Source organism: Oncorhynchus mykiss, chromosome 26 (assembly GCF_057628025.1).
Source record: "Oncorhynchus mykiss isolate SJ-2025 chromosome 26, ASM5762802v1, whole genome shotgun sequence".
In the NCBI taxonomy this organism is placed as follows: Eukaryota; Metazoa; Chordata; class Actinopteri; order Salmoniformes; family Salmonidae; genus Oncorhynchus; species Oncorhynchus mykiss.
The window spans coordinates 52,739,130-52,861,025 of record NC_143047.1 but is presented as its reverse complement, the minus strand read 5'-3'; the positions used below and the strand labels follow the sequence as shown (position 1 = coordinate 52,861,025).

The window sequence follows — 121,896 nt, the reverse complement described above, 5'->3', positions numbered from 1 at the left end:
TCCAGGATCCAGTTGCAGGGGGAGGTGTTTAGTCCCAGGGTCCTTAGCTTAGTGATGAGCTTTGACGGCACTATGGTGTTGAACGCTGAGCTGTAGTCAATGAATAGCATTCTCACGCAGATGTTCCTTTTGTCCATGTGGGAAAGGGCGGCGTGGAGTGCAATAGAGATTGCATCATCTGTGGATCTGTTATGGTGGTATGCAAATTGGAGTGGATCTAGGGTTTCTGGGATGATGGTGTTGATGTGAGCCATGACCAGCCTTTAAATGCACTTCATCGCTACAGACGTGAGTGCTACAGGTCGGTAGTCATTTAGGCAGGTTACCTTAGTCCCTGTGCCCAAGAACACTAGGGTGGTCTGCTTAAAACATGTTGGTATTACAGACTCGGACAGGGACAGGTTGAAAATGTCAGTGAAGACACTTGCCAGTTGGTCATGCTTCTCAGTGCTAGAGGCGTCACTACAGACCAACACTCTGCGTTGTGTCATTTTAATTAGGACGCTGCCACAACTGAAGGTCTGCTAGTTTACAGTGCCTTGCGAAAGTATTCGGCCCCCTTGAACTTTGCAACCTTTTGCCACATTTCAGGCTTCAAACATAAAGATTTAAAACTGTATTTTTTTGTGAAGAATCAACAACAAGTGGGACACAATCATGAAGTGGTACAACATTTTTTGTATATTTCAAACTTTTTTAACAAATCAAAAACTGAAAAATTGGGCGTGCAAAATTATTCAGCCCCCTTAAGTTAATACTTTGTAGTGCCACCTTTTGCTGCGATTACAGCTGTAAGTCACTTGGGGTATGCCTCTATCAGTTTTGCACATCGAGAGACTGAAATGTTTTCCCATTCCTCCTTGCAAAACAGCTCGAGCTCAGTGAGGTTGGATGGAGAGCATTTGTGAACAGCAGTTTTCAGTTCGTTCCACAGATTCTCGATTGGATTCAGGTCTGGACTTTGACTTGGCCATTCTAACACCTGGACATGTTTATTTTTGAACCATTCCATTGTAGATTTGTCTTTATGTTTTGGATCATTGTCTTGTTGGAAGACAAATCTCCGTCCCAGTCTCAGGTCTTTTGCAGACTCCATCAGGTTTTCTTCCAGAATGGTCCTGTATTTGGCTCCATCCATCTTCCCATCAATTTTAACCATCTTCCCTGTCCCTGCTGAAGAAAAGCAGGCCCAAACCATGATGCTGCCACCACCATGTTTGACAGTGGGGATGGTGTGTTCAGCTGTGTTGCTTTTACACCAAACATAACGTTTTGCATTGTTGCCAAAAAGTTCAATTTTGGTTTCATCTGACCAGAGCACCTTCTTCCACATGTTTGGTGTGTCTCCCAGGTGGCTTGTGGCAAACTTTAAACTACACTTTTTATGGATATCTTTAAGAAATGGCTTTCTTCTTGCCACTCTTCCATAAAGGCCAGATTTGTGCAATATACGACTGATTGTTGTCCTATGGACAGAGTCTCCCACCTCAGCTGTAGATCTCTGCAGTTCATCCAGAGTGATCATGGGCCTCTTGGCTGCATCTCTGATCAGTCTTCTCCTTGTATGAGCTGAAAGTTTAGAGGGACGGCCAGGTCTTGGTAGATTTGCAGTGGTCTGATACTCCTTCCATTTCAATGTTATCACTTGCACAGTGCTCCTTGGGATGTTTAAAGCTTGGGAAATCTTTTTGTATCCAAATCCGGCTTTAAACTTCTTCACAACAGTATCTCGGACCTGCCTGGTGTGTTCCTTGTTCTTCATGATGCTCTCTGCGCTTTTGACGGACCTCTGAGACTATCACAGTGCAGGTGCATTTATACAGAGACTTGATTACACACAGGTGGATTGTATTTATCATCATTAGTCATTTAGGTCAACATTGGATCATTCAGAGATCCTCACTGAACTTCTGGAGAGAGTTTGCTGCACTGAAAGTAAAGGGGCTGAATAATTTTGCACGCCCAATTTTTCAGTTTTTGATTTGTTAAAAAAGTTTGAAATATCCAATAAATGTCGTTCCACTTCATGATTGTGTCCCACTTGTTGTTGATTCTTCACAAAAAATTACAGTTTTATAACTTTATGTTTGAAGCCTGAAATGTGGCAAAAGGTCGCAAAGCTCAAGGGGGCCGAATACTTTCGCAAGGCACTGTAATTATTTTTATTTGCCCTGCACACAAAGAGACAACACACATTATGTTAACCCTTGGTGCGGTCCTAGCTCTCAGGCACCTTGCTAGCTGGAGGTCAGGCAAAAGACAACCAAAAGGAAATAACAGGTGCTGGGTGCACAACAGCACACCATACAATACCAGTAAAATTATACAGAACATAATTCAGACAACATAAAGACATACCTGCACACGAAGAGACAACACACATTCAATGCACAACAGCACACCATACAATACCAGTAAAATGATACAGAACATCATTCAGACAACATAAAGACATACCTGCACACGAAGAGACAGAACACATTATGTTAACCCTTGGCGCAGTCATAGCTCTCAGGCACCTGAGCAAGCACATGGACACTCACTCAAACACTGTCCCAAGTACTCACAAGTTACAATAGATACCCTAGTTAGGGAGCTTTGTGAAACTTGTTAACATAAATCTTTATATTGTCCACATTGTAACAAACTTATGGTAGCATAACAGTACATTGTGTAACATTATGACGGTTTTATATTGAACAATTTCGGAGCCAAGAACAACATACCTTGCTAGCTGAAGGTCAGGCAAAAGAGAACAATAAGGGGGTATGGAAATACAGATACCCGCAATGGGCCAAACCAAAATATACAAAACTTTTACAATCACATGTATGTACAATATTGATATGAAAAGTGTTTGTACACCAAAGAAAAACATTAGCTATGCAGCTGTAATTAAATAAAAAAATACACTGAATTATTATTATTATTATCAAATTATTAACATTCCCTCTTGACCTGGCCTATTTGAACTGGTCATTGTGTGCAACTTGGTGCATAATCTAGGGGAACAACATCACACTGCTACATATGTATACAGGGCAGCAGCCTCTAAGGTGCAGGGTTGAGTAACCGGGTGGTAGCCGGCTAGTGATGGCTATTTAACAGTGTGATGGCCTTGACATAGAAGATGTTTTTCAGTCTCTTGGTGCCAGCTTTGATGCACCTGTACTGACCTAGCCTTCTGGATAGTAGCGGGGTGAACAGGCCATGGCTTGGGTGGTTGGTGTCCTTGATTATGTTTTTAGCCTTCCTGTGGGGCGGCCCGTCAGGAAGTCCAGGACCCAGTAGCACAGGGTGGGGCTCAGACCAAGGGCCCCGAGCTTAATGATGAGTTTGGAGGTTACTATGGTGTTGAAGGCTAAGTTTTAGTCAATGAACAGCATTCTTACAGAGGTATTCTCTTTTCCAGGTGGAATTGGGCAGTTTGCAGTGCGATGTCGATTGCATTGTCTGTGGATCTATTTAGGAGGTAACAGATGCAAGCAGTAGAATCCGATTTAAAAAAACATAAAAATACACCATATGGAACAGCGGGGACTGTGAAGAGACACACACACACACAGGTACAGAGTAGCTGTTGCCTTGGCAATGGGGATCCCTAATAAATACAAATACAAATGTAGAAAATCAATACTTGGACACAATCAAATTGTATTTGTCACATGGGCCGAATACAACAGGTGTTGTACCGTGAAATGCTTACTCTACAAACTCTTAACCAACAATTCAGTTCAATAAATATATTTACTAAATAATATTTACAAAATAAAATAAATTAAAATATAAAATAAAAGGTAACACAATAAAATAACAATACCAAGGATATATACAGGGGGTACCGATACCCAGTTGGGGGTACAGGTTAGTCGAGGTAATTTGTACATGTAGGTAGGGGTAAAGTGACTGCATAGATAAGAAACAGTGAGTAGCAGCAGTGTAAAAACAGGGGGGCAGGCAATGTAAATAGTCTGGGTAATCTCGTAAAGTTTAATATAGTCAGGAATGGATGGACTACTTAAATTTAAGATGTGATAGAGATGGAAGGGAGAGCAGTGAGCTAGAGAAATGGGCAGAGAAAGGGAGAGAAATAGGCAGAGAGCGAAATAGGCAGAGAGAAAGAGGGGCAGAGAGAGAGAGCTTGGGGCTGGTATTTTGATGCAGGTTATCCAGCTGCACTGAGAGAGGAGGCTACGTAGTAACGCAACACGCACGGTACGGTGTGTGATCATTGCATTTCTCTGTGAAAAACAACCTGCACGATATGGAGACCTGGATTCTGACGTTCCGCTGTTATGGAATTTGATAATTGCCGCGGTTAGAGATATCAATATACCGTCGGCGGAAAAACAATGTCCTTCAACGTTACGTCTGATGGGGGGCGCATTCATTCCTGCTGGAGCTGAGTCGACGCACCAGGGATGTTTAGAAGCCGCCCGGACCCACCAGACCAATAAGGTCTTCAGAATAATGCATTGCCGTTTTCCGACCATGTTTATGGTGTGTGGACATACTGTAGCAGGGTTAATAATTCGAACCGGCTAGTGACAGCTGGTTCTCCTGCAATAGACTAAGTTATATCGCTGGAAATGGTCATCATTAGACTGGATCTGTGTAGCTTCCAGCCGTACCTTTTCTGAAAGGATGCAGGTGAAAAATCAGATCTGTACAGAGAGGAGTACCGAAGACCCCGAACACGATGATAACCAGAAACATACTTCATGTTTTTCTAATATCAAAATATTTCTAGTATCGGAATGTGCGCTGATGCTGGCGCAGGGGACGGTTGGCGCGTATCTGGTAAGTTATCCTCTCAGAACGCTGTCGAACGTCCCAACCTTCCAGTGATGGGAAATCATGTTTGTTCCCCTTCACATGCGATGTAGGCGATTTTCTTTTGGTGAGAAACCGTGACGTTAGGTCGTGGCCCTTACACACGGAGCTCGCCAGAATCAACATTCATGCACAACAATGTCGCCGGCGGTGTTGTTTTGTGTTCACATGAAATCAGGCTCATATCACGGAGCCTTCCAATTTCCACTGTCCATTGATTTATAACGCAGACGCATCAGGCTAAGAGACTGCACCAGTAGAATGGTTGCCACGACACGTAACAACGCACAAACACGTTTTTGACCGGTTCACCAGGTGACATCTGGTCTCAGTATAAAATGTGTATTTTGATGGCAGTTAGGCTACATCTTCTTAACAGATGATGGGCCTCTGTCGTGAGGCAGGCAGGTGGTATTCACCAGTGGAGCACCAGCATCACATGGCCGATACTGTATTTATGACAGGCCTCATCAGTATGAACCTGCAGATAAACCAACACTGCTTTTGATTATAACTGTTGGAACTAGCTGGGGCCATGATACGCATGGTGCATAATAGACTTGTTGAATAACTGTTGGAACTAGCTGGGGCTATGATACGCATGGTGCATAATAGACTTGTTGAATAACTGTTGGAACTAGCTGGGGCTATGATACGCATGGTGCATAATAGACTTGTTGAATAACTGTTGGAACTAGCTGGGGCCATGATACGCATGGTGCATAATAGACTTGTTGAATAACTGTTGGAACTAGCTGGGGCTATGATACGCATGGTGCATAATAGACTTGTTGAATAACTGTTGGAACTAGCTGGGGCCATGATACGCATGGTGCATAATAGACTTGTTGAATAACTGTTGGAACTAGCTGGGGCTATGATACGCATGGTGCATAATAGACTTGTTGAATAACTGTTGGAACTAGCTGGGGCTATGATACGCATGGTGCATAATAGACTTGTTGAATAACTGTTGGAACTAGCTGGGGCCATGATACGCATGGTGCATAATAGACTTGTTGAATAACTGTTGTTGTACCACCAGACCCCCCCCCTCCTAATTTCAGTTGACATATTTTCAATAATGCAGATGTGGGCAATTTGATTTGAGGTGTTGGGCTGGTCTGTAGTGCAGTGCTTAGTGTACAATTAATAGTGTCCCCTTATGTCCAAGCCCCCTAACCACAAGTGGTGGAAAAAGTACCCAATTGTCATACTTGAGTAAAAGTAAAGATACCTTAATAGAAAAAGTCACCAAGTAAAATCCAACTTGAGTTAAAGTCTAAAAGTATTCAGTTTAGTCTCCTCTACTTACTAAATCGCCACATTATTCAATAATAGATGTAGATCATGATATTAGAACCCAAATGTTGACCAGTAGGCCCTAGATCAAATCAAATTGTATTGTCACATGCACCGAATACAACAGGTGTAGTAGACCTTACAGTGAAATGCTGAATACAACAGGTGTAGGTAGACCTTACAGTGAAATGCTGAATACAACAGGTGTAGTAGACCTTACAGTGAAATGCTGAATACAACAGGTGTAGTAGACCTTACAGTGAAATGCTGAATACAACAGGTGTAGGTAGACCTTACAGTGAAATGCTGAATACAACAGGTGTAGTAGACCTTACAGTGAAATGCTGAATACAACAGGTGTAGTAGACCTCACAGTGAAATGCTGAATTCAACAGGTGTAGTAGACCTTACAGTGAAATGCTGAATACAACAGGTGTAGGTAGACCTTACAGTGAAATGCTGAATACAACAGGTGTAGTAGACCTTACAGTGAAATGCTGAATACAACAGGTGTAGGTAGACCTTACAGTGAAATGCTGAATACAACAGGTGTAGGTAGACCTTACAGTGAAATGCTGAATACAACAGGTGTAGTAGACCTTACAGTGAAATGCTTACTTAACAAGCCCTTATAAGAGGTTGTGTTTAGCGCATGTGACAAATAAAGTGTGATTTGATTTGAGATGTCAACCTTATAGGCTCCTCGTCTCCCCCACACTACATAGTACAGATATCCCTCTCCCCCACACTACAAATTACAGATATCCCTCTCCCCCACACTACATAGTACAGATATCTCTCTCCCCCACACTACATAGTACAGATATCCCTCTCCCCCACACTACATACTACAGATATCCCTCTCCCCCGCACTACATAGTACAGATATCCCTCTCCCCCACACTACATAGTACAGATATCCCTCTCCCCCACACTACATAGTACAGATATCCCTCTCCCCCGCACTACATAGTACAGATATCCCTCTCCCCCACACTACATAGTACAGATATCTCTCTCCCCCGCACTACATACTACAGATATCCCTCTCCCCCACACTACATAGTACAGATAACCCTCTCCCCCACACTACATACTACAGATATCCCTCTCCCCCACACTACATAGTACAGATAACCCTCTCCCCCACACTACATAGTACATATATCCCTCTCCCCCACACTACAAATGACAGATATCCCTCTCCCCCACACTACATACTACAGATATCTCTCTCCCCCACACTACATAGTACAGATATCTCTCTCCCCCACACTACATACTACAGATATCCCTCTCCCCCGCACTACATAGTACAGATATCCCTCTCCCCCACACTACATAGTACAGATATCCCTCTCCCCCACACTACATAGTACAGATATCCCTCTCCCCCACACTACATAGTACAGATATCCCTCTCCCCCACACTACATAGTACAGATATCCCTCTCCCCCACACTACATAGTACAGATATCCCTCTCCCCCACACTACATAGTACAGATAACCCTCTCCCCCACACTACATACTACAGATATCCCTCTCCTCCACACTACAGATAGCCCTCTCCCCCACACTACATAGACAGATAGCCCTCTCCCCAACATTACATAGACAGATATCCCTCTCCCCCACACTACATAGTACAGATAGCCCTCTCCCCCACACCACATAGACAGATAGCCCTCTCCCCCACACTACATAGACAGATAGCCCTCTCCTCCACACTACATAGACAGATAGCCCTCTCCCCCACACCACATAGACAGATAGCCCTCTCCTCCACACTACATAGACAGATAGCCCTCTCCTCCACACTACGTAGACAGATAGCCCTCTCCTCCACACTACGTAGACAGATAGCCCTCTCCTCCACACTACATAGACAGATAGCCCTCTCCTCCACACTACATAGACAGATAGCCCTCTCCCCCACACTACATAGACAGATAGCCCTCTCCCCCACACTACATAGACAGATAGCCCTCTCCTCCACACTACATAGACAGATAGCCCTCTCCTCCACACTACATAGACAGATAGCCCTCTCCCCCACACTACATAGACAGATAGCCCTCTCCCCCACACTACATAGACAGATAGCCCTCTCCTCCACACTACATAGACAGATAGCCCTCTCCTCCACACTACATAGACAGATAGCCCTCTCCCCCACACTACATAGACAGATAGCCCTCTCCTCCACACTACATAGACAGATAGCCCTCTCCCCACACTACATAGACAGATAGCCCTCTCCTCCACACTACATAGACAGATAGCCCTCTCCCCCACACTACATAGACAGATAGCCCTCTCCTCCACACTACGTAGACAGATAACCCTCTCCCCCACACTACGTAGACAGATAGCCCTCTCGTCCACACTACATAGACAGATAGCCCTCTCCCCCACACTACATAGTACAGATAGCCCTCTCCCCCACACTACATAGTACTAATAGCCCTCTCCTCCACACTACGTAGACAGATAGCCCTCTCGTCCACACTACGTAGACAGATAGCCCTCTCGTCCACACTACATAGACAGATAGCCCTCTCGTCCACACTACATAGACAGATAGCCCTCTCCTCCACACTACGTGGACAGATAGCCCTCTCGTCCACACTACGTAGACAGATAGCCCTCTCCTCCACACTACGTAGACAGATAGCCCTCTCGTCCACACTACATAGACAGATAGCCCTCTCCCCCACACTACATAGACAGATAGCCCTCTCCCCCACACTACATAGTACAGAGAGCCCTCTCCCCCACACTACATAGTACAGATAGCCCTCTCCTCCACACTACGTAGACAGATAGCCCTCTCCTCCACACTACATAGACAGATAGCCCTCTCCTCCACACTACATAGACAGATTGCCCTCTCCTCCACACTACGTAGACAGATATAACATTGTGTTTCTAGGTGAGTGTTCTGACCACCCTGGAGCGCCGCTTCAACCTCCAGTCCGCCGACGTGGGCGTGATCGCCAGCAGCTTCGAGATCGGCAACCTGGCCCTCATCCTATTTGTCAGCTACTTCGGCGCAAAGGCCCATCGGCCGCGTCTGATTGGCTGTGGAGGCCTCGTCATGGCGCTGGGCGCGCTGCTCTCCGCCCTGCCAGAGTTCCTGACCCACCAGTATGAGTATGAGGCCGGGGATGGGTGGCACGCGGAGGACGGGAGGGATGTGTGTTCCAACATGACCAGGACTGAGGGCAGAGACTCCGCCTTCCTGTGTGGGAACAAGTCCAACACCAACATGATGTACCTGCTGCTGATAGGGGCCCAGGTACTGCTGGGGATCGGGGCAACACCAGTACAGCCTCTAGGGGTGTCCTACATAGACGACCACGTTAAGAGGAAAGACTCCTCTCTGTATATAGGTGAGTATATCAACCTTATATAATATACATATTAATAATGGAACAACTGTTACTCGTCTCTGTATATGGAGTAGGACCACACGCATTAGGAAGAAAGTAGTGACTCGTGATACTGTATATAGAGGTCAGTTAACTACCACTCCCTAACCACAATAACCCTAACCACAATTCCAGCAGGTTCTCTCTGTATATACTGTAGGTGAGTAGGACCACACACTTTAGAACAAAATAACTTGGAGCACCTCGCTGAAACGTTCAACCAGCCCGTCAGTTTGAGGGTGGTAACGGGTTGTGCCATGCTGTCTGTGATGCTGCTTTATGAGCTTGGAGTTGAATTTGGTTCCCTGATCAGTGACAATATAACCTATTGGAACATGACTAACTACTTGTTAGTATTCCTGTGATGTGTTTGGAAACGCACACCATAGGGCAGAGGTAGGTAACTACATTCAGCCTAGGGCTGATTCATGTCAGAGCAGATGGTTGGGAGAATGGAACATAATTATAATAATTTGTACACTCTAAATTGACCACAATTAAATTGACCCAAAAAGAGATTGTATTTGTAAAAGTTGTTCCATAGTAATTTCATAGCTTGATTACATTGAGACACGATCACATTTCTTTTTTTCGCTGGATTCCTGGCGGTTTTTAGTCTTTTTGGACCAATTATTATTGTAATGTTTTTTTGCAAAAAGCTTTGGGGGAGCCCAAAACAAATGACTGGCAGGCCGATTTTGGCACGCGGGCTGCCAGTTGCCGACCCCTGCCATAGAGGTTAAGTGCTGAGAGAGAATGATGAGGACAGTAACAGATGGTAATGAGGTAATTTAGCATCAGCACAACAGGCAGAATACAGTGGCTAGTAAATGAGAAGAAAAACTCAATTCAACACTATATCATAATGACTCCATTCTTTACAACATTATCTGGCTCTAACTAACAAGTACTAGCCCTGGATTAACTCTGTGGCTCTAACTAATAAGTACTAACCCTGGATTAACTCTGTGGCTCTAACTAACAAGTACTAGCCCTGGATTAACTCTCTGTCTCTAACTAATAAACACTAGCCCTGGATTAACTCTGTCTCTAACTAACAAGTACTATCCCTGGATTAACTCTCGGGCTCTAACTAACAAGTACTATCCCTGGGTTAACTCTGTCTCTTAACTAACAAGTACTAGCCCTGGATTACCTCTGTGGCTCTAACTAACAAGTACTAGCCCTGGATTACCTCTGTGGCTCTAACTAACAAGTACTAGCCCTGGATTACCTCTGTGGCTCTAACTAACAAGTACTAGCCCTGGATTACCTCTGTGGCTCTAACTAACAAGTACTAGCCCTGGATTACCTCTGTGGCTCTAACTAACAAGTACTATCCCTGGATTACCTCTGTGGCTCTAACTAACAAGTACTAGCCCTGGATTACCTCTGTGGCTCTAACTAACAAGTACTAGCCCTGGATTACCTCTGTGGCTCTAACTAACAAGTACTAGCCCTGGATTACCTCTGTGGCTCTAACTAACAAGTACTAGCCCTGGATTACCTCTGTGGCTCTAACTAACAAGTACTAGTCCTGGATTAACTCTGTGGCTCTAACTAACAAGTACTAGCCCTGGATTAACTCTGTCTCTAACTAACAAGTACTATCCCTGAATTAACTCTCTGGATCTAACTAATAAATACTAGCCCTGGATTAACTCTCTGGCTCTAACTAACAAGTACTAGCCCTGGATTAACTCTCTGGCTCTAACTAATAAATACTAGCCCTGGATTAACTCTCTGGCTCTAACTAACATGTACTATCCCTGGATTTACTCTGTGGTTCTAACTAACAAGTACTAGCCCTGGATTAACTCTGGCTCTAACTAACAAGTACTAGCCCAGGATTAACTCTGTGGTTCTAACTAACAAGTACTAGCCCTGGATTAACTCTCTGGCTCTAACTAACAAGTACTAGCCCTGGATTAACTCTGTGGGTCTAACTAATAAATACTAGCCCTGGATTAACTCTGTCTCTAACTAACAAGTACTAGCCCTGGATTAACTCTGGCTCTAACTAACAAGTACTAGCCCTGGATTAACTCTCTGGCTCTAACTAATAAATACTAGCCCTGGATTAACTCTGTGGCTCTAACTAATAAATACTAGCCCTGGATTAACTCTCAAATTAATCTCTCCCCTACATTTAAATCACCATCAAGACTAATGGCGTGACTAAGGGGCTGACTGAGGGACTGATTCTGACCAGTCACTAGGTTACGTAAACCTAATGACAGTGACTACAGAGGTTTAATGACACAGTGACTACATGACACAGTGACTACAGAGGTCTAATGACACAGTGACTACAGAGGTCTAATGACACAGTGACTACAGAGGTCTAATGACACAGTGACTACAGAGGCCTAATGACACAGTGACTACAGAGGCCTAATAACACTGTCATTAGACCTCTGTAGTCACTGTGTCATTAGACCTCTGTAGTTAATGTGTCATTAGACAGAACAAGGCTACCAGCAGACTAGAACCAAGCTACTGCCAGGCTAGAACCAGGCTACTACCAGGCTAGAACCAAGCTACCAGCAGGCTAGAACCATGCTACCAGCAGGCTAAAACCATGCTACCAGCAGGCTAGAACCAGTCTACCGCCAGGCTGGAACCAGGCTACCAGCAGGCTAGAACCAGGCTACCAGCAGGTTAGAACCAGGCTACAGCAGGTTAGAACCAGCCTACCGCCAGGCTAGAACCAGGTTACCACCAGACTAGAACCAGGCTACCTGCAGGCTAGAACCAGGCTACCAGCAGACTAGAACCAAGCTACCAGCAGGCTAGAACCAGGCTACCACCAGGCTAGAACCAAGCTACCAGCAGGCTAGAACCATGCTACCAGCAGGCTAGAACCAAGCTACCCCTAGGCTAGAACCAGGTTACCAGCAGGCTAGAACCAGGTTACCAGCAGGCTAGAACCAGGCTACTGGCAGGCTAGAACCAGGCTACCAGCAGGCTAGAACCAGGCTACCAGCAGGCTAGAACCAGGCTATCGCCAGACTAGAACCAGGCTACCAGCAGGCTAGAACCAGGCTACCGGCAGGCTAGAACCAGGCTACCAGCAGGCTAGAACCAGTCTATCGCCAGGCTGGAACCAGGCTACCAGCAGGCTAGAACCAGGTTACCACCAGACTAGAACCAGACTATCTGCAGACTAGAACCAGGCTACCAGCAGACTAGAACCAAGCTACCAGCAGACTAGAACCAAGCTACCACCAGGCTAGAACCAAGCTACCAGCAGGCTAGAACCATGCTACCAGCAGGCTAGAACCAAGCTACCTGCATGTTAGAACTAGGCTACCTGCAGACTGGAACCAGGCTACCAGCAGACTAGAACCAAGCTACTGCCAGGCTAGAACCAGGCTACTACCAGGCTAGAACCAGGTTACCACCAGACTAGAACCAGACTATCTGCAGACTAGAACCAGGCTACCAGCAGACTAGAACCAAGCTACCAGCAGACTAGAACCAAGCTACCACCAGGCTAGAACCAAGCTACCAGCAGGCTAGAACCATGCTACCAGCAGGCTAGAACCAAGCTACCTGCATGCTAGAACTAGGCTACCTGCAGACTGGAACCAGGCTACCAGCAGACTAGAACCAAGCTACTGCCAGGCTAGAGCCAGGCTACTACCAGGCTAAAACCAAGCTACCAGCAGGCTAGAACCATGCTACCAGCAGGCTAGAACCATGCTACCAGCAGGCTAGAACCAGGCTACCAGCAGGTTAGAACCAGGCTACAGCAGGTTAGAACCAGCCTACCGCCAGGCTAGAACCAGGTTACCACCAGACTAGAACCAGGCTACCTGCAGGCTAGAACCAGGCTACCAGCAGACTAGAACCAAGCTACCAGCAGGCTAGAACCAGGCTACCACCAGGCTAGAACCAAGCTACCAGCAGGCTAGAACCATTCTACCAGCAGGCTAGAACCAAGCTACCCCTAGGCTAGAACCAGGTTACCAGCAGGCTAGAACCAGGCTACCGGCAGGCTAGAACCAGGCTACCAGCAGGCTAGAAACAGGCTACCAGCAGGCTAGAACCATGCTATCGCCAGACTAGAACCAGGCTACCAGCAGGCTAGAACCAGGCTACCGGCAGGCTAGAACCAGGCTACCAGCAGGCTAGAACCAGTCTATCGCCAGGCTGGAACCAGGCTACCAGCAGGCTATAACCAGGTTACCACCAGACTAGAACCAGACTATCTGCAGACTAGAACCAGGCTACCAGCAGACTAGAACCAAGCTACCAGCAGACTAGAACCAAGCTACCACCAGGCTAGAACCAAGCTACCAGCAGGCTGGAACCAGGCTACCAGCAGGCTATAACCAGGTTACCACCAGACTAGAACCAGACTATCTGCAGACTAGAACCAGGCTACCAGCAGACTAGAACCAAGCTACCAGCAGACTAGAACCAAGCTACCACCAGGCTAGAACCAAGCTACCAGCAGGCTAGAACCATGCTACCAGCAGGCTAGAACCAAGCTACCTGCATGCTAGAACTAGGCTACCTGCAGACTGGAACCAGGCTACCAGCAGACTAGAACCAAGCTACTGCCAGGCTAGAACCAGGCTACTACCAGGCTAGAACCAAGCTACCAGCAGGCTAGAACCATGCTACCAGCAGGCTAGAACCATGCTACCAGCAGGCTAGAACCAGTCTACCGCCAGGCTGGAACCAGGCTACCAGCAGGCTAGAACCAGGCTACCAGCAGGTTAGAACCAGGCTACAGCAGGTTAGAACCAGCCTACCGCCAGGCTAGAACCAGGTTACCACCAGATTAGAACCAGGCTACCTGCAGGCTAGAACCAGGCTACCAGCAGACTAGAACCAAGCTACCAGCAGGCTAGAACCAGGCTACCAGCAGGCTAGAACCATGCTACCAGCAGGCTAGAACCAAGCTACCCCTAGGCTAGAACCAGGTTACCAGCAGGCTAGAACCAGGTTACCAGCAGGCTAGAACCAGGCTACCGGCAGACTAGAACCAGGCTACCGGCAGACTAGAACCAGGTTACCGGCAGGCTAGAACTAGCCTACCGCCCGGCTAGAACCAGGCTACCGGCAGACTAGAACCAGCCAGGCTAGAACCAGGCTACCAGCAGGCTAGAACCAGGCTACCAGCAGGCTAGAACCAGGCTACAGCAGGTTAGAACCAGCCTACCGCCAGGCTAGAACCAGGCTACCAGCAGGCTAGAACCAGGCTACCAGCAGGCTAGAACCAGGCTACCAGCAGGCTAGAACCAGGCTACCAGCAGGCTAGAACCAGGCTACAGCAACTTCCGGAAACATTGGAGGATACATTGTCAACATATATACAGCACCATAGTGTCATCAGAGAAACACATGAAGATTCAATAATGTTGTTTCAAATGCTTTTATTTCTATGTTTCAATCCAAAGTGATACAGAAAACCACATTGTTCTGTACTACAAAATATTTATTTGATCTAAATCCGATAAGGCAATAAGACATGAGAAGCCGTGAATTATTGTGAATAACACACGGCTGATGATTTGAATGAACAGGACACTGGATAATGTGTCAGATGTATTGTAGACATCTTCACCTTTACTCTCCTCCTCCTGTGACTTGATGTCTTCCTCTCAGCAGCCGTAGAGTCGGTTGATCCTCAGGATGTCAGTGGTGGACAACCCCTGTCTCTGGCCGATGGACACGTCGGGGTTGGGGATGGGGGTGATGGTGTCCATCCCGTTGATAGAGAAGGCTGTTTTTCCATAGTGCATGACAGAGCTGTAGTCATAGGGAGTGTTCAGGTTGTTGGTGTTTTGTTTATCGAAGTTATAGGCCATGTTAGAGTCGATGTTACTCCAGTTGATCCTGATGTACTGGTCACGGTCGCTCCTGGTTTGCTCGTGCTGGAATCCCAGAGCATGGAGGGTCTCGTGCTGAATGATGCCGAGAAAGATGCAGCCAACGCTGTTAACAGAGACCGTCTGTTTCCCTCCAATTCTCCCGAGAGAAGAGTAGCAGCCGTTCAAACTCTCAAAGCTGATGTAGTCTTTCTGGTTGCCACGTGGCACAAAGTGAATGCAGGTCTTGCTGTGGAACGACTGGACGGCATGCTCAATCTCCTTCCTGTCGGAGGGAGTGAATCTGCTGTCTTCTATTGTGTAGGGCACTTCAACGTATCCGCCAGAGGCTTTGTTCCACAGGCAGCTGTTTCCTCCTTGCATGCACTGCATGGCGTTTCTGGTTCTTGGTACCACCAGGTCTCCCTCCATCAGCATCTCATCAGAGCCGTTATTAGCGGTCAGAATTCTCTCAGTGATGTCTACAGCCTCAAGGTGGTCTATCCACATGGCTGGTCCACTGTGGTCCATTTGGGCCTGAGAGAGGCCCAGTACCAGCAGCAGGATGGTTAGAGAGGGGCTTTGCTCCATCTTCAGTGTGTGGATGGCTCCTTGGATCTGGCAGTGGAGATACTCTAGATGTCTTGGTCTTTGAGATGCTTTGGAGAGGCTCCTTGGCACTGAGTCTTGATGTGTGATTCTGTCTGGTCAGTCCTGGGCTTTTATACAGACCTCTACAGGTGTGTCTGCAGGAGGATTAAGGGTTGGGGTCCATGTTGTTAGTTCTAAATAAACTTCTGAAGGGAGGACTCCATCTACAGTTTACACAAGGATTCATTTACTAGGCTGGAGTTCTTGTTTAAAACCACCATTAGGACTACTGGGCCGGCTCCAGGCATAAGCGACATGAGCGGTCGCCGACCCCAAAAATGTAATCATATCATTTTTTGGGGGAAACTCAGTCAGGGTCTCAACTTACTGTTGAGAGTAAAATTAGTAGAATACACAAGGTGCAAGTTTGAAATGTGGTTGTGCATCAGCTGTTTTTCACTTGTTATGTCAGTCACTGACCCTCAATCAGCCAGATAACAATGTTTAGAATTATTAGTCAGTATCACTCAGATATCATTAACATGGCAAAATGTGTACAACTGCAGAAAACTGGCTTTAAAAATGCAACATTTTCTCAACTCTCCATGGCAAAATGTGTAGAACTGCAGGGCATGTACTTTAACGTTCAAGAGAGGGGCCACAATATTTCTTTGATCTCTTGGCGGGGGCCCCAAAAATGTTAGAACCGGGCCTGCAACACACACACACACACACACACACACACACACACACACGTCGGTTTCCAGCTGGTCCAGTCTCCAGCTCATCCTTTAGGGCTATTCTGGGTGGGACTAGCTCACTGACGGACCTCTCTTAGCCATGTTGTCTTAAACAGTCCTCACTAAGGGTTTAAGCTGCTTTGTTTGCAGGAAACACCCCAACCCTGTTCTCATAGTTTATAAAATAGCTAACCTATTACCCAAATATACTGTTGTATCTTTATTAAAGTTACATGTGATGAATGAAAAGCACATCAATTTGTCCATCCAGTTGATAATAAAGTTGATGAGATCAGCCATATGTCCCCTAGTCAGTAGTATGATGAGATCAGCCATATGTCCCTCAGTCAATAGTATGATATGGAAATCAGCCATATGTCCCTCAGTCAGTTGTATGATATGGAGATCAGCCATATATCCCCCAGTCAGTTGTATGATATGGAGATCAGCCATATGTCCCTCAGTCAGTAGTATGATGAGATCACCCATATGTCCCTCAGTCAGTAGTATGATGAGATCAGCCATATGTCCCTCAGTCAGTAGTATGATGAGATCAGCTGTAAGTCCCTCAGCCAGTAGTATGATATGGAGATCAGCCATATGTCCCTCAGTCAGTAGTATGATATGGAGATCAGCCATATGTCCCTCAGTCAGTAGTATGATATGGAGATCAGCCATATGTCCCTCAGTCAGTAGTATGATGAGATCAGCTGTATGTCCCTCAGTCAGTAGTATGATATGGAGATCAGCCATATGTCCCTCAGTCAGTAGTATGATATGGAGATCAGCCATATGTCCCTCAGTCAGTAGTATGATGAGATCAGCCATATATTCCTCAGTCAGTAGTATGATATGGAGATCAGCCATATGTCCCCCAGTCAGTAGTATGATATGGAGATCAGCCATATGTCCCTCAGTCAGTAGTATGATATGGAGATCAGCCATATGTCCCTCAGTCAGTAGTATGATGAGATCAGCCATATATCCCTCAGTCAGTAGTATGATATGGAGATCAGCCATATGTCCCCCAGTCAGTAGTATGATATGGAGATCAGCTGTATGTCCCTCAGTCAGTAGTATGATATGGAGATCAGCCATATGTCCCTCAGTCAGTAGTATGATGAGATCAGCCATATGTCCCTCAGTCAGTAGTATGATATGGAGATCAGCCATATGTCCCCCAGTCAGTAGTATGATATGGAGATCAGCCATATGTCCCCCAGTCAGTAGTATGATATGGAGATCAGCCATATGTCCTTCAGTCAGTAGTATAATGAGATCAGCCATATGTCCCTCAGTCAGTAGTATGATATGGAGATCAGCCGTATGTCCCTCAGTCAGTAGTATGATGAGATCAGCTGTATGTCCCTCAGTCAGTAGTATGATGAGATCAGCCATATGTCCCTCAGTCAGTAGTATGATATGGAGATCAGCCATATATCCCCCAGTCAGTATGATATGGAGATCAGCCATATGTCCCTCAGTCAGTAGTATGATATGGAGATCAGCCATATGTCCCCCAGTCAGTAGTATGATATGGTGATCAGCCATATGTCCCTTAGTCAGTAGTATGATGAGATCAGCCATATGTCCCTTAGTCAGTAGTATGATGAGATCAGCCATATGTCCCTCAGTCAGTAGTATGATATGGAGATCAGCCATATGTCCCCCAGTCAGTAGTATGATATGGAGATCAGCCATATGTCCCTCAGTCAGTAGTATGATATGGAGATCAGCCATATGTCCCTTAGTCAGTAGTATGATGAGATCAGCCATATGTCCCTCAGTCAGTAGTATGATGAGATCAGCTGTATGTCCCTCAGTCAGTAGTATGATATGGAGTTCAGCCATATGTCCCTCAGTCAGTAGTATGATGAGATCAGCCATATGTCCCTCAGTCAGTAGTATGATGAGAAGATCAGCCATATGTCCCCCAGTCAGTAGTATGATATGGAGATCAGCCATATGTCCCCCAGTCAGTAGTATGATATGGAGATCAGCCATATGTCCCTCAGTCAGTAGTATGATGAGATCAGCTGTATGTCCCTCAGTCAGTAGTATGATATGGAGATCAGCCATATGTCCCTCAGTCAGTAGTATGATATGGAGATCAGCCATATGTCCCTCAGTCAGTAGTATGATGAGATCAGCTGTATGTCCCTCAGTAAGTAGTATGATATGGAGATCAGCCATATGTCCCTCAGTCAGTAGTATGATATGGAGATCAGCCATATGTCCCTCAGTCAGTAGTATGATGAGATCAGCCATATGTCACCCTCTCTCTGTCCTGTACCCAGCCTGTACCCACTGCTACCCAGCCTCTGTCTGTCCTGTACCCAGCCTGTACCCAGTCTCTCTCTGTCCTGTACCCAGCCTGTAACCACTGCTAACAGCCTCTCTCTGTCCTGTACCCAGCCTGTACCCACTGCTACCCAGCCTCTCTCTGTCCTGTACCCAGCCTGTACCCACTGCTACCCAGCCTCTCTCTGTCCTGTACCCAGCCTGTACCCACTGCTACCCAGCCTCTCTCTGTCCTGTACCCAGCCTGTACCCATGGCTACCCAGCCTCTCTCTGTCCTGTACCCAGCCTGTACCCACTGCTACCCAGCCTCTCTCTGTCCTGTACTCAGCCTGTACCCACTGCTACCCAGCCTCTCTCTGTCCTGTACCCGTACCCAGCCTGTACCCACTGCTACCCAGCCTCTCTCTGTCCTGTACCCAGCCTGTACCCTCTGCTACCCAGCCTCTCTCTGTCCTGTACCCGTACCCAGCCTGTACCCCTGTACCCACTGCTACCCAGTCTCTCTCTGTCCTGTACCCAGCCTGTACCCACTGCTACCCAGCCTCTCTCTGTCCTGTACCCAGCCTGTACCCACTGCTACCCAGTCTCTCTCTGTCCTGTACCCCGCCTGTACCCACTGCTACCCAGCCTCTCTCTGTCCTGTACCCAGCCTGTACCCACTGCTACCCAGCCTCTCTCTGTCCTGTACCCATACCCAGCCTGTACCCACTGCTACCCAGTCTCTCTCTGTCCTGTACCCAGCCTGTACCCACTGCTACCCAGCCTCTCTCTGTCCTGTACCCAGCCTGTACCCACTGCTACCCAGCCTCTCTTTGTCCTGTACCCAGCCTGTACCCACTGCTACCCAGCCTCTCTTTGTCCTGTACCCAGCCTGTACCCACTGCTACCCAGCCTCTCTCTGTCCTGTACCCAGCCTGTACCCACTGCTACCCAGTCTCTCTCTGTCCTGTACCCAGCCTGTTCCCACTCCTACCCTGTCTCTCTCTGTCCTGTACCCAGCCTGTACACACTGCTACCCAGTCTCTCTCTGTCCTTTACCCAGCCTGTACCCACTGCTACCCAGCCTCTCTCTCTCCTGTACCCAGCCTGTACCAACTGCTACCCAGCCTCTCTCTTTCCTGTACCCAGCCTGTACTCACTGCTACCCAGCCTCTCTCTGTCCTGTACACAGCCTGTACCCACTGCTACCCAGCCTCTCTCTGTCCTGTACACAGCCTGTACCCACTGCTACCCAGCCTCTCTCTGTCCTGTACCCAGCCTGTACCCACTGCTACCCAGCCTCTCTCTGTCCTGTACCCAGCCTGTACCCACTGCTACCCAGCCTCTCTTTGTCCTGTACCCAGCCTGTACCCACTGCTACCCAGCCTCTCTCTGTCCTGTACCCAGCCTGTACCCACTGCTACCCAGTCTCTCTCTGTCCTGTACCTAGCCTGTTCCCACTCCTACCCTGTCTCTCTCTGTCCTGTACCCAGCCTGTACACACTGCTACCCAGTCTCTCTCTGTCCTTTACCCAGCCTGTACCCACTGCTACCCAGCCTCTCTCTCTCCTGTACCCAGCCTGTATCAACTGCTACCCAGCCTCTTTCTGTCCTGTACCCAGCCTGTACTCACTGCTACCCAGCCTCTCTCTGTCCTGTACACAGCCTGTACCCACTGCTACCCAGTCTCTCTCTGTCCTGTACCCAGCCTGTACCCACTGCTACCCAGCCTCTCTCTGTCCTGTACCCGTACCCAGCCTGTACCCACTGCTACCCAGCCTCTCTCTGTCCTGTACCCAGCCTGTACCCACTGCTACCCAGCCTCTCTTTGTCCTGTACCCAGCCTGTACCCACTGCTACCCAGCCTCTCTCTGTCCTGTACACACTGCTACCCAGCCGTATCCCTGACTGTATCCCTGACATAAACCGAGCCTTCCTCAATGACCCTGTTCAAAGGCTCATGTGTTTGTGAGGAGAGAATGAAGAAGTGAGGGTCAGGGGACAGCTGTAAATGGAAGGTTCTGTCAGCTGGAACTGGAAGGTATAAAATACAGTATATACATCTGGGATGAGTAGTGCAAGATGTCTAAACATCATTATTAAAGTGGGGTTAATAAAGTGACTAGTGATCCATCGGTTAGAGTGGCCAATGATTTCATCAGGAGATGTTCTCGAAGGTTCTCCCTGGCCCTCTCATCTTGATGCTGAGCTGTCAGGGATCTGATGACAACAGGACCTGAAGGGTAACTAACTGTAAGTTGTGATGCTTAGCTGTCAGGGATCTGATGACAACAGGGTCCTGGTCAGAGAGATATGCAGGGTAGTGGCAACGTGTTAAGGGTCCTGGTCAGAGAGATATGCAGGGTAGTGGCAACGTGTTAAGGGTCCTGGTCAGAGAGGTATGCAGGGTAGTGGCAACGTGTTAAGGGTCCTGGTCAGAGAGATATGCAGGGTAGTGGCAACGTGTTAAGGGTCCTGGTCAGAGAGATATGCAGGGTAGTGGCAACGTGTTAAGGGTCCTGGTCAGAGAGATATGTGCAGAGTAGTGGCAACGTGTTAAGGGTCCTGGTCAGAGAGATATGCAGGGTAGTGGCAACGTGTTAAGGGTCCTGGTCAGAGAGATATATGCAGGGTAGTGGCAACGTGTTAAGGGTCCTGGTCAGAGAGATATGTGCAGAGTAGTGGCAACGTGTTAAGGGTCCTGGTCAGAGAGATATGCAGAGTAGTGGCAACGTGTTAAGGGTCCTGGTCAGAGAGATATGCAGGGTAGTGGCAACGTGTTAAGGGTCCTGGTCAGAGAGATATATGCAGGGTAGTGGCAACGTGTTAAGGGTCCTGGTCAGAGAGATATGTGCAGAGTAGTGGCAACGTGTTAAGGGTCCTGGTCAGAGAGATATGTGCAGAGTAGTGGCAACGTGTTAAGGGTCCTGGTCAGAGAGATATGTGCAGAGTAGTGGCAACGTGTTAAGGGTCCTGGTCAGAGAGATATGTGCAGAGTAGTGGCAACGTGTTAAGGGTCCTGGTCAGAGAGATATGTGCAGAGTAGTGGCAACGTGTTAAGGGTCCTGGTCAGAGAGATATGTGCAGAGTAGTGGCAACGTGTTAAGGGTCCTGGTCAGAGAGATATGTGCAGAGTAGTGCCAACGTGTTAAGGGTCCTGGTCAGAGAGATATGTGCAGAGTAGTGCCAACGTGTTAAGGGTCCTGGTCAGAGAGATATGCAGGGTAGTGGCAACGTGTTAAGGGTCCTGGTCAGAGAGATATGCAGGGTAGTGGCAACGTGTTAAGGGTCCTGGTCAGAGAGATATGCAGGGTAGTGGCAACGTGTTAAGGGTCCTGGTCAGAGAGATATTTAGGGTAGTGGCAACGTGTTAAGGGTCCTGGTCAGAGAGATATGCAGGGTAGTGGCAACGTGTTAAGGGTCCTGGTCAGAGAGATATGTGCAGAGTAGTGCCAACGTGTTAAGGGTCCTGGTCAGAGAGATATGTGCAGAGTAGTGCCAACGTGTTAAGGGTCCTGGTCAGAGAGATATGCAGGGTAGTGGCAACGTGTTAAGGGTCCTGGTCAGAGAGATATGTGCAGAGTAGTGCCAACATGTTAAGGGTCCTGGTCAGAGAGATATGTGCAGAGTAGTGGCAACGTGTTAAGGGTCCTGGTCAGAGAGATATGTGCAGAGTAGTGGCAACGTGTTAAGGGTCCTGGTCAGAGAGATATGCAGGGTAGTGGCAACGTGTTAAGGGTCCTGGTCAGAGAGATATGCAGGGTAGTGGCAACGTGTTAAGGGTCCTGGTCAGAGAGATATGTGCAGAGTAGTGCCAACGTGTTAAGGGTCCTGGTCAGAGAGATATATGCAGGGTAGTGGCAACGTGTTAAGGGTCCTGGTCAGAGAGATATGTGCAGAGTAGTGGCAACGTGTTAAGGGTCCTGGTCAGAGAGATATGTGCAGAGTAGTGGCAACGTGTTAAGGGTCCTGGTCAGAGAGATATGTGCAGGGTAGTGGCAATGTGTTAAGGGTCCTGGTTAGAGAGATATGCAGGGTAGTGGCAACGTGTTAAGGGTCCTGGTCAGAGAGATATGCAGGGTAGTGGCAACGTGTTAAGGGTCCTGGTCAGAGAGATATGTGCAGAGTAGTGGCAACGTGTTAAGGGTCCTGGTCAGAGAGATATGTGCAGAGTAGTGGCAACGTGTTAAGGGTCCTGGTCAGAGAGATATGTGCAGAGTAGTGGCAACGTGTTAAGGGTCCTGGTCAGAGAGATATGTGCAGAGTAGTGGCAACGTGTTAAGGGTCCTGGTCAGAGAGATATGTGCAGAGTAGTGGCAACGTGTTAAGGGTCCTGGTCAGAGAGATATGTGCAGAGTAGTGGCAACGTGTTAAGGGTCCTGGTCAGAGAGATATGTGCAGAGTAGTGCCAACGTGTTAAGGGTCCTGGTCAGAGAGATATGTGCAGAGTAGTGCCAACGTGTTAAGGGTCCTGGTCAGAGAGATATGCAGGGTAGTGGCAACGTGTTAAGGGTCCTGGTCAGAGAGATATGCAGGGTAGTGGCAACGTGTTAAGGGTCCTGGTCAGAGAGATATGCAGGGTAGTGGCAACGTGTTAAGGGTCCTGGTCAGAGAGATATTTAGGGTAGTGGCAACGTGTTAAGGGTCCTGGTCAGAGAGATATGCAGGGTAGTGGCAACGTGTTAAGGGTCCTGGTCAGAGAGATATGTGCAGAGTAGTGCCAACGTGTTAAGGGTCCTGGTCAGAGAGATATGTGCAGAGTAGTGGCAACGTGTTAAGGGTCCTGGTCAGAGAGATATGTGCAGAGTAGTGGCGCCCTCTTGTGGCTTAGAACTGAAAATATTTATATTTCTTAAAATAACTAACTTTTAAAGGTGCTATGTAGAAATCACTCTGCCATTTCCTGGTTGCTAAAATTCTAATAGTTCATCTATTTTCAGTTCATGTGACAAAACAAGCAGGCCTAGTGTATAGAACCACTGTACCATCTAAACCGCTGTGATATTCTCCAGAACCAACAATGTTGTATTTTCATCTGTTTGAAGCTGGTGTCCAAAACCACAAGTAAAAGATACAATAACTACACTTCAGAACAGGAAGCATAGAAATAGCGCACATAGAACAGATCTACCGCTTCTTAGACTTGCTTTCAATGCGAATGACGGATCTATAACTCCCAGTTCTGTGCATTTGGCCGTGTCGCTCCTAAAAGTGACATTGCAGCATACAGTCGTCCAGTTGTATAAAAGAAGGTATATTTTTCTGCCTTCACTGGAAAGTTATGAAAGGTTACATTTGCCTTCGTATAAATCTGTCTAAACGTGTCCTTACCAATGAGAAGTGTCTTTTTGATGTTGTGGATGTTACTATTAAAGTGTCTTGTCTGTGTTTCTCTTTAGGTATAGTATTTTCCACGCTGGTGTTTGGCCCAGCCTGTGGCTTCATATTAGGATCCCTCTGCACCAAAGTCTATGTGGACGCTGTCTTCATCGACACAAGTCAGTACCTGTTACCTAGTAATATGTCCAGAGTTGGTGTCAATTCTACATAAATTCCAGTCAATTCCAAAAGGAGACCAAATTCCAAATGTTCCCAATTGAAAAAGTGTTGAATAGAATAGGAATAGGAATTTCAGTATACTTCCTAATATTGACTGGAATTGAAATGGAATTGATCCCAACCCTGACCATGTCTTTAATACAGTAATGTGGCATTGTACTGCAATGTCTTGATCATTTGAAGTATATGGAAGTGATCCCTGTGTCAAAACATGTTTAACACACATGCAAGCATAGCCTACTGGGTATCTCTCCCATTCAGACAACAATATGGTACAATATACACTACAACTTCTGGCTGAATTCTCCACCATACGTAGCACCGTGTCTCTCTTTTCCTTGGTTTCTCTACTGTGTATATATATAATCTTTGTTCCCTCTGGAGTCTCTGCTGTATATATATATATAATCTTTGTTCCCCCTGGAATCTCTACTGTGTATATATATAATCTTTGTTCCCCCTGGAGTCTCCTGTGTATATATATAAAATCTTTGTTCCCCCTGGAGTCTCTCTGTGTATATATATAATCTTTGTTCCCCCTGGAGTCTCCTGTGTATATATATAATCTTTGTTCCCCCTGGAGTCTCCTGTTTATATATATAATCTTTGTTCCCTCTGGAGTCTCTGCTGTATATATATATATAATATTTGTTCCCCCTGGAGTCTCCTGTGTATATATATAATCTTTGTTCCCCCTGGAGTCTCCTGTTTATATATATAATCTTTGTTCCCTCTGGAGTCTCTGCTGTATATATATATATAATATTTGTTCCCCCTGGAGTCTGCTGTGTAATATATAATCATATGTGTATATATATATATATAATAATAATCATATTGTCATTTAGCAGACGCTCTTATCTAGAGTGACTTACAGTTAGTGCATTCATTTTAAGATAGCTGGGTGGGACAACCACATATCAGAGGCATAGTAAGTACACTTTTCCTTAATAAAGTAGGGGTGGGAGGGCCAAGAGAACTGAGGTGGCAGAACGGAGTGCTCGGGTTGGGGTGTAGGGTTTGACCATAGCCTGAAGGTAGGGAGGGACAGTTCCTCTTGCTGTTCTGTAGGTAAGCACCATGGTCTTGTAGTGGATGGGTTGGTGTAGGGTTTGACCATAGCCTGAAGGTAGGGAGGGGCAGTTCCTCTTGCTGTTCTGTAGGTAAGCACCATGGTCTTGTAGTGGATGGGTTGGTGTAGGGTTTGACCATAGCCTGAAGGTAGGGAGGGACAGTTCCTCTTGCTGTTCTGTAGGTAAGCACCATGGTCTTGTAGTGGATGGGTTGGTGTAGGGTTTGACCATAGCCTGAAGGTAGGGAGGGACAGTTCCTCTTGCTGTTCTGTAGGTAAGCACCATGGTCTTGTAGTGGATGGGTTGGTGTAGGGTTTGACCATAGCCTGAAGGTAGGGAGGGACAGTTCCTCTTGCTGTTCTGTAGGTAAGCACCATGGTCTTGTAGTGGATGGGTTGGGGTGTAGGGTTTGACCATAGCCTGAAGGTAGGGAGGGACAGTTCCTCTTGCTGTTCTGTAGGTAAGCACCATGGTCTTGTAGTGGATGCGAGCGTCAACTGGAATTCTGGATAAGTTGCAGGGGTTTGATGGCAAAAGCGAGCAGCCCAGCCAACAGCGAGTTGCAGTAGTCCAGAAGGGAGATGACAAGTTCCTGGATTAGGACCTGCGCCACTTCCTGTGTGAGGGGGGGTCGTACTCTATGGATGTTGTAGAGCATGAATCTGCAGGAGTCACTGCTTTGATGTTTGCAGAAAATGACAGGGTGATGTCCAGGGTCACGCCAAGGTTCTTTGCACTCTGGGAGGGTGACAGTGTGGAGTTGTCAACCATGATGGAGAGGTCTTTGAGTGGACAGGCCTTCTCTGGGATGAAGAGCAGCTCTGTCTTGTCAAGGTTGAGCTTGAGGTGGTGGGCCGACATCCAAGCTGAGATATCTGCCAGGCACGCAGAGATGCGTGTTGCCACCTGGGTGTCAGAAGGGGGAAGGAGAAAAGCAGTTGAGTGTCATCTTCATAGCAGTGACATGACAGAGCTGAGTGACTTGGTCTATAGAGAGAAGAGGAGAGGTCCATCCTCATAGCAGTGATAGGAGAGACCATGTGAGGATATGACCAGTGACTTAGTCTATAGAGAGAAGAGGACAGGGCCTAAAACCGAGCCCTGGGGGACACTAGTAGTGAGAGTACATGGTGCAGACATAGATCCTCTCCATGTCAACTGGTAGGAACGTAGAGAGAATCCACGTCACCTGGTAGGAACGTAGAGAGGATCCACGTCACCTGGTAGGAGCGTAGAGAGGATCTACGTCACCTGGTAAAAGCGTAGAGAGGATCCACGTCACCTGGTAGGAGTGTAGAGAGGATCCATGTCACCTGGTAGGAGTGCAGAGAGGATCCACGTCACCTGGTAGGAATGTAGAGAGGGTCCACGTCACCTGGTAGGAACGTAGAGAGAATCCACGTCACCTGGTAGGAGCGTAGAGAGGATCCTCATCACCTGGTAGGAACGTAGAGAGGATCCACGTCACCTGGTAGGAACGTAGAGAGGATCCACGTCACATGGTAGGAGCGTAGAGAGGATCCACGTCACATGGTAGGAGCGTAGAGAGGATCCACGTCACCTGGTAGGAACGTAGAGAGGATCCATGTCACCTGGTAGAGGCGTAGAGAGGATCCACGCCACCTGGTAGGAGCGTAGAGAGGATCCACGTCACCTGGTAGGAGCGTAGAGAGGATCCACGTCACCTGGTAGGAACGTAGAGAGGATCCACGTCACCTGGTAGGAGCGTAGAGAGGATCCACGTCACCTGGTAGGAACGTAGAGAGGATCCACGTCACCTGGTAGGAACGTAGAGAGGATCCACGTCACCTGGTAGGAGCGTAGAGAGGATCCACGTCACCTGGTAGGAAAGTAGAGAGGATCCACGTCACCTGGTAGGAACGTAGAGAGAATCCACGTCACCTGGTAGGAGCGTAGAGAGGATCCTCGTCACCTGGTAGGAACGTAGAGAGTAACCACGTCACCTGGTAGAAGCGTAGAGAGGATCCACGTCACCTGGTAGAAGCGTAGAGAGGATCTACGTCACCTGGTAGGAACGTAGAGAGTAACCACGTCACCTGGTAGAAGCGTAGAGAGGATCCACGTCACCTGGTAGAAGCGTAGAGAGGATTCATGTCACCTGGTAGGAACGTAGAGAGGATCGACGTTAACTGGTAGGAACGTAGAGAGGATCCACTTCACCTGGGTGGAACGTAGAGAGGATCCACGTCTGCCCCACTTACAGGAAAATAATGAATGCAGGTCTGTAGTTTTATCGGAAGAAGGAATGCAGGTCTGTAGTTTTATCGAAAGAAGGAATGCAGGTCTGTAGTTTTATCGGAAGAAGGAATGCAGGTCTGTAGTTTTATCGAAAGAAGGAATGCAGGTCTGTAGTTTTATCGGAAGAAGGAATGCAGGTCTGTAGTTTTATCGAAAGAAGGAATGCAGGTCTGTAGTTTTATCAGAAGAAGGAATGCAGGTCTGTAGTTTTATCAGAAGAAGGAATGCAGGTCTGTAGTTTGTTTGTTTGTTTTTGTAGTTTGTAGTCTGTTTAGTTGTTGAGTGTTGGTTTCTTGAGGAGGGGAGTGACTCAGGACATTTTGAAGTCAGAGGGGATTCAGCCAGTGTTCCCCATGGAATCCCTACTGTGTTATATGTCCCCCCCTGGTATCCCTACTGTGTTATATGTGTTCCCCCTGGTATCCCTACTGTGTTATATGTGTTCCCCCTGGTATCCCTACTGTGTTATATGTGTTTATCCTGGTATCCTGACTGTTATATGTGTTTATCCTGGTATCCCTACTGTGTTATATGTGTTTAACCTGGTATCCTGAGTGTTATATGTGTTTAACCTGGTATCCTGACTGTTATATGTGTTTAACCTGGTATCCTGACTGTGTTATATGTGTTTATCCTGGTATCCTGACTGTGTTATATGTGTTTATCCTTGTATCCTAACTGTTATATGTGTTTATCCTGGTATCCTGACTGTTATATGTGTTTAACCTGGTATCCTGACTGTGTTATATGTGTTTATCCTGGTATCCTGACTGTTATATGTGTTTAACCTGGTATCCTGACTGTGTTATGTGTGTTTAACCTGGTATCCTGACTGTTATATGTGTTTAACCTGGTATCCTGACTGTTATATTTGTTTAACCTGGTATCCTGACTGTGTTATATGTGTTTATCCTGGTATCCTGACTGTGTTATATGTGGTTAACCTGGTACCCTGACTGTGTTATATTAACCTGGTATCCTGACTGTGTTATATTAACCTGGTATCCTGACTGTGTTATATGTGTTTATCCTGGTATCCTGACTGTGTTATATGTGTTTATCCTGGTATCCTGACTGTTATATGTGTTTATCCTGGTATCCTGCCTGTTATATTAACCTGGTATCCTGACTGTGTTATATGTGTTTATCCTGGTATCCTGACTGTTATATGTGTTTAACCTGGTATCCTGACTGTGTTATATGTGTTTAACCTGGTATCCTGACTGTTATATGTGTTTAACCTGGTATCCTGACTGTTATATTTGTTTAACCTGGTATCCTGACTGTGTTATATGTGTTTATCCTGGTATCCTGACTGTGTTATATGTGTTTATCCTGGTATCCTGACTGTGTTATATGTGTTTATCCTGGTATCCTGGCTGTTATATGTGTTTATCCTGGTATCCTGACTGTGTTATATGTGGTTAACCCTGGTATCTTGACTGTGTTATATTAACCTGGTACCCTGACTGTGTTATATTAACCTGGTATCCTGACTGTGTTATATGTGTTTATCCTGGTATCCTGACTGTGTTATATGTGTTTAACCTGGTATCCTGACTGTTATATGTGTTTATCCTGGTATCCTGCCTGTTATATTAACCTGGTATCCTGACTGTGTTATACGTGTTTATCCTGGTATCCTGACTGTGTTATATGTGTTCATCCTGGTATCCTGACTGTTATATGTGTTTATCCTGGTATCCTGGCTGTGTTATATGTGGTTAACCTGGTATCCTGACTGTGTTATATCAACCTGGTACCCTGACTATGTTATATTAACCTGGTATCCTGACTGTGTTATATGTGTTTATCCTGGTATCCTGACTGTGTTATATGTGTTTATCCTGGTATCCTGACTGTTATATGTGTTTATCCTGGTATCCTGCCTGTTATATTAACCTGGTATCCTGACTGTGTTATATGTGTTTAACCTGGTATCCTGACTGTGTTATATTAACCTGGTACCCTGACTGTGTTATATGTGTTTAACCTGGTATTCTGACTGTGTTATATGTGTTTAACCTGGTATCCTGACTGTGTTATATGTGTTTATCCTGGTATCCTGACTGTGTTATATTAACCTGGTATCCTGTCTGTGTTGTATTAACCTGGTATCCTGACTGTGTTATATTAACCTGGTATCCTGACTGTTATATTAACCTGGTATCCTGACTGTGTTATATTAACCTGGTATCCTGACTGTCTTATATGTGTTTAACCTGGTATCCTGTGTAATATGTGTTTAACCTGGTATCCTGACTGTGTTATATTAACCTGGTATCCTGACTGTGTTATATTAACCTGGTATCCTGACTGTGTTATATTAACCTGGTATCCTGACTGTGTTATATTAACCTGGTATCCTGACTGTGTTATATGTGTTTAACCTGGTATACTGACTGTGTTATATTAACCTGGTATCCTGACTGTGTTATATTAACCTGGTATCCTGACTGTGTTATATGTGTTTAACCTGGTATACTGACTGTGTTATATTAACCTGGTATCCTGACTGTGTTACATTAACCTGGTATCCTGACTGTGTTATATTTGTTTAACCTGGTATCCTGACTGTGTTATATGTGTTTAACCTGGTATACTGACTGTGTTATATTAACCTGGTATCCTTACTGTGTTATATTAACCTGGTATCCTGACTGTGTTATATTAACCTGGTATCCTGACTGTGTTATATGTGTTTAACCTGGTATCCTGACTGTGTTATATTAACCTGGTATCCTGACTGTGTTATATGTGTTTAACCTGGTATCCTGACTGTGTTATATTAACCTGGTATCCTGACTGTGTTATATGTGTTTAACCTGGTATACTGACTGTGTTATATTAACCTGGTATCCTGACTGTGTTATATTAACCTGGTATCCTGACTGTGTTATATTAACCTGGTATCCTGACTGTGTTATATTAACCTGGTATCCTGACTGTGTTATATTAACCTGGTATCCTGACTGTGTTATATGTGTTTAACCTGGTATCCTGAGTGTTATATGTGTTTAACCTGGTATCCTGACTGTGTTATATGTGTTTAACCTGGTATCCCTACTGTGTTATATGTGTTTAACCTGGTATCCTGAGTGTTATATGTGTTTAACCTGGTATCCTGACTGTTATATGTGTTTAACCTGGTATCCTGACTGTGTTATATGTGTTTATCCTGGTATCCTGACTGTGTTATATGTGTTTATCCTTGTATCCTAACTGTTATATGTGTTTATCCTGGTATCCTGACTGTTATATGTGTTTAACCTGGTATCCTGACTGTGTTATATGTGTTTATCCTGGTATCCTGACTGTTATATGTGTTTAACCTGGTATCCTGACTGTGTTATGTGTGTTTAACCTGGTATCCTGACTGTTATATGTGTTTAACCTGGTATCCTGACTGTTATATTTGTTTAACCTGGTATCCTGACTGTGTTATATGTGTTTATCCTGGTATCCTGACTGTGTTATATGTGGTTAACCTTGTACCCTGACTGTGTTATATTAACCTGGTATCCTGACTGTGTTATATTAACCTGGTATCCTGACTGTGTTATATGTGTTTATCCTGGTATCCTGACTGTGTTATATGTGTTTATCCTGGTATCCTGACTGTTATATGTGTTTATCCTGGTATCCTGCCTGTTATATTAACCTGGTATCCTGACTGTGTTATATGTGTTTATCCTGGTATCCTGACTGTTATATGTGTTTAACCTGGTATCCTGACTGTGTTATATGTGTTTAACCTGGTATCCTGACTGTTATATGTGTTTAACCTGGTATCCTGACTGTTATATTTGTTTAACCTGGTATCCTGACTGTGTTATATGTGTTTATCCTGGTATCCTGACTGTGTTATATGTGTTTATCCTGGTATCCTGACTGTGTTATATGTGTTTATCCTGGTATCCTGGCTGTTATATGTGTTTATCCTGGTATCCTGACTGTGTTATATGTGGTTAACCCTGGTATTTTGACTGTGTTATATTAACCTGGTACCCTGACTGTGTTATATTAACCTGGTATCCTGACTGTGTTATATGTGTTTATCCTGGTATCCTGACTGTGTTATATGTGTTTAACCTGGTATCCTGACTGTTATATGTGTTTATCCTGGTATCCTGCCTGTTATATTAACCTGGTATCCTGACTGTGTTATACGTGTTTATCCTGGTATCCTGGCTGTGTTATATGTGGTTAACCTGGTATCCTGACTGTGTTATATCAACCTGGTACCCTGACTATGTTATATTAACCTGGTATCCTGACTGTGTTATATGTGTTTATCCTGGTATCCTGACTGTGTTATATGTGTTTATCCTGGTATCCTGACTGTTATATGTGTTTATCCTGGTATCCTGCCTGTTATATTAACCTGGTATCCTGACTGTGTTATATGTGTTTATCCTGGTATCCTGACTGTGTTATATGTGTTTATCCTTGTATCCTGACTGTTATATGTGTTTAACCTGGTATCCTGACTGTGTTATATTAACCTGGTACCCTGACTGTGTTATATGTGTTTAACCTGGTATTCTGACTGTGTTATATGTGTTTAACCTGGTATCCTGACTGTGTTATATGTGTTTATCCTGGTATCCTGACTGTGTTATATGTGTTTAACCTGGTATCCTGACTGTGTTATATTAACCTGGTATCCTGACAGTGTTATATTAACCTGGTATCCTGACTGTGTTATATTAACCTGGTATCCTGACTGTGTTATATGTGTTTAACCTGGTATCCTGACTGTGTTATATGTGTTTCACCTGGTATCCTGATTGTGTTATATGTGTTTAACCTGGTATCCTGACTGTGTTATATTAACCTGGTATCCTGACTGTGTTATATGTGTTTATCCTGGTATCCTGACTGTGTTATATGTGTTTAACCTGGTATCCTGACTGTGTTATATTAACCTGGTATCCTTACTGTGTTATATTAACCTGGTATCCTGACTGTGTTATATTAACCTGGTATCCTGACTGTGTTATATGTGTTTAACCTGGTATCCTGACTGTGTTATATTAACCTGGTATCCTGACTGTGTTATATGTGTTTAACCTGGTATCCTGACTGTGTTATATTAACCTGGTATCCTGACTGTGTTATATGTGTTTAACCTGGTATACTGACTGTGTTATATTAACCTGGTATCCTGACTGTGTTATATTAACCTGGTATCCTGACTGTGTTATATTAACCTGGTATCCTGACTGTGTTATATTAACCTGGTATCCTGACTGTTATATTAACCTGGTATCCTGACTGTGTTATATTAACCTGGTATCCTGACTGTCTTATATGTGTTTAACCTGGTATCCTGTGTAATATGTGTTTAACCTGGTATCCTGACTGTGTTATATTAACCTGGTATCCTGACTGTGTTATATTAACCTGGTATCCTGACTGTGTTATATTAACCTGGTATCCTGACTGTGTTATATTAACCTGGTATCCTGACTGTGTTATATGTGTTTAACCTGGTATACTGACTGTGTTATATTAACCTGGTATCCTGACTGTGTTATATTAACCTGGTATCCTGACTGTGTTATATGTGTTTAACCTGGTATACTGACTGTGTTATATTAACCTGGTATCCAGACTGTGTTACATTAACCTGGTATCCTGACTGTGTTATATTTGTTTAACCTGGTATCCTGACTGTGTTATATGTGTTTAACCTGGTATACTGACTGTGTTATATTAACCTGGTATCCTTACTGTGTTATATTAACCTGGTATCCTGACTGTGTTATATTAACCTGGTATCCTGACTGTGTTATATGTGTTTAACCTGGTATCCTGACTGTGTTATATTAACCTGGTATCCTGACTGTGTTATATGTGTTTAACCTGGTATCCTGACTGTGTTATATTAACCTGGTATCCTGACTGTGTTATATGTGTTTAACCTGGTATACTGACTGTGTTATATTAACCTGGTATCCTGACTGTGTTATATTAACCTGGTATCCTGACTGTGTTATATTAACCTGGTATCCTGACTGTGTTATATTAACCTGGTATCCTGACTGTGTTATATTAACCTGGTATCCTGACTGTGTTATATTAACCTGGTATCCTAAATGTGTTATATGTGTTTAACCTGGTATCCTGACTGTGTTATATGTGTTTAACCTGGTATCCTGACTGTGTTATATTAACCTGGTATCCTGACTGTGTTATATTAACCTGGTATCCTGACTGTGTTATATTAACCTGGTATCCTGACTGTGTTATATTAACCTGGTATCCTGACTGTGTTATATTAACCTGGTATCCTGACTGTGTTATATGTGTTTAACCTGGTATCCTGACTGTGTTATATGTGTTTAACCTGGTATCCTGACTGTGTTATATTAACCTGGTATCCTGACTGTGTTATATGTGTTTAACCTGGTATCCTGACTGTGTTATATGTGTTTAACCTGGTGTTTTCTACCTGTGTTGCCAGGTAAGCTGGACATCGGCCCTGACGACCCCAGGTGGATTGGTGCGTGGTGGGGTGGCTTCTTGCTCTGCGGTGCCTTACTCTTCATCTCCTCCCTCTTCATGTTCGGCTTCCCCCAGTCCCTGAATGAGCAGGATGTGGACAGTGGGGGGGAGAGTGAACAGGCCATGTTGCCCCCTTCCCTGTCCAGGGATTACGAGGGGAACAAGCCCACTAATGGGGCGATCCATGGCTTCCAGGCCAATAGTGGACTGACCTGCTGCGAGCACATGAGAGGTGATATCTACTGTCATAGAATAAAATGGTAATGTCAGCGATGTTGGTCAGGGGAGAGGTCTGCTTCTCTGTTTATTAACAGACTGGTGTTAATGGATACGGTACACATGTAAAATACATACAAGATATTATGTTGTGATGTACACAGTTTCAATCACCCCCCACCCCTTTACAGTCATCCCCAAGGTGACCAAGCACCTCCTGTCCAACCCTGTGTTTACCTGCATCTCGCTGGCAGCCTGTATGGAGATCGCTGTGGTTGCAGGCTTCGCCACCTTCCTAGGGAAGTACATGGAGCAGCAGTTCAACCTCACCACTTCCTCAGCCAATCAGCTTCTAGGTGATAATGCTAATCACTACATCCAAACCAGAGCATAATAAAACATGGGACTTCTATAGTGGTTTTCAATGACCCTGTGGCCTTTCCCTTCTTCATTCACAGTGTTTGTTATTGGCCCCTTCTCACACACACTCCTCTCTGTCCTCTGTTTCTCCCTAACCCTGGTCCTAACACTGTCCTCTGGTCTCTCCCTAACCCTGGTCCTAACACTGTCCTTCCAACCATAACCCCTGTCCTCTGTCTCTCCCTAACCCTGGTCCTAACACTGTCCTCTGTCTCTCCCTAACCCTGGTCCTAACACTGTCCTCTGGTCTCTCCCTAACCCTGGTCCTAACACTGTCCTTCCAACCATAACCCCTGTCCTCTGTCTCTCCCTAACCCTGGTCCTAACACTGTCCTCTATCTCTCCCTAACCCTGGTCCTAACACTGTCCTCTGGTCTCTCCCTAACCCTGGTCCTAACACTGTCCTTCCAACCATAACCCCTGTCCTCTGTCTCTCCCTAACCCTGGTCCTAACACTGTCCTCTGTCTCTCCCTAACCCTGGTCCTAACACTGTCCTCTGTCTCTCCCTAACCCTGGTCCTAACACTGTCCTCTGTCTCTCCCTAACCCTGGTCCTAACACTGTCCTCTGTCTATCCCTAACCCTGGTCCTAACACTGTCCTTCCAACCATAACCCCTGTCCTCTGTCTCTCCCTAAACCTGGTACTAACACTGTCCTCTATCCTTCCAACGATAACCCCTGTCCTCTGTCTCTCCCTAACCATGGTCCTAACACTGTCCTCTGTCTCTCCCTAACCCTGGTCCTAACACTGTCCTTTGTCTCTCCCTAACCCTGGTCCTAACACTGTCCTTCCAACCATAACCCCTGTCCTCTGTCTCTCCCTAAACCTGGTACTAACACTGTCCTCTATCCTTCCAACAAAAACCCCTGTCCTCTGTCTCTCCCTAACCCTGGTCCTAACACTGTCCTCTGTCTCTCCCTAACCCTGGTCCTAACACTGTCCTCTGTCTCTCCCTAACCCTGCTCCTAACACTGTCCTCTGTCTCTCCCTATCCTGGTCCTAACACTGTCCTCTGTCTCTCCCTAACCCTGGTCCTAACACTGTCCTCTGTCTCTCCCTAACCCTGGTCCTAACACTGTCCTCTATCCTTCCAACCATAACCCCTGTCCTCTGTCTCTCCCTAACCCTGGTCCTAACACTGTCCTCTGTCTCTCCCTAACCCTGGTCCTAACACTGTCCTCTATCCTTCCAACCATAACCCCTGTCCTCTGTCTCTCCCTAACCCTGGTCCTAACACTGTCCTCTGTCTCTCCCTAAACCCTGGTCCTAACACTGTCCTCTATCCTTCCAACCATAACCCCTGTCCTCTGTCTCTCCCTAACCCTGGTCCTAACACTGTCCTCTGTCTCTCCCTAACCCTGGTCCTAACACTGTCCTCTATCCTTCCAACCATAACCCCTGTCCTCTGTCTCTCCCTAACCCTGGTCCTAACACTGTCCTCTGTCTCTCCCTAACCCTGGTCCTAACACGGTCCTCTATCCTTCCAACCATAACCCCTGTCCTCTGTCTCTCCCTAACCCTGGTCCTAACACTGTCCTCTGTCTCTCCCTAACCCTGGTCCTAACACTGTTCTCTGTCTCTCCCTAACCCTGGTCCTAACACTGTCCTCTGTCTATCCCTAACCCTGGTCCTAACACTGTCCTTCCAACCATAACCCCTGTCCTCTGTCTCTCCCTAAACCTGGTACTAACACTGTCCTCTATCCTTCCAACGATAACCCCTGTCCTCTGTCTCTCCCTAACCATGGTCCTAACACTGTCCTCTGTCTCTCCCTAACCCTGGTCCTAACACTGTCCTTTGTCTCTCCCTAACCCTGGTCCTAACACTGTCCTTCCAACCATAACCCCTGTCCTCTGTCTCTCCCTAACCCTGGTCCTAACACTGTCCTCTATCCTTCCAACCATAACCCCTGTTCTCTGTCTCTCCCTAACCCTGGTCCTAACACTGTCCTCTATCCTTCCAACCATAACCCCTCTCCTCTGTCTCTCCCTAACCCTGGTCCTAACACTGTCATCTGTCTCTCCCTAACCCTGGTCCTAACACTGTCCTCTGTCTCTCCCTAACCCTGGTCCTAACACTGTCCTCTGTCTCTCCCTAACCCTGGTCCTAACACTGTCCTCTATCCTTCCAACCATAACCCCTGTCCTCTGTCTCTCCCTAACCCTGGTCCTAACACTGTCCTCTGTCTCTCCCTAACCCTGGTCCTAACACGGTCCTCTATCCTTCCAACCATAACCCCTGTCCTCTGTCTCTCCCTAACCCTGGTCCTAACACTGTCCTCTGTCTCTCCCTAACCCTGGTCCTAACACTGTCCTCTATCCTTCCAACCATAACCCCTGTCCCCTGTCTCTCCCTAACCCTGGTCCTAACACTGTCCTCTGTCTCTCCCTAACCCTGGTCCTAACACTGTCCTCTGTCTCTCCCTAACCCTGGTCCTAACACTGTCCTCTATCCTTCCAACCATAACCCCTGTCCTCTGTCTCTCCCTAACCCTGGTCCTAACACTGTCCTCTGTCTCTCCCTAACCCTGGTCCTAACACGGTCCTCTATCCTTCCAACCATAACCCCTGTCCTCTGTCTCTCCCTAACCCTGGTCCTAACACTGTCCTCTGTCTCTCCCTAACCCTGGTCCTAACACTGTCCTCTATCCTTCCAACCATAACCCCTGTCCCCTGTCTCTCCCTAACCCTGGTCCTAACACTATCCTTCCAACCATAACCCCTGTTCTCTGTCTCTCCCTAACCCTGTTCCTAACACTGTCCTCTGTCTCTCCCTAACCCTGGTCCTAACACTGTCCTCTGTCTCTCCCTAACCCTGGTCCTAACACTGTCCTCTATCCTTCCAACCATAACCCCTGTCCTCTGTCTCTCCCTAACCCTGGTCCTAACACTGTCCTCTGTCTCTCCCTAACCCTGGTCCTAACACTGTCCTCTATCCTTCCAACCATAACCCCTGTCCTCTCCCTCCCTCCCTTCCTCCATAGGTATGACAGCCATTCCGTGTGCGTGTCTGGGTATCTTCCTGGGTGGTCTCTTGGTGAAGAAGTTAGACCTGTCAGCGTTAGGGGCCATCCGTATGGCCATGGGGGTCAACCTCGTCTCCACCGCCTGTTACGTCTCCTTCCTCTTCCTCGGCTGTGACACCGGCCCTGTCGCCGGGGTGACTGTCGCCTACGGCAATGCGTGAGTAGCCTACCGTATCACTGTTAGCGCGTTCAACAATGTTACCAAGTTGTTCCTCACCTTCAACTACAGGACATCTAATAACATTTTATTGGCCACATGTGCAGAAAACAAAAGGTGTAGATTTACAGTGAAATGCTTACTTACGAGCCCATTCCCAACAGTACAGTTAAAAATTAAGACAAATATTTTCTAAATATAAAAGGAAATAGTAAAACCATTTTTTTAAATAACGAGGCGATGTAAAGGAAGTACCAGGTAATAACATGGTTATATACAGGGAGTACCAGGTAATAACATGGTTATATACAGTGAGTACCAGGTAATAACATGGTTATATACAGGGAGTACCAGGTAATAACATGGTTATATACAGGGAGTACCAGGTAATAACATGGTTATATACAGGGAGTACCAGGTAATAACATGGTTATATACAGGAAGTACCAGGTAATAACATGGTTATATACAGGGAGTATCAGGTAATAACATGGCTATATACAGGGAGTACCAGGTAATAACATGGTTATATACAGGGAGTACCAGGTAATAACATGGTTATATACAGGGAGTACCAGGTAATAACATGGTTATATACAGTGAGTACCAGGTAATAACATGGTTATATACAGGAAGTACCAGGTAATAACATGGTTATATACAGGGAGTACCAGGTAATAACATGGTTATATACAGGGAGTACCAGGTAATAACATGACTATATACAGGGAGATAATAACATGACTATATACAGGGAGTACCAGGTAATAACATGACTATATACAGGGAGTACCAGGTAATAACATGGTTATATACAGGGAGTACCAGGTAATAACATGGTTATATACAGGGAGGTAATTACATGACTATATACAGGGAGTACCAGGTAATAACATGGTTATATACAGGGAGGTAATAACATGGCTATATACAGGGGTACCAGGTAATAACATGGTTATATACAGGGAGTACCAGGTAATAACATGACTATATACAGGGAGTACCAGGTAATAACATGGTTATATACAGGAAGTACCAGGTAATAACATGGTTATATACAGGAAGGACCAGGTAATAACCTGACTATATGCAGGGAGTTACAGGTAATAACATGGTTATATACAGGGAGTACCAGGTAATAACATGGCTATATACAGGGAGTACCAGGTAATAACATGGTTATATACAGGAAGTACCAGGTAATAACATGGTTATATACAGGAAGGACCAGGTAATAACCTGACTATATGCAGGGAGTTACAGGTAATAACATGGTTATATACAGGGGTACCAGGTAATAACATGGTTATATACAGGGAGGTAATAACATGGCTATATACAGGGGTACCAGGTAATAACATGGTTATATACAGGGAGTACCAGGTAATAACATGACTATATACAGGGAGTACCAGGTAATAACATGGTTATATACAGGAAGTACCAGGTAATAACATGGTTATATACAGGAAGGACCAGGTAATAACCTGACTATATGCAGGGAGTTACAGGTAATAACATGGTTATATACAGGGAGTACCAGGTAATAACATGGCTATATACAGGGAGGTAATAACATGACTATATACAGGGAGTACCAGGTAATAACATGGTTATATACAGGGAGGTAATTACATGACTATATACAGGGAGTACCAGGTAATAACATGGTTATATACAGGGAGGTAATAACATGGCTATATACAGGGGTACCAGGTAATAACATGGTTATATACAGGGAGTACCAGGTAATAACATGGTTATATACAGGGAGTACCAGGTAATAACATGGTTATATACAGGGAGGTAATTACATGACTATATACAGGGAGTACCAGGTAATAACATGGTTATATACAGGGAGGTAATAACATGGCTATATACAGGGGTACCAGGTAAGGGTTTAGGGTTAACCCTAACCCTAACCCTAAACCCAGGTCGTAGAAACAAGTCAAATGATGTATGCAATCCATATTTAGGATGTTTTAAACATTAATCAGCAATAAGGTTCCAACCGGAGAATTTCATTGTCTGAAGAAACGCATTGGAACGCAAGAACACTCTCTCGTGACCGCGCGTAAAGAACACTCTCTCGTGACCGCGCGTAAAGAACACTCTCTCGTGACCGCGCGTAAAGAACACTCTCTCGTGACCGCGCGTAAAGAACACTCTCTCGTGACCGCGCGTAAAGAACACTCTCTAGTGACCGCGCGTAAAGAACACTCTCTCGTGACCGCGCGTAAAGAACACTCTCTCGTGACCGCGCGTAAAGGACACTCTCTCGTGACCGCGCGTAATGAGACCGAGGCTTTCTGCCAGACCACTCATTCAAAGAGCTATTATGAGCCCCACCTTTATAGTAGAATCATACAACCAGAATCTAAAGACGGTGACATCTTGTGGAAGCCCTAGGAAGTGCATTCTCATCCATATCTAAGGTGGACATCCAATGGCACTGTTTTCTAAATTTAGTTCTCACTTCCTGTTTGGATTTCTTCTCAGGTTTTTGTCTGCCATATGAGTTCTGTTATACTCACAGACATAATTCAAACAGTTTTATAAACTTCAGAGTGTTTTCTATCCACCAGTAATAATAATATGCATATATTCCCATCTGGGAAAGAGTAGGAGGAAGTTTACTCTGGGCACGCCTTTCATCCAAAATTGAAAATGCTGCCCCCTAGCCCCAATAGGATATACAGGAAGTACCGGGTAATAACATGGCTATATACAGGAAGTACCAGGTAATAACATGGCTATATACAGGAAGTACCAGGTAATAACATGGCTATATACAAGTGTGTGTGTGTGTGTGTAATAAATAATCAAGGGGGTCAATGTAAATAGTCAGGGTAGACATTTGATCAAATGTTCAGCAGTATAATGGGGGTAGAAGTTGTTCAGGTGCCTTTTGGTCCCAGACATGGCTGGCTCCGGTACCGCTTGCCGTGTGGTAGCAGAGAGAACAGTCTATATGGCTTGGGTGGCTGGCTCCGGTACCGCTTGCCGTGCAGTAGCAGAGAGAACAGTCTATATGACTTGGGTGGCTGGCTCCGGTACCGCTTGCCGTGCGGTAGCATTGATAACAGTCTATATGGCTTGGGTGGCTGGAGTCCTTGACCATTTTTAGGGCCTTTCTCTGACACCGTCTTGTCTAGAGGTCCTGAATGGCAGGGAGTTCGGCCCCAGTGATGTATTGGACACTACCCTGAGTTGCACCTAGTGGTAAGATGCCGAGCAGTTGCTATACCAGACGGTAATGCAGCCAGTCAAAATGCTCTCAATGGTGCAGCTGTATAACTTTTTTGAGGGTCTGAGGGCCCATGCCACATCTTTTCAGCCTCCTGTGGGGGAAGAGGCATTGACGTGCCCTCTTTCACGACTGCGTTGGTGTGTTTGGTCCTTAGTGATGTGGAACCCAAGGAACTTGATGCTCTAGGCCCGCTCCACTACAGCCCCGTCGATGTGAATGGGGACATGTTCGGCCCTCCGTTTCCTGTAGTCCACAATGAGCACCTTTGTCTTGCCCACGTTGAGTGAGAGGTTGTCTTGGCACCACACTGGCAGGTCTCTGACCTCCTCCGGTCATAAAACCACTCCCTTATTATCTCTACCATAGTTAGAAGATCAAAATGGTTATTGAATAGTGTAGCCTCTATAAATGACAGAAAGTGTAGCCTCTATAGATGAAAGTGTAGCCTCTATAGATGAAAGTGTAGCCTCTATAGATGACAGAAAGTGTAGTCTCTATAGATGAAAGTGTAGCCTCTATAGATGACAGTGTAGCCTCTATAGATGACAGAAAGTGTAGTCTCTATAGATGATAGTGTAGCCTCTATAGATGAAAGTGTAGCCTCTATAGATGAAAGTGTAGCCTCTATAGATGACAGAAAGTGTAGTCTCTATAGATGAAAGTGTAGCCTCTATAGATGATAGGAAGTGTAGCCTCTATAGATGATAGTGTAGCCTCTATAGATGATAGTGTAGCCTCTATAGATGATAGTGTAGCCTCTATAGATGATAGTGTAGCCTCTATAGATGAAAGTGTAGACTCTATAGATGATAGTGTAGCCTCTATAGATGATAGTGTAGCCTCTATAGATGAAAGTGTAGCCTCTAAAGATGATAGTGTAGCCTCTATAGATGAAAGTGTAGCCTCTATAGATGACAGTGTAGCCTCTATAGATGAAAGTGTATTCTCTATAGATGATAGTGTAGCCTCTATAGATGATAGTGTAGCCTCTATAGATGACAGTGTAGCCTCTATAGATGAAAGTGTATTCTCTGTAGATGATAGTGTAGCCTCTATAGATGATCGTGTAGCCTCTATAGATGATAGTGTAGCCTCTATAGATGAAAGTGTAGCCTCTATAGATGAAAGTGTAGCCTCTATAGATGATAGGAAGTGTAGCCTCTATAAGTGAAAGTGTAGCCTCTATAGATGATAGTGTAGCCTCTATAGATGAAAGTGTAGCCTCTATAGATGAAAGTGTAGCCTCTATAGATGATAGGAAGTGTAGTCTCTATAAGTGAAAGTGTAGCCTCTATAGATGATAGTGTAGCCTCTATAGATGAAAGTGTATTCTCTATAGATGATAGTGTAGCCTCTATAGATGACAGTGTAGCCTCTATAGATGAAAGTGTAGCCTCTATAGATGAAAGTGTAGCCTCTATAGATGATAGGAAGTGTAGCCTCTATAAGTGAAAGTGTAGCCTCTATAGATGATAGTGTAGCCTCTATAGATGAAAGTGTAGCCTCTATAGATGAAAGTGTAGCCTCTATAGATGATAGGAAGTGTAGTCTCTATAAGTGAAAGTGTAGCCTCTATAGATGATAGTGTAGCCTCTATAGATGATAGTGTAGACTCTATAGATGACAGAAAGTGTAGCCTCTATAGATGATAGTGTAGACTCTATAGATGACAGAAAGTGTAGCCTCTATAGATGATAGTGTAGACTCTATAGATGACAGAAAGTGTAGCCTCTATAGATGATAGTGTAGCCTCTATAGATGATAGTGTAGCCTCTATATATGATAGTGTAGCCTCTATAGATGATCGTGTAGCCTCTATAGATGAAAGTGTATCCTCTATAGATGATCGTGTAGCCTCTATAGATGAAAGTGTATTCTCTATAGATGATAGTGTAGCCTCTATAGATGATAGTGTAGCCTCTATAGATGATCGTGTAGCCTCTATAGATGAAAGTGTATTCTCTATAGATGATAGTGTAGCCTCTATAGATGACAGTGTAGCCTCTATAGATGATAGTGTAGCCTCTATAGATGATAGTGTAGCCTCTATAGATGATAGTGTAGCCTCTATAGATGATAGTGTAGCCTCTATAGATGAAAGTGTAGCCTCTATAGATGATAGTGTAGCCTCTATAGATGATAGTGTAGCCTCTATATATGACAGAAAGTGTATCCTCTATAGATGAAAGTGTATCCTCTATAGATGAAAGTGTAGCCTCTATAGATGATAGTGTAGACTCTATAGATGACAGAAAGTGTATCCTCTATAGATGAAAGTGTAGCCTCTATAGATGATAGTGTAGCCTCTATAGATGCTAGTGTAGACTCTATAGATGACAGAAAGTGTATCCTCTATAGATGATAGTGTAGCCTCTATAGATGAAAGTGTATTCTCTATAGATGATAGTGTAGACTCTATAGATGACATAAAGTGTAGCCTCTATAGATGATAGTGTAGCCTCTATAGATGATAGTGTAGCCTCTATAGATGATAGTGTAGCCTCTATAGATGATAGTGTAGCCTCTATAGATGATAGTGTAGCCTCTATATATGACAGAAAGTGTAGTCTCTATAGATGAAAGTGTAGCCTCTATAGATGATAGGAAGTGTAGCCTCTATAAGTGAAAGTGTAGCCTCTATAGATGACAGAAAGTGTAGTCTCTATAGATGAAAGTGTAGCCTCTATAGATGATAGGAAGTGTAGCCTCTATAAGTGAAAGTGTAGCCTCTATAGATGATAGTGTAGCCTCTATAGATGATAGTGTAGCCTCTATAGATGATAGTGTAGCCTCTATAGATGATAGTGTAGCCTCTATAGATGATAGTGTAGCCTCTATAGATGATAGTGTAGCCTCTATAGATGAAAGTGTAGCCTCTATAGATGACAGAAAGTGTAGTCTCTATAGATGAAAGTGTAGCCTCTATAGATGATAGGAAGTGTAGCCTCTATAAGTGAAAGTGTAGTCTCTATAGATGATAGTGTAGCCTCTATAGATGGAAGTGCAGCCTCTATAGATGACAGAAAGTGTAGCCTCTGTAAATTATAGAAAGTGTAGCCTCTATAGATGATAGAAAGTGTGTCCTCTATAGATGACAGAAAGTGTAGCCTCTATAGATGAAAGTGTTGCCTCTATAGATGATATTGTAGATTCTATAGATGACAGTGTAGCCTCTATAGATGACAGTGTAGCCTCTATAGACGATAGTGTAGCCTCTGTAGATGAAAGTGTAGCCTCTATAGATGCTAGTGTAGACTATAGATGATAGTGTAGCCTCTATAGATGATAGTGTAGCCTCTATAGATGATAGTGTAGCCTCTATAGATGATAGTGTAGCCTCTATAGATGAAAGTGTATCCTCTATAGATGATAGTGTAGCCTCTATAGATGATAGTGTAGCCTCTATAGATGATTGTGTAGCCTCTATAGATGATAGTGTAGACTCTATAGATGATAGTGTAGACTCTATAGATGATAGTGTAGCCTCTATATATGATAGTGTAGCCTCTATAGATGCTAGTGTAGCCTCTATAGATGAGTGTAGACTCTATAGATGACAGAAAGTGTAGCCTCTATAGATGATAGTGTAGCCTCTATAGATGATAGTGTAGCCTCTATAGATGATAGTGTAGCCTCTATAGATGATAGTGTAGCCTCTATAGATGCTAGTGTAGCCTCTATAGATGATAGTGTAGCCTCTATAGATGACAGAAAGTGTAGCCTCTATAGATGATAGTGTAGCCTCTATAGATGATAGTGTAGCCTCTATAGATAAAAGTGTAGCCTCTATAGATGACAGAAAGTGTAGCCTCTATAGATGAAAGTGTAGCCTCTATAGATGACAGTGTAGCCTCTATAGATGCTAGTTTAGAACTGCCATGCTCCGACACCACCAAAACAACTGCCATGCTCCGACACCACTAAAACAACTGCCATGCTCCGACACCACTAAAACAACTGCCATGCTCCGAAACCACTAAAACAACTGCCATGCTCCGACACCACTAAATCAACTGCCATGCTCCGAAACCACTAAAACAACTGCCATGCTCCGACACCACTAAAACACTGCCATGCTCCGACACCACTAAAACAACTGCCATGATCCGACACCACTAAAACAACTGCCATGCTCCGACACCACTAAAACAACTGCCATGCTCCGACACCACTAAAACAACTGCCATGCTCCGACACCACTAAAACAACTGCCATGCAGACAAACAGGCTACAGACAGACAAGACTGTCTGGTATTGTTGCAACTCAGCATTCTTTGTCCTCCAAACACGAGTTGAGTTTTTACCAAAAAGTTATATTTTGGTTTCATCTGACCATATGACATTCTCCCAATCTTCTTCTGGATCATCCAAATGCTCTCTAGCAAACTTCAGATGGGCCTGGACATGTACTGGCTTAAGCAGGGGGACACGTCTGGCACTGCAGGATTTGAGTCCCTGGCGGCGTAGTGTGTTACTGATGGTAGGCTTTGTTACTTTGGTTCCAGCTCTCTGCAGGTCATTCACTAGGTCCCCCCGTGTGGTTCTGGGATTTTTGCTCACCGTTCTTGTGATCATTTTGACCCCACGGGGTGAGATCTTGCGTGGAGCCCGAGATCGAGGGAGATTATCAGTGGTCTTGTATGTCTTCCATTTCCTAATAATTGGTCCCACAGTTGATTTCTTCAAACCAAGCTGCTTTCCTATTGCAGATTCAGTCTTCCCAGCCTAGTGCAGGTCTACAATTTTGTTTCTGGTGTCCTTTGACAGCTCTTTGATCTTGACCATAGTGGAGTTTGGAGTGTGGACAGGTGTCTTTTATACTGATGACAAGTTCAAACAGGTGCCATTAATGCAGGTAACGAGTGGAGGACAGAGGAGCCTCTTAAAGAAGAAGTTACAGGTCTGTGAGAGCCAGAAATCTTGCTTGTTTGTAGGTGACCAAATACTTATTTTTCACCATAATTTCATTAAAAATCCTACAATGTGATTTTCTGGATATTTTTTCTCATTTTGTCTGTCATAGTTGACGTGTACCTACGATGAAAATTACAGGCCTCTCTCATCTTTCTAAGTGGGAGAACTTGCACAATTGGTGGCTGACTAAATACTTTTTTGCCCCACTGTAGCTATCATTGTACATAGCATGTTTCCAGTGTTTTGATAATGCCATGGTTTCTATATAACAGAACCTGTTTGCCTGTTCCCAGGACCCTGCGGTCATGGCAGAGACCGGAGCATGCCTGCATCAACAACTGTAACTGCTACACAGCCTCAGTGAGCCCTGTGTGTGGCTCCAACGGGATCACCTACCTCTCTGCCTGCTTCGCCGGCTGCCTCACACCTGTAAGTCCCTGGTCTTCTGGCAGGACCTTTACAGCCAGCTGCATTGTCATTGACATCCATAGTAGACCATGTTCTAAAAGTCTCTATACATTATAGAGTCCTATACAGCTGTCCCATGGATTGCTGCATCACCATTCACATGATAGTAGATCACATAAACCCATTGGGTACATCATATCAGGGTCACCAAAACTGTAGGAGCAAGCTATATTAGTCATGTGTTATATAGAAGTATGTGGGTGAGTCCCAAATGGCACCCTATTCCCTATATAGTGCACTACTTAAGACCAGGGCCCAATGATTCCTATAGTTTATATATTGTATCCACTCCTCTCCAGAACCTGACCAGCTGTATGTCTATCTATAGGGGATATCCTCTCCTGTCCTCCTCCAGAACCAGCTGTCTATCTATAGGTGATATCCTCTCCTGTCCTCCTCCAGAACCAGCTGTCTATCTATAGGTGATATCCTCTCCTGTCCTCCTCCAGAACCAGCTGTCTATCTATAGGTGATATCCTCTCCTGTCCTCCAGAACCAGCTGTCTATCTATAGGTAATATTCTCTCCTGTCCTCCAGAACCAGCTGTCTATCTATAGGTGATATCCTCTCCTGTCCTCCAGAACCAGCTGTCTATCTATAGGTGATATCCTCTCCTGTCCTCCTCCAGAACCAGCTGTCTATCTATAGGTGATATCCTCTCCTGTCCTCCTCCAGAACCAGCTGTCTATCTATAGGTGATATCCCCTCCTGTCCTCCAGAACCAGCTGTCTATCTATAGGTGATATCCTCTCCTGTCCTCCAGAACCAGCTGTCTATCTATAGGTGATATCCTCTCCTGTCCTCCTCCATAACCAGCTGTCTATCTATAGGTGATATCCCCTCCTGTCCTCCAGAACCAGCTGTCTATCTATAGGTGATATCCTCTCCTGTCCTCCTCCAGAACCAGCTGTCTATCTATAGGTGATATCCTCTCCTGTCCTCCTCCAGAACCAGCTGTCTATCTATAGGTGATATCCTCTCCTGTCCTCCAGAACCAACTGTCTTTCTATAGGTGATATCCTCTCCTGTCCTCCTCCAGAACCAGCTGTCTATCTATAGGTGATATCCTCTCCTGTCCTCCAGAACCAGCTGTCTATCTATAGGTAATATCCTCTCCTGTCCTCCAGAACCAGCTGTCTATCTATAGGTGATATCCTCTTCTGTCCTCCAGAACCAGCTGTCTATCTATAGGTGATATCCTCTCCTGTCCTCCAGAACCAGCTGTCTATCTATAGGTGATATCCTCTCCTGTCCTCCAGAACCAGCTGTCTATCTATAGGTGATATCCTCTCCTGTCCTCCTCCAGAACCAGCTGTCTATCTATAGGTGATATCCTCTTCTGTCCTCCAGAACCAGCTGTCTATCTATAGGTGATATCCTCTCCTGTCCTCCAGAACCAGCTGTCTATCTATAGGTAATATCCTCTCCTGTCCTCCTCCAGAACCTGACCAGCTGTATGTGTATCAGCAGTAAGGAGGAGGAGTCGGTGGCGTTGCCGGGGAAATGTCCCAGTCCAGGCTGCCAACAGGCCTTTATCACCTTCCTTTGTGTCATCTGTGTGTGCAGCATGATCGGAGCCATGGCCCAGACACCCTCGATCGTCATACTTATCAGGTAACCTCTAACCCTGACCTCTGGCCCAGACCACCTCTGTTATCATACTCATCAAGTCATCTCTATCCCTGACCTCTAACCCAGACCCCCTCTGTTATCATACTCATCAGGTCATCTCTATCCCTGACCTGTAACCCAGACCCCCTCTGTTATCATACTCATCAGGTCATCTCTATCCCCGACCTCTAACCCAGACCCCCTCTGTTATCATACTCATCAGGTCATCTCTAACCCTGATCTCTAACCCAGACCCCCTCTGTTATCATACTCATCAGGTAACCTCTTACCCTGACCTCTAACCCAGACCCCCTCTGTTATCAGGTCATCTCTATCCCTGACCTCTAACCCACACCCCCTCTGTTATCATACTCATCAGGTAACCTCTAACCCCGACCTCTATCCCTGACCTCTATCCCAGACCCCCTATGTTATCATACTCATCATGTGACCTCTAACCCTGACCTCTAACCCTGACCTCTAACCCAGACACACTCTGTTATCATACTCATCAGGTAACCTCTAACCCTGACCTCTAACCCTGACCCCCTCTGTTATCATACTCATCAGGTAACCGCTAACCCAGACCCCCTCTGTTATCATACTCATCAGGTAACCTCTAACCCTGACCCCCTCTGTTATCATACTCATCAGGTAACCTCTAACCCTGACCCCCTCTGTTATCATACTCATCAGGTAACCGCTAACCCAGACCCCCTCTGTTATTAATGTTATCAGGTAACCGCTAACCCAGACCCCCTCTGTTATCATACTCATCAGGTAACCTCTAACCCAGACCCCCTCTGTTATCATACTCATCAGGTTAGACCACTCAGACGTACCTGTGTTATGTGGACCACAGGAAGAGTAGCTGCTGGATTTGCAATAGTCAAAGGGTCCTAATCAATGAAATCCTCTAACCCCCGATGTCATCATTCTGGTCCCCAGCAAGAATTAATGTTCCTGAAACAGAAGGGGAACGAACAAAGAGTCACTGACACCAACCAAAACCAAACAGGTTTAGGAGGGGTTCTGAAAGACACTCATGGGGGTGTCCACTGACAGTTGACTAGCAACAACAACTGGAACCTTAAAGACACCCACCATGAGAGCCCACTAAATTTCCCCAAGAAGAGGCAACGAAAAACCCACACCAAACTTATAGACAGGAAGCAAACCAAAAAGGTGGTGCAATACTAAACCAAGGAAATCAGATAAAGGATGTTTTTCTAGAAATCAGATTGGGAGCCAACTACAGGTGTTAACCCCACACATCTCTCAAGGCAACTGGAGCACTGGGCCAGACACTCTTAAATAACACCTGGGCCAGACACTCTTAAATAACACCTGGGTCAGACACTCTTAAATAACACCTGGGTCAGACACTCTTAAATAACACCTGGGCCAGACACTCTTAAATAACACCTGGGTCAGACACTCTTAAATAACACCTGGGCCAGACACTCTTAAATGACACCTGGGCCAGACACTCTTAAATAACACCTGGGTCAGACACTCTTAAATAACACCTGGGCCAGACACTCTTAAATAACACCTGGGTCAGACACTCTTAAATAACACCTGGGTCAGACACTCTTAAATAACACCTGGGTCAGACACTCTTAAATAACACCTGGGTCAGACACTCTTAAATAACACCTGGGTCAGACACTCTTAAATAACACCTGGGTCAGACACTCTTAAATAATACCTGGGCCAGACACTCTTAAATGACACCTGGGCCAGACACTCTTAAATAACACCTGGGTCAGACACTCTTAAATAACACCTGGGCCAGACACTCTTAAATAACACCTGGGTCAGACACTCTTAAATAACACCTGGGCCAGACACTCTTAAATGACACCTGGGCCAGACACTCTTAAATAACACCTGGGTCAGACACTCTTAAATAACACCTGGGCCAGACACTCTTAAATAACACCTGGGTCAGACACTCTTAAATAACACCTGGGTCAGACACTCTTAAATAACACCTGGGTCAGACACTCTTAAATAACACCTGGGTCAGACACTCTTAAATAACACCTGGGTCAGACACTCTTAAATGACACCTGGGTCAGACACTCTTAAATAACACCTGGGCCAGACACTCTTAAATGACACCTGGGCCAGACACTCTTAAATAACACCTGGGTCAGACACTCTTAAATAACACCTGGGCCAGACACTCTTAAATAACACCTGGGCCAGCACAGTAGAAACACCTTCCCACTAATGAGATTACACCAGCAAAGGTGTACCACCTACAGACTAACGAGATGGCAACCAGAACAGGTGTAACACATACTGACTAACGAGGTGACAACCAGAACAGGTGTAACACATACTGACTAAGGATGTGAAACCAATCTGTGCTAAAGTCCAACTCCAAAGCAGAAATGGTCAAACCAAAGCCTGTAACAGTTCACATTAGGTTTCTTACACTTTATTCCATCATGAATATCCCTTTATTTCCACATGCTTACTGCTGTTACTATGCTGCTGTTACTATGCTGCTGTTACTATGCTGCTGTAATGGCTTACTGCTGTTACTATGCTGCTGTTACTATGCTGCTGTTACTATGCTGCTGTTACTATGCTGCTGTTACTATGCTGCTGTAATGGCTTACTGCTGTTACTATGCTGCTGTTACTATGCTGCTGTTACTATGCTTCTTCACCTGCATTGCTTGCTGTTTGGGGTTTTAGGCTGGGTTTCTGTACAGCACTTTGAGATATCAGCTGATGTACGAAGGGCTATATAAAATAAATTTGATTGATTGATTGATTGACTATGCTGCTGTAATGGCTTGCTGCTGTTACTATGCTGCTGTTACTATGCTGCTGTTACTATGCTGCTGTAATGGCTTACTGCTGTTACTATGCTGCTGTTACTATGCTGCTGTTACTATGCTGCTGTAATGGCTTACTGCTGTTACTATGCTGCTGTTACTATGCTGCTGTTACTATGCTGCTGTTACTAGGCTGCTGTTACTATGCTGCTGTTACTATGCTGCTGTTACTATGCTGCTGTTACTATGCTGCTGCTGTAACGGCTTGCTGCTGCTGTAATGGCTTGCTGCTGTTACTATGCTGATGTTACTATGCTGCTGTTACTATGCTGCTGTTACTATGCTGCTGCTGTAACGGCTTGCTGCTGCTGTAATGGCTTGCTGCTGTTACTATGCTGATGTTACTATGCTGCTGTTACTATGCTGCTGTTACTATGCTGCTGTTACTATGCTGCTGTTACTATGCTGCTGCTGTAACGGATGGCTGCTGCTGTAATGGCTTGCTGCTGTTACTATGCTGATGTTACTATGCTGCTGTTACTATGCTGCTGCTGTAACGGCTTGCTGCTGTTACTATACTGCTGTTACTTTTAAAAAAAATATTTGACCTTTATTTACTAGGCAGAACAAATTCTTATTTTCAATGACGGCCTAGGAACAGTGGGTTTTCTGCCTGTTCAGGGGCAGAACGACAGATTTGTACCTTGTCAGCTCTGGGATTTGAACTTGCAACCTTTCGGTTACTAGTCCAACTCTCTAACCACTAGGCTACCATGCAGCCCTATACTATGCTGCTGTTACTATGCTGGTGTTACTATGCTGATGTTACTATGCTGGTGTTACTATGCTGCTGTTACTATGCTGCTGTTACTAGGCTGCTGTTACTATGCTGCTGTTACTAAGCTGCTGTTACTATGCTGGTGTTACAATGCTGGTGTTACTATGCTGGTGTTACTATGCTGCTGTTACTATGCTGCTGTTACTATGCTGCTGTTACTATGCTGCTGCTGTAATGGCTTGCTGCTGATGTAACGGCTTGCTGCTGTACATTTTGACTGCTTTCTATAGTGTGTTTCTTTGTGTTTCAGAACAGTGAGCCCTGAGCTAAAATCCTACGCTCTTGGAGTTCTGTTTCTGGGCCTGAGACTACTAGGTAGGAGATCACTGTCATCAATAACTTGTTTCTGGGCCTCAGAGTACTAGGTAGGAGATCACTGTCATCAATAACATGTTTCTGGGCCTGAGACTACTAGGTAGGAGATCACTGTCATCAATAACATGTTTCTGGGCCTGAGACTACTAGGTAGGAGATCACTGTCATCAATAACATGTTTCTGGGCCTGAGACTACTAGGTAGGAGATCACTGTCATCAATAACATGTTTCTGGGCCTGAGGCTACTAGGTAGGAGATCACTGTCATCAATAACATGTTTCTGGGCCTGAGACTACTAGGTATGAGATCACTGTCATCAATAACATGTTTCTGGGCCTTAGAATACTAGGTAGGAGATCACTGTCATCAATAACATGTTTCTGGGCCTGAGACTACTAGGTATGAGATCACTCTCATCAATAACATGTTTCTGGGCCTGAGACTACTAGGTAGGAGATCACTGTCATCAATAACATGTTTCTGGGCCTGAGACTACTAGGTAAGAGATCACTGTCATCAATAACATGGCTTTATTTCCATTGTTTATGTACAATACAAACCAAGCTGAATTCATTCAATGTAATGTTAGCTGTACTGTATGTGTTTAAGTATGATGGCTGATCTAGTGTTTGCATTTTCAAGCCACAATGAACCAAGCAAACCAGACAATCACAGCATCTAAGTTTTGGGTCTAATGTCTGATCTATGTTCCCTCTCCTCCCAGGTTTCATCCCTCCCCCTCTGATCTTCGGCATGGGCATCGACTCCACCTGCCTGTTCTGGTCCACAGTCTGTGGAGATAAGGGAGCCTGCATGCTGTACGACAACGTGGCCTATCGACACCTCTACGTGAGTATCGCCATCGCTCTCAAGTCCACCGCCTTCATCCTTTACACCACCACTTGGCAGTGTCTCCGGACCAACTATAAGAAATACATTAAGAACAGTGAAGGCTACCTGACTCCCACCCAGCTGTTTGCCTCCAACGTGACTCTGGACAACCTCGGCAAGGAGATCACCCAGAACCCAGGCAACCGGACAACATTTATATATAACCTGGAGGAACCAGAGATGAGTTATAACATGGAGTCTGTTTTATAGTTTCTCCAAGACCCGGGAGACGACTAACTGGATGACTGCCTGACTGGCAAGCTAACCTACTGGCTGGCTGCCTGACTGGCAAGCTGGCTGACTGCCTGACTGGCAAGCTAACTAACTGGCTGGCTGCCTGACTGGCAAGCTGGATGACTGCCTAACTGGCAAGCTAACCTACTGGCTGGCTGCCTGACTGGCAAGCTGGCTGACTGCCTGACTGGCAAGCTAACCTACTGGCTGGCTGGCTGGCAAGCTAACTGGCTGGCTGGCTGACTGGCAAGCTAACTGGCTGGCTGGCTGACTGGCAAGCTAACTAACTGGCTGGCTGGCTGGCAAGCTAACTGGCTGGCTGGCTGACTGCCTGACTGGCAAGCTAACCTACTGGCTGGCTGGCTGGCAAGCTAACTAACTGGCTGGCTGGCTGGCAAGCTAACTGGCTGGCTGGCTGACTGGCAAGCTAACTGGCTGGCTTGCTGGCTGACGGCTGTTGCCGTCACAACACACTACTATTCACTCTTTATTCTGGTCTTTAATAGACATTTCTGATCAGTTTTATCCACATTAACAGGTCTCCTCCTGGGATGACTGTTCTGAGCCAACACAGTGGTAGACAACACAGTGGTAATACAGGCTGGGTAGAATTCAATGGGTTTTGTCAGGGCCACAGGGGGTGGACTTGTTGTCCTCTCTGGGTGCAGATCCACAGGGTCAGTCCTGACCTGATCCACCTCAGAGTGTCTGTTCTCCTCAGCTCTACATATCATAGGAAATCTCTTTCAGTTCCAACCAGTCCCAATGAACATATGAAAGCATCCCCACTAGATCATCTGAATGATTTCGGCTTATGATTGTCTTTTTATTCTGACTGGTTGTTTGGTCCTAGTCCATCCTCTTAAAGGAGGGGCTAGTTGAACCTGCCATTAAACCAATGTTTCATTTGACTGACAGGTTTGCTAGTGGGTTACCAGGTTAGAGTTCCACCACAGATGATAGACAGGTTTACCAGCAGGCTAGTGGGTTAGCAGGTTAGAGTTCCACCACAGATGATAGACAGGTTTACCAGCAGGCTAGTGGGTTAGCAGGTTAGAGTTCCACCACAGATGATAGACAGGTTTACCAGCAGGCTAGTGGATTAGCAGGTTAGAGTTCGACCACAGATGATAGACAGGTTTACCAGCAGGCTAGTGGGTTAGCAGGTTAGAGTTCCACCACAGATGATAGACAGGTTTACCAGCAGGCTAGTGGGTTAGCAGGTTAGAGTTCCACCACAGATGATAGACAGGTTTACCAGCAGGCTAGTGGGTTAGCAGGTTAGAATTCCACCACAGATGATAGACAGGTTTACCAGCAGGCTAGTGGGTTAGCAGGTTAGAATTCCACCACAGATGATAGACAGGTTTACCAGCAGGCTAGTGGATTAGCAGGTTCGAGTTCCACCACAGATGATAGACAGGTTTACCAGCAGGCTAGTGGGTTAGCAGGTTAGAGTTCCACCACAGATGATAGACAGGTTTACCAGCAGGCTAGTGGGTTAGCAGGTTCGAGTTCCACCACAGATGATAGACAGGTTTACCAGCAGGCTAGTGGGTTAGCAGGTTAGAGTTCCACCACAGATGATAGACAGGTTTACCAGCAGGCTAGTGGGTTAGCAGGTTAGAGTTCCACTACAGGTGAGTTGGAGATAGGTTTGCAGAATTCCAGTAATTTTCCCAAACTTCCATGGTTTTCCAGAGATCCTAGTTGAAGGATTCCAGATGTCCTGCTTATTCCACCCTGATTCTGGGAACCTTCCAAGTAGGATTTCTGGAAAACGTAGTCATTTCACTAGAGTTTTGCAAACCTAGTTAGAGTTAAAGATATATTGAAGATAGTGATATTTATAGAAGAAGTCTAGAATGTTCTGGCACTACATATCGCTGATCCCTTTACTTCATTCACTGTGGTGTTAGTAAATCTGACATCACTGCACACGATTCAGACAGAGATCAGTAGTTCAACTGTTTGGACACTCAACACCTTACCTTCTGATTTTTCTTTTAAAACGCCGTATTCATCAGTTTTCCAGGAGCTTTTCTAACCAGGAATAACTCTGGGCTCTAGTCATGATCAAGGAAAATGGTTGTCAGTTCAACCATATCTCTGGCTGTTTGGCAGCGATATTGTTCTGCTTATTATATTAATGTATTGTTAATTTAAAATGTTTTTCCTTGATAGACATAAATTGCCATCAAGAAAAAACTATAACTTCCAAAAGCATATTTTAAAAAACAATAACAGTGGCAGCAGGTGATAATATTATTTTGATGAAAAAGCTTGCTGATTTATGCATGTAAACATATATTCAGTATGTCACTTGCACGGACATGGGAGTGGCTGATTGTTTACCAAGGGTTAAATCTGTATTGAGCAGTTATTAGCCTTCAGATCCAGAATGTTCCAGAAGACTTTATCACGCAAAATGCATTGTGACCAAGACTAAACAGTTCTCTCATGGATAACGGTCAAATACTGACCCGGTCACACAGTTAGGTCTCACTTTTAGTTTTTAGTAAAACTTACATTCAATTTTTATATGTTCTGCTTCAAAAACATCTGTCGAGCTATCTACCACTGAAACATTTTATGTATTTATCCTTTATCAAAGTTATAGTATGACCAGGTTAAAGTAGGACCAGGTTATAGTAGGACCAGGTTATAGTATGACCAGGTTATAGTAGTACCAGGTTATAGTAGGACAGAGTACCAAGGGATGTAGGACCAGGTTATAGTAGGACCAGGTTATAGTATGACCAGGTTAAAGTAGGACCAGGTTATAGTAGGACCAGGTTATAGTAGGACCAGGTTATAGTAGGACCAGGTTATAGTAGTACCAGGTTATAGTAGTACCAGGTTATAGTAGGACAGAGTACCAAGGGATGTAGGACCAGGTTATAGTAGGACAGAGTACCAAGGGATGTAGGACCAGGTTATAGTAGGACAGAGTACCAAGGGATGTAGGACCAGGTTATAGTAGGACCAGGTTATAGTATGACCAGGTTAAAGTAGGACCAGGTTATAGTAGGACCAGGTTATAGTAGGACCAGGTTATAGTATAACCAGGTTAAAGTAGGACCAGGTTATAGTAGGACCAGGTTATAGTATGACCAGGTTAAAGTATGACCAGGTTATAGTAGGACAGAGTACCAAGGGATGTAGGACCAGGTTATAGTAGTACCAGGTTATAGTAGGACCAGGTTATAGTAGGACCAGGTTATAGTAGGACCATGTCATAGTAGGACCAGGTTATAGTAGGACCAGGTTATAGTAGGACCAGGTTATAGTAGGACCAGGTTATAGTAGGACAGAGTACCAAGGGATGTAGGACCAGGTTGTAGTAGGACTAGGTTATAGTATGACCAGGTTAAAGTAGGACCAGGTTATAGTAGGACCAGGTTATAGTATGACCAGGTTATAGTAGGACCAGGTTATAGTAGGACCAGGTTATAGTATGACCAGGTTAAAGTAGGACCAGGTTATAGTAGGACCAGGTTATAGTAGGACCAGGTTATAGTATGACCAGGTTATAGTATGACCAGGTAAAAGTAGGACCAGGTTATAGTAGGACCAGATTATAGTATAACCAGGTTAAAGTAGGACCAGGTTATAGTAGGACCAGGTTATGGTATGACCAGGTTAAAGTAGGACCAGGTTATAGTAGGACCAGGTTATAGTAGTACCAGGTTATAGTAGGACCAGGTTATAGTAGGACCAGGTTATAGTAGGACAGAGTAACAAGAGATGTAGTACCAGGTTATAGTAGGACCAGGTTATAGTAGGACCAGGTTATAGTATAACCAGGTTAAAGTAGGACCAGGTTATAGTAGGACCAGGTTATAGTATGACCAGGTTAAAGTATGACCAGGTTATAGTAGGACAGAGTACCAAGGGATGTAGGACCAGGTTATAGTAGTACCAGGTTATAGTAGGACCAGGTTATAGTAGGACCAGGTTATAGTAGGACCAGGTTATAGTAGGACCATGTCATAGTAGGACCAGGTTATAGTAGGACCAGGTTATAGTAGGACCAGGTTATAGTAGGACCAGGTTATAGTAGGACAGAGTATCAAGGGATGTAGGACCAGGTTGTAGTAGGACTAGGTTATAGTATGACCAGGTTAAAGTAGGACCAGGTTATAGTAGGACCAGGTTATAGTATGACCAGGTTATAGTAGGACCAGGTTATAGTAGGACCAGGTTATAGTATGACCAGGTTAAAGTAGGACCAGGTTATAGTAGGACCAGGTTATAGTAGGACCAGGTTATAGTATGACCAGGTTATAGTATGACCAGGTAAAAGTAGGACCAGGTTATAGTAGGACCAGATTATAGTATAACCAGGTTAAAGTAGGACCAGGTTATAGTAGGACCAGGTTATGGTATGACCAGGTTAAAGTAGGACCAGGTTATAGTAGGACCAGGTTATAGTAGGACAGAGTACCAAGGGATGTAGGACCAGGTTATAGTAGGACCAGGTTATAGTAGTACCAGGTTATAGTAGTACCAGGTTATAGTAGGACCAGGTTATAGTAGGACCAGGTTATAGTAGGACAGAGTAACAAGAGATGTAGTACCAGGTTATAGTAGGACCAGGTTATAGTAGGACAGAGTACCAAGGGATGTAGGACCAGGTTATAGTAGGACCAGGTTATAGTATGACCAGGTTAAAGTAGGACCAGGTTATAGTAGGACCAGGTTATAGTATGACCAGGTTATAGTAGGACCAGGTTATAGTAGGACCAGGTTATAGTAGGACCAGGTTATAGTAAAACCAGGTTAAAGTAGGACCAGGTTATAGTAGGACCAGGTTATGGTAGGACAGAGTACCAAGGGATGTAGGACCAGGTTATAGTAGGACCAGGTTATAGTAGTACCAGGTTATAGTAGTACCAGGTTATAGTAGGACCAGGTTATAGTAGGACCAGGTTATAGTAGGACAGAGTAACAAGAGATGTAGTACCAGGTTATAGTAGGACCAGGTTATAGTAGGACCAGGTTATAGTATAACCAGGTTAAAGTAGGACCAGGTTATAGTAGGACCAGGTTATAGTATGACCAGGTTAAAGTATGACCAGGTTATAGTAGGACAGAGTACCAAGGGATGTAGGACCAGGTTATAGTAGTACCAGGTTATAGTAGGACCAGGTTATAGTAGGACCAGGTTATAGTAGGACCATGTCATAGTAGGACCAGGTTATAGTAGGACCAGGTTATAGTAGGACCAGGTTATAGTAGCACAGAGTACCAAGGGATGTAGGACCAGGTTATAGTAGGACCAGGTTATAGTATGACCAGGTTAAAGTAGGACCAGGTTATAGTAGGACCAGGTTATAGTATGACCAGGTTATAGTAGGACCAGGTTATAGTAGGACCAGGTTATAGTATGACCAGGTTAAAGTAGGACCAGGTTATAGTAGGACCAGGTTATAGTATGACCAGGTTATAGTAGGACCAGGTTATAGTAGGACCAGGTTATAGTATGACCAGGTTAAAGTAGGACCAGGTTATAGTAGGACCAGGTTATAGTAGGACCAGGTTATAGTATGACCAGGTAAAAGTAGGACCAGGTTATAGTAGGACCAGATTATAGTATAACCAGGTTAAAGTAGGACCAGGTTATAGTAGGACCAGGTTATGGTATGACCAGGTTAAAGTAGGACCAGGTTATAGTAGGACCAGGTTATAGTAGGACAGAGTACCAAGGGATGTAGGACCAGGTTATAGTAGGACCAGGTTATAGTAGTACCAGGTTATAGTAGTACCAGGTTATAGTAGGACCAGGTTATAGTAGGACCAGGTTATAGTAGGACAGAGTAACAAGAGATGTAGTACCAGGTTATAGTAGGACCAGGTTATAGTAGGACCAGGTTATAGTAGGACCAGGTTATAGTATAACCAGGTTAAAGTAGGACCAGGTTATAGTAGGACCAGGTTATAGTATGACCAGGTTAAAGTATGACCAGGTTATAGTAGGACAGAGTACCAAGGGATGTAGGACCAGGTTATAGTAGTACCAGGTTATAGTAGGACCAGGTTATAGTAGGACCAGGTTATAGTAGGACCATGTCATAGTAGGACCAGGTTATAGTAGGACCAGGTTATAGTAGGACCAGGTTATAGTAGGACAGAGTACCAAGGGATGTAGGACCAGGTTATAGTAGGACCAGGTTATAGTATGACCAGGTTAAAGTAGGACCAGGTTATAGTAGGACCAGGTTATAGTACGACCAGGTTATAGTAGGACCAGGTTATAGTAGGACCAGGTTATAGTAGGACCAGGTTATAGTATGACCAGGTTAAAGTAGGACCAGGTTATAGTAGGACCAGGTTATAGTAGGACCAGGTTATAGTATGACCAGGTTATAGTATGACCAGGTAAAAGTAGGACCAGGTTATAGTAGGACCAGATTATAGTATAACCAGGTTAAAGTAGGACCAGGTTATAGTAGGACCAGGTTATGGTATGACCAGGTTAAAGTAGGACCAGGTTATAGTAGGACCAGGTTATAGTAGGACAGAGTAACAAGAGATGTAGGACCAGGTTATAGTAGGACCAGGTTATAGTAGGACCAGGTTATAGTAGGACCAGGTTATAGTAGGACCAGATTATAGTAGGACAGAGTACCAAGGGATGTAGGACCAGGTTATAGTAGGACCAGGTTATAGTAGGACCAGGTTATAGTAGGACCAGGTTATAGTAGGACAGAGTACCAAGGGATGTAGGACCAGGTTATAGTAGGACCAGGTTATAGTAGGACCAGGTTATAGTAGGACCAGGTTATAGTAGGACAGAGTACCAAGGGATGTAGGACCAGGTTATAGTAGGACCAGGTTATAGTATGACCAGGTTAAAGTAGGACCAGGTTATAGTAGGACCAGGTTATAGTAGGACCAGGTTATAGTAGGACCAGGTTATAGTAGTACCAGGTTATAGTAGGACAGAGTACCAAGGGATGTAGGACCAGGTTGTAGTAGAACCAGGTTATAGTAGTACCAGGTTATAGTAGGACAGAGTACCAAGGGATGTAGGACCAGGTTGTAGTAGAACCAGGTTATAGTAGGACCAGATTATAGTAGGACAGAGTACCAAGGGATGTAGGACCAGGTTGTAGTAGAACCAGGTTATAGTAGGACCAGGTTATAGTAGGACAGAGTACCAAGGGATGTAGGACCAGGTTATAGTAGAACCAGGTTATAGTAGGACCAGGTTATAGTAGGACCAGGTTATAGTAGGACCAGGTTGTAGTAGGGTCAGGTTATAGTAGGACCAGGTTATAGTAGGACCAGGTTATAGTAGGACAGAGTACCAAGGGATGTAGGACCAGGTTATAGTAGTACCAAGGCCCAACTCAGGCCTACATTCAATCAGATCAGCGTTAAAGCCATACTGCCAATTTCTGGCATTTTTTCTGCTTCCCCAGAGTCAGATTAACTTGTGGATACCATTTCTATATCTCGGCAGTATGGAGGAAGTTGGAGGTCATTTTGCGAGCCAATGCTAACTAGCGTTAGTAAAATGACTGGAACTCTACTGTACTTGTAAACTTCCATTCATTGGAAGTCATTGAAAGAATTGGTGCATCCAATGGCAATGTCTGTGATAGGTATAACGCTGGGAGCCGCTTGTGGATGTGACTGTTCCAATGCACACCTCCAACATCGCCTAAACAAAAACAATGATGTGGGTTAACACTGATCTGATAGAATCTAGGGCTCATTTAGATGGTGAACTCTGTGTTACTGTGGGTTAACACTGGTCTGATAGAATCTAGGGCTCATTTAGATGATGAACTCTGTGTTACTGTGGGTTAACACTGATCTGATAGAATCTAGGGCTCATTTAGATGATGAACTCTGTGTTACTGTGGGTTAACACTGATCTGATAGAATCTAGGGCTAAGTGTAGTGACCTGGGGCCTCATTTAGATGGTGAACTCTGATCAAATCAAATCAAATTGTATTGGTCACATGCGCCGAATACAAGGGTAGACCTTACTGTGAAATGCTGACTTACAAGCCCTTAACCAACAGTGTAGACCTCACAGTGAAATGCTGACTTACAAGCCCTTAACCAACAGTGTAGACCTCACAGTGAAATGCTGACTTACAAGCCCTTAACCAACAGTGTAGACCTCACAGTGAAATGCTGACTTACAAGCCCTTAACAAACAGGTGTAGACCTCACAGTGAAATGCTGACTTACAAGCCCTTAACCAACAGTGTAGACCTCACAGTGAAATGCTGACTTACAAGCCCTTAACCAACAGTGTAGACCTCACAGTGAAATGCTGACTTACAAGCCCTTAACAAACAGGTGTAGACCTCACAGTGAAATGCTGACTTACAAGCCCTTAACAAAGTTCAAGAAGAGTTAAGAAAATATTTACCAAAAAAACGAAAGTAAAAAATAGTTAAAAAAAACACAATAACATAACTATAACAAGGCTGTATACAGGGGGTACCGGTACAGAGTCAATGTGGAGGCTATATACAGGGGGTACCGGTACAGAGTCAATGTGGAGGCTATATACAGGGGGTACCGGTACAGAGTCAATGTGGAGGCTATATACAGGGTGTTACGGTACAGAGTCAATGTGGAGGCTATATACAGGGGGTACTGGTACAGAGTCAATGTGGAGGCTATATACAGGGTGTACCGGTACAGAGTCAATGTGGAGGCTATATACAGGGGGTACCGGTACAGAGTCAATGTGGAGGCTATATACAGGGTGTACCGGTACAGAGTCAATGTGGAGGCTATATACAGGGTGTACTGGTACAGAGTCAATGTGGAGGCTATATACAGTGGGTACCGGTACAGAGTCAATGTGGAGGCTATATACAGGGTGTACCGGTACAGAGTCAATGTGGAGGCTATATACAGGGTGTACCGGTACAGAGTCAATGTGGAGGCTATATACAGGGGGTACTGGTACAGAGTCAATGTGGAGGCTATATACAGGGGGTACTGGTACCGAGTCAATGTGGAGGCTATATACAGGGGGTACCGGTACAGAGTCAATGTGGAGGCTATATACAGGGGGTACCGGTACAGAGTCAGTGTGGAGGCTATATACAGGGGGTACCGGTACCGAGTCAGTGTGCGGGGATACAGTTTAGAGATAATTTGTACATGTAGGTAGGGGTGAAGTGACTATGCATAGATAATAAACAGCGAGTAGCAGCATTGTACAAAACAACTGGAAGGGGGGGTCAATGTAATAGTCCGGTGGCCATCTGATTAATTGTTCAGCAGTCTTATGGCTTGGGGGTAGAAGCTGTTAAGGAGCCTTTTGGCCCTAGACTTGCCGTGCGGTAGCAAAGAGAACAGTCTAATGGCTTGGGGGTAGAAGCTGTTAAGGAGCCTTTTGGCCCTAGACTTGCCGTGCGGTAGCAAAGAGAACAGTCTAATGGCTTGGGGGTAGAAGCTGTTAAGGAGCCTTTTGGCCCTAGACTTGCCGTGCGGTAGCAAAGAGAACAGTCTAATGGCTTGGGTGTAGAAGCTGTTAAGGAGCCTTTTGGCCCTAGACTTGCCGTGCGGTAGCAAAGAGAACAGTCTATGACTTGGGGGTAGAAGCTGTTAAGGTGTCATGTTGTGTCTTGTCTCTGTCCTTTCCCTTCACCCTGTCTCCCTCTGCTGGTCGTTGTTATGTTACCTTTTCTCCCCCGCTTTCCCCCAGCTGTCCCTTGTCTCCTCTAACTACCCGTTCCCCACCTGTTCCCTGTTTCCCTCTGATTAGGTCCCTATATCTCTCTCTGTTTCTGCTCCTGTCCTTGTCGGATTCTTGTTTGTTTGTGTTTCATGCCTGAGCCAGACTATCGTCATGTTTGCTGTAACCTTGTCCTGTCCTGTCGGAATCTGCCGGTCTATCTGAGCCTACCTAAGTTTGGTTATTAAAGAAGCTCTGTTTAAGTTAGTTCGCTTTTGGGTCCTCATTCACTCACCATAACAGAAGAATCCGACCAAGAATGGACCCAGCGACTTCGGATCCTCTCCACTCAGCCGTCGGAATCCAGGGAGCGATGCTAGGCAGACACGAGCAGGAAGTGTCTGCTGCTCGACATGCCGTTGAGACCCTGGCCACCCAAGTCTCCAACCTCACAGAACAGGTTCACCATCTCCGCCTCGATCCACCGGCCACTTCCAGGGCTTTCGAATCTCCGGAGCCCAGAATCAATAACCCGCCGTGTTACTCTGGGGAGCCCACTGAATGCCGCTCGTTCCTCACCCAGTGTGATATTGTGTTTTCTCTCCAGCCCAACACTTACTCCAGGAGCACTGCTCGTGTCGCCTACGTCATATCTCTCCTTATTGGACGGGCTCGTGAGTGGGGCACGGCAATCTGGGAGGCAAGGGCTGAGTGTACTAACCAGTATCAGGACTTTAAGGAGGAGATGATACGGGTTTTTGATCGATCTGTTTTTGGGGAGGAGGCTTCCAGGGCCCTGTCTTCCCTATGTCAAGGTAATCGATCCATAACAGACTACTCTATTGAGTTTCGCACTCTTGCTGCCTCCAGTGGCTGGAACGAGCCGGCTTTGCTCGCTCGTTTTCTGGAGGGTCTCCGCGCAGAGGTAAAGGATGAGATTCTCTCCCGGGAGGTCCCTTCCAGCGTGGATTCCCTGATTGAACTCGCTATTCGCATTGAGCGACGGGTTGATCTGCGTCACCGAGCTCGTGGAAAGGAGCTCGCGTTCTCCGTTGCTCCCCTCTCCGCATCACTACCATCTTCCTCTGCCGGCTCGGGAGCTGAGCCTATGCAGCTGGGAGGTATCCGCATCTCGACTAAGGAGAGGGAACGGAGAATCACCAACCGCCTCTGTCTCTATTGCGGTTCTGCTGGTCATTTTGTCACTTCATGTCCAGTAAAAGCCAGAGCTCATCAGTAAGCGGAGGGCTACTGGTGAGCGCTACTACTCCTGTCTCTCCTTCAAGATCCTGCACTACCTTGTCGGTCCATCTACGCTGGACCGGTTCGTCAGCTTCCTGCAGTGCCTTAATAGACTCTGGGGCGGAGGGCTGTTTTATGGACGAGACCTGGGCTCGGGAACATGACATTCCGCTCAGACAGTTAAGGGAGTCCACGGCCTTGTTCGCCCTGGATGGTAGTCCTCTCCCCAGGATTCAGCGTGAGACGCTACCTTTAACCCTCACTGTTTCTGGTAATCATAGCGAAACCATTTCTTTTTTGATTTTTCGTTCACCTTTTACACCTGTTGTTTTGGGCCATCCCTGGCTAGTTTGTCATAATCCTTCCATTAATTGGTCTAGTAATTCTATCCTCTCCTGGAACGTCTCTTGTCATGTGAAATGTTTAATGTCTGCTATCCCTCCTGTTTCCTCTGTCTCTTCTTCACAGGAGGAGCCTGGTGATTTGACAGGGGTGCCGGAGGAATATCACGATCTGCGCACGGTGTTCAGTCGGTCCAGGGCCACCTCTCTTCCTCCACACCGGTCGTATGATTGTAGTATTGATCTCCTTCCGGGAACCACTCCCCCCCGGGGTAGACTATACTCTCTGTCGGCTCCCGAACGTAAGGCTCTCGAGGATTATTTGTCTGTAGCTCTTGACGCCGGTACCATAGTCCCCTCCTCCTCTCCCGCCGGAGCGGGGTTTTTTTTTGTCAAGAAGAAGGACGGGTCTCTGCGCCCCTGCATAGATTATCGAGGGCTGAATGACATAACAGTTAAGAATCGTTATCCGCTTCCTCTTATGTCTTCAGCCTTCGAGATCCTGCAGGGAGCCAGGTTTTTCACTAAGTTGGACCTTCGTAACGCTTACCATCTCGTGCGCATCAGGGAGGGGGACGAGTGGAAGACGGCGTTTAACACTCCGTTAGGGCACTTTGAATACCGGGTTCTTCCTTTCGGCCTCGCTAACGCTCCAGCTGTCTTTCAGGCATTAGTCAATGATGTCCTGAGAGACATGCTGAACATCTTTGTTTTCGTTTACCTTGACGATATCCTGATTTTTTCACCGTCACTCCAGATTCATGTTCAGCACGTTCGACGTGTCCTCCAGCGCCTTTTAGAGAATTGTCTTTTTGTGAAGGCTGAGAAGTGCACTTTTCATGCCTCCTCCGTCACATTTCTCGGTTCTGTTATTTCCGCTGAAGGCATTAAGATGGATCCCGCTAAAGTCCAAGCTGTCATTGATTGGCCCGTCCCTAAGTCACGCGTCGAGCTGCAGCGCTTTCTCGGCTTCGCGAACTTCTATCGTCGTTTCATCCGTAATTTCGGTCAGGTGGCCGCTCCTCTCACAGCCCTTACTTCTGTCAAGACGTGCTTTAAGTGGTCCGTTTCCGCCCAGGGAGCTTTTGATCTCCTCAAGAATCGTTTTACATCCGCTCCTATCCTTGTTACACCTGACGTCTCTAGACAGTTCGTTGTCGAGGTTGACGCGTCAGAGGTGGGCGTGGGAGCCATTCTTTCTCAGCGCTCCCTCTCTGACGACAAGGTCCACCCATGCGCGTATTTTTCTCATCGCCTGTCGCCGTCGGAACGTAACTATGATGTGGGTAACCGCGAACTGCTCGCCATCCGGTTAGCCCTAGGCGAATGGCGACAGTGGTTGGAGGGGGCGACCGTTCCTTTTGTCGTTTGGACTGACCATAGGAACCTTGAGTACATCCGTTCTGCCAAACGACTTAATGCGCGTCAGGCGCGTTGGGCGCTGTTTTTCGCTCGTTTCGAGTTCGTGATTTCTTATCGTCCGGGCTCTAAGAACACCAAGCCTGATGCTTTGTCTCGTCTCTTCAGTTCTTCAGTAGCCTCCACTGACCCCGAGGGGATTCTCCCTGAGGGGCGTGTTGTCGGGTTGACTGTCTGGGGAATTGAGAGGCAGGTAAAACAAGCGCTCACTCACACTCCGTCGCCGCGCGCTTGTCCTAGGAACCTTCTTTTCGTTCCCGTTCCTACTCGTCTGGCCGTTCTTCAGTGGGCTCACTCTGCCAAGTTAGCCGGCCACCCTGGCGTTCGGGGTACGCTTGCTTCCATTCGCCAGCGTTTTTGGTGGCCCACCCGGGAGCATGACACGCGTCGTTTCGTGGCTGCTTGTTCGGTCTGCGCGCAGACTAAGTCCGGTAACTCTCCTCCTGCCGGCCGTCTCAGGCCGCTTCCTATTCCCTCTCGACCGTGGTCTCACATCGCCTTAGATTTTGTCACCGGACTGCCTTCGTCAGCGGGGAAGACTGTTATTCTTACGGTTGTCGATAGGTTCTCTAAGGCGGCCCATTTCATTCCCCTTGCTAAGCTTCCTTCTGCTAAAGAGACGGCACAAATCATCATCGAGAATGTTTTCAGAATTCATGGCCTTCCGTCAGACGTCGTTTCGGACAGAGGTCCGCAATTCACGTCTCAATTTTGGAGGGAGTTTTGCCGTTTGATTGGGGCTTCCGTCAGTCTCTCTTCCGGCTTTCACCCCCAGTCTAACGGTCAAGCAGAACGGGCCAATCAGACTATTGGTCGCATCTTACGCAGTCTTTCTTTTCGCAACCCTGCGTCTTGGTCAGAACAGCTCCCCTGGGCAGAATACGCCCACAACTCGCTTCCTTCGTCTGCGACCGGGCTATCTCCTTTTCAGAGTAGCCTCGGGTACCAGCCTCCGCTGTTCTCATCTCAGTTCGCCGAGTCCAGCGTCCCCTCCGCTCAGGCTTTTGTCCAACGTTGCGAGCGCACCTGGAAGAGGGTCAGGTCTGCACTTTGCCGTTATAGGACGCAGACTGTGAGGGCTGCTAATAAGCGTAGAACTAAGAGTCCTAGATATTGTCGCGGTCAGAGAGTTTGGCTCTCCACTCAGAACCTTCCCCTTAAGACGGCTTCTCGCAAGTTGACCCCGCGGTTCATTGGTCCGTTCCGTATTTCTCGGGTCATTAATCCTGTCGCAGTTCGACTTCTTCTTCCGCGATACCTTCGTCGCGTCCACCCGGTCTTCCATGTCTCCTGTATTAAGCCCGTTCTTCGCGCCCCCGCTCGTCTTCCCCCCCCCCCCCCCATCCTTGTCGAGGGCGCACCCATCTACAGGGTCCGCAGGATTTTGGACATGCGTCCACGGGGCCGTGGTCACCAGTACCTTGTCGATTGGGAGGGGTACGGTCCTGAGGAGAGGAGTTGGGTTCCCTCTCGGGACGTGCTGGACCGTGCGCTGATCGAGGATTTCCTCCGTTGCCGCCAGGTTTCCTCCTCGAGTGCGCCAGGAGGCGCTCGGTGAGTGGGGGGGTACTGTCATGTTGTGTCTTGTCTCTGTCCTTTCCCTTCACCCTGTCTCCCTCTGCTGGTCGTTGTTATGTTACCTTTTCTCCCCCGCTTTCCCCCAGCTGTCCCTTGTCTCCTCTAACTACCCGTTCCCCACCTGTTCCCTGTTTCCCTCTGATTAGGTCCCTATATCTCTCTCTGTTTCTGCTCCTGTCCTTGTCGGATTCTTGTTTGTTTGTGTTTCATGCCTGAGCCAGACTATCGTCATGTTTGCTGTAACCTTGTCCTGTCCTGTCGGAATCTGCCGGTCTATCTGAGCCTACCTAAGTTTGGTTATTAAAGAAGCTCTGTTTAAGTTAGTTCGCTTTTGGGTCCTCATTCACTCACCATAACATAAGGAGCCTTTTGGCCCTAGACTTGCCGTGCGGTAGCAAAGAGAACAGTCTATGACTTGGGGGTAGAAGCTGTTAAGGAGCCTTTTGGACCTAGACTTGCCGTGCAGTAGCAAAGAGAACAGTCTTATGGCTTGGGGGTAGAAGCTGTTAAGGAGCCTTTTGGCCCTAGACTTGCCGTGCGGTAGCAAAGAGAACAGTCTATGACTTGGGTGACTGGAGTCTCTGACAATTTTATGGGCTTTCCTCTGACACTACCTATTATATTGTTCCTAGATTGCAGGAAGCTTGGCCCCAGTGATGTACTGGGCTGTACTCACTACCCTCTGTTGCGCCATACCAGGCAGTGATGCAACCGGTGCTCTCATTGGTGCAGCTGTATAACTTTTTGAGGATCTGGGGACCCATGCCAAATCTTTTCAGTCTCCTGAGATGGAAAAGGTTTTGTCGTGCCCTCTTCACGACTGTCTTGGTGTGTTTGGACCATGATAGATCATTGGTGATGTGGACACCAAGGAAATTGAAACTCTCAGCCCGCTCCACTACAGCCCCGTTGATGTTAATGGGGACCTGTTCGGCCCGCCTTTTCCTATAGTTCACAATCAGCTCCTTTGTCTTGCTCACATTGAGGGAGAGGTTGTTGTCCTGGCACCACACTGCCAGTTCTCTGACCTCCTCCCTATAGGTTGTTTCATCGCTGTCTGTGATCACTGTTGTGTCATCAGAAAACTTAATGATGGTGTTGGAGTCGTGTTTGGCCACTCAGTCGTGGGTGAACATGGAGTACAGAAGGGGACTTAAGTACACACCCCTGAGGGGCCCCATTGTTGAGGATCAGCGTGGCAGACGTGTTGTTGCCTACCCTTACCACCTGGGGGCGGCCCGTCAGGAAGTCCAGGATCCAGTTGCGGAGGGAGCTGTTTAGTCCCAGGGTCCTTAGCTTAGTGACGAGCTTCGTGGGCAATAGGGTGTTGAACGCTGAGCTGTAGTGTTACGGTGCGTGAATGAGGACCCAAAAGCGAATTAACGTAAACAGAGCTTCTTTAATAACAAAACAAAACGTAGGCTCAGATGGACCGGCAGATTCCGACAGGACAGGACAAGGTTGCAGCAAACATGACGATAGTCTGGTTCAGGCATGAACAACACAAACAAGAATCCGACAAAGACAGGAGCAGAAACAGAGAGAGATATAGAGGACTAATCAGAGGGAAAAAGGGAACAGGTGGGAAAAGGGGTGACGAGGTAGTTAGGAGGAGATAAGGCACAGCTGGGGGAAAGAGGGGGAGAAAAGGTAACCTAACAACGACCAGCAGAGGGAGACAGGGTGAAGGGAAAGGACAGAAACAAGACACAACATGACAGTACATGACAGTACCCCCCCACTCACCGAGCGCCTCCTGGCGCACTCGAGGAGGAAACCTGGCGGCAACGGAGGAAATCATCGATCAGCGCACGGTCCAGCACGTCCCGAGAGGGAACCCAACTCCTCTCCTCAGGACCGTACCCCTCCCAATCTACTAGGTACTGATGACCACGGCCCCGAGGACGCATGTCCAAAATCCTACGGACCCTGTAGATGGGTGCGCCCTCGACAAGGATGGGGGGGGGGGGGGGGAAGACGAGCGGGGGCGCGAAGAACGGGCTTGACACAGGAGACATGGAAGACCGGGTGGACGCGACGAAGATATCGCGGAAGAAGAAGTCGAACTGCGACAGGATTAATGATCCGAGAAATACGGAACGGACCAATGAACCGCGGGGTCAACTTGCGAGAAGTGGTCTTAAGGGGAAGGTTCTGAGTGGAGAGCCAAACTCTCTGACCGCGACAATATCTAGGACTCTTAGTTCTACGCTTATTAGCAGCCCTCACAGTCTGCGCCCTATAACGGCAAAGTGCAGACCTGACCCTCTTCCAGGTGCGCTCGCAACGTTGGACAAAAGCCTGAGCGGAGGGGACGCTGGACTCGGCGAACTGAGATGAGAACAGCGGAGGCTGGTACCCGAGGCTACTCTGAAAAGGAGATAGCCCGGTCGCAGACGAAGGAAGCGAGTTGTGGGCGTATTCTGCCCAGGGGAGCTGTTCTGACCAAGACGCAGGGTTGCGAAAAGAAAGACTGCGTAAGATGCGACCAATAGTCTGATTGGCCCGTTCTGCTTGACCGTTAGACTGGGGGTGAAAGCCGGAAGAGAGACTGACGGAAGCCCCAATCAAACGGCAAAACTCCCTCCAAAATTGAGACGTGAATTGCGGACCTCTGTCCGAAACGACGTCTGACGGAAGGCCATGAATTCTGAAAACATTCTCGATGATGATTTGTGCCGTCTCTTTAGCAGAAGGAAGCTTAGCAAGGGGAATAAAATGAGCCGCCTTAGAGAACCTGTCGACAACCGTAAGAATAACAGTCTTCCCTGCTGACGAAGGCAGTCCGGTGACAAAATCTAAGGCGATGTGAGACCACGGTCGAGAGGGAATGGGAAGCGGCCTGAGACGGCCGGCAGGAGGAGAGTTACCGGACTTAGTCTGCGCGCAGACCGAACAAGCAGCCACGAAGCGACGCGTGTCATGCTCCCGGGTGGGCCACCAAAAGCGCTGGCGAATGGAAGCAAGCGTACCCCGAACGCCAGGGTGGCCGGCTAACTTGGCAGAGTGAGCCCACTGAAGAACGGCCAGACGAGTAGGAACGGGAACGAAAAGAAGGTTCCTGGGACAAGCGCGCGGCGACTGAGTTTGAGTGAGTGCTTGCTTTACCTGCCTCTCAATTCCCCAGACAGTCAACCCGACAACACGCCCCTCAGGGAGAATCCCCTCGGGGTCAGTGGAGGCTACTGAAGAACTGAAGAGACGAGATAAAGCATCAGGCTTGGTGTTCTTAGAGCCCGGACGATAAGAAATCACGAACTCGAAACGAGCGAAAAACAGCGCCCAGCGCGCCTGACGCGCATTAAGTCGTTTGGCAGAACGGATGTACTCAAGGTTCCTATGGTCAGTCCAAACGACAAAAGGAACGGTCGCCCCCTCCAACCACTGTCGCCATTCGCCTAGGGCTAAGCGGATGGCGAGCAGTTCGCGGTTTCCCACATCATAGTTACGTTCCGACGGCGACAGGCGATGAGAAAAATACGCGCAAGGGTGGACCTTGTCGTCAGAGAAGGAGCGCTGAGAAAGAATGGCTCCCACGCCCACCTCTGACGCGTCAACCTCGACAATGAACTGTCTAGAGACGTCAGGTGTAACAAGGATAGGTGCGGATGTAAAACGATTCTTGAGGAGATCAAAAGCTCCCTGGGCGGAAACGGACCACTTAAAGCACGTCTTGACAGAAGTGAGGGCTGTGAGAGGGGCTGCCACCTGACCGAAATTACGGATGAAACGACGATAGAAGTTCGCGAAGCCGAGAAAGCGCTGCAACTCGACGCGTGACTTAGGGACGGGCCAATCAATGACAGCTTGGACCTTAGCGGGATCCATCTTAATGCCTTCAGCGGAAATAACAGAACCGAGAAATGTGACGGAGGAGGCATGAAAAGAGCACTTCTCAGCCTTCACAAAAAGACAATTCTCTAAAAGGCGCTGGAGGACACGTCGAACGTGCTGAACATGAATCTGGAGTGACGGTGAAAAAATCAGGATATCGTCAAGGTAAACGAAAACAAAGATGTTCAGCATGTCTCTCAGGACATCATTGACTAATGCCTGAAAGACAGCTGGAGCGTTAGCGAGGCCGAAAGGAAGAACCCGGTATTCAAAGTGCCCTAACGGAGTGTTAAACGCCGTCTTCCACTCGTCCCCCTCCCTGATGCGCACGAGATGGTAAGCGTTACGAAGGTCCAACTTAGTGAAAAACCAGGCTCCCTGCAGGATCTCGAAGGCTGAAGACATAAGAGGAAGCGGATAACGATTCTTCACTGTTATGTCATTCAGCCCTCGATAATCTATGCAGGGGCGCAGGGACCCGTCCTTCTTCTTAACAAAAAAAAACCCCGCTCCGGCGGGAGAGGAGGAGGGGACTATGGTACCGGCGGCAAGAGCTACAGACAAATAATCTTCGAGAGCCTTACGTTCGGGAGCCGACAGAGAGTATAGTCTACCCCGGGGGGGAGTGGTTCCCGGAAGGAGATCAATACTACAATCATACGACCGGTGTGGAGGAAGAGAGGTGGCCCTGGACCGACTGAACACCGTGCGCAGATCGTGATATTCCTCCGGCACCCCTGTCAAATCACCAGGCTCCTCCTGTGAAGAAGAGACAGAGGAAACAGGAGGGATAGCAGACATTAAACATTTCACATGACAAGAGACGTTCCAGGAGAGGATAGAATTACTAGACCAATTAATGGAAGGATTATGACAAACTAGCCAGGGATGGCCCAAAACAACAGGTGTAAAAGGTGAACGAAAAATTAAAAAAGAAATGGTTTCGCTATGATTACCAGAAACAGTGAGGGTTAAAGGTAGCGTCTCACGCTGAATCCTGGGGAGAGGACTACCATCCAGGGCGAACAAGGCCGTGGACTCCCTTAACTGTCTGAGAGGAATGTCATGTTCCCGAGCCCAGGTCTCGTCCATAAAACAGCCCTCCGCCCCAGAGTCTATTAAGGCACTGCAGGAAGCTGACGAACCGGTCCAGCGTAGATGGACCGACAAGGTAGTGCAGGATCTTGAAGGAGAGACAGGAGTAGTAGCGCTCACCAGTAGCCCTCCGCTTACTGATGAGCTCTGGCTTTTACTGGACATGAAGTGACAAAATGACCAGCAGAACCGCAATAGAGACAGAGGCGGTTGGTGATTCTCCGTTCCCTCTCCTTAGTCGAGATGCGGATACCTCCCAGCTGCATAGGCTCAGCACCCGAGCCGGCAGAGGAAGATGGTAGTGATGCGGAGAGGGGGGCAACGGAGAACGCGAGCTCCTTTCCACGAGCTCGGTGACGAAGATCAACCCGTCGCTCAATGCGAATAGCGAGTTCAATCAAGGAATCCACGCTGGAAGGAACCTCCCGGGAGAGAATCTCATCCTTTACCTCTGCGCGGAGACCCTCCAGAAAACGAGCGAGCAAAGCCGGCTCGTTCCAGCCACTGGAGGCAGCAAGAGTGCGAAACTCAATAGAGTAGTCTGTTATGGATCGATTACCCTGACATAGGGAAGACAGGGCCCTGGAAGCCTCCTCCCCAAAAACAGATCGATCAAAAACCCGTATCATCTCCTCCTTAAAGTCCTGATACTGGTTAGTACACTCAGCCCTTGCCTCCCAGATTGCCGTGCCCCACTCACGAGCCCGTCCAGTAAGGAGAGATATGACGTAGGCGACACGAGCAGTGCTCCTGGAGTAAGTGTTGGGCTGGAGAGAAAACACAATATCACACTGGGTGAGGAACGAGCGGCATTCAGCGGGCTCCCCAGAGTAACACGGCGGGTTATTGATTCTGGGCTCCGGAGATTCGAAAGCCCTGGAAGTGGCCGGTGGATCGAGGCGGAGATGGTGAACCTGTTCTGTGAGGTTGGAGACTTGGGTGGCCAGGGTCTCAACGGCATGTCGAGCAGCAGACAATTCCTGCTTGTGTCTGCCTAGCATCGCTCCCTGGATCTCGACGGCTGAGTGGAGAGGATCCGAAGTCGCTGGGTCCATTCTTGGTCGGATTCTTCTGTTACGGTGCGTGAATGAGGACCCAAAAGCGAATTAACGTAAACAGAGCTTCTTTAATAACAAAACAAAACGTAGGCTCAGATGGACCGGCAGATTCCGACAGGACAGGACAAGGTTGCAGCAAACATGACGATAGTCTGGTTCAGGCATGAACAACACAAACAAGAATCCGACAAAGACAGGAGCAGAAACAGAGAGAGATATAGAGGACTAATCAGAGGGAAAAAGGGAACAGGTGGGAAAAGGGGTGACGAGGTAGTTAGGAGGAGACAAGGCACAGCTGGGGGAAAGAGGGGGAGAAAAGGTAACCTAACAACGACCAGCAGAGGGAGACAGGGTGAAGGGAAAGGACAGAAACAAGACACAACATGACAGTACATGACATGTAGTCAATGAATAGCATTCTCACATAGGTGTTCCTTTTGTCCAGGTGGGAAAGGGCAGTGTGGAGTGCAATAGAGATTGCATCATCTGTGGATCTGTTAGGGCGGTATGTGAATTGGAGTGGGTCGAGGGTATCCAGGATGATGCTGTTGATGTGAGCCATGACCAGCCTTTCAAAGCACTTCATGGCTACCGATGTGAGTGCTACGGGCGGTAATCATTTAGGCAGGTTGCCTTTGCTTCCTTGGGCACAGGGACTATGGTAATCTGCTTGAAACATGTAGGGACTACAGACTCGGTCAGGGAGAGGTTGAAAATGTCAGTGAAGACACTTGCCAGTTGTTCCGCGCATGCTCTGAGTGCACGTCCTGGTAATCCATCTGGCCCTGAGTCTTTGTGAATGTTGACCTGTTTAAAGGTCTTGCTCACATCGGCTACCGAGAGCATTATCACAGTCATCCAGAACAGCTGGTGCTCTCGTGCGTGCTTCAGTGTTGCTTGCCTGGAAGCAAGCATAAAAGGCATTTAGCTCGTCCGCTAGGCTAGCTTCACTGGGCAGCTCAGGTCTGGGTTTCGCTTTGTAGCCCATAATAGTTTTTAAGCCCTGCCACATCCGACGAGCATCAGAGCCGGTGTAGTAGGATTCAATCTTAATCCTGTATTGACGCTTTGCTTGTTTGAGGGTTCGTCTGATGTCCCGCTCCTATCCTGCCTTGGTATAGGCTCTGAGATTTAAATAGGCAGTGATGTCTATATACAGTGGGTACCGGTACAGAGTCAATGTGGAGGCTATAAACAGGGGGTACTGGTACAGAGTCAATGTGGAGGCTATAAACAGGGGATACTGGTACAGAGTCAATGTGGAGGCTATAAACAGGGGGTACCGGTACAGAGTCAATGTGGAGGCTATATACAGTGGGTACCGGTACAGAGTCAATGTGGAGGCTATAAACAGGGGGACCTGGTACAGAGTCAATGTGGAGGCTATATACAGTGCCTTGCGAAAGTATTCGGCCCCCTTGAACTTTGTGACCTTTTGCCACATTTCAGGCTTCAAACATAAAGATATAAAACTGTATTTTTTTGTGAAGAATCAACAACAAGTGGGACACAATCATGAAGTGGAACGACATTTATTGGATATTTCAAACTTTTTTAACAAATCAAAAACTGAAAAAATGGGCGTGCAAAATTATTCAGCCCCTTCTACTTTCAGTGCAGCAAACTCTCTCCAGAAGTTCAGTGAGGATCTCTGAATGATCCAATGTTGACCTAAATGACCAATGATGATAAATACAATCCACCTGTGTGTAATCAAGTCTCCGTATAAATGCACCTGCACTGTGATAGTCTCAGAGGTCCGTTAAAAGCGCAGAGAGCATCATGAAGAACAAGGAACACACCAGGCAGGTCCGAGATACTGTTGTGAAGAAGTTTAAAGCCGGATTTGGATACAAAAAGATTTCCCAAGCTTTAAACATCCCAAGGAGCACTGTGCAAGCGATAATATTGAAATGGAAGGAGTATCAGACGGTGTCCGTGTCCCTTAGGAGTCTGCCCCCCCCCCTTTTCTCTGGAAGGGGTCTTCTGAGGACAGACAGCTCTGTAGCTCAGAGCTCACAGCATAGGAATGAAACCCTTTAGATCCCACGATTCGATGGGACATGGAGGCTAGGTGGTTCGACTTGAATTCACCCGTTTAGACACAGCTACTCATCCATAGCTTGGGTAGAAAAGGATTTCTTTGTCCTCGAACTTGCGTTGCGTTCTGGGTTGGTTGACTTTTTCAGACCCTTTCAGCAACTGTTGCCTAACATTGCATGTTGTAAACACCAGGTTGTTTCAGTTTTAGGGCACACAAAAATACTTATTTCCCTCCAGCATCAAGCAGTTTGAGGAGCAGCCAGCCTCTCACTGGCCGACAGGTGATCCTCCGACAAAACTCTGGATGGGCTCTCCAACCTTGTTCCTGCAGCTACCCAGTGCTTCATTTTGGAAACCAAGTGAAATCTTTTCGGAAACATCGAAAGTAACATGTTTTCGTAACGAAATGTACTTCACTAAACTGTTGACAGCCCCTCTGTGTGCTCCAGAAAGGAATAAAGGAGAGAGAGGAGGAGATGGAAACGCACAGTGGTAAGATACTGTATTATGGATAGCTAAAGGTAATGTGGCACCCAATTCATTATTCAAATATTAAACATTCCCTATTACCAGGCTATTCAAAATGAAATACAAATTCACTAATTGTAGGCTAACTGTAAGCCACCCTGCTCAATCATTGAATCAAACGCATGGCCTAGGGTTTTACGTTCTCTGCCAGACTCATGGATATAAATGTTGGAGTGTAGCATAAGGTAACCAGTCCACCAGTATGCCCAGTAGTACAGTCCACACTCTAAGGCCGTTACTAGAATGTGTTTAATGTTGGAGTATAGGCTAGACCAATTATGTACCAAAGACATCTTAAATCTGTTTGATGTTTTTCTGCCATGCATGCGGTAGGATGGGTAATGCCATAAGGATGGCTTGGGCTCATAAGCCTGTGCATAAACTGTAATATACATATGGGTGTTTTGACTGAATCATCACTTTAGAAAGCGCTGTCCATTTTGTTGTATTAGGCTTTGAAACAACATCCACAGCAACCATGTTTTACACTGTTTTAACCTGAGTTTTAAAAGTAAGATAGGCCTACTCTTTTGAGGATAAGTGTTTCATGTGATTTTCCATGACATTTGCAATAATATCAGTGGTTGGAGGGACGATAGAGCCCTGAGTACCAGGCCATTAGGACCTGATAGAGGGACAATAGAGCCCTGAGTACCAGGCCATTAGGACCTGATGGAGGGACAATAGAGCCCTGAGTACCAGGCCATTAGGACGTGATGGAGGGACAATAGAGCTCTGAGTACCAGGCCATTAGGACCTGATGGAGGGAGAATAGAGCCCTGAGTACCAGGCCATTAGGACGTGATGGAGGGAGAATAGAGCCCTGAGTACCAGGCCATTAGGACCTGATGGAGGGAGAATAGAGCCCTGAGTACCAGGCCATTAGGACGTGATGGAGGGACAATAGAGCTCTGAGTACCAGGCCATTAGGACCTGATGGAGGGAGAATAGAGCCCTGAGTACCAGGCCATTGAGACCTGATGGAGGGATGATAGAGCCCTGAGTACCAGGCCATTAGGACGTGATGGAGGGACAATAGAGCTCTGAGTACCAGGCCATTAGGACCTGATGGAGGGAGAATAGAGCCCTGAGTACCAGGCCATTGAGACCTGATGGAGGGATGATAGAGCCCTGAGTACCAGGCCATTAGGACCTGATGGAGGGAGAATAGAGCCCTGAGTACCAGGCCATTAAGACCTGATGGAGGGACAATAGAGCCCTGAGTACCAGGCCATTAAGACCTGATGGAGGGACGATAGAGCCCTGAGTACCAGGCCATTAGGACATGATGGAGGGACAATAGAGCCCTGAGTACCAGGCCATTAGGACCTGTTGGAGGGACGATAGAGCCCTGAGTACCAGGCCATTAAGACCTGATGGAGGGACGATAGAGCCCTGAGTACCAGGCCATTAGGACCTGTTGGAGGGACAATAGAGCCCTGAGTACCAGGCCATTAAGACCTGATGGTAGTTAGCCAGTGTTTTGTGTACTACATCATCCATTTAGTATGATATGTTTATTTTTTGTTGTTGTGCAATTCCATCCCGGACTGCATCTTCAAGGAAGTACAGTGAAATTCCAATTCTCTACTATGCTTTTTGATAAGGACAATTTGGAATTGGAATTTACTTTTTTTTTTTTTTGAATTGCCTGGAATTTAAATGTAATGGACACCAACCCTGTGGTGAACACAGCTCTGGTTTGAAGGGGAACCCTGGACTGACCAGGTTCATTAAGGTTGAAGGGGAACCCTGGGCTGACCAGGTTCATAAAGGTTGAAGGGGAACCCTGGGCTGACCAGGTTCATTAAGGTTGAAGGGGAACCCTGGGCTGACCAGGTTCATTAAGGTTGAAGGGGAACCATGGGCTGACCATGTTCATTAAGGTTGAAGGGGAACCCTGGACTGACCAGGTTCATTAAGGTTGAAGGGGAACCCTGGACTGACCAGGTTCATTAAGGTAGAAGGGGAACCCTGGGCCGACCAGGTTCATTAAGGTTGAAGGGGAACCCTGGACTGACCAGGTTCATTAAGGTTGAAGGGGAACCCTGGGCTGACCAGGTTCATTAAGGTTGAAGGGGCACCCTGGACTGACCAGGTTCAATAAGGTTGTAGGGGAACCTGGGCTGACCAGGTTCATTAAGGTTGAAGGGGAACCCTGGGCTGACCAGGTTCATTAAGGTAGAAGGGGAACCCTGGGCTGACCAGGTTCATTAAGGTTGAAGGGGAACCCTGGACTGACCAGGTTCATTAAGGTTGAAGGGGAACCCTGGGCTGACCAGGTTCATTAAGGTTGAAGGGGAACCCTGGGCTGACCAGGTTCATTAAGGTTGAAGGGGAACCCTGAGCTGACCAGGTTCATTAAGGTTGAAGGGGAACCCTGGGCTGACCAGGTTCATTAAGGTTGAAGGGGAACCCTGGGCTGACCAGGTTCATTAAGGTTGAATGGAGCAGTGGGGTGTTGGCTCGCGTTAGAAGGTGATAAATACACCAAAAGCTCATGGCACTTTGCAGGAAATCTTTTAAAACAAAAAGCATTGAAATATGAAAATATCCTCTTCCTGTATTTTAAACATGTCAGACTTTTAGATATGTCCCAAATGCTTCAACTTATTTGACCTTTTTTCAAAATGCATACATTTATATTGAACAATGATAAGTTCTGTATATGACTTGTAAAATATGACATGATTGTATGTTCATTGTAAATACATTAAATACTATTTTAGTTTTTACTATGCCCTGTTGGTCCTCCTTACTGCAACACAGTATTTATAGTCTGTTGATGTTCTATTACAGTATTATACTATAAATAATATATTAAGTTCCTGTTGAAAAATATTTTATATTGAACAATATATTGTTATTGGTGAATAAAAAGAGAAGTTTCTGTTTATGACAGACAGTATGTTCCCTTCCTGTCCAGCAGATGGCATTGTTGGGCATATGAAAGGAGCTCTTCCATCCATCCCCTCTTACAGTCATACAGCCTCTTACAGTCAACCTCTTACAGTCATACTAAGGTCGGGATTCAATCCCATGGCCCCTTTTCGGCTATGCACCATTTAAAATAAATGTTACCACGGTAACATTACCATGATTAAATTCAAAGCAAACACTATCAGACAAGATAGATAATGACATTATAATAATATAGATAGATAATGACAGTATAATAACATAGATAGATAATGACAGTATAATAACGTTTTTTTTATTTTATTTCACCTTTATTTAACCAGGTAGACCAGTTGAGAACAAGTTCTCATTTACAACTGCAACCTTCCCAAGATAAAGCAAAGTATTGCAACACAAACAACAACACAGTGTTACACATGAAATAAACAAGTGTACAGTCCAATTTAAAAAATATATAATATAGATTGATAATGACATTATAATAACAGATAGATAAATATTGACAGTTTAATCACATAGATAGATAATGACATTATAATGGCATAAGTAGATAATGACATTACATAATAATATAGATTGACAATGACATAATAACATAGATAATGACATGTTATAATAACAGATAGACAATGACATTATAATAACATATAGATAATGACATAATAACATAGATAGATAATGACATAATAATATAAATAGATAATGACATTATAATAACATATAGATAATGTCATTATAATAATATAGATAGATAATGACATTATAATAACAGATTGATAATGCCATTATAATAATATAAAAAGATAATGACATGTTATTATTGCATAGATAGATAATGACATGTTAGTAATATAGATAATGACATTATAATAATATAGATAGATAATGACATTATAATGATACAACTAGATAATGTCATTATAATAATATAACTAGATAATGTCATTATAATAATATAGATTGATAATGACATGTTATTATAGCATAGATAGATAAAGACATTATAATAATATAGATAGATAATGACATTATAATAATATAAATAGATAATGACATGTTATTATAGCATATATAGATAATTCCATTATAATAATATAGATAGATAATGACATTATAATGATACAACTAGATAATGTCATTATAATAATATAACTAGATAATGTCATTATAATAATATAGATTGATAATGACATGTTATTATAGCATAGATAGATAAAGACATTATAATAATATAGATAGATAATGACATTATAATAATATAAATAGATAATGACATGTTATTATAGCATATATAGATAATTCCATTATAATAATATAGATAGATAATGACATTATAATAATATAAATAGATAATGACATGTTATTATAGCATATATAGATAATGACATAATAATAACATAGATAGAAAATGACACAATAATATAAATAGATAATGCCATTATAATAACAGATTGATAATGCCATTATAATAATATAGATAATGACATGAGATTATGGTCTAGGGTGGTCTAGCGGTTTAACCCGCTGCCTCCTATTGACATACACTGCTGCAGCTATAACTAGATAATGCCATTATAATAATATAGATAATGACATTATAATAACAGATTGATAATGGCATTATAATAATATAGATAATGACATGATATTATGGCCTAGGGTAGTCTAGCGGTTTAACCCGCTGCCTCCTCTTGACATACACTGCTGCAGCTTTAACTAGATAATGACATTATAATAATATAGATAATGACATTATAATAATATAGATAATGACATTATAATAATATAGATAATGACATGTTATTATAGCATAGATAGATAATGACATTATAATAATATAGATAATGACATGAGATTATGGCCTAGGGTGGTCTAGCGGTTTAACCCGCTGCCTCCTCATAGATAGATAATGACATAATAATAACATAGATAGATAATGACATAATAATATAACTAGATAATGACATGTTATTATAGCATAGATAGATAATGACAATATAATAATATAGATAATGACATGAGATTATGGCCTAGGGTGGTCTAGCGGTTTAACCCGCTGCCTCCTCTTGACATACACTGCTGCAGCTATAACTAGATAATGACATTATAATAATATAGATAATGACATTATAATAATATAGATAATGACATTATAACAATATAGATAATGACATGAGATTATGGCCTAGGGTGGTCTAGCGGTTTAACCCACTGCCTCCTCTAGACATACACTGCTGCAGCTATAACTAGATAATGACATTATAATAATATAGATAATGACATTATAATAATATAGATAATGACATTATAATAATATAGATAATGACAGTATAATAATATAGATAATGACATGTTATTATAGCATAGATAGATAATGACATTATAATAATATAGATAATGACATGAGATTATGGCCTAGGGTGGTCTAGCGGTTTAACCCGCTGCCTCCTCTAGACATACACTGCTGCAGCTATAACTAGCAATGCAAATGCATTTCTGATTTGAATAGTATTACTACACAGATCATACATGTAACGTTAGCTAGCGAACAGAACGCTTTAACCTGCAATGAAAATGACTTTCTGACAAAATTAGAAACTTGGAATAACTGAAAATGTAGCTAGACTCTTACCTGTAAAATGGGTGAACGCTTCACGATAGACTGGAAATATTTAACTCTGTTCTGTTTGTAGCTACATCTTGTTTGGCAGCGTTGTGTCAAGTCACTCTGGTTCACACTGACCGTGGCATGTATTTAGAAAGTAGCCAATCACTTTTTCCAAATGATCTGTTGATAGGGCCTGCTAAATTCAGGGCATCAAAGTAGCAAAACTTTTGTATTTCTCGATGGCTAACGTTATATCTTTCAAAAACAGCGCGGTAGAAAGGACTATCAACACATACTGAGCAGCTCACGTTATAGACAGAAGCATGCGACATTGCAGACCAATCCAAACTCTTCTCCCGGCAAATCCAGCTCATCTAATATCTCAGCCAAACATGGCTAGTGGGCAGGTTCCTGCCTTTTTCCATGGCTAAACCAACTAGGCTCGTAATTTTAACAATTTTATTTGTATTTCTGTCTGTCGGAACATTGTTAATTAAATGACATTGAACCAACATCGAATAGATGTTGAATTGGGTCACTCATTCAATTCTAGAGGGTTGAGGCTAGATTCATTCCGGAACCGTGGAAGGGCCGCATTTTAGCACAATTGAAATTTAAATGTAATTTCCGATTGAGGTAACAGCCTTATTCTAAAATGGATTAAATAAAAACATGTTCTCATCAATCTACACAAAACATCCCATAATGACAAAGCAAAAACCGTTTTTTAGACATTTCTGCAATTAAAGAAATAAAACTGAAATACCTTATTTACATAAGTATTCAGACCCTCTGGAAAATGACTATTCAGAGTTCCTGGTCTGAAAACATCACCACATTGTTAAGACTATATCCAGTTCCTGGTCTGAAAACATCACCACATTGTTAAGACTATATCCAGTTCCTGGTCTGAAAACATCACCACATTGTTAAGACTATATCCAGTTCCTGGTCTGAAAACATCACCACATTGTTAAGACTATATCCAGTTCCTGGTCTGAAAACATCACCACATTGTTAAGACTATATCCAGTTCCTGGTCTGAAAACATCACCACATTGTTAAGCTGAAAACATCACCACATTGTTAGGACTATATCCAGTTCCTGGTCTGAAAACATCACCACATTGTTAAGACTATATCCAGTTCCTGGTCTGAAAACATCACCACATTGTTAAGACTATATCCAGTTCCTGGTCTGAAAACATCACCACACTGTTAAGCTGAAAACATCACCACATTGTTAAGACTATATCCAGTTCCTGGTCTGAAAACATCACCACATTGTTAAGACTATATCCAGTTCCTGGTCTGAAAACATCACCACATTGTCAAGACTATATCCAGTTCCTGGTCTGAAAACATCACCACATTGTTAAGACTATATCCAGTTCCTGGTCTGAAAACATCACCACATTGTTAAGACTATATCCAGTTCCTGGTCTGAAAACATTACCACATTGTTAAGACTATATCCAGTTCCTGGTCTGAAAACATCACCACATTGTTAAGACTATATCCAGTTCCTGGTCTGAAAACATCACCACATTGTTAAGACTATATCCAGTTCCTGGTCTGAAAACATCACCACATTGTTAAGCTGAAAACATCACCACATTGTTAAGACTATATCCAGTTCCTGGTCTGAAAACATCACCACATTGTTAAGACTATATCCAGTTCCTGGTCTGAAAACATCACCACATTGTTAAGACTATATCCAGTTCCTGGTCTGAAAACATCACCACACTGTTAAGACTATATCCAGTTCCTGGTCTGAAAACATCACCACATTGTTAAGACTATATCCAGTTCCTGGTCTGAAAACATCACCACATTGTTAGGACTATATCCAGTTCCTGGTCTGAAAACATCACCACATTGTTAAGACTATATCCAGTTCCTGGTCTGAAAACATCACCACATTGTTAGGACTATATCCAGTTCCTGGTCTGAAAACATCACCACATTGTTAAGACTATATCCAGTTCCTGGTCTGAAAACATCACCACATTGTTAAGACTATATCCAGTTCCTGGTCTGAAAACATCACCACATTGTTAAGACTATATCCAGTTCCTGGTCTGAAAACATCACCACATTGTTAAGCTGAAAACATCACCACATTGTTAGGACTATATCCAGTTCCTGGTCTGAAAACATCACCACATTGTTAAGACTATATCCAGTTCCTGGTCTGAAAACATCACCACATTGTTAAGACTATATCCAGTTCCTGGTCTGAAAACATTACCACATTGTTAAGACTATATCCAGTTCCTGGTCTGAAAACATCACCACATTGTTAAGACTATATCCAGTTCCTGGTCTGAAAACATCACCACATTGTTAAGACTATATCCAGTTCCTGGTCTGAAAACATCACCACATTGTTAAGCTGAAAACATCACCACATTGTTAAGACTATATCCAGTTCCTGGTCTGAAAACATCACCACATTGTTAAGACTATATCCAGTTCCTGGTCTGAAAACATCACCACATTGTTAAGACTATATCCAGTTCCTGGTCTGAAAACATCACCACATTGTTAGGACTATATCCAGTTCCTGGTCTGAAAACATCACCACATTGTTAAGACTATATCCAGTTCCTGGTCTGAAAACATCACCACACTGTTAAGACTATATCCAGTTCCTGGTCTGAAAACATCACCACATTGTTAAGACTATATCCAGTTCCTGGTCTGAAAACATCACCACATTGTTAGGACTATATCCAGTTCCTGGTCTGAAAACATCACCACATTGTTAGGACTATATCCAGTTCCTGGTCTGAAAACATCACCACATTGTTAAGACTATATCCAGTTCCTGGTCTGAAAACATCACCACATTGTTAGGACTATATCCAGTTCCTGGTCTGAAAACATCACCACATTGTTAAGACTATATCCAGTTCCTGGTCTGAAAACATCACCACATTGTTAAGACTATATCCAGTTCCTGGTCTGAAAACATCACCACATTGTTAAGACTATATCCAGATCCTGGTCTGAAAACATCACCACATTGTTAAGCTGAAAACATCACCACATTGTTAGGACTATATCCAGTTCCTGGTCTGAAAACATCACCACATTGTTAAGACTATATCCAGTTCCTGGTCTGAAAACATCACCACATTGTTAAGACTATATCCAGTTCCTGGTCTGAAAACATCACCACATTGTTAAGACTATATCCAGTTCCTGGTCTGAAAACATCACCACATTGTTAAGACTATATCCAGTTCCTGGTCTGAAAACATCACCACATTGTTAAGCTGAAAACATCACCACATTGTTAAGACTATATCCAGTTCCTGGTCTGAAAACATCACCACATTGTTAAGACTATATCCAGTTCCTGGTCTGAAAACATCACCACATTGTTAAGACTATATCCAGTTCCTGGTCTGAAAACATCACCACATTGTTAAGACTATATCCAGTTCCTGGTCTGAAAACATCACCACACTGTTAAGACTATATCCAGTTCCTGGTCTGAAAACATCACCACATTGTTAAGACTATATCCAGTTCCTGGTCTGAAAACATCACCACATTGTTAGGACTATATCCAGTTCCTGGTCTGAAAACATCACCACATTGTTAAGACTATATCCAGTTCCTGGTCTGAAAACATCACCACATTGTTAGGACTATATCCAGTTCCTGGTCTGAAAACATCACCACATTGTTAAGCTGAAAACATCACCACATTGTTAAGACTATATCCAGTTCCTGGTCTGCCATGTGTTGAAAACAGAGCCACAGACAAAACATCACCACATTTTATTGAACCCTTATTTTAACAGGTAAGTTAACTGAAAACATATTTTACAGCAGCGACCTGGGGAATAGTTACAGAGGAGAGGAGGGGGGATGAATGAGCCCTGGGATTGTATTAGGGCCGATTGGGAATTTTGTCAGGACACCCTTTTAAAGTCCGATCCAAAAGACGGCACCCTACACAGGGCAATGTCCCCAATCACTGCCCTGGGGCATTGGGATATATTTTTTAGACCAGAGGAAAGGGTGCCTCCTACTGGCCCCCCAACTCCACTTCCAGCAGCATCTGGTCTCCCATCAAGGGACCAGCCAGGACCGAGTAAAGAACATGAACACTGCGAAAGCTCCCAATTCCCTGCTTTATTGACGTTTCCATCTGAAAAGGATCTTCGTCAGGTCAAACAAACCAACCAGGACCGACCCTGCTTAGCGTCTGAGGCAGGCCAGCAGTGGGACGCAATAAATCACTGTTTACAAATACTTTATTTCCAACTGTATTTTACAGGCAAACCCATCATAGAAAACATCACAGACGCCACCTACGGGAGCAGAAAGACTATCTGCGTGATCAGCCGTCGATACCAGGGTATTAAAAGTACTGATGAGGTGCTGACCTGTTGCACCCTCTACAACCACTGGGATTATTATTATTTGAAACTGCTGGTCATCTATGAACATTTATAACAGTACATGGCCAAGATGTTCAATCTCAACCCGGCAAAACCAGAAGAGGACTGGCCACCCCTCAGAGTCTGGATCCTCTCTAGGTTTTTTCCTGCCTTTCTAGGCCTTACTAGGAAGTTTTACCACCGTGCTTCTACATCTGCATTGCTTTCTGTTTTGTGTTTTAGGCTGGGTTTCTGTACAGCGCTGTGTGACATTTATTTATTGATTGATTAAAAAAGATTCCGTCATGTAGAATTGCATGAAATGAGTTTATAAAAATGCCACATGTTTCCTGGACCCCAGGCTACAAACAAATCCCCATGTGTGCAACTTCTGCAAGCGCCTGTACACAACTACTCTATGACACTACGCTAAAGCAATGATAATAATGCTTTATTATAAAAGGAGATTACCTCAGAGTCACACTCACTTTTTGTTCCGGCACCTCCCGATTTACAAATTAAGCACTGAGTAAAAGTATGGATACCTTACCGTTGTTTTTGATTGCTTAAGCACGATTTTCAAAACAGGGCCCGTGTTTTCAAAACACTACACACAATTAGCACAACACCCAAGTAACAAAACACTACAGATCCTTTGCAAAATTAAACACTCTTATAAAAACTATACACTTCTTTATAAAAACAACACTTTGTTACCATATGAAACACACACGTTTCACATTACTATACTCTGTTGACACGAGTTACACTCTGCTGTGATAAACCTAAAACACTTTTAGCACTTCTACTTCCCTATGACTAGAGTAGGCTACTATCAACAAAGTACAAATATAATGTAAATTCACCAAACACTACACAAGACCAATGTTGCAGACTGAAGAAACTAATTTATTTCTCAACACGCCCAAAATGTTGACAAGGAGATTCATAATACTGTAACCAAACGTCACTTTACGTATTGTAAGTAAAAAAAAACAACATAAAAACTAGACATTGCCTCTTCGCCTAGCTGGATCTGGCCAGAGAATTTCATCAACATCGCAGGCAATGTTGCCATTAGCAAGACACCTTGGAAAGAAACGTCTTGAATGACGAATCCATCGTTGCATTGCTGCTACCTCCATCTGGTCACAGGCCTCCTCCATGGCTTGGATGAGGGGTACCTCAGCCTGAAGACAGAGATCATATACCTTCCACCGCCAGGCCGAGAAAAACTCTTCTATAGGGTTGAGGAATGGAGAGTATGGTGGAAGATATAGGACGGTGAAATGTGGATGTTGCTGAAACCAGTTCTGAACCAGAGCAGAGCGGTGGAAAGACACATTGTCCCAGACAACAATGTATTGCATATGATCGATTTGATTTGCTGCTGTTATGTTGTGCAATTGGTCCAAGAATGTAAGTATGAGTGCTGTGTTGTAAGGGCCCATATGGGCATGGCGGTGGAGGACCCCATTCTGTATAATGGCTGCACAGAGTGTTATATTATGCCCACGTTGCCCTGGGACATTGACTGTTGCCAATGATGTTTCTTCCCCTCCTTCGTGTTCTCGTCAGGTTGAACCCAGCCTCATCTACGTAAATGAACTCATGCTGGACCTCCTCTCCATCCATTCGTAAAACAGTGTCAGGCAAAATTGTGTAGTTCAGTGTAGATCTAGTATACATATTACAGTACAGTAAAATATTATGAGACAGTATGCAAGATCACACTGCTAAAGTGAATACATACCTCTGCATGATCATGCCGCAGTTGTTTCACCCTTTCGGAATTGCGCTCGAAAGGCACTCGATAAATTTGCTTCATTTGAATATGTTTTTTTTTTAGGATGCGTGCCAGTGTTGATGTTGAGACCTGATGGATATCGCTGAAAATGGCGTGGTTATTGACAATGTTAGCTTGGAGCTGCTTGAGTGTTATAGCATTGTTGGCCAAAACCATGTTTACTATCTCCCTCTCTTGCTGTTCTGTGAACATAGGAGGCCTTCCCCCTTGTCGTCCCTGACCCTCAATCCTATGTAGAAAAAAACCCAGTATACAATAGTACAGTAATTTCACAGGAAAAGGTAACAGAAGTGCTGATAGTGCATAGAATACAGTACTGTAAGCAGTTACTGAAACCGTGCAGATGTTTTTGATATGATGATATTTTTACAATACCTATTTTCCAGTCGAAATGTTCTCATCACACTTGCGACTGTATATCGGCTTAGATTTGGCTGTACTCGCAGTCCAGCCTCCCTCAGCGTCAGGCCGTGGTTGACAACGTGGTCAACCAGTGTTGCGCGGATCTCATTTGTCAGATTCGGTCCTCTTTGAGCACCTTCTTGTCTTCCTCTTCCTCCCCTTCCTCCTCCTCCTCATCCTCTTCCTCGTCCTCCTCGTTCTCCTCCTCGTCCTCGTTCTCCTCGTCCTCCTCGTTCTCCTCCTCGTCCTCCTCCTCCTCGTCTTACTCTTTCTCTGACTCTTTCCATTGTGCTTGAAGACCGATGAACTCACCTGCTGCTTTTTATAGTGCTTATACACCTGATTGGTGTGTCTACAGTTAAGCAAACGAGTGTTTGCACACCTGATGACTGTGTTGAACCAATTGGTTGGACGGTGTGGTAATTTGACAGTCAGTGCTTTGGTATTGCAAGGACGTGACTTCATGATAGATGTTTGTGTGTAATGTATGTTAAGTGTGTTTAGTGTTTTGCAAATCACTGTGTGTATAGTTTTGCAACAAGTGTGAGGTTGACAATGTGCTTATAGTTGTGCAAATAGGGGCTGATGTTTTGCTTCTTGAGTGTAAGGTCTAATAGTGTACTACTGTTAATTTGAGTGTGTAAGCAATCCAAAAAAACTGTAATAGAAAATGATTAAAGTAATTGTGAAAGTCACCCAGTAAAATCCTACTTGAGTAAAATACTAAAAGTATTTGGTTGAAATAAACTTAAGTATCAAAAGTAAATGTATGAATAATAAAAAATTCCTTAGTTTAAGCAAACCAGACGGCACCATTTTCTTGGTTTTTAAATTTAAGGATAACCAGGGACACACTTCAACACTCAGACATACCTTACAGATGAAGCATGTGTGTTCAGTGAGTCCTCCAGATCAGAGGCAGTAGGGATGACCAGGGATGTTCTCTGTTTAGTGAGTCCTCCAGATCAGAGTCAGTAGGGATGACCAGGGATGTTCTCTGTTTAGTGAGTCCTCCAGATCAGAGGCAGTAGGGATGACCAGGGATGTTCTCTGTTTAGTGAGTCCTCCAGATCAGAGGCAGTAGGGATGACCAGGGATGTTCTCTGTTCAGTGAGTCCTCCAGATCAGAGGCAGTAGGGATGACCAGGGATGTTCTCTGTTCAGTGAGTCCTCCAGATCAGAGGCAGTAGGGATGACCAGGGATGTTCTCTGTTCAGTGAGTCCTCCAGATCAGAGGCAGTAGGGATGACCAGGGATGTTCTCTGTTCAGTGAGTCCTCCAGATCAGAGGCAGTAGGGATGACCAGGGATGTTCTCTGTTTAGTGAGTCCGCCAGATCAGAGGCAGTGGGGATGACCAGGGATGTTCTCTGTTCAGTGAGTCCGCCAGATCAGAGGCAGTGGGGATGACTAGGGATGTTCTCTGTTTAATGAGTCCTCCAGATCAGAGGCAGTGGGGATGACCAGGGATGTTCTCTGTTCAGTGAGTCCGCCAGATCAGAGGCAGTAGGGAGGACTAGGGATGTTCTCTGTTTAGTGAGTCCTCCAGATCAGAGGCAGTAGGGAGGACTAGGGATGTTCTCTGTTTAGTGAGTCCTCCAGATCAGAGGCAGTAGGGATGACCAGGGATGTTCTCTGTTCAGTGAGTCCTCCAGATCAGAGGCAGTAGGGATGACCAGGGATGTTCTCTGTTCAGTGAGTCCTCCAGATCAGAGGCAGTAGGGATGACCAGGGATGTTCTCTGTTCAGTGAGTCCTCCAGATCAGAGGCAGTAGGGATGACCAGGGATGTTCTCTGTTCAGTGAGTCCTCCAGATCAGAGGCAGTAGGGATGACCAGGGATGTTCTCTGTTTAGTGAGTCCGCCAGATCAGAGGCAGTGGGGATGACCAGGGATGTTCTCTGTTCAGTGAGTCCGCCAGATCAGAGGCAGTGGGGATGACCAGGGATGTTCTCTGTTTAGTGAGTCCTCCAGATCAGAGGCAGTGGGGATGACCAGGGATGTTCTCTGTTCAGTGAGTCCGCCAGATCAGAGGCAGTAGGGAGGACTAGGGATGTTCTCTGTTTAGTGAGTCCTCCAGATCAGAGGCAGTAGGGAGGACTAGGGATGTTCTCTGTTTAGTGAGTCCTCCAGATCAGAGGCAGTAGGGATGACCAGGGATGTTCTCTGTTCAGTGAGTCCTCCAGATAAGAGGCAGTAGGGAGGACTAGGGATGTTCTCTGTTTAGTGAGTCCTCCAGATATGAGGCAGTAGGGAGGACTAGGGATGTTCTCTGTTTAGTGAGTCCTCCAGATCAGAGGCAGTAGGGAGGACTAGGGATGTTCTCTGTTTAGTGAGTCCTCCAGATCAGAGGCAGTAGGGATGACCAGGGATGTTCTCTGTTCAGTGAGTCCTCCAGATCAGAGGCAGTAGGGAGGACTAGGGATGTTCTCTGTTTAGTGAGTCCTCCAGATCAGAGGCAGTAGGGAGGACTAGGGATGTTCTCTGTTTAGTGAGTCCTCCAGATCAGAGGCAGTAGGGAGGACTAGGGATGCTCTCTGTTTAGTGAGTCCTGCAGATCAGAGGCAGTAGGGAGGACTAGGGATGTTCTCTGTTTAGTGAGTCCTCCAGATCAGAGGCAGTAGGGAGGACTAGGGATGTTCTCTGTTTAGTGAGTCCTCCAGATCAGAGGCAGTAGGGAGGACTAGGGATGCTCTCTGTTTAGTGAGTCCTGCAGATCAGAGGCAGTAGGGAGGACAAGGGATGTTCTCTGTTTAGTGAGTCCTCCAGATCAGAGGCAGTAGGGGTGACCAGGGATGTTCTCTGTTTAGTGAGTCCTCCAGATCAAAGGCAGTAGGGATGACCAGGGATGTTCTCTGTTTAGTGAGTCTGCCAGATCAGAGGCAGTGGGGATGACCAGGGATGTTCTCTGTTCAGCGAGTCCTCCAGATCAGAGGCAGTGACCAGGGATGTTCTCTGTTCAGCGATTCCGCCAGATCAGAGGCAGTAGGGATGACTAGGGATGTTATCTTAATAAGTGTGTGAATTAGACCATTTTCCTGTCAAAATGTACCGAGTACTTTTGAGTATCAGTGAAAAATTATGGAGAAAATAGTACATTATTTTCTTTAGGAATGTAGTGAAGTAAAAGTAAAAGTTTTAAAAATATATAAATAATAAAGTAAAGTACAGATACCTTAAAAAATTACTAAAGTGCTTTAAAGTATTTTTACTTAAGTACTTTACACCACTGAATTTAGGTTCCGGATGAAGCAAATGTCAGTGCAAAAGAACATTCTGCCAACCCCTCCAAAGACGTGATGCGTTGATATTTCCTTAGATACTGTCTTGGCCTAATTCCAATACTCCAAAGTACACAGCAAATGAGGGTGTTATTGTCACCATAAAAGCTGAATGGAGTCGTTTTCCAGATGCAGTTATAATGCTCTTTCACATGCGCACCGGTCTGATTTACTGTTCTTAACCAGACTACCTTGGCCCATACCTGTTTACCAGACTACCTTGTCCAGGACCTGTTTACCAGACTACCTTGTCCCAGACCTGTTTACCAGACTAGCTCGTCCAGGACCTGTTAACCAGACTACCTTGGCCCATACCTGTTTACCAGACTACCTTGTCCTGGACCTGTTTACCAGACTACCTTGTCCAGGACCTGTTTACCAGACTACCTTGTCCTGGACCTGTTTACCAGACTACCTTGTCCCAGACCTGTTTACCAGACTAGCTCGTCCAGGACCTGTTAACCAGACTACCTTGGCCCATACCTGTTTACCAGACTACCTTGTCCTGGACCTGTTTACCAGACTACCTTGTCCCAGACCTGTTTACCAGACTACCTTGTCCCAGACCTGTTTACTGTTTACCAGACTACCTTGTCCCAGACCTGTTTACCAGACTACCTTGTCCTGGACCTGTTTACCAGACTACCTTGTCCCAGACCTGTTTACCAGACTATCTTGTCCTGGACCTGTTACCAGACTACCTTGTCCAGGACCTGTTTACCAGACTACCTTGTCCAGGACCTGTTTACCAGACTACCTTGTCCAGGACCTGTTTACTGTTTACCAGACTACCTTGTCCCAGACCTGTTTACCAGACTACCTTGTCCCAGACCTGTTTACCAGACTACCTTGTCCCAGACCTGTTTACTGTTTACCAGACTACCTTGTCCCAGACCTGTTTACCAGACTACCTTGTCCCAGACCTGTTTACTGTTTACCAGACTACCTTGTCCCAGACCTGTTTACCAGACTACCTTGTCCCAGACCTGTTTACTGTTTACCAGACTACCTTGTCCCAGACCTGTTTACCAGACTACCTTGTCCCAAACCTGTTTACTGTTTACCAGACTACCTTGTCCCAGACCTGTTTACTGTTTACCAGACTACCTTGTCCCAGACCTGTTTACTGTTTACCAGACTACCTTGTCCTGGACCTGTTTACCAGACTACCTTGTCCCAGACCTGTTTACCAGACTACCTTGTCCCAGACCTGTTTACCAGATGCGATATGCAACATAATGTATTAGAATGATGTGAAAAACAACATAATGTATTAGAATGATGTGATATACAACATAATGTATTAGAATGAGGTGATATACAACATAATGTATTAGAATGATGTGATATACAACATTATGTGATATACAACATAATGTATTAGAATGATGTGATATACAACATGATGTGATATACAACATAATGTATTAGAATGAGGTGATATACAACATAATGTATTAGAATGATGTGATATACAACATGATGTGATGTACAACATAATGTATTAGAATGAGGTGATATATAACATAATGTGATATACAACATAATGTATTAGAATGAGGTGATATACAACATAATGTATTAGAATGATGTGATATACAACATAATGTATTAGAATGACGTGATATACAACATAATGTATTAGAATGATGTGATATACAACATTATGTGATATACAACATAATGTATTAGAATGATGTGATATACAACATAATGTATTAGAATGACGTGATATACAACATAATGTATTAGAATGATGTGATATACAACATTATGTGATATACAACATAATGTATTAGAATGATGTGATATACAACATGATGTGATATACAACATAATGTATTAGAATGAGGTGATATACAACATAATGTATTAGAACGATGTGATATCCAACATTATGTGATATACAACATAATGTATTAGAATGATGTGATATACAACATGATGTGATATACAACATAATGTGATATACAACATAATGTATTAGAATGATGTGATATACAACATAATGTGATATACAACATAATGTATTAGAATGATGTGATATACAACATAATGTATTAAAATGATGTGAGAAACAACATAATCTATTAGAACGATGTGATATACAACATAATGTATTAGAATGATGTGATATACAACATAATGTATTAGAATGATGTGATATACAACATAATGTATTAGAATGATGTGATATACAACATAATGTATTAGAATGATGTGATATACAACATAATGTATTAGAATGATGTGATATACAACATGATGTATTAGAATGATGTGATATACAACATAATGTATTAGAATGATGTGATATACAACATGATGTATTAGAATGATGTGATATACAACATGATGTATTAGAATGATGTGATATACAACATAATGTATTAGAATGATGTGATATACAACATAATGTATTAGAATGATGTGATATACAACATAATGTATTAGAATGATGTGATATACAACATAATGTATTAGAATGATGTGATATACAACATAATGTATTAGAATGATGTGATATACAACATAATGTATTAGAATGATGTGATATACAACATGATGTATTAGAATGATGTGATATACAACATGATGTATTAGAATGATGTGAGAAACAACATAATGTGATATACAACATAATGTGATATACAACATACTGTATTATAATGATGTGATATACAACATAATGTATTAGAATTATGTGATATACAACATGATGTGATATACAACATAATGTGATATACAACATAATGTGATATACAACATGATGTGATATACAACATAATGTGATATACAACATAATGTGATATACAACATGATGTGATATACAACATGATGTGATATACAACATAATGTATTAGAATGATGTGATATACAACATGATGTATTAAAATGATGTGAGAAACAACATAATCTATTAGAACGATGTGATATACAACATAATGTATTAGAATGATGTGATATACAACATAATGTATTAGAATGATGTGATATACAACATAATGTATTAGAATGATGTGATATACAACATAATGTATTAGAATGATGTGATATACAACATAATGTATTAGAATGATGTGATATACAACATAATGTATTAGAATGATGTGATATACAACATAATGTATTAGAATGATGTGATATACAACATAATGTGATATACAACATAATGTATTAGAATGATGTGATATACAACATAATGTATTAGAATGATGTGATATACAACATAATGTATTAGAACGATGTGATATACAACATAATGTATTAGAATGATGTGATTTACAACATAATGTGAGAAACAACATAATGTATTAGAATGATGTGATTTACAACATAATGTATTAGAATGATGTGATATACAACATGATGTATTAGAATGATGTGATATACAACATAATGTATTAGAATGATGTGATATACAACATAATGTATTAGAATGATGTGATATACAACATAATGTATTAGAATGATGTGATATACAACATAATGTATTAGAATGATGTGATATACAACATAATGTATTAGAATGATGTGATATACAACATAATGTATTAGAATGAGGTGATATACAACATAATGTATTAGAATGATGTGATATACAACATGATGTATTAGAATGATGTGAAATACAACATAATATATTAGAACGATGTGATATACAACATAATGTATTACAATGATGTGATATACAACATAATGTATTAGAATGATGTGATATACAACATGATGTATTAGAATGATGTGATATACAACATAATGTATTAGAATGAGGTGATATACAACATTATGTGATATACAACATAATGTATTAGAATGATGTGATATACAACATGATGTATTAGAATGATGTGATATACAACATAATGTATTAGAATGATGTGATATACAACATGATGTATTAGAATGATGTGATATACAACATGATGTATTAGAATGATGTGATATACAACATAATGTATTAGAATGAGGTGATATACAACATAATGTATTAGAATGATGTGATATACAACATAATGTATTAGAATTATGTGATATACAACATACTGTATTAGAATGATGTGATATACAACATAATGTATTAGAATGATGTGATATACAACATGATGTATTAGAATGATGTGATATACAACATAATGTATTAGAATGATGTGATATACAACATAATGTATTAGAATGAGGTGATATACAACATAATGTATTAGAATGAGGTGATATACAACAGAATGTATTAGAATGATGTGATATACAACATGATGTATTAGAATGATGTGATATACAACATAATGTATTAGAGTGATGTGATATACAACATAATGTATTAGAATGATGTGATATACAACATAATGTATTAGAATGATGTGATATACAACATGATGTATTAGAATGATGTGATATACAACATAATGTATTAGAATGATGTGATATACAACATGATGTATTAGAATGAGGTGATATACAACATAATGTATTAGAATGATGTGATATACAACATGATGTATTAGAATGATGTGATATACAACATGATGTATTAGAATGATGTGATATACAACATAATGTATTAGAATGATGTGATATACAACATAATGTATTAGAATGATGTGATATACAACATGATGTATTAGAATGATGTGATATACAACATAATGTATTAGAATGATGTGATATACAACATGATGTATTAGAATGATGTGATATACAACATAATGTATTAGAATGATGTGATATACAACATAATGTATTAGAATGATGTGATATACAACATAAAAAGAAGTTCTGCAGGCTCTAGTTTAGTCTAATCTTGATTATTGTCCAGTCGTGTGGTCCAGTTCTGCAGGCTCTAGTTTAGTCTAATCTTGATTATTGTCCAGTCGTGTGGTCCAGTTCTGCAGGCTCTAGTTTAGTCTAATCTTGATTATTGTCCAGTCGTGTGGTCCAGTTCTGCAGGCTCTAGTTTAGTCTAATCTTGATTATTGTCCAGTCGTGTGGTCCAGTTCTGCAGGCTCTAGTTTAGTCTAATCTTGATTATTGTCCAGTCGTGTGGTCCAGTTCTGCAGGCTCTAGTTTAGTCTAATCTTGATTATTGTCCAGTCGTGTGGTCCAGTTCTGCAGGCTCTAGTTTAGTCTAATCTTGATTATTGTCCAGTCGTGTGGTCCAGTTCTGCAGGCTCTAGTTTAGTCTAATCTTGATTATTGTCCAGTCGTGTGGTCCAGTTCTGCAGGCTCTAGTTTAGTCTAATCTTGATTATTGTCCAGCCGTGTAGTCCAGTGCTGCAGGCTCTAGTTTAGTCTAATCTTGATTATTGTCCAGCCGTGTGGTCCAGTTCTGCAGGCTCTAGTTTAGTCTAATCTTGATTATTGTCCAGTCGTGTGGTCCAGTTCTGCAGGCTCTAGTTTAGTCTAATCTTGATTATTGTCCAGTCGTGTGGTCCAGTTCTGCAGGCTCTAGTTTAGTCTAATCTTGATTATTGTCCAGTCGTGTGGTCCAGTTCTGCAGGCTCTAGTTTAGTCTAATCTTGATTATTGTCCAGTCGTGTGGTCCAGTTCTGCAGGCTCTAGTTTAGTCTAATCTTGATTATTGTCCAGTCGTGTGGTCCAGTTCTGCAGGCTCTAGTTTAGTCTAATCTTGATTATTGTCCAGTCGTGTGGTCCAGTTCTGCAGGCTCTAGTTTAGTCTAATCTTGATTATTGTCCAGTCGTGTGGTCCAGTTCTGCAGGCTCTAGTTTAGTCTAATCTTGATTATTGTCCAGTCGTGTGGTCCAGTTCTGCAGGCTCTAGTTTAGTCTAATCTTGATTATTGTCCAGTCGTGTGGTCCAGTTCTGCAGGCTCTAGTTTAGTCTAATCTTGATTATTGTCCAGTCGTGTGGTCCAGTTCTGCAGGCTCTAGTTTAGTCTAATCTTGATTATTGTGCCCCAGGACTACCTGTGCCCCATGCCCCAGGACTACCTGACATGATGACTCCTTGCTGTCCCCAGTCCACCTGGCCGTGCTGCTGCTCCAGTTTCAACTGTTCTGCCTTATTATTATTCGACCATGCTGGTCATTTATGAACATTTGAACATCTTGGCCATGTTCTGTTATGATCTCCACCCGGCACAGCCAGAAGAGGACTGGCCACCCCACATAGCCTGGTTCCTCTCTAGGTTTCTTCCTAGGTTTTGGCCTTTCTAGGGAGTTTTTCCTAGCCACTGTGCTTCTACACCTGCATTGCTTGCTGTTTGGGGTTTTAGGCTGGGTTTCTGTACAGTACTTTGAGATATCAGCTGATGTACGAAGGGCTATATAAAGAAAAAAGAAAAAAGAAATAATCAGAGGGCTGATATTAACACTATGCTGCCAGTCTCTCTTGGCTAAGAGTTGAGGAGAGACTGACTACATCACTTCTTCTTTTATAAGAAACATTCATGTGTTGAAAATCCCAAATTGATTGCAGTCAATTTACACACAGCTCTGACACACACACTTATCCCACCAGACATGCCACCAGGGGTCTTTTCATAGTCCCCAAATCCAGAACAAATTCAAGATAAACATACAGTATTACATAGAGCCCTTATTGCATGGAACTTCCTTCCATTTCATATTGCGCAAATAAACAGCAAACCTGGTTTCAAAAAACAGATAAAGCAACACCTCACGGCACAACAACTCTCCCCTAAGACAGATAAAGCAACACCTCACGGCACAACAACTCTCCACTAAAGCAGATAAAGCAACACCTCACGGCCCAACAACTCTCCCCTATTGGACCCAGATAGTGTGTGTGTATGTATTGATATGGAGGCTGTGTGTGTATGTAGTGATATGGAGGCTGTGTGTGTATGTATTGATATGGAGGCTGTGTGTGTATGTATTGATATGGAGGCTGTGTGTGTATGTGTTGATATGGAGGCTGTGTGTGTATGTATTGATATGGAGACTGTGTGTGTATGTAGTGATATGGAGGCTGTGGGTGTATGTAGTGATATGGAGGCTGTGTGTGCATGTAGTGATATGGAGGCTGTGTGTGTATGTATTGATATGGAGGCTGTGTGTGCCTTTTTCTAATGTATGTAGTACTGTTTTTGAGCTGTTCTTGTCTAATGATGTTCTGTATTATGTAATTCTGTATTATGTTTCATGTTCTGTGTGGGACCCAGGAAGAGAAGCTGCTGCTTTTGCAACAGCTAATGGGGATCCTAATAAAATACCAAATACCAAACAAAACTGTCCACAGATCAAGGCCCAACTCCAGCATCACTACAGTAACTACAACAACACTGTCCACATACTGCCCACAGATTAAGGCCCAACTCCAGCATCACTACAGTAACTACAACAACACTGTCCACATACTGCCCACAGATCAAGGCCCAACTCCAGCATCACTACAGTAACTACAACAACACTGTCCACATACTGCCCACAGATCAAGGCACAACTCCAGCATCACTACAGTAACTACAACAACACTGTCCACAGATCAAGGCCCAACTCCAGCATCACTACAGTAACTACAACAACACTGTCCACATACTGCCCACAGATCAAGGCCCAACTCCAGCATCACTACAGTAACTACAACAACACTGTCCACATACTGCCCACAGATCAAGGCCCAACTCCAGCATCACTACAGTAACTACAACAACACTGTCCACATACTGCCCACAGATCAAGGCACAACTCCAGCATCACTACAGTAACTACAACAACACTGTCCACATACTGCCCACAGATCAAGGCCCAACTCCAGCATCACTACAGTAACTACAACAACACTGTCCACATACTGCCCACAGATCAAGGCCCAACTCCAGCATCACTACAGTAACTACAACAACACTGTCCACATACTGCCCACAGATCAAGGCCCAACTCCAGCATCACTACAGTAACTACAACAACACTGTCCACATACTGCCCACAGATCAAGGCCCAACTCCAGCATCACTACAGTAACTACAACAACACTGTCCACATACTGCCCGCAGATCAAGGCCCAACTCCAGCATCACTACAGTAACTACAACAACACTGTCCACATACTGCCCGCAGATCAAGGCCCAACTCCAGCATCACTACAGTAACTACAACAACACTGTCCACATACTGCCCACAGATCAAGGCCCAACTCCAGCATCACTACAGTAACTACAACAACACTGTCCACGTACTGCCCGCAGATCAAGGCCCAACTCCAGCATCACTACAGTAACTACAACAACACTGTCCACATACTGCCCACAGATCAAGGCCCAACTTACAGTACCTTCAGAAAGTATTCACACCCCATTTTGTTGTGTTACAGCCTGAATTTAAAATTGATAACATTTAGATTTTTTGGGGTCACTGGCCTACACACAGTACCCCATAATGTCACTGGCCTACACACAGTACCCCATAATGTCACTGGCCTACACACAGTACCCCATAATGTCACTGGCCTACACACAGTACCCCATAATGCCACTGGCCTACACACAGTACCCCATAATGTCACTGGCCTACACACAGTACCCCATAAAGTCACTGGCCTACACACAATACCCCATAATGTCACTGGCCTACACACAGTACCCCATAATGTCACTGGTCTACACACAATACCCCATAATGTCACTGGCCTACACACAATACCCCATAATGTCACTGGCCTACACACAATACCCCATAATGTCACTGGCCTACACACAGTACCCCATAATGTCACTGGCCTACACACAGTACCCCATAATGTCACTGGCCTACACACAATACCCCATCATGTCACTGGCCTACACACAATACCCCATAATGTCACTGGCCTACACACAGTACCCCATAATGTCACTGGCCTACATACAGTACCCCATAATGTCACTGGCCTACACACAGTACCCCATAATGTCACTGGCCTACACACAATACCCCATAATGTCACTGGTCTACACACAGTACCCCATAATGTCACTGGCCTACACACAATACCCCATAAAGTCACTGGCCTACACACAATACCCCATAATGTCACTGGCCTACACACAATACCCCATAATGTCACTGGCCTACACACAATACCCCATAATGTCACTGGCCTACACACAATACCCCATAATGTCACTGGCCTACACACAGTACCCCATAATGTCACTGGCCTACACACAGTACCCCATAATGTCACTGGTCTACACACAATACCCCATAATGTCACTGGCCTACACACAGTACCCCATAATGTCACTGGCCTACACACAATACCACATAATGTCACTGGCCTACACACAATACCCAATAATGTCACTGGCCTACACACAGTACCCCATAATGTCACTGGCCTACACACAATACCCCATAATGTCACTGGCCTACACACAATACCCCATAATGTCACTGGCCTACACACAGTACCCCATAATGTCACTGGCCTACACACAGTACCCCATAATGTCACTGGCCTACACACAATACCCCATAATGTCACTCGCCTACACACAGTACCCCATAATGTCACTGGCCTACACACAATACCCCATAAAGTCACTGGCCTACACACAATACCCCATTATGTCACTGGCCTACACACAATACCCCATCATGTCACTGGCCTACACACAATACCCCATAATGTCACTGGCCTACACACAGTACCCCATAATGTCACTGGCCTACACACAATACCCCATTATGTCACTGGCCTACACACAATACCCCATAATGTCACTGGCCTACACACAGTACCCCATAATGTCACTGGCCTACACACAGTACCCCATAATGTCACTGGCCTACATACAGTACCCCATAATGTCACTGGCCTACACACAGTACCCCATAATGTCACTGGCCTACACACAATACCCCATAATGTCACTGGTCTACACACAGTACCCCATAATGTCACTGGCCTACACACAATACCCCATAAAGTCACTGGCCTACACACAATACCCCATAATGTCACTGGCCTACACACAATACCCCATAATGTCACAGGCCTACACACAATACCCCATAATGTCAATGGCCTACACACAATACCCCATAATGTCACTGGCCTACACACAGTACCCCATAATGTCACTGGCCTACACACAGTACCCCATAATGTCACTGGTCTACACACAATACCCCATAATGTCACTGGCCTACACACAGTACCCCATAATGTCACTGGCCTACACACAATACCACATAATGTCACTGGCCTACACACAATACCCAATAATGTCACTGGCCTACACACAGTACCCCATAATGTCACTGGCCTACACACAATACCCCATAATGTCACTGGCCTACACACAATACCCCATAATGTCACTGGCCTACACACAGTACCCCATAATGTCACTGGCCTACACACAGTACCCCATAATGTCACTGGCCTACACACAATACCCCATAATGTCACTGGCCTACACACAGTACCCCATAATGTCACTGGCCTACACACAATACCCCATAAAGTCACTGGCCTACACACAATACCCCATAATGTCACTGGCCTACACACAGTACCCCATAATGTCACTGGCCTACACACAGTACCCCATAATGTCACTGGCCTACACACAATACCCCATAAAGTCACTGGCCTACACACAATACCCCATAATGTCACTGGCCTACACACAGTACCCCATAATGTCACTGGCCTACACACAATACCCCATAATGTCACTGGCCTACACACAATACCCCATAATGTCACTGGCCTACACACAATACCCCATAATGTCACTGGCCTACACACAGTACCCCATAATGTCACTGGCCTACACACAGTACCCCATAATGTCACTGGCCTACACACAATACCCCATAATGTCACTGGCCTACACACAATACCCCATAATGTCACTGGCCTACACACAATACCCCATAATGTCACTGGCCTACACACAATACCCCATAATGTCACTGGCCTACACACAATACCCCATAATGTCACTGGCCTACACACAATACTCCATAAAGTCACTGGCCTACACACAATACCCCATAATGTCACTGGCCTACACACAATACCCCATAATGTCACTGGCCTACATACAATACCCCGTAATGTCACTGGCCTACACACAATACCCCATAATGTCACTCGCCTACACACAGTACCCCATAATGTCACTGGCCTACACACAGTACCCCATAATGTCACTCGCCTACACACAATACCCCATAATGTCACTGGCCTACACACAGTACCCCATAAAGTCACTGGCCTACACACAGTACCCCATAAAGTCAAAGTGGAATTATGTTTTTCAAAATGTTTACAAATGAATGAAAAATGAAAAGCTGAAATGTTTTGAATCAGTAAGTATTCAAGCCCGTTGTTATGGCAAGCCTAAATAAGCTTAACAAGTCACATAATAAGTTGTGTGGACTTGATTTCTGAATGACTACCTCATCTCTGTACCCTACACATACAATTATCTGAAAGCCCAAGTCAAGCAGAGCATTTCAAACACAGATTCCACCCCAAAGACCTGGAAGGTTTTCCACAAAAAAATGCATCCTGTTTGCAACAAGGCACTAAAGACAATCTGAAAAAAATGTGGCAAAGAAATGAACTAATACATAATACTAATACATAATATGTTTGTGGCAAATCCACCGGAAGTAGCCACTAGACGTCACGCCCTGACCTTAGTTATCTTTGTTTTCTTTATTATTTGGTTAGGTCAGGGTGTGACAAGGGTGGTTTGTTTCGTTTTTTCATTGTCTAGGGGTTATTGTATGTGTAGAGGTTTTCTAGTCTAGGTGTTTATATGTCTATGGTTGCCTAGATTGGTTCTCAATCAGAGGCAGCTGTTTATCGTTGTCTCTGATTGGGAACCATATTTAGGCAGCCATATTCCTTGGTTATTTTGTGGGTTGTTATTCTATATTTAGTTGCCTGTTCTGCATTAGCCATCTTGCTTCACGGTTGTTTGTTTTGTTAGTTTTGTTCAGTGTTTGTTCTTCTATTAAATAAGTATGTTCGCTTACCACGCTGCGCCTTGGTCTCCTCTTTATGACGACCGTGACAGAACAACCCACCATAAAGGGACCAAGCAGCGTGTTAAGGAGGAATGGACCTGGGAGGACATTTTGGACGGAGCAGAACCCTGGACACAGGCTGAGTCGTTGCCTAGGAGCAAGAGAGGACAGCAATGACGTCGGGGACCCAAAAATAATTTTTTGGGGGGCACATGGAGCAGTCGGCGAAGTTGAGGGGTGAGTCAGAGATTGTCGAGGAGTTATTGGACAGATTGGAGGAGAGTGAACGGAGGGGAGATTATGAGACCTTCGAGGAGTTGTTGATTAAATTGGAGGAGAGTGAAGAGAGAGAGCTGTTGGTTTGGCGTAGTATGCACGGCATTCACCCTGAGGAGCGTGTTAGCTGTCCGATGCCACCTGTGTCAGTTCCTCTTACTCATCCTGAAACATGTGTTAAAGTTTCGGAACAATTGATGCCGGCTATACACACCAGGTCTCCAGTGTAGCTTCACAACCCGGTGTGTCCTGTTCCTACTCCTCGCACTCTTCCTCCAGTGCGCCTCCAGTGTCCAGTACGCCCTGTTCCTCCTCCCTGCACTCGCCCTGAGGTGCGTGTCACCAGCCCGATACCACCAGTACCGGCACTACGCATCAGGCCTCCAGTGCGCCTCCAGGGTCCAGTACGCCCTGTTCCTCCTCCCCGCACTCGCCCTGAGGTGCGTGTCACCACCCCGGTACCACCAGTACCGGCACTACGCATCAGGCCTCCAGTGCGCCTCCAGGGTCCAGTACGCCCTCTTCCTGCTCATCGCACTCACCCTGATGTGCGTGTCCCCAGCCCGGTACCACTAGTGCCGGCACCATGCACCAAGCCTACAGTGCGCCTCGGCAGTCCAGAGCGTCCTGCAACAGTACCCAGCCCAGCGCGTCCGGCGACAGTACCCAGTCCAGAGCGTCCGGCCACAGTACCCAGTCCAGAGCGTCCGGCGACAGTACCCAGTCCAGAGCGTCCGGCCACAGTACCCAGTCCAGAGCGTCCGGCCACAGTACCCAGTCCAGAGCGTCCGACCACAGTACCCAGTCCAGAGCGTCCGACCACAGTACCCAGTCCAGAGCGTCCGACCACAGTACCCAGTCCAGAGCGTCCGATGACATTACCCAGTCCAGAGCGTCCGGCGACAGTACCCAGTCCGGAACCTCCAACGATGGGCCACAGTCCGAAACCTCCAACGACGGGTCACAGTCCGAAACCTCCAACGACGGGCCACAGTCCGGAACCTCCAACGACGGGCCACAGTCCGGAACCTCCAACGACGGGCCACAGTCCGGAACCTCCAACGACGGTGCCCAGCCCGGGGTCTCCAGCGACGGCCCCTAGTCCGGGGTCTCCAGCGACGGTCCCCAGTCCGGGATCTCCAGCGACGGTACCCAGTCCAGAACATCCGGCGAGGGTCCCCAGCCCGGGGCCTATGGTGAGGATCCGCAGTCCTGACGCCCTGACCATAGTTACCTTTGTTTTCTTTATTATTTGGTTAGGTCAGGGTTTGACAAGGGTGGTTTGTTTAGTTTTTTCATTGTCTAGGGGTTTTATCTAGTCTAGGTGTTTATATGTCTATGGTTGCCTAGATTGGTTCTCAATCAGAGGCAGCTGTTTATCGTTGTCTCTGATTGGGAACCATATTTAGGTAGCCATATTCCTTGGTTATTTTGTGGGTTGTTATTCTATATTTAGTTGCCTGTTCTGCATTAGCCATCTTGCTTCACGGTTGTTTGTTTTGTTAGTTTTGTTCAGTGTTTGTTCTTCTATTAAATAAGTATGTTCGCTTACCACGCTGCGCCTTGGTCTCCTCTTTATGACGACCGTGACACTAGAAGTTAACCGGTGTGCTCAGAAACAGAGGCAATACGTTTATCAATTCATATCCCCAGCTTGATAGGGAGGAAATGACACGTCGTCCCTCTGTGTCCCAAAGTCACAGGAGCCATGAAGCTGGCAACACTTGGTGGACCCCATGGGCTGGTTCTGCATCAGTGTGGTGTTCGCCATCTGACTCTACAACTCCTTCTTCGTCCCCAAGTTGGTGCTACCGCCCCATTTCTATGAGGGGTATATCCCCTGGGCCTTGGTTGTCACTGAGTATTAATCCCACAGACCAGGTGTCTGCTTCATCAATGACTTTGACTGCTATAGTCACCCTGTACCTCTCCTCCTAGGTTACTACCAAACTTGTTTTTGTGTGGATTCCCTGATGTGGTTAGCTTTTAACAGCTGGGACCCTGCTATTTCTTGTCCCGGAATCCAGCTTGACAGACAGGTTGAAACCTGCTTCACAAACAGGTTGAAACCTGCTTGACAGACCGGTTGAAGCCTGCTTGACAGACAGGTTGAATGAAGCCTGCTTGACAGACCGGTTGAAGCCTGCTTGACAGACAGGTTGAAGCCTGCTTCACAGACAGGTTGAAGCCTACTTGACAGACAGGTTGAAGCCTGCTTGACAGACCGGTTGAATCCTGCTTCACAGACAGGTTGAAGCCTGCTTCACAGACAGGTTGAAGCCTGCTTCACAGACAGGTTGAATCTTGCTTCACAGACAGGTTGAAGCCTGCTTGACAGACAGGTTGAAGCCTGCTTGACAGACAGGTTGAAGCCTGCTTCACAGACAGGTTGAAGCTTGACAGAGCCGCTAAGCTGCTAGCCATCAATGTAAAAAAGTTAGTCCCAGATGAGTTTTCCAATGGAGCCCTCTTTGTCTGGAGAAATAAATGAAAATCAGCAGGAGCTGTATCTACTAGGCTTTGTTTCAGGACAAACTGATCAATCACAGTTCCAATGTGGCAGGAGCTGTATCTACTAGGCTTTGTTTCAGGACAAACTGATCAATCACAGTTCCAATGTGGCAGGAGCTGTATCTACTAGCCTTTGTTTCAGGACAAACTGATCAATCACAGTTCTAATGTGGCAGGAGCTGTATCTACTAGGCTTTGTTTCAGGACAAACTGATCAATCACAGTTCCAACGTGGCAGGAGCTGTATCTACTAGGCTTTGTTTCAGGACAAACTGATCAATCACAGTTCCAATGTGGCAGGTGCTGTATCTACAAGTCGAAGGTGCACAGCAAGAGGAGCATGGCAATGAACAATGGTCGCATGTAACGAGCCTTGGAAGCCAAAGACAGTGGCCTCCCGCAAAGCAGTCTACACTCCCAAAGAGAGACCCGGAACAGATACAAACTACGAATAGTTTCGCTGTCCTGGAGCCTGATCTTCCTATACCTTCATCGCTGTAGGTACCTGTGTCTGCGGCCACAGTGCCTACTCCTACGATTTCGAAGTCGACAACCTTCCATCCTTGCTCTGGATCGAGTGAGGCTTCTCCATCTGTCAGAGGCCTACACCAGGAGCAATGGGCTCAGGTTATCCTGCCTCTCACCCATCCATAAAGGGTATTGTAGATATGTGGTAGTGGTGGAGTAGGGGCCTGTGGGCACACAGTGTGTTGTGAAATCTGTGAATGTATTGTAATGTTTTTAAAATTGTATAACTGCCTACATTTTGCTGGACACCAGGAAGAGTAGCTGCTGTCTTGGCAGGAACTACTGAGGATCCATAATAAATACTAATACAACACATCACTGAGTACCACTCTTCATATTTTCAAGCATGGCGGTGGCTGCATCATGTTATGGGTATGCTTGTCATCGGCAAGGGAGGTTTTGTTTATCATAAAAAGAAACGGAATAGAGCTAAGCACAGGAAAAATCCTAGACAAAAACCTGTTTCAGTTTGCTTTCCAACAGTTCACCTTTCAGCATGACAGTAACCTAAAACACAAGGCTAAATATACATTGGAGTTGCTTACCAAGACGACATTGAATGTTCCTGAGTGGTCTTGTTCCAGTTTTGACATAAATGGACTTGAAAATCTATGGCAAAACTTGAAAACGTCTGTCTAACAATGATCAAGAACCAACTTGACAGAGCTTGAAGAATTACAAAAAAATAATAATGTGGAAATATCATACAATCCAAGTGTGCAATGCTCTAACCCTAACCCAATGCTCTAACAATAACCCTAACCCAATGCTCTAACTCTAACCCAATGCTCTAACCCTAACCCAATGCTCTAACTCTAACCCTAAGCCAATGCTCTAACCCTAACCCAATGCTCTAACCCTAACCCTAACCCAATGCTCTAACTCTAACCGAATGTCCTAACCCAATGCTCTAACTCTAACCCTAAGCCAATGCTCTAACCCTAACCCAATGCTCTAACCCTAACCCTAACCCAATGCTCTAACTCTAACCGAATGTCCTAACCCAATGCTCTAACTCTAACCCTAACCCAATGCTCTAACCCTAACCCTAACCCAATGCTCTAACTCTAACCCTAACCCAATACTCTAACCCTAACCCAATGCTCTAACCCTAACCCAATGCTCTAACCCTAACCCTAACCCAATGCTCTAACTCTAACCCTAACCCAATGCTCTAACCCTAACCCTAGCCCAATGCTCTAACCCAATGCTCTAACCCAATGCTCTAACCCAATGCTCTAACCCTAAACCAATGCTGTAACCCTAACCCAATGCTCTAATCCTAACCCAATGCTCTAACCCTAACCCAATGTTCGAATCCTAACCCAATGCTCTAACCCTAACCCAATGCTCTAACCCAATGCTCTAACCCAATGCTCTAACCCTAACCCTAACCCAATGCTCTAATCCTAACCCAATGTTCTAATCCTAACCCAATGCTCTAACTCAATGCTCTAATCCTAACCCAATGCTCTAACCCTAACCCAATGCTCTAATCCTAACCCAATGCTCTAATCCTAACCCAATGCTCTAACCCAATGCTCCAACCCTAACCCTAACCCAATGCTCTAACCCTAACCCAATGCTCTAACCCTAACCCAATGCTCTAATCCTAACCCAATGCTCTAACTCTAACCCAATAATCTAACCCTAACCCAATGCTCTAATCCTAACCCAATGCTCTAAACCTAACCCAATGCTCCAACCCTAACCCTAACCCAATGCGCTAACTGTAACCCAATGCTCTAACCCTAACCCAATGCTCTAATCCTAACCCAATGCTCTAATCCTAACCCAATGCTCTAACCCTAACCCAATGCTCTAACCCTAACCCAATGCTCTAACCCTAACCCAATGCTCTAACTCTAACCCAATGCTCTAACCCTAACCCAATGCTCTAATCCTAACCAAATGCTTTTACTCTAACCCTAACCCAATACTCTAACCCTAACCCAATGCTCTAACACTAACCCAATGCGCTAACCCTAACCCAATACTCTAACCCTAACCCAATGCTCTAACCCAATACTCCAACCCTAACCCTAACCCTAACCCAATGCTCTGACCCTAACCCAATGCTCTAACCCTAACCCAATGTTCTAACCCTAAACCAATGCTCTAACCCTAACCCTAACCCAATACTCTAACCCTAACCCAATGCTCTAACCCTAACCCAATACTCTAACCCTAACTCTAAACCTAACCCAATGCTCTAACCCTAACCCAATGCTCTAACCCTAACCCAATGCTCTAACCCTAACCCAATGTTCTAATCCTAACCCAATGCTCTAACCCAATGCTCTAACCCTAACCCGAACCCAATGCTCTAATAATAACCCAATTTTCTAATCCTAACCCAATGCTCTAACCCAATGCTCTAACCCTAACCCTAACCCAATGCTCTAATCCTAACCCAATGCTCTAACCCTAACCCAATGCTCTAATCCTAACCCAATGCTCTAACCCTAACCCTAACCCAATGCTCCAATCCTAACCCAATGCTCTAACCAAATGCTCTAACCCTAACCCTAACCCAATGCTCTAACCCTAACCCAATGCTCTAACCCTAACCCAATACTCTAATCCTAACCCAATGCTCTAACCCTAACCCAATGCTCTAACCCTAACCCAATGCTCTAATCCTAACCCAATGCTCTAACTCCAAACCTAACCCAATACTCTAACCCTAACCCAATGCGCTAACTCTAACCCAATGCTCTAACCCTAACCCAATGCTCTAACCCTAACCCTAACCCAATGCTCTAACCCTGACCCAATGCTCTAACCCTAACCCAATACTCTAACCCTAACCCTAACCTAATGCTCTAACCCTAACCCTAACCCAATACTCTAACCCTAACCCAATGCTCTAACCCTAAGCCAATGTTCTAATCATAACCCAATGTTCTAATCCTAACACAATGCTCTAACTCTAACCCAATGCCCTAACCCTAACCCAATGCTCTAACCTTAACCCAATGCTCTAACCCTAACCCAATGTTCTAATCCTAACCCAATGCTCTAACCCAATGCTCTAACCCTAACCCAATGCTCTAATCCTAACCCAATGCTCTAACTCTAACCCTAACCCAATACTCTAACCCTAACCCAATGCTCTAACTCTAATCCTAACCCAATGCTCTAACTCTAACCCTAACCCAATACTCTAACCCTAACCCAATGCTCTAACCCTAACCCAATGCTCTAACCCTAACCCTAACCCAATGCTCTAACTCTAACCGAATGTCCTAACCCTAACCCAATGCTCTAACTCTAACCCTAACCCAATGCTCTAACCCTAACCCTAACCCAATGCTCTAACTCTAACCCTAACCCAATACTCTAACCCTAACCCAATGCTCTAACCCTAACCCAATGCTCTAACCCTAACCCTAACCCAATGCTCTAACTCTAACCCTAACCCAATGCTCTAACCCTAACCCTAGCCCAATGCTCTAACCCAATGCTCTAACCCAATGCTCTAACCCAATGCTCTAACCCTAAACCAATGCTGTAACCCTAACCCAATGCTCTAATCCTAACCCAATGCTCTAACCCTAACCCAATGTTCGAATCCTAACCCAATGCTCTAACCCTAACCCAATGCTCTAACCCAATGCTCTAACCCAATGCTCTAACCCTAACCCTAACCCAATGCTCTAATCCTAACCCAATGTTCTAATCCTAACCAAATGCTCTAACTCTAACCCAATGCTCTAATCCTAACCCAATGCTCTAATCCTAACCCAATGCTCTAACCCAATGCTCCAACCCTAACCCTAACCCAATGCTCTAACCCTAACCCAATGCTCTAACCCTAACCCAATGCTCTAATCCTAACCCAATGCTCTAACTCTAACCCAATAATCTAACCCTAACCCAATGCTCTAATCCTAACCCAATGCTCTAACCCTAACCCAATGCTCTAATCCTAACCCAATGCTCTAACCCTAACCCAATGCTCTAATCCTAACCCAATGCTCTAAATCTAACCCTAACCGAATGCTCTAACCCTAACCCAATGCTCTAACCCTAACCCTAACCCAATACTCTAACCCTAACCCTAACCCAATGCTCTAACCCAATACTCTAACCCTAACCCAATACTCTAACCCTAACTCAATGCTCTAACCCTAACCCTAACCCAATACTCTAACCCTAACCCTAACCCAATGCTCTAACCCAATACTCTAACCCTAACCCAATGTTCTAATCCTAACCCAATGCTCTAACCCAATGCTCAAATCCAATGTTCTAACCCTAACCCAATGCTCTAACCCTAACCCTAACCCTAACCCAATACTCTAACCCTAACTCTAACCCTAACCCAATACTCTAACCCTAACCCAATGCTCTAACCCTAACCCAATGCTCTAACCCTAACCCAATGCTCTAACCCTAACCCTAACCAAATGCTCTAATCCTAACCCAATGCTCTAATCCTAACCCAATGCTCTAACCCAGTGCTCTAACCCTAACCCTAACCCAATGCTCTAATCCTAACCCAATGCTCTAACCCAATGCTCTAACCCTAACCCAATGCTCTAATCCTAACCCAACGCTCTAACTCTAACCCTAACCCAATGCTCTAATCTTAACCCAATCCTCTAACCATAACTCAATGCTCTAACTCTAACCCTAAACCAATGCTCTAATCCTAACCCAATGCTCTAATCCTAACCCAATGCTCTAACCCTAACCCAATGCTCTAACCCTAACCCAATGCTCTAACCCTAACCCAATGCTCTAACTCAAACCCAATGCTCTAACCCTAACCCAATGCTCTAATCCTAACCCAATGCTCTAACCCTAACCCAATGCTCTAACCCTAACCCAATGCTCTAACCCAATACTCCAACCCTAACCCTAACCCTAACCCAATGCTCTGACCCTAACCCAATGCTCTAACCCTAACCCAATGTTCTAACCCTAACCCAATGCTCTAATCCTAACCCAACGCTCTAACTCTAACCCTAACCCAATGCTCTAATCCTAACCCAATCCTCTAACCCTAACTCAATGCTCTAACTCTAACCCTAACCCAATGCTCTAATCCTAACCCAATGCTCTAATCCTAACCCAATGCTCTAACCCTAACCCAATGCTCTAACCCTAACCCAATTCTCTAACCCTAACCCAATGCTCTAACTCTAACCCAATGCTCTAACCCTAACCCAATGCTCTAATCCTAACCAAATGCTTTTACTCTAACCCTAACCCAATACTCTAACCCTAACCCAATGCTCTAACACTAACCCAATGCGTTAACCCTAACCCAATACTCTAACCCTAACCCAATGCTCTAACCCAATACTCCAACCCTAACCCTAACCCTAACCCAATGCTCTGACCCTAACCCAATGCTCTAACCCTAACCCAATGTTCTAACCCTAACCCAATGCTCTAACCCTAACCCTAACCCAATACTCTAACCCTAACCCAATGCTCTAACCCTAACCCAATACTCTAACCCTAACTCTAAACCTAACCCAATGCTCTAACCCTAACCCAATGCTCTAACCCTAACCCTAACCCAATGCTCTAACTCTAACCCTAACCCAATGCTCTAACTCTAACCCTAACCCAATGCTCTAACCCTAACCCAATGCTCTAACCCTAACCCAATGCTCTAACCCTAACCCAATACTCTAACCCTAACTCTAACCATAACCCAATGCTCTAACCCTAACCCAATGCTCTAAGCCTAACCGTAACCCAATGCTCTAACTCTAACCCAATGCTCTAACCCTAACCCTAACCCAATGCTCTAACCCAATGCTCTAACCCTAACCCAATGCTCTAACCCTAACCCAATGCTCTAACCCTAACCCAATGTTCTAATCCTAACCCAATGCTCTAACCCAATGCTCTAACCCTAACCCGAACCCAATGCTCTAATAATAACCCAATTTTCTAATCCTAACCCAATGCTCTAACCCAATGCTCTAACCCTAACCCTAACCCAATGCTCTAATCCTAACCCAATGCTCTAACCCTAACCCAATGCTCTAACCCTAACCCAATGCTCTAATCCTAACCCAATGCTCTAACCCTAACCCTAACCCAATGCTCCAATCCTAACCCAATGCTCTAACCAAATGCTCTAACCCTAACCCTAACCCAATGCTCTAACCCTAACCCAATGCTCTAACCCTAACCCAATACTCTAATCCTAACCCAATGCTCTAACCCTAACCCAATGCTCTAATCCTAACCCAATGCTCTAATCCTAACCCAATGCTCTAACCCAATGCTCCAACCCTAACCCTAACCCAATGCTCTAACCCTAACCCAATGCTCTAACCCTAACCCAATGCTCTAATCCTAACCCAATGCTCTAACTCTAACCCAATAATCTAACCCTAACCCAATGCTCTAATCCTAACCCAATGCTCTAACCCTAACCCAATGCTCTAATCCTAACCCAATGCTCTAACCCTAACCCAATGCTCTAATCCTAACCCAATGCTCTAAATCTAACCCTAACCGAATGCTCTAACCCTAACCCAATGCTCTAACCCTAACCCTAACCCAATACTCTAACCCTAACCCTAACCCAATGCTCTAACCCAATACTCTAACCCTAACCCAATACTCTAACCCTAACTCAATGCTCTAACCCTAACCCTAACCCAATACTCTAACCCTAACCCTAACCCAATGCTCTAACCCAATACTCTAACCCTAACCCAATACTCTAACCCTAACTCAATGCTCTAACCCTAACCCAATGCTCTAACCCTAACCCAATGTTCTAATCCTAACCCAATGCTCTAATCCAATGCTCAAATCCAATGTTCTAACCCTAACCCAATGCTCTAACCCTAACCCTAACCCTAACCCTAACCCAATACTCTAACCCTAACTCTAACCCTAACCCAATACTCTAACCCTAACCCAATGCTCTAACCCTAACCCAATGCTCTAACCCTAACCCAATGCTCTAACTCTAACCCTAAACCAATGCTCTTACCCTAACCCTAACCCTAACCAAATGCTCTAATCCTAACCCAATGCTCTAATCCTAACCCAATGCTCTAACCCAATGCTCTAACCCTAACCCTAACCCAATGCTCTAATCCTAACCCAATGCTCTAACCCAATGCTCTAACCCTAACCCAATGCTCTAATCCTAACCCAACGCTCTAACTCTAACCCTAACCCAATGCTCTAATCCTAACCCAATCCTCTAACCATAACTCAATGCTCTAACTCTAACCCTAAACCAATGCTCTAATCCTAACCCAATGCTCTAATCCTAACCCAATGCTCTAACCCTAACCCAATGCTCTAACCCTAACCCAATGCTCTAACCCTAACCCAATGCTCTAACTCAAACCCAATGCTCTAACCCTAACCCAATGCTCTAATCCTAACCCAATGCTCTAACCCTAACCCAATGCTCTAACCCTAACCCAATGCTCTAACCCAATACTCCAACCCTAACCCTAACCCTAACCCAATGCTCTGACCCTAACCCAATGCTCTAACCCTAACCCAATGTTCTAACCCTAACCCAATGCTCTAACCCTAACCCTAACCCAATACTCTAACCCTAACCCAATGCTCTAATCCTAACCCAATGCTCTAATCCTAACCCAACGCTCTAACTCTAACCCTAACCCAATGCTCTAATCCTAACCCAATCCTCTAACCCTAACTCAATGCTCTAACTCTAACCCTAACCCAATGCTCTAATCCTAACCCAATGCTCTAATCCTAACCCAATGCTCTAACCCTAACCCAATGCTCTAACCCTAACCCAATGCTCTAACCCTAACCCAATGCTCTAACTCTAACCCTAAACCAATGCTCTTACCCTAACCCTAACCCTAACCAAATGCTCTAATCCTAACCCAATGCTCTAATCCTAACCCAATGCTCTAACCCAATGCTCTAACCCTAACCCTAACCCAATGCTCTAATCCTAACCCAATGCTCTAACCCAATGCTCTAACCCTAACCCAATGCTCTAATCCTAACCCAACGCTCTAACTCTAACCCTAACCCAATGCTCTAATCCTAACCCAATCCTCTAACCATAACTCAATGCTCTAACTCTAACCCTAAACCAATGCTCTAATCCTAACCCAATGCTCTAATCCTAACCCAATGCTCTAACCCTAACCCAATGCTCTAACCCTAACCCAATGCTCTAACCCTAACCCAATGCTCTAACTCAAACCCAATGCTCTAACCCTAACCCAATGCTCTAATCCTAACCCAATGCTCTAACCCTAACCCAATGCTCTAACCCTAACCCAATGCTCTAACCCAATACTCCAACCCTAACCCTAACCCTAACCCAATGCTCTGACCCTAACCCAATGCTCTAACCCTAACCCAATGCTCTAACCCTAACCCTAACCCAATACTCTAACCCTAACCCAATGCTCTAATCCTAACCCAATGCTCTAATCCTAACCCAACGCTCTAACTCTAACCCTAACCCAATGCTCTAATCATAACCCAATCCTCTAACCCTAACTCAATGCTCTAACTCTAACCCTAACCCAATGCTCTAATCCTAACCCAATGCTCTAATCCTAACCCAATGCTCTAACCCTAACCCAATGCTCTAACCCTAACCCAATGCTCTAACCCTAACCCAATGCTCTAACTCTAACCCAATGCTCTAACCCTAACCCAATGCTCTAATCCTAACCAAATGCTTTTACTCTAACCCTAACCCAATACTCTAACCCTAACCCAATGCTCTAACACTAACCCAATGCGTTAACCCTAACCCAATACTCTAACCCTAACCCAATGCTCTAACCCAATACTCCAACCCTAACCCTAACCCTAACCCAATGCTCTGACCCTAACCCAATGCTCTAACCCTAACCCAATGTTCTAACCCTAACCCAATGCTCTAACCCTAACCCTAACCCAATACTCTAACCCTAACCCAATGCTCTAACCCTAACCCAATACTCTAACCCTAACTCTAAACCTAACCCAATGCTCTAACCCTAACCCAATGCTCTAACCCTAACCCTAACCCAATGCTCTAACTCTAACCCTAACCCAATGCTCTAACTCTAACCCTAACCCAATGCTCTAACCCTAACCCAATGCTCTAACCCTAACCCAATGCTCTAACCCTAACCCAATACTCTAACCCTAACTCTAACCATAACCCAATGCTCTAACCCTAACCCAATGCTCTAAGCCTAACCGTAACCCAATGCTCTAACTCTAACCCAATGCTCTAACCCTAACCCTAACCCAATGCTCTAACCCAATGCTCTAACCCTAACCCAATGCTCTAACCCTAACCCAATGCTCTAACCCTAACCCAATGTTCTAATCCTAACCCAATGCTCTAACCCTAACCCGAACCCAATGCTCTAATAATAACCCAATTTTCTAATCCTAACCCAATGCTCTAACCCAATGCTCTAACCCTAACCCTAACCCAATGCTCTAATCCTAACCCAATGCTCTAACCCTAACCCAATGCTCTAATCCTAACCCAATGCTCTAACCCTAACCCTAACCCAATGCTCCAATCCTAACCCAATGCTCTAACCAAATGCTCTAACCCTAACCCTAACCCAATGCTCTAACCCTAACCCAATGCTCTAACCCTAACCCAATACTCTAATCCTAACCCAATGCTCTAACCCTAACCCAATGCTCTAACCCTAACCCAATGCTCTAATCCTAACCCAATGCTCTAACTCCAACCCTAACCCAATACTCTAACCCTAACCCAATGCGCTAACTCTAACCCAATGCTCTAACCCTAACCCAATGCTCTAACCCTAACCCTAACCCAATACTCTAACCCTAACCCAATGCTCTAACCCTGACCCAATGCTCTAACCCTAACCCAATACTCTAACCCTAACCCTAACCTAATGCTCTAACCCTAACCCTAACCCAATACTCTAACCCTAACCCAATGCTCTAACCCTAAGCCAATGTTCTAATCATAACCCAATGTTCTAATCCTAACACAATGCTCTAACTCTAACCCAATGCCCTAACCCTAACCCAATGCTCTAACCTTAACCCAATGCTCTAACCCTAACCCAATGCTCTAATCCTAACCCAATGCTCTAACTCTAACCCTAACCCAATACTCTAACCCTAACCCAATGCTCTAACTCTAATCCTAACCCAATGCTCTAACTCTAACCCTAACCCAATACTCTAACCCTAACCCAATGCTCTAACCCTAACCCAATGCTCTAACCCTAACCCTAACCCAATGCTCTAACTCTAACCGAATGTCCTAACCCTAACCCAATGCTCTAACTCTAACCCTAACCCAATGCTCTAACCCTAACCCTAACCCAATGCTCTAACTCTAACCCTAACCCAATACTCTAACCCTAACCCAATGCTCTAACCCTAACCCAATGCTCTAACCCTAACCCTAACCCAATGCTCTAACTCTAACCCTAACCCAATGCTCTAACCCTAACCCTAGCCCAATGCTCTAACCCAATGCTCTAACCCAATGCTCTAACCCTAAACCAATGCTGTAACCCTAACCCAATGCTCTAATCCTAACCCAATGCTCTAACCCTAACCCAATGTTCGAATCCTAACCCAATGCTCTAACCCTAACCCAATGCTCTAACCCAATGCTCTAACCCAATGCTCTAACCCTAACCCTAACCCAATGCTCTAATCCTAACCCAATGCTCTAACTCAATGCTCTAATCCTAACCCAATGCTCTAACCCTAACCCAATGCTCTAATCCTAACCCAATGCTCTAATCCTAACCCAATGCTCTAACCCAATGCTCCAACCCTAACCCTAACCCAATGCTCTAACCCTAACCCAATGCTCTAACCCTAACCCAATGCTCTAATCCTAACCCAATGCTCTAACTCTAACCCAATAATCTAACCCTAACCCAATGCTCTAATCCTAACCCAATGCTCTAAACCTAACCCAGTGCTCCAACCCTAACCCTAACCCAATGCGCTAACTCTAACCCAATGCTCTAACCCTAACCCAATGCTCTAATCCTAACCCAATGCTCTAAATCTAACCCTAACCGAATGCTCTAACCCTAACCCAATGCTCTAACCCTAACCCTAACCCAATACTCTAACCCTAACCCTAACCCAATGCTCTAACCCAATACTCTAACCCTAACCCAATACTCTAACCCTAACTCAATGCTCTAACCCTAACCCAATACTCTAACCCTAACCCTAACCCAATGCTCTAACCCAATACTCTAACCCTAACCCTAACCCAATGCTCTAACCCAATACTCTAACCCTAACTCAATGCTCTAACCCTAACCCAATGCTCTAACCCTAACCCAATGTTCTAATCCTAACCCAATGCTCTAATCCAATGCTCAAATCCAATGTTCTAACCCTAACCCAATGCTCTAACCCTAACCCAACACTCTAACCCTAACCCAATACTCTAACCCTAACTCTAACCCTAACCCAATACTCTAACCCTAACCCAATGCTCTAACCCTAACCCAACACTCTAACCCTAACCCAATACTCTAACCCTAACTCTAACCCTAACCCAATACTCTAACCCTAAACCAATGCTCTAACCCTAACCCTAACCCTAACCAAATGCTCTAATCCTAACCCAATGCTCTAATCCTAACCCAATGCTCTAACCCAATGCTCTAACCCTAACCCTAACCCAATGCTCTAATCCTAACCCAATGCTCTAACCCAATGCTCTAACCCTAACCCAATGCTCTAATCCTAACCCAACGCTCTAACTCTAACCCTAACCCAATGCTCTAATCCTAACCCAATCCTCTAACCATAACTCAATGCTCTAAATCTAACCCTAAACCAATGCTCTAATCCTAACCCAATGCTCTAATCCTAACCCAATGCTCTAACCCTAACCCAATGCTCTAACCCTAACCCAATGCTCTAACCCTAACCCAATGCTCTAACTCAAACCCAATGCTCTAACCCTAACCCAATGCTCTAATCCTAACCCAATGCTCTAACCCTAACCCAATGCTCTAACCCTAACCCAATGCTCTAACCCAATACTCCAACCCTAACCCTAACCCTAACCCAATGCTCTGACCCTAACCCAATGCTCTAACCCTAACCCAATGTTCTAACCCTAACCCAATGCTCTAACCCTAACCCTAACCCAATACTCTAACCCTAACTCTAAACCTAACCCAATGCTCTAACCCTAACCCAATGCTCTAACCCTAACCCTAACCCAATGCTCTAACTCTAACCCTAACCCAATGCTCTAACCCTAACCCAATGCTCTAACCCTAACCCAATGCTCTAACCCTAACCCAATGCTCTAACCCTAACTCTAACCATAACCCAATGCTCTAACCCTAACCTAATGCTCTAAGCCTAACCGTAACCCAATGCTCTAACTCTAACCCAATGCTCTAACCCTAACCCTAACCCAATGCTCTAACCCTAACCCAATGCTCTAACCCAATACTCCAACCCTAACCCTAACCCTAACCCAATGCTCTGACCCTAACCCAATGCTCTAACCCTAACCCAATGTTCTAACCCTAACCCAATGCTCTAACCCTAACCCTAACCCAATACTCTAACCCTAACCCAATGCTCTAACCCTAACCCAATACTCTAACCCTAACTCTAAACCTAACCCAATGCTCTAACCCTAACCCAATGCTCTAACCCTAACCCTAACCCAATGCTCTAACTCTAACCCTAACCCAATGCTCTAACCCTAACCCAATGCTCTAACCCTAACCCAATGCTCTAACCCTAACCCAATACTCTAACCCTAACTCTAACCATAACCCAATGCTCTAACCCTAACCCAATGCTCTAAGCCTAACCGTAACCCAATGCTCTAACTCTAACCCAATGCTCTAACCCTAACCCTAACCCAATGCTCTAACCCAATGCTCTAACCCTAACCCAATGCTCTAACCCTAACCCAATGCTCTAACCCTAACCCAATGTTCTAATCCTAACCCAATGCTCTAACCCAATGCTCTAACCCTAACCCTAACCCAATGCTCTAATAATAACCCAATTTTCTAATCCTAACCCAATGCTCTAACCCAATGCTCTAACCCTAACCCTAACCCAATGCTCTAATCCTAACCCAATGCTCTAACCCTAACCCAATGCTCTAATCCTAACCCAATGCTCTAACCCTAACCCTAACCCAATGCTCCAATCCTAACCCAATGCTCTAACCAAATGCTCTAACCCTAACCCTAACCCAATGCTCTAACCCTAACCCAATGCTCTAACCCTAACCCAATACTCTAATCCTAACCCAATGCTCTAACCCTAACCCAATGCTCTAACCCTAACCCAATGCTCTAATCCTAACCCAATGCTCTAACTCTAACCCTAACCCAATACTCTAACCCTAACCCAATGCGCTAACTCTAACCCAATGCTCTAACCCTAACCCAATGCTCTAACCCTAACCCTAACCCAATACTCTAACCCTAACCCAATGCTCTAACCCTGACCCAATGCTCTAACCCTAACCCAATACTCTAACCCTAACCCTAACCTAATGCTCTAACCCTAACCCTAACCCAATACTCTAACCCTAACCCAATGCTCTAACCCTAAGCCAATGTTCTAATCATAACCCAATGTTCTAATCCTAACACAATGCTCTAACTCTAACCCAATGCCCTAACCCTAACCCAATGCTCTAACCTTAACCCAATGCTCTAACCCTAACCCAATGTTCTAATCCTAACCCAATGCTCTAACTCTAACCCTAACCCAATACTCTAACCCTAACCCAATGCTCTAACTCTAATCCTAACCCAATGCTCTAACTCTAACCCTAACCCAATACTCTAACCCTAACCCAATGCTCTAACCCTAACCCAATGCTCTAACCCTAACCCAATGCTCTAACCCTAACCCAATGCTCTAACCCTAACCCTAACCCAATACTCTAACCCTAACCCAATGTTCTAACCCTAACCCAATGCTCTAACCCTAACCCAATGCCCTAACCCTAACCCTAACCCAATACTCTAACCCTAACCCTTTCCAATTCTCTAACCCTAACCCAATGCTCTTAAACTCACAGCTGTAATCGCTGCCGAAGGTGATTCTAACATGTATTGACTCAGGGGGTTAAATACTTATTAAATCAAGATATAATACTGTTTTATTTTTCATATTTATTTCACAAATGTTAGAATTTTTATTCTACTTTGACCCAACAGAATATTTTGTGTAGATCGTTGACCATTTTTTCTCTCTCAATTAAATCAACTTGATTTAAAATTTGTAACACAACAACATGTGTAAAAAGTAAAGCTGTGTGAATACTTTCTGAAGGCTCTATATCTAACATGATGACAAGGCTGTAAAACATGATCCTAAATATCAATACCACTGGTGTTTAATATGAGGGTTTCAGCATGAAATATCCGTTATGTATTTTACACACTTTCATTTATCTTACTATGTCAACATGTCTTTGTTGTAAATGTTTTGCCGCCAAACTGTTGGCAGTTGTGAAAAAAAGCCAATAGTTGGAAGAGTTGCAGAGTTAACTGAAAATAAAAGGCCATTGTTGATCAGATGCTTTTGTTCATGTGACGACCCTCCCACTCTGTCTGCCGTAGCAGATCTCACACACACACACACACACACACACACACACACACACACACACACACACACACACACACACACACACACACACTGTGACGACCCTCCCACTCTGTCTGCCGTATTCTCTTTGTTCTTGTCTCCTTATTAGGATGCCGGTGGGCGGAGTTGGGAGGGTCGTCAGCTTCATGGGAAACACCTGGGCCAGGTGTGTCCCAGGATAAATAGACCTCTTCCACATTCATGGAAGAGACTCTCTCCATGCAGACACCTTTGTAGATTGTGTTGTGGTTCTTGGTGGCCTTTTGTTTGTTTGTTTTAGC

The 121,896-nt window shown here is 44.8% G+C and overlaps 3 protein-coding genes across 3 annotated transcripts; 1 reads left to right on the top strand and 2 right to left on the bottom strand.

Moving 5' to 3' along the window:
- Positions 1 to 3,697: 3,697 nt before the first annotated feature.
- slco3a1b (solute carrier organic anion transporter family member 3A1b) lies at positions 3,698 to 53,750 on the top strand. Its single transcript, XM_090221996.1, has 10 exons — positions 3,698 to 4,800; positions 9,070 to 9,529; positions 24,402 to 24,500; positions 34,363 to 34,635; positions 34,811 to 34,975; positions 38,025 to 38,223; positions 46,684 to 46,819; positions 48,300 to 48,472; positions 52,352 to 52,416; positions 53,142 to 53,750. The coding sequence occupies exons 1-10, from the start codon at positions 4,645 to 4,647 to the stop codon at positions 53,516 to 53,518; spliced, it is 2,103 nt and encodes a 700-aa protein (XP_090078122.1). The 5' UTR covers positions 3,698 to 4,644; the 3' UTR covers positions 53,519 to 53,750.
- Positions 14,944 to 16,086, bottom strand: rbhce2 (hatching enzyme 2). Its single transcript, NM_001172408.1, is given in 1 exon segment — positions 14,944 to 16,086. A coding segment is annotated over 1 exon segment (798 nt). The 5' UTR covers positions 15,982 to 16,086; the 3' UTR covers positions 14,944 to 15,183.
- Positions 53,751 to 87,270: 33,520 nt separating the features above from the next.
- LOC149971511 (uncharacterized) lies at positions 87,271 to 88,645 on the bottom strand (the record flags this gene model as incomplete). Its single annotated transcript, XM_090221661.1, has 3 exons — positions 87,271 to 87,500; positions 87,998 to 88,299; positions 88,446 to 88,645. Coding segments are annotated over 3 exons (732 nt in total), but the record flags the coding sequence as incomplete, so codon positions are not given.
- Between the last annotated feature and the right edge of the window lie 33,251 nt (positions 88,646 to 121,896).

What these genes read in the sequence shown, in the direction of transcription:
- slco3a1b (XM_090221996.1), top strand. Translation starts at nt 4,645, where the DNA reads ATGCAGGTGAAAAATCAGATCTGTACAGAGAGGAGTACCGAAGACCCC. An exon ending in GGACGGTTGGCGCGTATCTG is followed by an intron (nt 4,801 to 9,069) that starts GTAAGTTATCCT and finishes TTGTGTTTCTAG; the next exon opens with GTGAGTGTTCTGACCACCCT. An exon ending in AGACTCCTCTCTGTATATAG is followed by an intron (nt 9,530 to 24,401) that starts GTGAGTATATCA and finishes GTTTCTCTTTAG; the next exon opens with GTATAGTATTTTCCACGCTG.